At 46.0% G+C, this 129755-nt stretch overlaps 1 protein-coding gene across 10 annotated transcripts; it reads right to left on the reverse strand.

The window, feature by feature from the left end:
• Positions 1-2194: 2194 nt before the first annotated feature.
• Positions 2195-94601, reverse strand: ACTN1 (actinin alpha 1). 10 transcript variants are annotated; one of them, XM_049825312.1, is made up of 22 exons: positions 94364-94601; positions 50576-50690; positions 44866-44985; positions 37495-37581; positions 36829-36916; positions 35796-35874; positions 29439-29520; positions 27729-27814; positions 20228-20320; positions 18856-19086; positions 18179-18326; positions 17447-17597; positions 14878-14986; positions 14254-14394; positions 12133-12315; positions 11256-11390; positions 10237-10416; positions 9196-9342; positions 7127-7207; positions 6517-6582; positions 4948-5106; positions 2195-3088 (listed from the first exon to the last, which is right to left on the reverse strand). In XM_049825312.1, exons 1-22 carry the CDS (start codon positions 94466-94468, stop codon positions 2930-2932), a joined length of 2745 nt encoding a protein of 914 aa, XP_049681269.1. In that variant the 5' UTR covers positions 94469-94601; the 3' UTR covers positions 2195-2929. The 10 variants fall into 10 exon arrangements, with proteins under 10 accessions (XP_049681269.1, XP_049681264.1, XP_049681262.1 ...); XM_049825307.1 differs by lacking the exons at positions 7127-7207; positions 27729-27814 and adding an exon at positions 26298-26383; XM_049825305.1 differs by lacking the exons at positions 6517-6582; positions 27729-27814 and adding an exon at positions 26298-26383.
• Positions 94602-129755: the final 35154 nt, after the last annotated feature.

Below are 129755 nucleotides of genomic sequence, written 5' to 3' on the forward strand. Positions count from 1 at the left end.
TATTCTGAACTCGTGTTCAACTACTCAGAAGCACAGGCGAGGCCTTTCTGGTGCTGTTAACGCCTCAACTTCTCCAAAGGATGCAGTGCTGTGGTGCCAACGGAACAGCATTAGCAAGGCTGGAGCCCACACAGTGCCACCAATTTGTGGTGTAAGCAGGGATCAGCCACCTGTTTTCTGTCTCATAAAACCAGGAATACTTACACCCAGCTGGGGTTTTGTGTGAAACCTGGTCACAGAGTGCAACACTGCTACAGGTCAGTAAAAAGTTTTTGTAAAGACTTCTGGAATCTCCAAGCATGGACTTGCAGTGTGCTGTCATCAGGATCATTCAAAATAACTTGGCTCCATTCTCAGTGGTAGCAGACCTGGGTCCAATGATGGCCCAAGGTGCACCTATTCTCTTTTTCCAGCCCTATTTCAAAATAACATGGGTCTTTTATCCGGACAGTGGTCATTTAATACCCCAACAGATATTCTCCCCACCCCCTGGTATTACTCCTTAAATTTAAAAAAAGAAGAAAAAAAGCATGCATAAAAAAAAAAAAAAAGAAAAAATGTATCATTACATCTTCTGGGAGTAGGTACGACCCACAGAGAACCTCAATTTGTTTGACAGCGCAAATGCCCTTCTCCAGGTGCAGCAAACCAAGGACGGGGCAGCTACTGTGCAAGAGGAAAGAGGAGGGTTATCAAAGGAAGGGCAATGAGTACTCTGAGGCAAACTTCAATATAGATTATCTGTTCATGCCTGTAGTCGTCATCATCTCTGCTGTTTTAGTTTTCAAACAGGTAACATGTACATTAAAATGTGGCAATGGAATTGGCACTCCCTATCTTTGAAGAGGACAGTCCCACCTGTAGCAACGTAGTAGTGATGTAGCTGAAAATGGGCCTATAGAGGAGCTTGCAAGTGGATTAAATACTGATGTGGCTGCAAGTCCTACATTACTGACGATTCACATCAACCCCTCCAGGCTTCTCCATATCACGGGTTACAACACAGGGAACAGCTTCAGCTCAACTCCATCACTCAATAACAATGCAATTATAGGTAAGGTACGTGAACTGTCTCTGCTTCAACCTTTGAAGACAAACTGTGGCGAGTACAGGCTGGCCTTGTCTACGTATGAAGCTAAATGGTGCTCACTTGCAAGCCCTCACATTATCCAGCCTACAGGAGAATGTAGATCTTGGTGTCTCCTGGAAGAAACGTGGTAGGAGACATTAGCATCCCCTCTCCCAAATACAGTATCCAGATACTGTCAAGTTGGGATACATCACAACACACTGCTGTGATTTTTATTGTGTCCTACTCAAGGTCAGGAATAAACCAGAAAGGTGTGCTGAGCCCAAACCCAGCAGGTACAATGCTTTCCTCAGGACTTAGCTCTGCTCTGGGGAACAGAGGGCAATGCTACCCAGAGCTGCAGGAGCTCCTTGTGAATCTGTGCATGAATTCTCCACTCCTGCAGTCATTACTTCAAAATAAAAACTGCCTTCAGGACTAGAGACAGCAGTATGTGGTTATACCTAAAAAACGCTCACTTGAAACATGTCATGAAGCAGTAGTAATGCAGTTTTTTGCTCCTAACTCCACGTTTCCTAAAAAAGTTGTGGGAAGGCAGGAAATGCACCTGTCATATGAGATGGCCGGGAAGGGATTAGCTGCTTCCCTTTCCTGATTTTCAGGCACGTGCGTGTGTGTGTACACCTTATGACTTACTAAAGGTCCCGAAGGCGTTGTTCCGAAGGCTGGTTTCTTTCGAATGACCAGTACAAAGATCATCTTGAGGGCTCTGGAAGAATTTATAATGTCAGGAGATGTGATATCAAGAGCAATGAGATATTCAATGTTGAGGACGAAACAGTGGAGGAATTTTTCATAGATGGTTCAAGATATGGTGATTGTTTGTTCGCACAGGTCTAGTAACAAGAATATTGTTCCTAGATATGTGGGTGTGTCAGGGATGGTTAAAAATTGTATAAGACATAAATTTAAAAAGTAGTAAGAAAGCTGTGAAAATTCCGACATCATTCAACAAGAATGAAAAGCTTAAGGGGGAAAGGAAGTTTACCTTTGAAGTATTGTAATTTCAATTTAAAAAACATTAATTTTGGATGCTCTTTGTCGTTTGTGGTTTCAACTAAATAGGGTTAAACAATTTTACTATACAAATGAATGAAGTCTAGATTTGTTATCACAAGAAATTTTTAATATGGTTTGTGACAAGCAATATCAAAGTTATCAACTCTCAAGCTTCATGTTCTGAAACCAGACAACTCTCAGCAACAAAAAAAGTTGTGCACTGATAAACATAGGAGGCATATTGTATTTTTTAATTAAATATGAAAACATGAGCTGTGTACATTATTTTTTCCCTAGAAAACACAGCAATTTCAAAAGTTTATCATAAAATATTTTCATGAAATGAGTGAACCAGCAAACACATGCACTTGTGTGCCTTCCCCCCTCCCAAGATAAACGTGATAAAAGAGACATACGCAAATGTAAAAGTTAACAGAACAAGTGGTGTTTTGTTGTTGTTTGGTTCTTTTTGGAAAGGATGGAATGTAACATTGTGCTCGACTTTCTATGTCACAACAAAAAATATTTGGTGCAATATTTTAACATTTTCTTTTTAAGTTTCAATCTGGTGGAGAAAAATACCTTTTTCTATAATAAAATATGTCTGTTCTTTTTAAAACTTAACTTTTTTGCACAAAATAATTTTGTAAACTGTCATTTCAAGGGCAAGGTAGGTGGTGCCATGTCAATGTCCTCCCCCCCACTTAAAAATGTGATCTGTTATCTGAAGCAAAACAGGGAAACACAAAAAAGAGCGGAGCAGAGGCTGCTTTGCAAAGAGAAAGAAGGGCGTGTCGGACGGGGGAGAGGGGAGGGAGCGTGTGGTGGGACAGAAAAAAGTTAAAGGTCACTTTCGCCGTAGAGTGCCGTGGAGAAGGACATGTAGTCCAGGGCACCGGGTACAGCATCACGGCCATTGTAGGGTGCCATTCTAGCAATGCAATATTCAGCCTGATCAGGAGGCAGTTCCCGCCGTAATTCATCCACAGTGATGTAGTTCTGCAATGAGGACAAACAATAAGGTGATTGTTACTTTCAGAAAACTGACCTTCCTCAGAGGGACAACCACCCCCTGTCCCCCCAGGGCAGCAGACAACAGTCAGGGACAGGACCCCAACAACTCGACTAGTACTGTACACCCACACAGGGAGCTCTCTGCGCATACACCTTGGGAGGAAATGCAGTCACTCCCTACCATTTGGACAAGAAAATGGTTTTAACAACAGAGAGGAAGACTGTTTTTGTGGGAGAGATGCTGGCATACCTAAAGAAAAGACCTGGAGGTAAGTAAGGTAAGTTATTAGTGTAAGACTGTGCCTTCCCATTGACAGTGGAGGTCCTGCTGAAAGCAAATGGAAGGAAGCAGAAATTTCATTTGGATCCTGTCCCTCACTGGCAGGAGGTAACAGCTGCTTGTGCTGCTTGAGAGTTGCCGTTCCCTCTCTTCAGAGCAAGGAAAGGAGCCATCCCCACTAGCTGTGGCTGGTGGCACCAATGCAGGCAGCAGACAAGCAAACACTTTGTATTGCTTCCACAGTTCACCCAACAATCCTTGCCTTTCACAGCAGACATTTTTAATAAGCAAGCAAAACTTCTGATGTAAATTCAGCTTCTGGAGACTCACTGAGCTGAGCTGAGGTAGCCTGGCTTCTCTCCATGCAGTAGGTAACAGTAGCTGCCTGTTTGCTAACCAGTATGTTGTCTTTAGCTGACTGACTCACGGGCATTTGCAGTCTGTCTGAACAATGGTTCAGGTTTCACACCATCTCTCCCTCTCTCTCCTGTGACTTTCAATTCTTGCCCCCCCCCCGCCTTTCAGTGTAATGATTGGAGTGAGTAAAGAGGTATTTTTCTTCATAATAGAATGCTGTCTGATTCATGTTATAGTCACTAGAGCATATTAAACACTGACAAGTATATTTAACGTACTGCACAGAGTGAACGAGTTAATAAGTAATACTGTATCCCAAAGTACCTATTCATTCAGTGATTAGCTTATCTGAATAATGTGGAATTTTCAGGCCTTGAAAGACAATAGGACTGGCTTTAGTCAGGTAGATGCCTAAAGGACAGGTATCATGGGTTTCTACATTACAGATTATGAAAAGATTATTAGTGAAACATGGAAACCAGTACTGGATTTAAGAGAAACTCATTACAATCAGAGAAATGGTATCCCACATTTCAAGTGAGATGAATAAAATCATTAGCAAATATAGATACATTAATATTACACGTACATATTATTTGTTCAATTACATAAAAGATCAGTGGGGATTGTTATATGAGAAAAATAAGATTACTTTTTTTTTTATCAGCTGGTTCCACTGATGATGCAAATTTAGAAAACGAATGCTTTTAGTATCATCCTGGGAGTTTTCCTACTTTAGACCAATTTCTGTGATTAAAAGATGCTCCTCTTGCAGCTACAGCATATCCTCAACGAAAATCTATTGATTGTATAACAACTGATAGTGACACACGTATGTCTGAGAAAGGTCATCTCAAGTTTACAGCTGTCAGTAATTAATAGTTTTTCAAGACTAATCAAGAACCATCTGTTGAATTGTCTCATACATTTTAAAATAACAAATTGCAACCAAGCTCTTAATTAAATTTTTAAAGCAAGAGTGGGCAGCAAAGTTCTGACTGACAGCTGAACAGGACTTTCAAATGCGTTGGCAGGCTGCTCATTAATCCACACTTTAGCCTTGCACTCCTCCAGCACTGCACAATGTTCATGTAAAAATACCCTCCACGCTGGAGAGTGCTTCTCTTGACACCTTCTCTCGGAGACAAAAGAGAAAAAGGAAAGCAGGAGCAATGCAGATGCAGGAAAGGAAGATGTGGAGCCTGACCTTATCTCCAGCCAGGATCTTGAAGGAAGCCATAACCTGGTCAGCAGTATCTGTATCTGCTGTTTCCCGGGACATGAAGTCGATGAAGGCCTGGAATGTCACTACACCCAAACGGTTAGGGTCGACGATGCTCATGATGCGGGCAAACTCTGCCTCTCCCTGGAGAACAAGAAAGTCATGTAAGCCTGGACATTTGAGCAGCAGTACTGTGATAGTGGGGAGAAACTGTTCAGCAGCAGATCTCACAGCTAGAAAAACAAAGCCAAATAGAAATCACTTCTGATTTTTTTATCAGGATATTCTTTTTTAGCTTGCTATTTTGTACAAATGCTTCCCACTCATTTGTCCTTCAGAATAAAAATATTCTCAGCTGTGCCCCTAGGATACCATCCAGCTCCATCTACCTCTAGGACAATGCTCCTATCAAGGAACATATCACCCAGACTTCAAGGGAAGATGCAAATTTCTCTTTCATACATGTCGCGCTAGATGTCTCTAGCAATATTTGAAGATCTGCATTCCTCAATTCCTTTTATTTTCTTCTCTTCAGCTGCCAGAACAGAAGCCACCAGAAGAAACACCTCTGGGGTCTTTAATAGTATCTGGTTCATCTTAACTAGACAGGCTTAGGAAAGAAGGACTTGCATATCTGGGGTGGCCCAGGGAAGTGGCCTTTACAGGAAGGATCCTACAGAAGCCAAAACCTTGCAGTGTAGTTTTCTGCCTTTTTTTTTTTTTTTTTTTTTTTTTTTTGCATATAAACAGAAGATAATCTATTCTCTTCTCTGGGACCCTTTCCTCCTCAGGTAAGAAGGAGGGGAGAGCAGAGGTGCATCTTTTCCTGGGAACAGGCTCTTCTAACACATCTAGAACAGTATACATTCAAGAGTAATTAAGGTATCTAATCAAATGTTACTGTAGCTTGGCACACTTCATTAAAGAGTCTGTATTTATACTGGGCTGATGAGTAAAATGATTAAACACTGCTTTGCCTGACATCAGGAGCCACAGTCTTTGGTGAAGCTCTTCCTATTAGTTATCGCACCTCTTAAGGTGCCACACGTTACTGTTCTGAATATGCCGGTACTCTGGTGAGGGAAAAGCTACAGGGAGGATGACTGGAACTTGAACTTACATGTACAGGAAGAGAGATGTGAAATAAATGGTAAGAATGAGAGGAGCAGTGTTTGAGTGTATTCAGAAATCAGGTTATGTATACTTCCAGATGAGTTCAAATGATACTTAGGGCTGGGGAGGTTGTCTGTGCTGTGCAGAGTGTAGGTACCAATACAAGGAAGTTTATTGTTTCTTCCACTTGTAGCTACACAGTTTGATAAATATAATTCTTATTTGAAATATACAGGAATTAGACAATGATTTCCATTTTTTTACCTTCAGCTACTGCTGCGAGACAAAAATTATACAACTAATACTAGATTTAACATCAGTTGCTGATAGTTCTGGAAAATAAGGCTGTATTTACCTTGATTCACTACACATTCTTCCTTTATTTTTGAAGGTACCTACAAGAATCACTTTGAACAGGAGTGACAGAGGGCTCTACATTACCATATTGTAACCCATGGAGATAAGGCAGGCTCGGAAATCTTCACAATCCATCATACCAGTCTTCTTCTACAGGGAATGACGCAAAGATGGAAAAAGCCAAGAGAGAAAAGGGAGACCAATCCAGGGAGAAATGAACCCACAGGAGACATTACAAAGAATGAGTTTCACAGGGGAGAAGACAGAAGGAGAGATTTACAATGAAAAACAATAGAGGAAAGGTAGTTTGTGAAACCAGAAAGAAGCAAAGGTGGTTTTGGACATGGAATAGTTTACACGCAAGGAAGATATCGATGATGAAAAAAAGGAATGAAGATATCAAGCAAGACAGATTGAGGGATGGAGAAGAAAAGGAGTGTTAAGTGACACAGAAGTAAATGGAATTGTTTGAAGACATAAAAGGAATTCTCCCAAGACAAACAATTAGGGAATTAAGAAGGAATAGATACCAAAGTACATTTAGAGAGGAAGTAGTACAGAAAAGTGTTGTATATATAGTCAAACACAAGAACAGCAATGACAGATGGATTAAGACAAACAAGAAAAGAAAGGAAAAACCTGTTATTTTTTCACAGTTTAACATCTGTCTGTGTTCACCACTAGCATTCAGTACCTGTGCATCGTTTCCAATATCGTAACCCAAGCTGATGAGACAGGCTTTGAATTCCTCAGGGCCAAGTGTGCCGGAGTGGTCCTGGTTATGCGGTGTGCCAGGCAGCAGGACATGCAGTGCCAGTGGGGTGACGGTGTGGGGCAGAAGGAAGGGAGACACAGAGGAGTTCAAAGGGAGGTGGAAGGACAACAAACAGGTGCACCATGCAGTGGGTGAGGAGAGAGGGAAAGGAAGAATGACATGCAGATAGAAAGACAGGGAAGAAAAATAAAAAGTGCACAACATTAGATATCACAATGACATTTCAGGATGTGCTAAAAATGCTCTTGGAACAGTTCCTTCTCAGAGAGCTCGTCACATCTTGAGAGCACTTGAATGACAAAAACAGTTAATGCTCAGAAGCCTCAAGATTTCCATCTCCCAAGTGAATTACTTGCGTCACTGCTTGTTATTCATAATGTCAGAAGCCCTGTGTTTCACTAGTAACCCGGAGCGCAGGTAAGCAGGCAGAGGCAGTGGGAAGCATCGCCTTATCTTCTAGTCAAAAGTCCCACTAAAGGAGTAGGTGAGGGCAGGTATGTTTGGCAACACACCCAAGGAAGCTTAGCTGTCAGGGCATCCCAGGAACAGACAAGGAAAAACAGCTGAAGCTCAGGGGAGCAGTGTTATGGCTGTATTTATGAGACCTGCACGTGAGGTGGTGCTTTGACTGGCAAAGCTATTTCAAGTGCTCAGCTCTGCAAACAGCACTGCTGTACAGCGCAGCACAACATGGCTTGGCAGCTGCTCTTCCCTTTGCTCATTCCCCGCTCCCCCAGTGTTTGGATGTACCCATCAAACTATACACAAGCTAGCACAGGAACTGAGCATCCCAATCCACCCTGCAGAATTTTAGCTCAGGACAGCTCCCAAGCACTGAAGAGCCCCTGCCTGCTGACACCATCTCTGGCCAGATCAAGGAAGCTACGGACAGGATGATGGGACCAATTCCAAGCGACTTTCTTCAGAAAATCAGCTTTTAGAGTCAGCGTTAAGCCTTCATAAATCAAATATACAGATGAAGATGGGAAACCCACATTCTCTCTGCATTATCATTCAGATTGTTGTGAAGGGAGGGGCAAACGATATGAAGGTCAAAATATAACATCTACAGGGCTTTATGGCTCCCTCTGCTAAGAAAAGAAGCCATGTTTTTTGTTTTTCTTAGGCAGCTAGAGAAGGGCTGAAATAGCCAAGCGTTCAAGCAATCTGAAAGTGTTGCCAATCTCTGAGGGTGGGCTGCAGCCCTGTTCTCTGGAGACCTTTCAAACAGTCTGGCTGGTGCAGCAAGTGGTGGAGAGCAACCTGTATTTGCATCACTGACTTAGTATCTCTGCAGGCTGCTCATGGATTTCCGGACAACGTTGATGGGGTTGATAATGGAGCAATTTTCAGGCTTGGGCTGCTGTCTCTGCTTCCCTGCATGACACCTTTGTGATTCGGATTGAGAAGGAAGAGCTGCAGACAGGCTGGCAAATTGAGGGAGGAGAATTTCCTTTAAGGAATTCCTTTCTTATTGCTCCCGTTAGTGCCTTGGCATGTATTTCCACAGTAAGGCAAGGCAGGCTTTACATCAGGGTTTATCTACACCATGCAATGCCGTGGTGTGTATAGATCCTCCTGTTCGCTCCGTACAAGAGCAATACCGGTCTCCTCAATACAGGTTTATGAGATGGTATGTCAGAGTGGAGGACAGCTATTCCAAAGAATTTTATAAATCAACATAATAATCTGCTCTCTGGAGAAGACAGGGTAAAAGTCTAATTTCCTAAATAAGCCTTCAAACTTTTCCATACTTAAGCTTTATCAGGAAACTTAGCAGTTTCCTGTGAAGATACACTTCTCCTCCCAGACCAATGATCGCTTAGCAGTCTTCACAGGAATGACTGCTCCACAGGAGTGGTGTTTTTAAGAATGAAACATCTTCTATTGATCTAGTTTTATCACAGTGACTGTTTGTTTTTTTTATTGCACTGTGCAGTCTACACGGAAACTTGTAGCTTACCAAGCTGCAGTCGGCACTGACTTACCCTGTCAAAATGGTTGAAAGAAGCCCGGAACTCATTCATCTGTTCCTGGCTGATTCCTTTGGCATCACGGGTCAGAATCTGGTTTTCCACTTCGTTGATGGTTCTAGCAATTGTTGTTAGTAACTGCTCCCAGCCCACTCGGATATGCTGGAGAAAGAGGACAGGACAATTTTTAAATTAAAAAGTAGCTCTTCTGCCTCCCAGGCCAGTGGACAGAATGTGCTACTTGTTGCAAATGAAATGATCCTGGTGGCCAAGGCAGGATAAGTCCATTTGCTCAGAAAAACTTCCTTCTCATCTGCAGTGAGCCAACCAGAAGTTTAAAATCTGAATTTTGACCAAAAAAAACCATTGAAGAGGCCAATTCCTGATCTTAAGAAAGTCTTGGTCCTATTGCAAAGTTCCGTTGCCTTGTCAGGCAACATATTGGGGGCCTTTAACACAAATGAGAATCAAACTCAGTGCTTCTAGGACTTAGTTGGGCAGAAAACTCTCCTTACCAAGAAAATAAATAAACCACAGTCCTTGGAAGACACTGCTGCTCCACTGTCTCTGCTGCTGCTTAATGGGGAGCTGGCCAGAAACCAAAAGACAAGTTACAAAGCCTGTCTGTGTTCTGCTGGACTCATGTTGAACTCAGATTGCTTCCAAGAAACCTCACGTTGTCAACAGAAAGCCAGACTTCGATTTTAAAAAAGCTTTTGTTGGACTTTTTTCTTCTGCCCGGCTGTGGCAGCTAAAAATCACCAATAGGCTGCCACAGTCAGGTGGCAGGAGAAATGAGACCAGCCACTCTTTCAAGCAATACTGTTGATCTCATGCAGGTTATTTCTATTGTCTCTATTTGGAAGTACATTGGAATGGGTTGGCATGAAGTACAGCAAGGCAAAACCAAATTCAGCAACATGTTGTTGCATGCTTGGCCACATTGTCAAGCTTTCCATTTTCCTGAGAACCACAACATGTTGCCAGAGCTAGATGTGGCTGATGCTAACTGGCCACAGCAGATGAGGCTGTCTGATCTGCTGCCAAAACATTTACCTCCATGGTGTAGTTGGTGTGCTTGTTGTCAAAGATAAGCGCTTCCTGGATCTGTTGGTGGTCTCCTTCCAACTGGTCAATCTTTGGTTTGTAATTCACAATGCTTTTCTCATACTGCCGCAAGTGGTTGAGCTGGTCCTCCAAGGTCCCATGCATCTCTATTGAAATGCGGCCAATCTCCTGCATTAGCAAAGCCAAAGGAGTTAGACCCCATTGGAAGCACAAGCCTCAACATGCTTGACATTTATTGCAGCTATTTCACGCTCACACAGGATGATGATTCAAAAAAAATCTCACGGAGCAGTTACTTTAAATGAGCCAAGACAGTGTCAGCAAAAATTTTAGCAGAGCCCTGAACATTTTCCAAGTGAGGTGAGTCATGAGATGTGTCTCATACAAGGATACAAAAGAAATGGAAACTGCAGTCCATAAGATAGTACTGTACCAAGCCAGATCTTTTTCTGATGTACTGTCTGCCACTAAGTTAGTCCCTTCATACAGACATATTTCTGTAATTGCTCTCTTCTTTACAGCTCCTGCCATCAGTAATAGCTTTGTATTTTTCCATTTCATCAACTCCAATTACTTTAACTCAAATCTCACCTAAAGAAAGAAGAACTCCCTTAAAAATATGTCTCCTCTACTGTTGTGTGATATGCTAATTGTATTCATTTTGTCATGTGTATCAAGACTATTGCTGTGAAAGCCGTTACAGAAAATATGCCTCTGATCTGGGGTTTTTAACTTGCTGCATATAAACACAACTCTATTAAAATACCAGTGTTCCCCATTTTAAGTCATGTTTTTTATCTCTGTACTAAAGAGTTAGGGGAAGAAAAGTACAAGAACTTCAGTAACTGGTATCAATCTTGGGATTCTCCATATTTTCTGTGAAACATTCTCTTGCTGTAACCTGAAGGAAGAAATGACCATGACAATGGTCAAGAAAGACCAAGGACAAGAATATCAGTGAGGATCACAGAGGAAAACATACTCTTTCAAAATGAGCAAAGCACTACCTCCATCTTGGTCTGGATCCAGGGTCCAATGACATTGGCTTGTGCACCAAACTGTTTACGAAGTCTTTCATTTTGCTGCTGGCGAGCATGTTCTTCCATCAGGGCTTGATCCCTTCTGGGAACCAGTTGCCGCACCTACAGCAAAGAGTAACAAAGTGTGCAGTTTATACATACAGAGGCACATATATAGTAAATGTAGAAATTGCCACAAGGAAGGGAGGAGTGGGTGTTTGCACTGAAAACAAGCAGTCATATAGTTTAGGACACGGTGAGAAGGCTTATGGAATGTGAATCCTATCTGCTGTAGGGTGCATGCTGCAAACTCATCTCGGGCAATGGAAGACCAGAAGAAGCTTCCGTTCACCACTTGGGTTTTTGGTGGCTCATGTTAACTGAATTGCAGGACCCTGTTCAGATCTCACTTTGGTGATCTTGTTTGGTAGCAAGAACCATCAGCACAGCTGGTATGAAGAGTAGCTGCTCTTTTAGGATTACAACAAGGGAAAGCTACTGGGCTGTGGACGTAAAACATCTGAAGGGTCTAATGGTGAAAAAGGATACTGAGTCACATGCCATACTTACTTGCTTGTCAGGTCAACTGAGGACTGAAAACCTCAAAGCTTTTAATTTAGCATCTTTCATTATAAAAATAGCAAGTACAAGGGATCAAACATCCCTTAGGCATTTATATGAAAGATGTCTCCTACTTTCCAAGCACATGGCAACTGAGCCGAAAACAAATGACAAAAAAAACCCCCAAAAACTCAGCAGTAAGCATGAAAGGGTAACTGAAGAGTAAATAATCCCCTTCCTGGGGCCTCAGTGATTGAGCAGTGGCATCCTCCCACACTAACTTGCAAGGCTGGAAAGAACTCACATGTTCCCATTTGCCATTGATCTCATGTGGGGTGATCGTAGTGTAAGGATTCGTTCCTGCCATGTTAACATGGTATGTCTGGACAATCTTTGAGACTTCATTGTGGATTCCCAGGATGGCCTGTCGCTCCTTGTCGGCATCTGGCAAAGTGGCTTTGAACTGTTCGTGCGCTGTGGTCAATCCCTGCAGAAGGAAGGCAGCAGCAAAGGGAGGGTAAGAGCATTAGTTACTGAATAGCCTCTTCAGCAAATGTATCACTGCAGAAGTAACTGCAAAAGCTTACATATTCCCAGGATACAAAGCAGGCTACTCTAACACACTTTTCAGGTTCTCTCAGCATCAGTGAACAGGCTGTTTTAAGTAGTTAAATGATGTGAAGTCTCATTTTCCCTCTGTTTCTGTCCCATGTTGACCAGTGACAGAGATCACATCCCAAAAAATGGTGGAATAATTCTGGCTCATAATTTAGGGGGAACTATTTCTCCAACACTGCTCCAGGGACTGCCTGTCAGCCCCTTTGGGAAGAAGATCTGACTACTAGCATTACCTTAAAGCAGTCATGTCTCACTAGTGTAAATGTGCCATGTTTTTCTTTTCCCATTAGGTATGCACTAGTTCTACACCTAAGATAACTCCAGATTAATAGTAAAAGTCAGATTCAGTCTGATCAGAGTCAGTTAGAACTAGGTGAAGGTCTTCAGCCAACTGCAAACTTGCACAGGAAACATATGCTCCTCCTGCTGAAAAACAGCTCCTTCTCCCTGAACACAACAGGCCCTTTCTGTTTCCCATCTTGCTGCAGTGCCCAGACTCTGCTCCAAGGACCGATGGTAGGGGCACGCTTGCTGGTAGTTTGTGGACAGCTGACAAGCCAGTTGGTCCTGGCTCATCTCCCACTGCTTCTACAGGCCTTTAAGGTACTTCATCCCAGATGCCTGGAAGATCAAGACTAGGGAAGCAAATGCAGGGAAAAAGGCAACAAAACGAGTGGGGGACAGAGAGGCATGTGCAGGGATAATCGAGGGAACAGTGTGGACAGAAGAAGGAATGAAAGTAAACTGTATAATTGACCACTCTTTTACAACACACACTGTAACTACTTTTTGTAAAATTCCTTCCTTACATGGTGACTCATTACATTGCAGCTGCTGCAGTGGCCATAGAGATGTAATGCAAGTCTAGGGGGCTGGGAAAGATATGGCAAACAGTCACAAAGAGATGATGGAAGTGTTTAAATGCTGTTCAGATTTGTTCTGCGTTAATGAAAGCCTTAATGAACCCCTTTGTTCAGTAGAGAAGGCTAGAAGAAACAAGTAGCAGCTCAGTAACAGAGCTGATATGAGGCTAGGGCTATTTCACTACCCCTTCACTGCCCTGGCTGCGTAGTGTCCCCTGTTGGACTCCCATTCACTGCCTCACTGATGGCCACATTGTTGTCAGCCATTCCTGCAAAGAGCTGACTTGGATTCTTTTCATAAGCCCATCAAGCAGGAGAAATAGAAGTCCCCACTGCAACCCAGGAAGAGTAATTCCTGCTCTCAAAGGTCTGAAAATTACCTGTAGATACCTCAAGTTGCTTTCGTAACACCCTTTCAGAAGGGGGAAAACTGAGATATTGTCTCTGTTGCCTTGCAGGAGGCAAGAAGACTTTTGCTTCAAATCCTAATCCACTACCAAAGCAGACAATTACTGCCCTCGTGGCACATCCTATCACATAGGACCAGATGACCTGGTCATGACATTGTATAGGGCAACTGACCTGCAGAACCTGCAAGCAGCATTAAGCTTTGCTCATGTGGGTTAAAAAAACCCCACAAGACCCTAAAAGAGAGTCACTCAATTTTCAGGCTTTCATTAATAAGGTTCTGGAGTTACACTGAATAATCCACTGTCACTTCTTTGTGTCCAGCTAGGATGGTGTGAGCACATTTCATACCTATTCAGATCCAGGTTTTTGGAGGAAATCAAGGAAAAACATACTCCTTTTTGTTTCTTTTGCTAAGGCTCACTCACTAGAGCAGAAGCACCAAAACATGACCTACAAATTCGGCACCACTAGGAATCCAGGAGACCCGACTTCCCTCTATCCCAACCTGATTGGTGCAGATGACTACTCTGTACCTGGATCTCCTCAATGGTGTGAACAATGAATGTGTCCTGCAGGTCCTCCATGGCCCCTTCCATCCAGTTATTAAAAGGGGCAGCTCGTTTGGCATATTCCAGGTACAACTGGTCAATTGTTTCCAGTAGCTTCTCTGTCCTCTGCACATGCACAAAAAAAGAAAGAAAATCAGAAAAAATGGTTAGAGAAGAATAATCATTATAGATAGGTGGGTTGGCTGAGCTGCTCCTTCCTTTCAGACCTCCTAGGTGCTCCCAGGACAGCACTACAGTAGAAGTCTCTCTGCTGTTAAGAGATTACACACAGGACGGATTTTTTACTCTGATGGAAAAATCTGAGGTCTTTTGAAATAAAACAAGGACAGTCTTTTCAAGCAGAACAAAATTACAAAACACAGAAAAGTAGAAATAAATCAATAGCCTGAGCAAACGAATGGCACTATAATTGGGCTGGAAGAGGAAAAGCAGGCTAAATATACTGAAATGTAGCCCTTATTTACCATCCGGGATGTTCTAGGAGTGCACAAAAGAGCTGAAATTGGTTGCTCGTGCCTGCTGCAGCTTGCTTTTCCACAAATGACCTACCCACGTAATCCCAAAGGTCCAAGTTGTAACAGGTCTCACCTCCAAGGCTTCTCTACGTTTCTGGGTTAGGGCACCCAGATTATCCCACTGATCACAGATCTTCTGGCACCTGGCATTGACACTGGGAGAGTCGTAGTAGTCCAGCTCACTATAAGGGGTGGGGGAAAAAAGGACAAGAAGTCAAATAAAGACCTTTTAGAGAAGAAAGAGAAACCCATTAGAAGTCTTCATCAGCTTTCAGGACTGATTCAAAGAGCTCATGGTCTCTGCAAGTAAAGCCAGCCAGGAAGACAGCAGTATCTCGTTTTAGAGACACTGTATGTTATAGTACATCAAACAGCACAGAACAGGAAGAAAAACAACCACCACCCAAGCCCTCAACAAACACTGGTGCTGGCTGCCTGATGGGAATAACTTGGCACTGGTGGAAGGGAGTATACACTTTTGCTCAAACTGAGAATAAACAGATTATGAGCAGAGCAATATGCCCCTGTATTCTGCTTAAGAACATTGTGCAGGCTAACCACCTGTATCTCGCACATCAGAATGGGCAGCAAAGATTTTACTATGAATGCAAAGAAACTGCTTAAGATTGTTCTAAGAGTTGGATAGTACAGGTGCCAAGTAATAGCTAAATTACACAATCCATTCATTTATTTAGGACAATCCCAGAATTACAGTGTAGGTTTCTCTCCTATATGCCTGACAGGGAGTGCTTTGCTGAGATGTCTATAGGTGGGCACAGGCTGGAAGACAGGCTGGTAAGAGTATCGCTGGGGAAAGGAGAGCACGGGGGTAAGCTGAAGCTTCTGGTCTTGTATTGATTGCTTTGTGCTCTTGGTTCTGCACATGGTCAAAGAGGGAGAAACCGGCAGGCAGAGGGAGACCAGCCAAGCTGGGAAGTGTCAGCCTTGAAAGAGAAAGCAGAATAACTCACTGGGCTACTGAGTGACCCTGGGCCATGTGATGAGCATTTCTATAAGCAGGTTTAAACAGTTTCCTCTTGCCTCCCCCAGCCTTGTTTCTTCCAACCATGGTATTGCCCTTCTGCGGTGTGTGGGCACAACTGTTGATGGAGTCTTGCGGTAAACTAGTCAGGAAACCGATTTGGGCTAAAAATAACTTTTTCTTTGCTGGGTTTTTAATCCAGATCAGTTCCTTGATCTCCTTTGCTGCAGAGCCAGCACTGCAGATGAAAGAACTGCTTCTGAAAGCCTGGCTTGTAACACACCCATGCTGGACCACTACTGCTGGGGAGTGGAATGTGCCATGCCCGCAAACACGCCTGGCATGGGCAGCTGCAGTAGCTTCCTCCAGACCCTCTCCATCTCCCTGGCAGTGTATTTCTGGGGGAGAAAAGAGCTCAACCATGGTTTTTCAGGGCATGGCCTCTTTGCTGAGATGGAAAATGGATTTTGGAAGGATGACAGAGCCGCTCTTCTCACACTTTGGAAGAAATCACCTCTCCCCCATATTAAGGCCCAGCCTTCCCTGTTGCTCTTAGAGCTGCAGCTGCTTTGGCTGGCATGTAGCATGTGCTTTGGAAGTGACAGGTCAGCTAATGCTTGCTGACTAGCCAGCCTCGGTTTTAATCGTACTGACATGGAGGATTGCCTTGAACGCTCCTCCTGTTCCAAGGTCAATCCTCCAGTGGACAAGGGAGCAATTCCGTAAATCTGTGTTGTTAAAGGAGATAATGATCTTGATCCAATTATCCTGATTTTTTAGAGAAAAAACAGTCTTTCAGCCCCAAAGTACTGATCTTAGCCCAGACACTAACTTGACATAGGCCAGTGTGATATATAAATATTTTTAAAATAGGAAACAAAGTCAACGCCAAGTTGTTCAGAGTGTTTTTGCCAAGAAACATGCACAGTTTCAAAATTTCTCTCCCTGTGCTGCAGAGACCAGCTCTTTACCTGCCTGCTATCCCTAGTAATCAACTTCCTGCCCTGAGGAGACCCCATTTGTCCTGGTAACCTGTGTCACTCGTCACTCCAGGAAAGGGAGTGGAAGTGAAGTTTTCCAAGCCGGGGGAAGCAGGAAGGGAGCTGAGCTGCTGTGGGGATGCCCTGGAGCAAGTGCCGACCAGAGTCCATAGGTGTGGAGCTCCTGGGACAAAGAGCTGGGGGTGGCAGCAGAGGCCACGATGGGCTCAAGCATCAGCAGATTTTTTTTCCTGCCAGAAAAAGGAGGATTTTTTTGATAAAAGAGAACAAACTGAAGGCCTGCTATCCTCTGCTGTTTTCTACTGTTCCTGGAAAAGTATGACGGCGTTACAACTCTGAAACCTAGCAGGCACCAGCGGCAGGTCAGACTCTTTAGGAAAGGGTTCACAGCAGCATAACGAGCTGGAAGAGGATGGAAACTTGGCTTGGGGATATAATTCTGCCACCCCCTCATCAGCACCCACGACTCATCCGTTTTCTGGCCTGCTCTTGTGCTGCATCCGGATACTGGAGAGCAGTATCCTAGATACCGTTTGGAAACACTGGGACTTCCCAACATTTTTGTATGGAGATTGATTTATGGCTCGCCAGAGGGCAGGGGGCAACGCTGATTAAGTCTCTCTGGCCACAAGGATGGGATGTGTGCCGGGGTGCCGTACTTCAGCTCTTGTGCAATAGCAGCAATCTGTTCCACGCGGTCCTGGTGTGCAGCCAGGTCGCTCTCAAAGGCCTCATGTTTCTTCAGCAGGGCCTTTATCTCCGAGAGGGTAGCAGTTTCGTAATCCTTCTGCTGCAGCATTGCTTCCTTACCTGGGGAGGGAGCCAAAGGACAGGAGAATGAAGGGCAGGACCCAATGCCCCCAGAGCCATCTCCCCACCCCAGACACCCTCAAAAGGGCATCTGCCCCACTCCAGACACCCTGCTCGAGGCTTGCCCTCATGTGTGCTGGCCTAGAGATGCACAATCCTCACTTTCAAACCACAGACCGTGAGTCTGCCATTAGCAACAGTGAAGGGCACATAGTAGAGCTCAAGCTAGTGCTGTCACAGTTTATACTGGACTAGTCTCAGTGTATGCAAACTGGGCTATGCTGGTCCTGTAAATGCCAGCTGTTGCATTTACTGTACGGTAACTTTTCCTCTGCTCTGTAGCTCTTTTCTATCCAAAGTTCTCACTTTGCAACAGTTAGGGAATGCCAATGTGGCCGCGTTATGTAGCAGAACAGAGATCAAGCTGATTTTCATACATTCTTTTCTAATAAAGTAAGAAATGAATGTAGCATTCTTGAGAGGAAAATCTCATGGAAGCACCTATGCATGATCCATCTCTTCCTCCCTACATAATGGACAGCACCATGTCAGGCAATAGGAAGCAGGTAGGTTGGCATTACCATCTGTCCAAGACTCATGAATGGACGCCTTCTGCCGGAACTTCTCTGCCAGGTGATCCAGCCTCTCTAGCCTCCGGATCTCATTCAACAACCACTCCTCATAGCCCTTCTCAGCCTGCTCTAGGCCACCCCAGGCATTGTTTATATCCTAGAGACAGAAGCACAAGAAGAAAAGGCATTTTAGAAAATAGGGGGAAAGTTGTACATCAGCATTAGTCTCCAGAGCTATACGGCGTCCAACTGGTTGGAGGGAGCGGATGTAGGCTTTTAATCTCATAGTGTTGTGCAAACAGGTCAGGAAGACGAAGTGCCAGACTTAAGATAAGCAGGACTAGCAGTATCAGGATATGCTTGTCTGCACGAGAGTCCCTGTTGAAACACTTCCCCACATGAAACTTGAACAAAACCATTCTTCAATTAGAAAAAATAAGAGGCACTTAGACATCTCCTCATAAAGACATGCAACTTGTGAAGAGCCTTAGTCTGGTTTAGATACAGGGAAGCAATGATCGCTTGACCCTCTCTTATTATAGCCTCACCGAACTATATTCTGTAGGGTTCCTACCACAGAATAGCTCACTCTGAAGGTGGGCTGTGCTCTGCCCACCCATGGGCACAAAAGGAGTCCCATTTTTTAGGCATGGTTGAGGTATATACGAGCAGTTAGCCCCACTCACCGAGACCATTTTCCCTTCTGAAGGCATGAAGGCTGGCCTGTTGCTGAGCCGCAGCTTGGTCTGCAAGGTGTTGAAATTGATCTCAAGTTGGCACTTCTCTTGGACCTTGGGGGGCTTGTGGAGGCGGCGGTAGTCCCGGAAGTCCTCCAGTTTCTGCTGCATGGCTTGCATGGTGTTCTCTGGGGCCCGGTTCTCCAGCCAGGGGATGGTGCGACGGATCCACTCCAGCAGCTGGAAAGAGCAATGACAAGCCTCGAACTGAAAATTGTGTCAAAACTACAGGTGTTGCTCTGAATTCATTAGGGACAGTTTACTTTTATGTTTGCTGCCAGAAAGATTCTGCCACCAGCAGGGCTTGTAAAGAAAAGTTTGCCAGCTTTTTTGGATGTATTTTTTTTTTAATGAGCAGCCCATTCCCCACCACACTAAGTAGTTCCGCTTGTTGCAGTACTGCCAATCCAACATGCTTAAGCCATAGCTTTCGCACAATTGGGACCAAACTATGTCCTCAGATTACACTAAAGCCTTAGAGTTTTGCTGGAGTGTTGCATAACTAAAGGATGCTGTAAGTCATATTATCTCCAGAAGGGTCTGACAGGAGAAATCAAGTTCTTGCCTCCAGTTACACTTTTCCCACTCTAGCTCCCTTGAAGTCAGTGTTGCTCTTTGAAAAGCCCTCTTTAGCCAACCTACCTGGGGACCCAGCAAAATGTTAATGCAATAGGCAGTCTATACTGTGAATGGAGTAGTGTCCCATGCTTTTCAGACCAGGCTGAAACCAGGCTCATGGGCTATGTTTGCTCTTCTGTTCTCCATCTTCCCCTCCCTACTTATCTTCCACAAACACAGTCCAGTCCACATTTGGTCACTTCTGTAGTTTCACAGCTGTCAGTCTGCCAGCCTTCTCAGTTAACCAAAGCAGCCTCCAGCTTGTATCTTACACAGATTCTTTCCAACTGTCAGCAAACACATATTTCTTTCCTCAATTATCTCTAACTTCCATTCTCTCCGATCCAATTCATGACTTCTGCAGTACATCAGCATACAATTTGTATGAAAGATGTTACAAAATTGTATAGTCCTGAGGAATGCAACTTAGAGCAGCTTGATTCTTCCTTTAATTTTAGCATTTATGCAGCTGCTCTTATTAAACTGATAAACTCAAAGCTGCTTTATGGAAGCTTTCTATTTTAAAGCAGATTGCTCTTCCCTTTAAGGTAAGTTCAATCTTTAATTTTTCTCAAGCTAGAAGGGGGGAAAAAAAGGATTTTCCAGGAAAACATGGGCCAATAGCATTCCCCAAAATTAGTTATCAGCGTTAAACGCAATTCCTTTCCACCACCCAGAAACCAACAGCACCATGGACACCTACATCACTGGCCAGTTTTTCATAGTCTTCCATGAGCTGTTCGTTTTCTTGGTTGACTGCCAGCACCTTGCAGATACGATTTGCTGCTGTCTCCGCCTGACAAAGAGAAGAAAAACAGAAGACGGGAAAAGTGTGAATAAAAAATATAAACCAAAGCTTGCAGCTTAGCTTCCTGCTACATACCTGCAGGTAAAGTCTCCTACTCTTGGCTCTAGCAACCTGTCTGCACTTCAAAACATCTATCCTGACCTCTTTGCTTTCCATCTGACCTTCTATAATAATTTATTTTTCCCTTCTCAGGTGAATAAGTTACTTCAGAGATTCTCAGCTCTACTGATCCCACCCTATGTGTGGTGAGATAACCATGTTTCTATGCCTTTTCTGAAGCTGATTCTATGTGGGCCCTGTTGTTTACTTCCTACCAGAGGGCCCCTGGCTGCCTCTTTACAAAGACAGGGGGTTTCTGCCACCACCTCCACTGCCCTCACCAGCATTCAGAGCTGCAACACCAGTAACTGAGTGCTGTCAAGCTGATGAGACTCTCTACATGCTTTTACGCCAGGAAACAACTACCTAAACAGAGTTAATCCATAGACTGGACTTCAGAAAATTCCTAATTTTGTTTGGAAGATAAAGTGGTACATACTCTTCTTAACCTTAAATTCTGCCCAGCAGAGCTGTCTTCAAGCTTTCCCTGTATTTCTGGCACTCATTACAGGGCCACCTCCTCCAGCATCTTGCCACATGACACCTACCATATATTCAGGGTCTCATGATCCAGCTGAGGATTTTTTTTTTCTCCTTTCCGGGTAATCTTTCTGCTTACTCTCCCAAAACAAGTCTCACCAAAAAAGAGCCTGTTATTACTATTTAGGTTGTTTTTTTCCATTGTGGGACCAAAACCTTGTTCTCTGCAGGGAGCTGAACATGTTAAAACATGAATTTGGAACAAAGTAAGGATCAGAAAAATCCCAGCTATGAACTCAGCAGCAGCCAGTCTGCCCTGGAGTGCCATGCATGTGTTTGGCATTGGGAACATACAACAGGCTGATCCTTGCGCAGCATGTACCTGTGGATATCACCTCCCTTTATCATTATCATGGTGGGTGCCATGCCACAAAGACCCAGAGGATATGCCCCTGTGAGGGGTCTCAGGGGATTGCTCAGCACCCTCTTACCACAGTACAGCTATTGTCCTAATGATCTGTTTTAAATTAAAGTTTGTACTTTAATGGGGTGGGTTTTGATATCCAGAGAAAACTTTATAGATACTGGGGAAGGTCCTAGAGCTACCCACAGGGCCTCTATGGAGTAGTCCTTACAGAGGCTAAGTGGAGATGAAGAGGAGAGTGTACGCGCCAACACCACAACAGACCAATTGCGAATGCTGTGTCCTGCCTTAAAACTTCATGTGGGACTGATGCCAAAAGAAGTTTTGCTGAGCTTATAGCTGGCAAGCTCCACCCTTTTTCTATTTTTAAAAGGCCTTTTATTATATATTTATTCAATGTCCAAGGCCATTTGAGAAAAATCCTCTATTTTTTGCAGCTGATGCAAGGCAGCAAGAATAGCAATAAAGTCATAGGCTATACAGAGATGTATAGATTGCTAAGGTCCCAGGGGGTCTGGCAATCTTATTCATTTGTAAGAAGCTGTGAAAACATATATTCAGTCATCTGCCCCTTCACTAAAGTGGGCCAGCTAGCAGAAACACAGATATTAACCAATTTAAAACATATCAGAGGGACCTGTACAGGAGAAAGAGCAATTTCACTTAAAAAAAAAAAATAATCTGCAAAAAGCGCAAATGATGGTTACATTTAAGAAAGTTTGTATTTTGATCTGGTTTTAACTTTAGTTTGTACTTTAATGGAGTGGGCTTTGGTATCCAGAGAAAACTTTATAGACATATGTCCTGGCTTTGGCTGGGGTAGAGTTAATAATCTTTCTAGTAGCTAGAATAGTGTTATGTTTTGGATTTAGTATGAGAATAATGTTGATAACACACTGATGTTTTTCAGTTGTTGCCAAGTAGTGTTTATACCAAGTTAAGGATTTTTCAGCTTCTCATGCCCAGCCAGCAAGAAGGCTGGAGGGGTACGAGAAGTTGGGAGGGGACACAGCCAGGGCAGCTGACCCAGACTGGCTAAAGGAATATTCCACACCATGTTTCGTCATGCCCAGTATATAAATTGGGGGGAGTTGGGCTCCGGGAGCGGGGCAGATCGCTGCTTGGGAAGTAACTGGGCATTGGTCGACGAGTGGTGAGCAATTGCATTGTGCATCACTTGTTTTGTTTATTCCAATTCTTTTACTATTATTGTCATTTTATTATTATTTTCATTATTCTTTTCTTCCTTTCTGTCCTATTAAACTGTTCTTATCTCAACCCATCCCACTGGGTAGGGGGTAAGTAAGCGAGCGGCTCCGTCGTGCTTAGTTGCTGGCTGGGGTTAAACCATGACAACATGGAACCAAATAGCGTGTCAAAAAGACATTGCCAGAGCCCTACCATGATGTGCCTAGTGACTGCAGGGAATTGCTGGTGCCAAATGTTTCTCTCAATCACCCCAGGAGAGGAGCTCCCTGCACACTCTTAACTTTCCTCTTTTTACACCCCAGGAGCTCACTGCAGCAGCAGCCAGCTGTGCAGGGGGGACCCCATTTCACAGAGGCATATTTACATGTACCCAACGATAGAATTCCTCCAGCTGCCCAAGTTTTTAAATATGTGCGCATGTGTGTATATATATATACGTGTTGAACATCTGCCCAAACACAAAAACCCTCTGAATGTCAGCAATTACGACATTATTTGTATTATGCTAATGGCTGGAGTGTAGAGGCTTTCTCTCCCCTACCAGTAGTTGCTTCTCAATGGTTCTTGCCTACTCCAGATTGCTGTATGCAACAGTGTGCTGCTGCTGCAGCAGCAGGAAAGGCTCTGTGGCCACTATCACCATTAATGCCATGAGCAACGCGTTACACTGACTTGCTCTGAGCAAGGCAGGACAAAGGATCCCAGTGCTTTCAGGTAACCTCCACAAATACCTCCCACGCTGCTGCTAATGAGCTGATCTGTGGTGATGGCAACCTCAGTGAAACAATTCCAGGTAAAGGAAGAGTGGCATGCTAAGATATTTATATGACGCCAAGGCAGCTCCCCCTACACCTTCATTAGTGGAGTGAAAAAAGTAATTTTGACTTCCCCACACTGCTAAAAGCAATGATGCATTTAGGATGCTCACACTAGCTCCAAACAAGCTAGGATGCTCACAAGGCATGGAGCACCACTGAGAAAATGCACCATCCTGGGGTTTGGAAGCTGCATACCTGTATTCTCAGAGAACCTGTGTAAGCTGATCAGCTTCACTGAAGCATCGTGCTGACACGTTAATACTGCTTGCACTCAGAGACTGTGGGGAGGGCAAGCCCAGGGCATTCTGCTTGATACCACACTGCTGTGTGATATGCATGTGATGTTTGGTAGACTCAAAATGGAAATGTGAATAGCCAAAGTAGCAGTAATTTCTCTGCCTTTTATCTCTTCTGTACTTTTCAACCCTAACCTGGACTGCCTAGGATGGAAGTGGAGTTAGCTGTCTCTCTAGCTCATGGATCCAGGTCTCTTTGCTGAGAAGGATCATAAAGGAAGGCACTCCCACAGTGTGCTACGCAGGGAAGATGCCTTCCTGTTGCCATTCTCTGGCCTCAGAGGACCACTCCAGAATACTGTATGCTAAACACAATCTCTTAATAAAATGGTAAAACATTAGTTAGAAATTTTCACCCCAGAAATTAAGTTTACAAAATATCAAGCCAACCAGTAGTTGCATGCATTTAGTGTGAAAGTCAGAAGCAGTTAGGAAACAAGCAAACCAACCAAAGCAAGTATACCTACAAATATATATATATAAAATGGCATAAAGAAAAAGCAGCCATCTACACACACGTCAGGCTGGGGACCCTGTACCTTCAAAGGCTCAGTATAAGAGAGTGAAAGAAGCAGAAAGCAGCTCATGGGACTTCCCTTCAGGACTGGCGGCAGTAATGAAAAATCTGAATGAAAAATGGAGCGATATCACAGTAAGTCACCTAACCATGCACGAGGTGGTAACACATTACAGTCTGGGCTGGGGCTTGTACTCAGTAATCACTTTGCATTTGCCCAGGGGTTTGAATCTGTGTCACTCAGCAGCTGGCTAATGCACAGCTAGGGCAGCTCCAAAAAGGAGCTATGCCCCTTCCACCAGGGCACAGTTGAGTTGCTGGCCCATCAGGACTGCTAAAAAATTAAATCTTCAATCTTCCCTGTAAGCCAGTTAGACTACACAGGATTGAAGCTTTAATAACTAAGAAGCTCCATCTCTAGTTCTTGCCCCAGCTACTTGGTTCAGGTCCCGAGGCAGTAAAAGGTTGTTTTCAGTTATCCCAGGAGACCTAGCATCCACCTAAATTGCTGATGAGAGCATGGGACCTGCTGAGCAGGTTTCCACATCGTGGAATGGGTACGGAGGGAAGAGGAAGGCATTGGTGAGGGGCACAGCTGCTCCTGCAGCAGGCCACAACCCTCCTCATATTGTGGTTTGCAGTTTCCTCATCAGGAGTTCTTCAAGTTCAGCAGAAAGCTTGGAGCTGTCCCTCAGGGGCACTTGGCAAACAGCAGGCCTTATCACAGGGCTGGCATAAGTTCTGAGACTACAGTCTTCCTGGGCAAGTATCAGCTGGCTGGAGTTTGCAGCCTGGTCTTAAGGGTTTCAAACCATTCACAAAGCAGGATCCTAGTGGAAAAGTCATGACTACACAAATTACGCCAAACGGGCAAGTCTACTGCACTGCTGTGGGACATATTCCCAGTTCCTTGGAAACAAGACAGTATCACATAATTTATACGAAACAGGGCAGAGAACACAAAGCTTGAACTAAAGAGCTGCTCCCTGGAACCTGCTGCCTGCGTTTGCCCTCTGAAAGCCAGCATCAGCATGGTATCTGCATCAATGCTGAGACCATCAGCACTGCTTCGTACAAAAGAGATGGACTCTTCCTGGAGTCAAGTTAGCCCTCAAGCTGGGCGACACATGGAGTGTGTCTCAAAGAGAAAAGGCCTAGTGAGAGAAAGAAGTTGTGGCTGGGGGAAACAGAGATTTTACATCTGTTCATAACATGAAGAATGCAGTTTCAACTTCAGATTTTACTGTTCCAAAGCCTACAATCTGAAATTAGCAGTGATCTTGTGGAAAGGCTGCAGCTCAGCCAGGCTATGACATGGGAGGAAAGCATGGATGTTTTTATTCTATTCAAAGGATTGCAGGGAAATTGCTGTTTTAGAGGAAGTTTGCCCAAAGGCAAACTGTGACTATATGGTTCCTCTGGGGACAAATGTCCCGATACCAGACCAAAAGACTCTGGAGTAAAGAGGAAGCAGAGGAAGAAGGACTGAAGTTATGGAAATGGGCAAAGCAAAGAGAAATAAAACATATAGGTGGTTTGGGAAACAGAGGACAATAACCAGGAAGAAGCAAGGAATGGAGAAGTGTGTGAGTTTGGGAAAGCTCAAGTCCTGGTAGGAATGGACTTTGTGGCTGGAGCACAAAAGTGCTATGTAACCAGCACAAGATGATTGAGCCTAGGAAAAGACCACTGACCTAACAGGGGCTGAGTGTGGAAGGCAGGATGGCAGCTCAGGGAGGAGGCTGTGATTTCCTGGAGTAGGCTGATTGTGGTGTTTCTGGAGGCGCACCACCTGGCCAGGATGATGGCCACTAGTCACTGAAAGGGTACTGACTCTGTCAGAGCGGACATTCATTCATCTTTCAATGCCAGCTTTACCAAATGCTGTCTCCACCGCTGGGGTATGAAACTGGAGGGAAGGAGCAGCTCAAGTCTGTCTGAAAGGACATTTACATCACTTCTCCAGTAAGACTACAGATGGCACATCCAAATGCATGGCTGGATGCATCGGGCTTCCCTGGAAATGCCCTGGGGCGGACGGGGGTCTGGCGCATTCCTCGGTGGAGAGGAGCGGTGGGCAGGGCGGGGAGAGGGGAGGGGGTTGTTAGCCGTAAAGTCTCACCTTCTGCGCCCCTGAGAAGGCGTGGTAGTAACATGAGACATAGGTCATTATGGCCTTCTCATCCGGCCTTAGCGTGCCTATAATATCTGTGCAGAGAAGGAAAAGAGGTTGAAAGGATAAAGTAAGAAGCAGCACATAGAATAAAACAAAACAGTCATGGGTGGCGTGAGAGAGGGGGAGAAAACTTCCCATCATGCATTGCAGGACAGGCCAAACAGATTTCCATGCGGAGAGCTGGGAATTCGGATCAGAAGGTGGCTAGCAGCGTTGGCTTGTGGCTCAAAGCGGCACCCCTCCCTCTCACCCCCCCAATCCAGGGTGATCCCGAGCTGAGGATCTGGGCTCTGCACCTTCACAGCTGTGGTCTGGGGGCCTTGCCCAAGTATGCAAAGAGGCTGTTTGGAGGTTTGAACGCCCTGTGCTCAAGGCCCTTCTGTACGCTGAGGAGCTAGAGATCAGAGCCTTCCTACGCAGTGCGCTTCCTACACAGTATCTGCTCTGCTGCAACATGCACTGCCTGTTCTTATGGCACTGAAGTACAGGCGCCTGCTTGGTTTTGGCAAGAGATATTTACAAGGTTTCACCTACAAAATGTTTTCCTTGAGTGACTCCATTACCAACAGGAAAATGGCTAAGCCAGACACAGCAAGGACTCAACTGCTTGATTTCCAGCATGGTGGGTGAGAAAAGAGGAAAAAAAGAAACAAATGAACAAAACCAGGCATCTCGGTCACGATAAGCAATGCTCTGTTTGCAAAATTACCACAGACGTACTTGTTGGACATGCTTTCTAAGCCCCAGGTGAACTGGGACTGGGTTTGTGGCACAACTTGAGAAAGCAGCAGGTTCAGACCTTGAAGCAAGTGTGCGGGAACCTGCAGCATACGTAACGTAAAAGATAAAACTTTGGGTATTCATTGAACCCTTCATAAAACCACTAAGTCAGCTCTGTTTCTGCACCTTTGAAAAAGAAAAAAAAAAGAAAAAGTGAATAGGTATCAGCATTGTTTCCAGTGGGGGCAGGCTGCAGTGTCCTGCTGAGCAGAGCATCTATGTGTTGGTCTCCACCTTTGTGACACCAAGCATCCTAGCTCAGATTTCTGAGGAACAGGGGGCGTAGGTCCTCAGCTGTCAGTCCGGCAGTTCAGAAGGCAAATGGAGAAGGCAAAGCTCCCCACTCCCTTGGATTTGTGTGTGTGCCACGGTGCTGGTATATGTAAGTGTCACTGACTATAGGGAAATGGGACTCCTGGCTCCCTGGCCCCATGTATTATGTCTGGGGCACCACTTTGAACCAACAGCCAACTCTACCAAGAGCATAATAATAAAGATGCCCGTAGCTAGAGAGGAGAGAGAGAAAGAAAAAAAGGTTTGGACATTAGCAACGGCACCAGGTGTGCTCTGTGGAGGGAGCTTGGGATCCTGTGATACCTTCTGGGCTCCTGAGAAGGCGTGGTAGAAGCTAGAAACATAGGTCATGATGGCTTTCTCGTCAGGACGGGCAGTTCCAACAATGTCTGTCAAAAAAAACCTCACGTTAAGAGCATAATCAACTAATGTAAGGAAAGCAAAGGAGAGGGAGAACCACAACTGTCCAGGAGGCCTGCTGGGGTATATGCTTGTCATAGCAACTTCACAGGGCTTCCCAGCATTCCCCAGAAGATGTGTCTCTCTCAGAAGCCAGGATCACCCTCCTGGTTCCCCTCCCTCATGATAAAATTGCTTCCAGGGTCTGGCCAGGCTAATGCAGCCCTATGTCAGCATGTCTCGTGTCACAGCAGTTCCCCATCCTGAGAACATTACTGTGAATGGTGGGTTGAATCAATCCAAACTGGCAGCAGGTTGACATGGCTTTTATAGACATATTATACTGCAATTCCTCCATGCGGTTCTTCAGGAAAGATCCTTTCTCCCTTCCTTTCCATGCCCCTGTCCTCCATTTCAACACAATCACGGCTTGAATTTCAAAAGGCCCTTTCATTAGTTTCAGGGGAAACTCAACACCTCCAGAGATCAGAATTAATGGCGTGGAGGAATGCACATTAGCTCCACTCCATGAGGGAGGAGAGTGATCAGGAAAGAGCAATGGGAGGTCCTGCAAGGGGCTCTCTATCATTGCTAGCTTTGCTGAGATCAGAAGCTAGATCCGCTTATTTTGGAGGTGGCTTTGTTTCCTACAGAATGGCAAGAAGCACTTGAATCTAATCCAGAAACCTCATGATTTTTTGTGACCTCAGCATGATGAATGCAGGGAAAGCAAGACTCATCCCTGGGGATGGGAAATACTACTTAAGAATATGAACATCCTAGTTACCCAAATACAGGTTCACTGGGTTCAGCTGCCCTATCCCCACCTTTCCTCCTTGTTCCTCTCACTCCCTTATTTAACAAAAGCCTTTAACTGCTTCTCCTGTCCAAACCAAGCCTGAAATACAGCTTCTACCATTGAAACCAGCTGGCTTCAGGCAAACAGCCAACAACCAGTGAACTATTTCAGGCTGTTATTTGTACTCCAGAGTTACAGTCTTCTAAGTCTATTGCCAAGCTGGTCGTGACAAGGCTCTGAAAAGTAATCCTTGCTGGCCCAATGGCCTCAGGGAAGCAGTCACGGTCAGTAGCAAAAGCACCTCTGAACAACATGGGTCTCTGCCTTGGTCTCCAGACCCAGTCGGTGAGGGATCTTCATGCCCAACACTTCTGAGTAGTCAAGAAGCAGCAGTTTATAATACTGATATCATGCCCCCAAAAGAAAGATTGCCAGAAAGAGCCCAGAAAAAAACTTCTGGAGCAAAAGAAACACAGTCCTACACCATGCATTAACTCAGTATTAAGCCTGATTCTTGAAAGGGAACACTTCAGTCAGCAGTGGACATAGCCAGGTGTTACTCGTCTCTGCCTAGTGTATCAACCCCAGGTTAAGATCTCCACACCAGACTCAGAAGACTGAGGGGCACAGAAGGAACAGGGAAGCAGAACATGTGATCCATAATTCCACTGTAACTTTTTCCCTATACATTTAGTATGTGGTGACGGAGGGAGCATTCAGAGGTTACTGAATTCTTGTACAATACAAGTCCACCTAGAAGAAGTGGGAAATTTCTTGAGAAAAAGCAAGTTAAAAGCCACTGTGTTCTACTTTACCTTCTGCATCCAGCATCTTGGGAATATCCAGATATTTCTCAGCCACATCAAAAGCTGTGTTTAGATTAGTGAGAGGATCATCCTGGGAAAGAAACAGAGCCAGAGCATCAGCATCAACTTGTAGTACGGTATACAGCATTTCTCTCAAAACAGGGCTATTGTGCTTGGTTTGGTTCAGGTAACTGTGCTGTCCAGACAAAATTATGTGTGAATCTTCATGTAGCAGGATGAAATAATTAGCTTCCTTTTGAAAGCAGAGCCTGGAGACTCATGATATGATAATTAACGTACAATCTATGCACTTGCAACAAGAAGGAATAATACATTTTGTCTTGAACCTAGTTTAAAGTAAAATTAGCTTCACATCATACTGATAGTAAACGGCCATATCTCTCATTTACAGCTCATGCTTGTATTAGGTTTGCAATTTCCATTTTAAAGAACTGCTGAGCAGTGTATCTGTTAGAACATCTAAGCAATACTAAAATAGTAACAACATCTGCAACGGGTGCTGTCCTTAGCTAGTGTACAGTTTGTTGAACACCAGTTGAGTAGGAGGAAGAGAAATGTTTTAACAAATCTCTACAAAATAAATATATATAAAAGTACCCATTTTGTCTGAGTATTGCTTTTCCTCCTAGGTGCTGCACAGGACTTGTCATTTCCTTAGTACATTTCTATTCCTCTATATATAAAACTTCTGATGTGGCAGGATGCACTTCAGATACAGACATCAATACACAGTAATCAAATCCTAAACAAAGTTAAATGTGATTTATCATCATGAGTCATATCACAAAGGTACTAGATTTTAAAGAGCCACACAAGAGAATATGAAACACAGATGTCACTGGAAATGAAAGACCTCTGCAAATTGTTTCCATCATTCAAACATAATGATCAACAACAAGACACCAACAAATGTGTATGACACCCTCATACAAGTCTGATTCCTATATTCCTGTGCATCCATGACACTTAGTTATTCTGAAGGATTGATCTACTTCATGGGTGACAAATGACATTTGTACTATCAGTTTCTACTGTTGAGACAGGTGGCTTCTGCTGGAGGAAAGATTGTGCATAAACTGCTAGTGTTTAGTCACGTTGTTTGCAAAGTGTCTTTTGGGAGACAGAAAGGATGGGGTGGTACTCTTCGTATTGTCATTTGTGCCACTCACACTGAGACCCACCTTCAAAATTAGCAAACAAGGAGTATAATTCACCTTCTTTCTAGAGTGACATCCATGTTCTGTTTCTTTTCTATTTGAGATCACATGCTTTTGCTTATTGCATTGACTTGGAAGATTAAGCTGTGCCTGAACTCTAATCAACAGGCAGTTTCCTTTGAACACACCCAGCATGCAAGATGAAGCTAGGCAGACTTGGGCAGACAGGGTAGGGGCATGCAGAAAAGTTCCTTTATGGCACTGGTCATTATTTAGCCCTCGGATTACAGTCTTCATGAAACTAGGAAACTGAGCTATTCTGAAAAGCAGTTTTCTGCAGCATTTCCCTAGGAATTAATGCATGTATTAGGTTGGCATCCCATATCATATTCCTCTGGGTGAATGTCTCCAGTAGACAGCAGTGTTTCCCCTACCAAAGTAAATCACACACAGAGGCCATCAAAACAGACACAACCAGTGATCCTTATTTAGTCCACTGGGACAAGTCAATATTAAGCAAGGAAATGTCGCATGGGCACACTGTGACAAAACCAGCAGCTGTCAAACACGGTAACAGGCCCCCATCTCAGTGTCAAATGGTACTTTATCCCCATATAATACACTTTCAATGGAGACTACGTAACTTATAACTATATCTACTTCTTCAGAGTTTAGCAGCAGTGCAGGCAGGGGATGTTTACTGTCCTCCAGGCACATGGAACCACCCTATGCCATGGAATTAGAGACTGGTACCATTTCAACTTCAGCCTAATTGTCTCCTGTGCCTGCTTGTGGAGAAACTTCTATGAACCCAAGTGTAACCAAAAGCCTTATTTGAGGAGGTAAGACTAGCTGGTATATAACATACTTTGTTCCCTATGTGTAGACAGGGCCCTAGCTCCATTTAGGAAGGAAAAGTAACAGCCTTTCTTTCACTCAAGTGCAGGAGCATCCAGAAATACCAAGTGGCAGCTCCCATGCCAGTTTTCCGCTAGCCCATGTGCCATTTTCTGCTTCTGTAGAAATGCCACCACTGTGTACCAAATTTCAGCCTATGCTGACCATGACCACTATGGCATTGCTAACACCCTGATAGAGTGTTTAGTTAACACAGACTCTTCCTTAGCACAGACCGATCTGAAGGAGCTGCCTGAAGATCTGTCAGCCTCTCCTGGAGGAAAGGGAGGAGCAAAGTCACTGCAGATAGCTTTCCTATCAGTTTCCAAGTAACAACACCAGTAGCAATGCTGCCAAAGGTTAAAAAGAAATTTTAAGCTGGAAGTTGGGAGAGGTTTCCTGATGGGAAAACTTACTAGGCTTGGGCACTCCCAAAGGAAGGACTGTAAGTCTTAACATGCGGGAAACTGGAGACTCACCTAGATGAAGCCAGCAGACTTCTCCTTTGTATGTAAGACAGACGCGTGATCACATAGTCTCCTGGGGAATGAAGCTAAAGATAGGGCTACTGAAAGCAAAGATACCTCAGTCCAAGACTAGCTCCAAGATGAGCAGATAGCTAAACCCAAGTAAGACCCTGTTCCCTGTGGGAAAATCTTCACCCCTCATGGACAATGGAGCTGCTCATCACAAAGGTGATGCTTCTTTGTGCAAGAGACAGGGTTTCCCTGGGGGCTTGTCCAAGACTACAACAGGGTCTTGAGCCCTATGAAATTCCTCCAAAATCCACTGCTTTCAGTTTCATCCCATCGCTCACCAGTTAATCGTTATTTCAAATCACCTGTTTCAGTTGACTCCCATGAAAATGGATAAACTAGTAAAGACTGGCCTGGCTCCAAACCTCACAGTACAACGCGGCAGCACCACAGCTGCAGCCATGCTTTAGGGACCCAAAGGCAGCAGAGCAAACAAAAGCCAAGTCACCTGTCCCCTGATTCCTTCCACAGCTGAAACACATACCCCAGAAGAGCACTGACCCAGACGAGGCTCTGCAGAGGTGCCTCAGTTCCCACTCTGCTTACGTGAACACAGAAATAGCAGAGACATGAAAAGGAGCAATGGCTTGCCAGGCTCTAGCTGGGCCAACCGCAAGGAAAGCTATAGTTTTACTATGGAGGAATTACCTTGTTTTAACAGTGGCAGACAGCAAACCTGCCCTAAACAGATGCCCACCTGGCACGTTCTCTGCTTTTGCTGATTAAAGACTACCACAGCTCCTCCTCTTTCACCACAACCTTAACTCACACAGGGAGTCTTCTTCTCTCCTCCTCCAGCTATTTCCAAGTCCTTGCAGCACACAAGGTTGCCATGGCAATTATTGCAGTGTGACATAAAAAAAAAAATCTTCTATTAACTAGCAATCAGGAAAGGAGATAGAGGGGGAGGAAAATCAAGAGAGCAAGCACTTACTATATCTGCCAGAGTTGAAGACACTAGGAAAGAAATCCAAAACTCATGTTTTTAGTGATATCTGTAATAAATGCATCCAACATGGCAGTAGACATACCACATTTCTATATGCATTGCAGTATATGAGGGGGTGTCTGGAGCCATCAGTCCACCATTGTACTTGATAAAAAGATCTTAGAAGTGGCTAACAGCTGAGCTACAGTCAGGGGTAAAAGGAGGAAGGGAAACCTCATCTTCGGCATATCCCTCACATGCAGACCATGAGCTGAATCTTGAGATCTTATCTACAGTGAGCTGAACAATAGCAGACAGACCTGCACTGAATAGAAACCATCTAACCGAATAACTAGCTGTGGTGTCAGGGAATCAGACACCAAGCTGGGTGGACTTGCACATTTTATTTTGGGGCCTGGACTATACAACCACTTCAGCTAGGCAGTGCATGTAGGCAGAAAAGAATTGTGCTTGCTTCACTGATATAGCTAGACTAGGAAAAATAGCTAGGAACATAAACTCGGTACAAAACGGTGCTGACAACAGAAGTTGCTAGCTCTTGGGAAGAAGACATGCAGCTACACTGGTTACCTTTTGCTAGCATACACTGCCAATACAGGGTCTGTAGCATAGACATAGCCTCTGTGAAAGAGCGGAAAACACTAAAACTGCACAAGAATGCTGCCCAAACAGGAGGTACAATGCAGACATCCTGGCAACTTGGACTGATGTTCACCCCTCCATCTTATACCTATGTGTGTGCGTGTGTGTGTACACAGAAACAAACACACCATCACCAAAGGCACACCCAACTGAGATGCCATTAATCACTCCCTAGAGTTGGAAGAGACCTGGAAGTGGAGGTCTAATCTACTATCCACTGTGATGGCTGCTTCACAGCAGCCTTTTCTCATGTCTTTCTCTGCAAGGTAAGTCCCCCGCAGGTCCAGGGATGATTTAAAATGCTGGGGTTGGTTGGCTGGTTTGTTTCTGAGGGAAAGGGGAGAGGGGATGTAGGCTCCAAGGAGAAGGGCAAGAATCAGTTGAATTGAGCCAAAGGGAGGAGAAAGAAGCGATAAAGGAGGAAACAAGTGACAGAAATAGTCCAGGCAAATACTGTGTTTAGGAAGGTGCCATGTTTATACATTCTACAAATGGGTTTCAAGATCTAGCATAAAAAAGGCAACTTTCCTTCAGCACACTTCAACTGCCAGAACTAAAGGCTAGGCTCTGAGCTAAGTTCTTCCCAGCTATTTGCCTAAGACTTCAGCTCTGGTAGACTTCTCAAACATGCATTTAATCTCATGCCTTTAGAGTAATTGAGGCAGAACAACAATAAAAAGGATACAGAAAGAGTCAGAAGACTGCAGGAGGGCAGAGGGAACCTGATGAAGGATGGGATCAAAGGCAAGTGGAGAACAAGTGATGCTGGCTCCCTTTAACCTCACTCCAAGGAGGACAAATCCCTTCCCATCTACATTGATTTTGGCTAGAACAATCACCCTCTCTTTCACCTTAAAAAGCCTGCAGGCAATATCACCAAATAACTTTCTTTCCCTCACTCTCATTTGGGTTTGGCTTAGGGCTTTGTTGATAACAGAGAGCACTGTAGCATTTACCCAGCTGGGTTTGTCAGACGCACATTGCTTAGCTGTTTTCATTTTCCCAAGTTCAGGCACTGAAAATGTAGCTCTAATAATTCCTTTTTTTATTGCTGCTGTTTATGTAAACAGGTACAGTCTCTCCCCACTGTTTATTCATCATGTGCTGACTCCAGACACTAAAAGTGATCAGATAATTTAATTGACTGCTCTGCAAGACAGTAAAGATCTAAAAGGTTACTGAAAAGCAGATCAGGCATCGTACAATTCATTGCTTCAAGGATGCAGCTAATTGTCTATTTGCACAGTGATCCAAGAGCCCAGGTCTATTAGTGATGGTCTTCTATGTTTATTTCCCTAGCTAACATTGAGCACAAATGCACTTTATAACACCCAGCCCGTGAGATCAGATGGTCAAACTTTTTGTGTATTAGCCCCAGTAATGACACATGAGTTATGCTCTTGGTGACATTTCACTCCACATGAGCACAGATATAGTGAAACTGGATCTCTGCAGACTGCGGGAATGCCAGTAGGATGAGAACCCAGTTTGGTCATCCATTGCCCTGCTGGGTGAAGACACCTGCTGGCAGCACAAACCACTTAATGCCTATTCTCATCATCCACTTAGCAATCTTGTCTCCAAGACACACAGGAAGCAAATTTTGGAGTAGCTAGATATCACATTACCAGTGGCAATTTTTAAAGTAAAATTGGGTGTTATGGCAATTGCTTTTCTGGCACCCGATACCTACATGCCAGGAGAAGCCCACTACTGCAGATGGTTCAGTGCTAAGCTGCATGCATGTGACGTGTCCAGTGAGGGCACACAGACCCCTCAATGAGCTTTTGCATTTGAACACCAGGTAACCGGTTTCTATCCAACTCTCTGCAGAAGTGTTAAGTCTGATTTGACTTGCTAGTCTGTGACATTAGCACAGAACTAGTCTCACATTTGTTGTTACTGAATTTGCCAGCTTTTGCTCATCAGCTGGGATTGGGGCACGTGTGTGTCTCATAAGGCAGTCTGAAAGCAGGGAAAGCTCATTAAGTTCACGCTTCACTAAGAAGCCTGAATGTACCGATTCATCCCTCCTTCCTTCTCCCCAGTCCTGCAACTGCCAGCTTGTGCTGAAGTTCTCCAATTATGTTTATCAGGCTAATTCTTCTCTCTCTTTACTTCCAAGAAGCCAAGCATCTGGTCTGACAAACAAATTGAGTTGTACCTTTCGTAGCTTCCCGTAGTCGATGAGCTCTGGACGGTGTCTATGAATTAAAGCACAGAAACCGAGGCCATCCTTCCAACTACAAGAGAGACAGAAGAGAGCACAATGAACAGCGCTCAGCCGGGGAGAGACACAGTGACGGGCATGAGCATGAGGGAAGGCACCAAGACAGCGGGACGACTAATTCTGGTTTAGTTTCTAGCTAACAGTGCTTCTGTAAGTGCTGGGAAGGAGACATGTCTTGTACCTGCATGAGACTGCAATAAAGATTTCTTTCAATCTCTACAAAACTCCACTGTGATTAGGACTTGCCCTTTGCATCAGCACCTCCTTTTTGCCAGTTCTCTGTGCTGAACTCTGCGCGTGTCCTGTGGAGCATGCAAGGACAGGTGTAGAGCTCAAGGTTAAAAAAAGATGTAGATACAAGCCCTAAAGGAGAAACAAGTGCATTCCACAGGGAAAAGGTAGATGCCCATAGCTAACTCCACTATAGTACTGACTAGCGTGGATGGCACTTAAGGTCTCAGAAAAGTGCTTTACATTTATATGGTTCATACAGCTCTTTAAGATGTGCTGGAAAAAGCACTATTATGCAGAATCTTCACTGGAACATCTGACAATTCAGAAACATTAAGAGCAGAGCAAGAAAACCTCTCACCCCTTCCCAACTTTGCCATACTACAAAGCTTCTGGTGCAGCCTAATTTTATGGCTCCTACAGTGTTCTGAGTTTTCACAGAGCAAAAACTGTCTTGCTTAGCCCATGGCACATATGCTGCTCTCAGAAGACTTAATGTTCTGAAGAACTTTACAAAAGCAGCAGTTGTAAGCAGAATGAGGATTTGGGATGTAGGTACTTGGATCCTATTATAACCTCTGCCTTTAATTTCATAGGTGTCTCTCTAGACTACACTGTTACTGTCTAACATGCACCTGCATTGCCTTGGTAGGACTGTCAGGAACATTTCTGAATATGCCAAGAGACATATGAAAGTAACACAGATTGTAAAACTAAGTTCTTGCCTTTAACTCACCTGATATGGAAGTTCTGGATGTTTACATTTTTGTAGGGGGCTGTCTTCCTCTGACACCATAACAAAAGTCCTTCTTTAGCAGATGTCTCTAGAGAAAGAAAGAAAATACCCCAATTAACTTATTTTCTTAGAAAGCAGGAGTTTCTGAAGCATATGCTAGCAAAACATCACCAACTCCTCTTTGGTACAGACTGCCCTGAATTATGCTTTATTTAATTTCACTTGCCAGAAAATTCCTTGTTTGGAAGAGTCTACTAGGATAGTTTTGTTACTAATATTTTCTTAATGGGGTTCTGTAATAAAGGGATAGCTTTTTGGGATTAGAGAGGAGAATTTTGTAGGACTTGTAAAAGATACGTCTATTTTCAGTGCTAGCCTGCAAGAAATGCAATAGATTCCAACATCAAAGTTGGCTTTCAGGCTTAGCCATCGTTTTGAGCTGCTCTTAACATCTCTTAGAAGAGGAGGATGTGAAAAACTCTTCTCAGTATACCTGAACCTGGCCAGAAATGTCAGTGAGATGACAGGGCAGCTTGGGAAGGGTAGCTCCCTAGGATCTTCCAGTGACTCACCTAAGAGCACATTCTGGGCCTTTTAAGTGGCAAAGCCATTTAGTTACCCCGGTTGTTCATTGTTGAGCAGTGGCTGGAAAGAACTAAGATTTACCTTCAACTGAGATATCTTGAATGGCAAAACGAAGGATGATGGTCCAGATCATTCCAAGAGTCATTTTAACATTGCCATCCACGATTTCTATGGAAAAAAGGTAGAAAGAGAAGACATAGAAGGCATCAAATTGAGCATTGGGGAGCACTCTCTTTTGCAGATAGGAGAACTGAAATTCCAGCTGAAATCTGTTCTTCCCTGCCTCCCCAGATGCTCTGCTGATACAGCACAGTCTTGCCCAGTAGTACCCTGTAATCAGACTGGTTCTTTTCCAGTATAATACTGAGCATAAAACAGACACCGATGATCCAAAAGACCAGGAGTAAGTACCAACTTAGATCAGTGTAATTCCCCACAGGGGTCTAGAAGCACCTTCTTAGGTTTAATTCCAATCACTTAGAAGTCATATAAGCCAAACTGGGAAAAAGAAAAGCCTTCCTCTCTTACTCTGATATGTCTTATATAACTGCCCCAGTGTAATTATATCAGAAAAACCAGTGATACTTCCCATGCAGATAAGCTCTGACAGCTGGTTTAGTCATGTCACCAAGAAAACCAAGAAACATCAACATTTTAATTTAAAACAAGCCTAAATATGCCAGACTGCCTGTACAGGACTTCTTTCAGTCATATAATTGCCAAAAGACACAACAGAGCATTCCTCAAAGTAAATGCATCCCACCTGAAAAGGAAGCAAAGACTCATGCTGACCAGCCCATAACATAAACTAAGATGTTAAGCAGATTGTGCTTTATTGCTCATTGGACTCCGCAATATATATCAGCAAGGGTCAACAACTTGAAGTTTTTAGAAAGCAACTGCTTGTTTGTGTGAGGTATAATCTGTTTAGGATGGGGGATCAAGATTCTGGGGGGAAGTGCTGGGGGGGATGCTGGCCCAGAAAGAGGTTTCCACCACGTATAGATTAGTGCCAAACAGTCCAAATGGTGAGCAGCTGGGTCTCAAGTGCTGATCCTCAGCACCTACAAAAATTCTGCACAGACTATATATATATACACTTTATAAAATTTACAGCCTTCACTTTTTTGGATAGTGAAACTAGCTCAGCTGCCTTCTCCTACTCATTCTCTGGCAGGTTCCTGCATGGCAGAAAGATCCTTCACAAACAACTGACAAGTTATGAGAGTATTTCCAGGAAGAAAAGGGTTAGAATTAACCTACTGTGAGCATGTAGAATAATTCAAGTCCTAACAAGGCTGCCAGAAACCATCTTTGTACTGCTGTAGACACCTCTGTGCCACTGCTTCCACAAAGCTGCCCAGGAGGAACACATCATGCTCTGGGGCAAGTGGAAATTTGCAGTATAGGCAACTGCCACCTATCTGGATCCTGTGACAAAAGTAACAATATTTGAAATTTTCCTTTTAAGCCATTAAAGAAAAGTTTTTCCTCTTAAGAAAAATTTTCAAAATGTGAACCTCAATATAGTAAAAAACAACAGACAAGTAGCACACACCCGAAACACATTGTTTCAGAAACTGTGATTTAGCAATACATGTAGTGCAACTTCCAGTGTAAATCAGAAGGATAATCTCCACTGTGCTTTGACATATGTCTGCCTTAGGGATTTACAGGTTTAAAAGATAGAAAACAAGACACGTCACCTTGTTTTACTGTAGTAAACCCCTGTGTCCATTCCTTTCTGCACTTAAGAATACACACAGGTACCTTGGTGGGGTATCAGTTTGCCCAGAATTAAATAGCCAACAACTTTTCACTGTAGTACAAAAGAACTACAGTTACTGTTGCTGGCATGAAAAAAACTATGTTTGTCTGTTGACAGTTTTCTCACAAATGAATTTTTTTATAGGTATTTTCAGGTCAGGGATTGTCCGCTAGGCTGATGTATAAAAATGTCATGTGATGGCAAGTATATTCAGTTCTGCACTTTTTGCATTTTTACCCCTCCAATAAAGCACCACAATCAACCTAAAAGAAAATGCTTACTATTGTTACAAATACCTGAGATGCTACAGCTAAAATATAAAAGAAAGCATCTGTGTTTTCAGTTTGTTTGTTTTATTCATGGGATAGATCTTTGTGGGGATTTTCAAAAAGCAAAAAACCCCAATGCTTGTAAAAACCACAGCAGTTGGCAGGAGGACTCTAGGATATATTTAAGATCTGAAACTAAATTGAGCTCTTTATTTTAATGGACTAGATTAAAATCTGATGGCAATACTTCAATGTTGAAAATGCTTTATGAACACTAATAAATCAATCAGTGAGCTTAAACAGGTAATTAATATTACTGTTCCATGGATTTTAATTGGAAATAAAGGTCAAGATACTTACATAAAACCAGATGGCGTTAAGTTGCTAATGGCATTAGAACTCAGCACTATGCTCTGGTCATGTTCTCAAATTCCAGTTTTATAAAGTTAGCTGGTGGAGTTAAGGTGGAAAGCATCTCTTCTCCCCAGCCCTGTTCATTGCATTACTCGTTTAAAAGGGAAGATGCGTGCTCCCTGCTTCCATGTCTGATTCTTCCTTAGCAGTGCACCAAAGCAAAGCTGCTCTGGAAGAAGCCCAGAATATTTCCACCACTTCATCTCTACATATCATTTTACTTTTTCTTGAGACAGAGAAAACCCACCACCTACCAAGCAGATACTGATGTCAGTGAGATTAGTGAGTGACCCATCCCAGGATGCAGATTTAACCAATAACACCATCCGCAGTACTTTTTTTATTATTATTTTAAATAGAGTTGACAAAAGCATTATTATTGTTAGAAGCGGGCAAGCATTTTTCATTTCTAGAGCTAAAAAAATTCTCCTGGCGACCTGGTTACAAAGTCAGCCAGCCTGATCAGAAAGGCCATATGCTCTTTGGCCCTCACTTGGTTTTCCACCCCTGCATTCCCCAATGCCAACCTCCTTTTCCTTTAGGATCCCTTCAGCTGCTGCCAGTCTCTAATATAGTGGAACATAGCCAAGAAACAAAAGTAAAAAACATGGTTGCAAAGCAGGTTTGCATGAAGCCTTCTGCTTCCTGGTGATGAAGAGAAAGAAGCTCCACAGGTACTGTTAAAAAGTTGAACTTTAACACTACAAAGCTAGAACAATCTGAACTTTAATTAAAGATACTGTAGGTTTGCTCCCCACTGACGTAATTAAGGCTCAGTAATGTGAAAGCAGTTCACATATTAAAAGGCTAAGAATCAGACATATCTTCTGCCTGACTGTGCTTTCCAAGTGCTCTTCCCAGGCAGGACCTCTGCAACTGTTGTCTGCACTTCTTCCACTACCAGCAGCTGTTATATGAACAGCAGCAGCAAGTGCATGTTATTAATGTGATTTACATTCAACTTGGGGGTGGATCAGTTGCTGGCTAAAGCTGGTGAGGCATTTGCATCCCCTGGAAAGAAATGTTTTGCACCGGTAAATACGCTTCCACCCAGCTCCCATTATCGTAACAACTACCATGAACAAAATATGCAAAATCTACAGTACTCTCATCCATTTGTTTGGCAGCCAATTAAGGGCCTGACAAATATTCAGTCCTTAGGAGCAAGACGGGCTGGCTACATAGATGTGGCTTTTAAAATGCCACCACCTTTTTTAAATGCATGAACTCATTTTGAAAAATGCAAAAATGATTAAGCTTACTTTTCTACCCTGGCCTGGGTAGTTAGAAGCAGAATCAATACTACAGAAACTGTTATCCCTGCTAGCTACTTCCGAGTTGCCCATGAGAACACAGCCTCTGGTTACCCCAGGGAGAGGAGGAGTTGCAGGGGATGAACAACTGGCAGGATAGCGTTATGATCTGGGAACTGGAGACATAGAGCAACAGTGGTGACATAAAATAAAGGCTGCTCTGCATTTTTTCTATCCTAACAAAAGCCAAATAAAGCAGGACAGGCACCCATGCCCCTGTCTTCAGAAAGCTTGGTGCTAATGATAGTCCAGCCATATTTAGGACAGATGGCTGGCATTGTTGATGGGGGTGTACATCTCAACTCCCTAATTGTGCGTGGGCAGGAGATAGGGACAAATATAATGCTAAGTTTCACTCACTGACGTGCAGAGACCTTATTTTCACCCTCTTTCCACTGTCAAATGTATGCTTGCTCTGCCTGATGTTTCAGTAGATGTTTTGCTCAGATGGGACTTCTGCAATTGTTGAAATCTCTAAGCTTTATTTCTCCTTTCACTTGCACAGGTGAGAATAGGGAACAGCTCATCCAAAGTTTTCTTTATGCTGAACTGAGCCACATCTGTCTAAGCAGCAACTTTCTACGCAGATTAGAGGTGCAAATAAAACAGTCTTAGGGTCACATACTTGACCTATTCAATCTGTTACATCCCAGGAGCATTTGACACCAGTATGGAATCTATTACAGCAAAAGAAGGCTTCTGAGGTGTCAGATGACAATGAGATTTAAAAGCAGATGAAAAACTATTTAGAAGCTGCACCAGGCTAGAGCCTTCCTTGATCCAGATTTACACAGATCTGCTCTATGCCACAGCTGCTTTGATCTTGTGGACGCTGGCTAACATGGAATATATCCTGCACTCATGTTGTGTGTAGGAAGTCATCTTCAACTCTGGTTCTTGTTCACTGGGACACCGCTGCAGAGCTTGGCTTGTAAACAGCAGAGAGGGATCTTTATTTGATGAAATGTGAGATAAATGCCATGAAAACATTTTTGCTGGCTCTAACTCTGATTAAACACAAGGTTTCACAAGGCTTAAGCCGACCTGAGAATCTCCTTGGGATTCTTTCTGAAGTTTATCTTTTAACCACAAAAAATAATAAAATAAAGTCAGGACATTGATGTCCAATGCCATTTGTCTAGCGTATACAGAGAACCACAGCTGGGCTGCAGACGCTTCACACGTAACCCTGCTGCCCAGCAAATACCCAGAGATGGAGCAAGCCACCTCAAGGTGAGGAGTGCTGCCCTAGCCAGTACCACCATGCTGCTGCTGGATGGTGGTTTTCTCCTCTGGGATAAAAGCCACCTCCTAGATCAGTCCAACCTGACTGAGGCATTTACAACTCATTTTCTTGGTGCGGTGTTATGACTGCCTCATCAGCTTTTATCTTCTGCTTTGCTGCTCCATGATGTCTTCTTAAAGTCTGAAAGTAAGCCCTTAAAATTCATGCTCTAGAAAGGTTTATAATCCCTTCCATGGACAAAGTTACTGCTGTGCTGTTCAAAGTAAATGTCCATTTTCATAGCTGATGTATAATTTACTGTACACCAAGCACCTGGAGGGACCAGGCAGAAGCCCCTGCAGCAGGTTATGTTTCAGGGTGACAACCAGAGTGGCTTGGGCTCGGTCTGGGTGCACGGGCAGGTGTGGGGCTAGGGGAGCCCAAGCTGTGATCACAATTATATGGCCTGAGCTGGCATCACAGCATGGGCCCAAGCACCCTGTATAAAAATCAAAGCTAACCTTGGTCCAAACTTCTGTGCCATGCTACCTTTGGTAGTATAAAGAAACTCATAGGGGTTCACCATGTAGCTGCATGGGCCCCAGGACAAAGGACAGCCAGGAACATTTGGCAGGGAAGGTCAGGATCACCATTCAGACTGATATAAATCATGGCTTCTGTCACAAAATGGCCCCCTCACAGCCTGTTTCTGAACAGGGTAACTGCTATGAATCCATACTGAATAACTGGGCCCTGGAGATCTTTGGTCACAGATCATTTTACTTGCAAATGATTTCTGCGTGCTGTGAGGGTACAGTCACAGCTGATTCAGGAGCAGAAATCAAAAAAGAAAAATCCAGTGGAAGGAGAGGAGAAGGCAAACTAGTGCCAGGGAGAGCAGAACCAGGGAAAAAAAAGTGAATAGAACAAGGAAGATAGGGTCCCATATAGATATGGACTACTGTATCAGACACTGCATGCACCAGTCTTTTTAGTAAGGGCACAAAATGACCTTAGATATGCATTTGTGCTACATAAACAGTACTCAGGGCCAGCAACTGCCTCAGGTTGCTCATGTGGGAAAAGCTGAGAAAATTGAAAAGTTTTGCAGGCAAAATATCAATATCATTGAGCCATTCACCCTTGCATTTTGCTCTTAAATACCAAACCCAGTGAATAAGTGTCTGCAAAGTCCCTGGACACTAGTTTCAAATTGTTCCAAAGTCTCCATAAAGTTAAAGCAGCATGTTGAGGTAAAGATCTTGGTAAGGCAAACAAAAGCACCTGCAGCGGCTGAGGTATTCTGCCTGATCTGTCACAGAACAAGTGGACCACAGGATGGGCACGTCTTGAAGATGTCCCCAAGAGCATGCCTGAAAGGCCAAAACTGGGGACAGCATGCCAACACTGCTCTGACTTCCTGGGCTAAGAACAGGCAGGGCTCAGTCCAGCAGCCCCATGACTCTCCCGTAGGAGGAATGCTCATCCAGGACTGTATCATGGGCTCATTTCCTGGCTCTGTCATGAGTTTCCTTGAAGAAACCACATATTTCCATTTGTAAGATGGAGATAACAACCTCCCTCATATTCTGTGGTCACTGTAAAGACAAACCTAGAAATACCACAGAAGCAGAGTGTCTCCACAGCAGTGACAACATGAGTCCCTAGGCAGGACACACACAGGTCCACAGCAGAGGAACACAAGTGTCATGGCAACACAGTCTGGCTAAGATGACAAGTCGTTAAGGTTTATAAAAGAGCAAATTATCTTACTAACTTGCAAGCCCTTCTGGGTCTCTGGTGACATATCTGCAAAACACCCACCATCTTTGCTAAAAAGACAAAAATCCTACACAACTCCCTGCTGTCTGCATGGTCTGCCAGTTCATCTTGAGGGCATCCCTGGTGCTGTCTACAATGGTCTCTACACAACAATACACAGGCTTCCAGCCCGAGCATCCAGCTTTCTGGGTTGCACAACAAGAAGCCCAGAAGCTCTGAAAATTGGAGCCTTTGGCATCCTTGACCTGTGCCGGGGCCTGCACTTGGCTTTGACCCATGGCATGTCCTACAGCAATAGGGGATTTTTCGCAGCAGCTCTGCAACAAGCTAAATACAAGCAGCTGCTATGCTTCAGTTGAGACTTTTCTTCATTCAAGAAAGAAACATCTCAATTAATTTGTTTCTACTGCTGCTCAGTGTTTTCCTTAACTCATGAGAACCAGGAGAAAAATAGGTGGACCTGACCAATAAGCCCAAGTGGGAATCAGGTTTGGCAGCTTGGTGTGAAAGTAGGATTTAATTCCAGAGTAAAGGCCTAATATATCCCCTTTTTCCTCCACAGCTTATTCTACAAGGGCATCGTAGGGCTAGGAACGTGCAAAGAGAAATGACATGCAGCTGTGAGAGAAAAGCAAAGGCTAAGCACAGCTTGGGCCCAGACAAATCAGCTGGTTTCTTTACCTTCTGCTCCAATAGATACTAGTTTGACTCCTTTGCTGGCAATGAAATCCAAGGCCTTGTTCACATTGGAGATCTTGTGCACTCGCATTTTGCCTCTTTCAGGCTTAGCTAAACGTTCACCTAATAAGAAAAGGAAAAAAAAATAGTATTAGATAACAATTCTGAACCCTTTCTTCCCTGGTGGGTGTTTCCCCACACTGGTGGCTCCTGCTGCTCAGCCAGGCAGAGGGTAGACCTCCCTGCATCCTTTCTCGACAGCGAAGGCAGGACAGCCACACTCACTGTTAAGTACGCCGAGAAAGAATCAGGCAGAAAAGTATCTTTTGTTGCAGATAATTTAATAACAGAGGAACTATCAGCACTGAGTCCTTTCCACAGCAGGTTTGTATCAGAGGTGAAAAAATCCTTCAAAACCACACTGTCCCAGGCAGTGGAACTAACCTCCACACCATTAACCTCAGATAACGATGCCTGGAAATGGCACAAACTTCTCTCCTTCACAAAGACAGGTGAGGAGCTCCCCTCCAGCATTTACAATACCCAATTTACAAAGCAAAAGTCTCCTTCTTGGAACTCCCTACAGTCAAATATGAGGCTGATCCTGTATCCTGCCTTTTCTTTTCCCTAGCCAGGATACAGACCTCCTACCTCTCTAGTCTCTTCACTGAATGGACACAACTGCCTGCATCAAGAAATAAAACCACTTATTTGCCAAGTGGCTTTATAACTGTAAGGACTGTCATCTCAACTCCTTTCCATTACATGTTTGATGTATTTCTAACTCCATGCAATGGTGTGCACAGTGATATGCATTTTAAATGTTTATAACGAGTCAGAGAGAGGTAAGCAGTCTAGCTCTGAGGTAAAAGCAGGTAAATCTCTGACAGAAATGAGTCTTAGGGCAAACACCAGCTCCTGACTGGAACAAAGCTGGAAGATTTGGAAAAGCACTTTCTTGACCTTATTTATTTGAAAGGGTTGCATTAAATGCAGTCATGCCTTTCTTGTCAGGCTGCCTGCAACTATGCTCACAGCCTACTTTTACTAACACTAACCCAACACACAGAGTAAAGAAATTAAAGCTTGGGCAGGCAAGTGGACTTTCAAAGGGAACCTCTGCTAGAAATAGAATTAGACAGGAACCTGTTGTCCTGGTTTTGGCTGGGATAGAGTTAATCTTCTATTAGTTGGTATAATGTTGTGTTTTGAATTTAGCATGAGAATAATCTTGATAACACACTGATGTTTTCAGTTGTTGCTAAGTAGTGTTTATACTAAGTCAAGGATTTTTCAGCTTCTCATGCCCAGCCAGCAAGAAGGCTGGAGGGGCACAATAAGTTGAGAGGGGACACAGCCAGGGCAGCTGACCCAAACTGGCCAAAGGGGTATTCCATACCATGGGATGTCATACCCAGTATATAAACTGGGGGGATTTGGCTGGGGTGGGGCAGATCGCTGCTTGGGAAGTAACTGGGCATCAGTCAGCGAGTGGTGAGCAATTGCATTGTGCATCACTTGTTTTGTATATTCCAATCCTTTTATTACTATTATTGTCATTTTATTAAAATTATTGTTTTCTTCCTTTCTGTCCTATTAAACTGTTCTTATCCCAGCCCACGAGTTTTACTTACCCCCCCTTCTCTCCCCATCCCACTGAGTGGGGGGGAAGCAAGTGAGCAGCTGCGTGGTGCTTAGCTGCTGGCTGGGGTTAAACCACAACACCTGTGAACCACACAACACCAAAAAGCAAACAGAACAGCACTTTCAGATCACAAGTTCCAGAATACAAAAAAGATCTAAACAAAATGCAAGCAGGTTTTGCACTTTGAGAAAAAAGGTATGAGACAATTAAAAAGAGATCAAACGGGCAAGTCTAGGCAAGTAATTACTCACCTGACCTATTCAGTTCCAAAAGTTTCCTGCTTTATCTTGAACCTGAATATTTAAGTTCATGCGAGCTGACTCAAAACCTTTATTTCAGGCTTAAGGGTGAGAAAGAAAAGTACTTTTTAAAGAACTCTTTTCCATACTAAAACTGGATGGCTTGTTTCCTAACAAAGGAGGGAGGAAAAGCTAAAGGGGAAAAAAATAGATTATCTCCATAGCCATGCCCTACAAAGAAAAAAAGTCTGAAAATGAAAATCCTTTAAAAGTGTTTCAGTGATGACTGTAGGCTAGTGTCATTAGCTCTCAAGCTTAAGGATAAAACCAGATTCACTTTCAAAATAAAACACTGATGTCTGACAATTTAAGTAAAAAGATGTATTTATGGTACTACCTCCATCCTAGGATTAAAAAGAAAAAATCTCTTTTGCTTTAATGGAGCCTCAAGTACACATCATGGTATATAGCTTTCCTTTTCTATTTGGATAATGCTAATCATTCTAAATAAAAGTGGAAGCATTTTTTGTAACAGTTTCACAATTACATTTTTATATATAGTTTCACAACAGACTTAAGCAGACTTATGTTGCCAAATGTCAACAAATGGGTTGAGCCAGCTAAAAAATAACCATTTTCTTTAGTTCATGTGACTGTAAACTAGCCTTGCAAAAAGAAAAATAAAGACAAGCGATTAGGTTTCAGCTGGAACAGCAAGCTGATCCAATTCACCTTGTGGCTGCATGTGTATTGCTAACAGAAGGGAGAGCATCTGAACTGCTCTCCCTGGGGCTGGGGAGAGCAGGATTGTTCCCTCTAACAGCAATGTGGTTCCCTCCTCAAGCAATTGATGGTGATTGCAAAACTGCAGTCTCCCTCTCTCAAATACCACAATAGGATATTTGTTTCAGAATAATTTTTCCGAGAACTTAAGTCCCAAAACCTGATGGCTATTTCCTTCAGACTTGGACTTTATTACAAATTTAGATTTCCAGAGAAAAGCTTCATCTGGTTCCATGCTATACGTTATTAACGACGTGGACTGTTAAAAGGGAAGCCTGCTAGAAATATGTTCTACTTTCAGCTATTTGCATCATTGCTTTATTTCTCAGTACTTCTCCCAGCTGGGACAATGCAAATGGTCTACTCACTTCCATTCTCTGATTCTCATGTACTAGCCCAAGGCTGTACTTCAAAAGCCAAACAATGCAAGGAAGTGTTGGCACAGAAGTTGTTTACAGCAAATTTGTTTAGGAAAAATTTCAATTAGTCATTCCTTCTGTTGGGGGGGGGGGGGGGGGGGAGGATAAAAGCCTTATAACTTCATTTTCAAAGTACTCAATGTAAGCTTAGCCTTTTTCAGTCTTGTAGTATTTTTAACATGGCTTTGTCAGGGGAAGGAAATGCATGCGGTGAAAAATGAAAGTGTATCTTTTGGGGCAATTTTGGGGCGGGGGGGGGGGCAACTGTTACTTCTCACCACAGAGGCCAGCGGGAGAGGACTCACAACGAGGAAGTCCCAGGGCTGTCCCCTGCACAGTGGCTGGGGGAAACGGGTCTCCCACAGCCCCAGTGGCACAGTCCCTCTCCAGCCCTAGGGTCTCCAGCAGCTTCCCTGAGGCAGGCTCCATCCTTCCCCCCACAGCAGCCACCCCTGCGGCGGGGGCAGAAGGAGACAGCACCCTCTCACTCCCACATGCCGCAGCCCGGCAGAGGAGGCACTCGGCTCCGCAGGGCTCTTTGCCAGCCTGGCGCAGCGCTCTCATGGCTGAAGGCTCTTATGGTCATCACCCTCTGGGTTAGAGGAAAAGACCAGCCTGCCACAGAGCACCCCTGCCCACACCAAATTCCCCGTCAGCAGCTCTGCAGTCCCCCAAAATACAGGAAGAGGAAGGTATGAAGTGAGCCAAGAGCTGAAAGGAAAGGCCAGAAGCTGGAACTGGAGGCCCAGAGCCATCCAGAGACTCACCCTTTTGGCAGGTGATCAGTGGGAACCGTGGCAGGAACATACAGGCGAGCCCTTGCCAGCCACCAGGAGACTCCTTACCCCCACGCTGCTCCTGGGCTGGGCTGCTGCTTCCCCAGCTACTGGCCAAAGGGGCTACTAGTGAGGCCAGCAGCTGGAAGAAAGCTCCACAAGAGCAGTGAGGCTCACAACTGGAAACCGAACCACCAATGATGGAAATGAAATGGGGGGAAAAAGAACTGTGCTAAATTTCTCCTCTTTTACCCCTGTACCTAGAACTGTGGTTCTAGCTTCTGCTGGCTCTAAGGAAAGGATGCTCAGTCCCTAGTGTGTGAAGGACCGTGGCCTCTGGTGGGATGCAACCCACAGCTGCTCCCCATGCCTTTGCCCACTGGTCATCTAGTGGCAGGCTGCGGGCACAGAGCTGCTCTGCAGCAGATGGGTAAATGCCGTGCCCACACCACCAGTGCACTCAGAAGCCTTTAGCTTCTTCCCAAACTGAGTGGGGTTCAACAGGCCCTGCCAGTGGGCTCCCAAGGGGACAACAGGAGAGGAAGAGTGGGAGATGAGGCAAGGAAATCAAGCAGTATGAGATATAAGACCCCCTGCTTTACCACCAAGCCTCATCCGCCCTCCCCTATTCACGCTTCTCTCCCCTATCTTCCAGTTAGGCAATGAGAAACTAAGCCATCAAGGCCCATCTGCCCCAGCTTCCAGGCTGCAGCCCCTCTTCTGTAAGGGAACATAAATACAGAAAATAAACTAATAGGATTCTGCTACCTCATTTCTTACAGGCACTGAAGAAGCAATGTGCATGCTGCAAAGCTCTGATAATATTTTGAACTCTGATCCCTCCAAACCACCAGCATGAGCAAAAACCCTGAGGTTTTATCCTATATTCATAAATTCTGAAAAACACATATACTGACAGCATTGGGGAAGGGGAAGGCAGTTTGAGTGCTTCTATCATGGCAATTTTATTGGAAAACGTACCAAGAAGGTCAGGAATACAAGTCACTGTGTTGGTATTACTGGCTCAAAAGCCATCAAAAGAAAGTCTGTGAGCATACAACCCCAGTTTCATACTTACAGTCTTATCCCCCGCTCAGTGCCTCCCACAATACTTTATTAAGGTATTTATTTCATCAGCACATCAGTAGGGATTACTGCTTATATGAAATAATCCCTGGGAGATATCTGTCAAGTAGTGGGACATTTGTGATAAGGAGTGAAAACAAATCTGACCTAACTTGTTCATGCCACTGGTTTTATTTCAGACTGGGTTTTCTGGGATTTTGCTTTTCTTTGGGATTTTTTTTTTCCCTGAAGGCTTGAGAACTGAGCTCAGATTGAAACTAGAATGGAAAAACTTTAGTCACAGCTGAAACTGAACAACACAGAAGATTTACTGGTTTGACTCCCCTCTTCCAATAACTTTTTTCCTATTCCCACTGTCATGTGGCTTTGGTATGATTTGCCAGTGCAGCATTCCCACACTCTTCCCAGAGCTGCTTCGTCAGCCCTGCCAAGCAGTAAGAGCCATTGCCTGAGCCTTCACAGGAGGCTGTGCATTCCTGACGGGCAAAGGAAAGCCGAGAGGCAGGAACAGGAATGCAATGGGCAGCCTGCACAGGCCATGAGGCTTGGAGTACATTCCAAAAGCACATTAATGGTCACTGCTGGAGACAAGATATTTGGTTAGGGAGAAATTTGTTCTGAATCAGAAAGCAGCTGTTCTTATATTCCAGCAAAATCTGCAGCTTTACAGCCCTTGCTGTCCCTCTTCTGTGAGAAAGGGGGAGGACAGATTTCAGAACGGAGATGCTCAGGACACTTGAGAGCACCACACAGAACCTCTCTCACCTGAAATGACTTCCAGAAGTAACATGAGTTTAAGACCATCCCTGAAATCTTCCTCTATGTTCTCAATCTGTGTCCCAGCCTTGCGGAGGTGAGAATTACACCATGCTGTAAATGTCTAAAACACAGGAAAGAAAGAAAGAAAGAAAGAAAAAAAAAAAAGCAGTCAGTAATCTTCCCAGAAGCCAAACAACAGTTCAGAACCAAAGCAGTGCTGCTAGGCACCATGACACAGATTCAAATGCTGGTTAGGTTATCATCTTTCCACCCACTGTCCTTGTGGAGCACAAGCGTTAGTACCTAAATATCCAAAGAAGTTGCAGGGTGTTCCTATGACAGAGGGAGTTTGAGGGAGACAGACAGTTCATGGCTCCATCACATCTGATTTTCTGGAGAGGTTCCTACATTTTGTGTTTGGTTTAAAATACCTTGAAACTGATTTTAAGGCATGCTAAAGTGCTCAGATTGCTAAGGACTCCAGTGGTGTTAGATGACACATCTTAACATAATATGAAGAACAGAAAACAGCAGTCCAGATCTTCTAGTCTCTAGACATGTGCTTGAGAAAAAAAGGATCATTCTTCTATGGCCCACTGCCTTTGGTCTACTCCATCCCCAGCAAACACTGCAGCCCTTAGACTGAGGGACAGCATGCTGAGCTCCTCAGCCACATAAAACACATCCCAGTAGTGTCTGTCCTGCTGCCTCCGTTCTCACCAACTTGCTGCTAAGCAGACCTCCCTCCCTTTCGTGACTGTCCCACCTTCCCTGCCGATCACGTGGAAGAGTAAATGCTTTCTGAATAACAGTGCTACCACCTGTCTCAGCAAAAGTGCAGGTCCTAGAAAGGATAAAAGTATGCATTACTTAGTGACACTACTGTCTAGCACAGTCCCAGACTCCTACTGTTTGAGAGCCTCTGGCAGAAGGATCATTGCAGCTACCTCAATGATAGAAATCACAGCCACTCTGTAATTAGCGATATCGTGCACCACCACTGGAATAATAATATGAGTCTGAAGTGCAGGAGGGACTGAGGTCCAAACTACAACACGGCCAGCAGCATTCAGGCTAAGCAAAACTCTTTTTAGAAATGCCTTCTGACCTCAAGTGGTCAGGATAAGAGGATGTCTCATATGAGAGAAATGAATTTCACCTCAACTGATGACAAGACACATTTTCTGTGGTTGCAATCTGTCAGCCCATGTTTGGAACAATGGGCATGTGGGGCACTGACAGGGAAGAGACCATCTCATCCAAGAGATGTGATAGTAGGGATTATCTCAAAAGAGCACCATGGGAACGTGTCTGAAAGAGAAAAGTGCTACCATTCAATGGTCAAAACACAAGAAGCAAATACAAAACACCTCAGACACTTCAGTGTGGCATGATCTTAAATAGGTGAATCAAAGAGCCCAACCTGGAGATGCAGAAGCTGTTTGACACAGAAGTACTGTTTGAAGAGTAAATGGTTGCAACTAGTTCTTTTAAGGCAGACAAGTTTGTCCAAGTGCTAATGAATGCATTTCACAGTGTTTGAACAGGACACCAAGTAAATCCTTCCTTTGTACAAACTGATAACCCCTCAATCACTCGTTAAATAGCTCAAAAAATGAGCAGCTCCAAAAGCTCAGTGCTATACAAGGAAAGGAGGTCTTTCTTCCCTCCCTCTCCCAGATGTGCTCCCGGAGCCAATTCAACTCACTGACCCAGCAAAAAACTCTTTACTTTCTTTGGTAAAGCTAGTGTTCTGCTCAGTAGTGCATGGAGGCAGTTTAGCAAAGTCTAACAAGCCTCTGCAAGAGAAAATTGGGCATACATGGCCCAGGCAGGAGGGTGGAGTGGACCACAACAGTCATGCCATCTTAGGCTGTTGGGGAACCACAGCAGAATGGACTCAGCTGATACTGAAGCATGGCATGCCAAAAATTTAGAAATGCTTCACCACTGTTTACACCATGCACAGGATTTTAAAAGAAAGATTACCCCAAATGGCAAAAAGCATCAGGGCTTGTTCTTATCTGTCTGGAAGCTGGGCTTCCTTTAATAACCTGCTCGCATTCATGCTTACACAACTACAAATAGCATAGCAGAATCTTTCCTTGGAAAAAGCATTGTTCAGCAGCTGCCAAGCTTCCCACTGCTGTGCTCTGGCCTTGCTCTCCACTGGGGCTGTGGGATGGAGCAGGATAACAGTGCAGCTGTAAATACTTTCATGGCAATGGCCCTTTGGACAGATGCATGTATTGCGAAAGTCTGGGATCTCTTTTTTCAAGATGGCCTGGTTTCCTTCCAGATTTAGAAGCTTTAAAAAAAGAATAAGTCATTAAGCACCTTTTATTGCTTTTTATTGTTATTCTCCTGAGAAATAAAAGTCGGTGTTTTTTTCAAATAAGATCGGTTTTATTTGAAAATGGGCCCTGTATCCTGAAGTACATCCTTTTGCGCTACTTTTTTTCATTCTACTGCCTGCGCTGTATTATGTGAGAACAGGTTCATTTATTTGGCTGCCTTTTGCAGCAAGGCTCCTTCACTCCTCTAGAGGGGCAAATGAGAGCAGAGATGCTACATCATCATCACATATCAAAGTATAAAAGCAAGTTATGTCAGGAAGGTTGTGGGTGCCCATGAACCTCCTTCTCATATTTGGAAAGCAGACCAAAGCAAGATACCTACTGGCCCTGGGTCACATTACAAAATCCATGTTGAATTGAGGAGGAAGCTTGAGGTCTAACTCACAGGCCACCAGGCTCCACTTTTCTTTCTTGTATGACTTCTCTGAAGCCATTTTGGGTTTGTTTTCCATCAGCCTAAAACAGATCATAAAGTTCTCCTTTAAATCATGGATAATCCTGGTATAGCTCAACTGGGCATCTCTTTGCACATTTTGAGGATGGAAGAGGGTGACCAGGTCTACATTTCTAGGAAACACAGATGAAATTAAAAGCAAACCACAAATCTTCTAAACTTTGTGTTATTATAAAGCCTGGCAGAATAACCAGATCAGTGAGATTATTTTTATTGCTGCAAGAATCACCTAGGGCTTAGTGGAAAAGTAAGTCCCAGAGCCACCACTCCAACTTCTCTGCTGGAGCCATCTCCACCACATCACAGCCTCAGACGTGCTGAAGTGAGATGACTCTGCAAAACATTGTCATTAGCCATCAGTGGCAGAGCTGACACCTCACCTCCTCAAGGACACGGACCATGAAGGGTTAATAGACAGAGCACATGAAGTTCCCACTACACAACTCCCAGATGTGTAGACATTTTCTCAAGGCACCCTTCAGGTCCTACACAAACTCCAGGAAGCATAATACCATAAGCAGCACAACAGCGTATGGGAACGACAACAACCAGCAGCCCAGTGTGGATGCATTAGGCCATTTTACAAGAAAGCAAGATTATGAATGCTTTTAATAATTGCAATGAGATTCACAAACTATATTCTTCACAGACCAACCCAAAGCAACATCCATCAAAACATAATAATCAGAAAACAGCTTTATATTGTATTTGCTGCATATACTGCACAGGAGTAAAATCTCTTCTTACTTCAAAGTAGTAAATTGGAAGATTGGACAGACAGATAGGAGGAGGCTGGAGAACTGTGGCAGGAAAGTCAGGGGGAGCAAGGGAAGAAGGGAGAGCTGAAATTTTTGCTGTCCGCTGTGTATTGCAATCCTGGCAGTCTTGTTTGGAGCAATTTTTACTGACTTGGCTTCATGCATCTACACAGGATCCTTCTTGTTATTCTAGGAAACCTACTGAAACCACCCACTCACCCCATCCACCTTCTGGGCAACACAGCCACTCCTCCCCACACCCTGAGTCACAGCTAGGGATGGCAATCAGCTCAGGGTGGCCGCTAAGCCCTGCTGTGCTGCCTGTCACCAGCAAACAAGCTTTTGAAAGTGGAAAGGGCTTCGGAGAGCAGCCAGCCATGTTTCTGGCACAGGCCCAGCCCTGGGAGCAGCTAGACAAAAAAAAACCAAACCCACCTGTGTTTGCTGGGGTGAGGTGAGGCACACCACAGTTCAGAGGGCAGAAATGCACTGCCAGGCGGGAAGCACCGTCTCCTCAGTCCACTGCTCTGAGGCAGCAGATGTGCTTCCTTGCTGCCTGCAGACGCAGAAGCCTGGAGATTATCATCCTGCTTACCTCTAACTCCCTGTCCCAAAGACGAGGAAACAAATACTCTGTTAATCTTGAGGCTTACAGAAATTTCACAGAGCTGGAAAACTACTTACTGTTAAATAATAGCACAAAAACATACCATCAACTGGATTTTCTTCATACAAATCTCACACCATGAATTTTCTATGGTAACTGCACAAGAGGTGCAAACAGAGTTGTGTTTCTTGGCCCTTGGATCTTTCCGTATATTATACTCTTAGTTTATTTTTGGATGCAACAGATCACCAGGACTCCCCTGCAAGTCTGCCTCTTGTTCAGCGTTCACAATGGAGGATGCCTGATCAATGAGCGTGTGTGCGTTTGCATGTACATGCATGCATTTCTCATAATTGCTTTCTGTGGCCCCTGCTCCCATCTAACTATGATTTGTAGCTTCCTTTTTTCACACCCCAGCTTCATCAGCAAGATCCCTGACACCGAGATCAACTCTTGCTATTTGTGTGCTGGGTGCTGTATGAACAATAGGGCCTTCACATTCTACCACAATATAACCTGTCAGATAATAAAAAGAATAACATGTTACTAAAAGCAAGCAAATATGATTAACTATTCTGCTGCCTCAGCATACAAGGCAGGTTTACTGCTGGGATAACCTCTACAAGCCTAACTGCACACCTATTTTAACAGGTATGCACACCCTTTTTCTGACATGACATGAAAAGTCCCTGCTTCTTCCGAGTTCACTGTATTAACCCTTGCCCAGACACAAGTTACCTAAACACAACAGCCAGGTGATGGCTGGAGGTCCTGCAGCCAAAGCTCTAATGAGATACCATCTTCAGCTATCTCTTTCCAGTTATGTCCCAGTCCTGTCAACTGCAAACCTACCTTTGGTTCTCCTTGTATTACATGTGCAAGCACACACGCACTCTCTGGCACTCTTTGCACCTCCCAAACTTCTGCTTTTGTTCCTGACAGCCAATACCCTTTCCTCTTCACACTGTCCTTTCCAAATTCAATACCTTTCTGGTACCAAAGCAGCTCAGGCAACATTCTTGAAACCTGGGGAAGCAGGACAGTAAGTCACAATTTTTAAGTTTAAAGAATGCTTCTGCCTGGAAAGCAGCAGTGCTGTGACATGTCTGGGAGAGCATCTAAAGAGCTCTGCTGCAAGAAAAGTCATAAGGCACTTTTAGCTGCAGAGCAATTTTAGCAATGTAAATGTTGAAGCTACCACAACCACATAAGTGACAGATACTAAAAAAAAATAAATGGGCAGTTTTATCTCTTTGTGGCTGTGACAGTGACATTCCAGCTTTGTCTGACCTTTCCAGATGCTCTTCTCTCCTTGCTAAATCACTCTTCCATGCAGACCTGCTTTCCGTGGGTGAGCATAAACTTTCTGACACAGCCAGGACACTGCCATATTTGTGTAACAGCCCCGGAGAAGCTGTAACTGAGCCAGAGCAGTGCTGCTTGCCTCCTTTCTGACAGGAGAAAGGTCTGGCTTAAGCAACCAAAGAAAGAATTCACTGGAGCACTGCCTATCCAGAACACCACCACCGTGCTCAAAGGGAGGCAGTGTTCACAGCCACCAAGGCACACTCCTTCCTTGTTTTTATGCTGGAGGATGAATATTAAGCAAGTATTTCAACGCAGCTTTGCTGTCAAGATGTGTCCACAAAGGTTTGGCTCCTTTTAAGAAGGGGATGGAGCTGCTAGCACACAAATTTCAGGCTAGTAGCACAGTTTTATGCTGTCTCCACATGTGATCTGCAAAGTGAGGTCTTTAAAAGGCTGAAAGCTATGGGTGCTAGCCCAGCCTTTCTTCTAGTGTTGTAGGGGAAATGACAAGACAACTCCCTTTCCAATCACCAGAAAAGAAAGCAGCATATTCAAACACTACATCATGCACAGCTGGAAAACAAAATAATTTACCCAGCTGCAAGTACTGCTCTTCTGCTAGTCCTGTGTTCAGAGGAGTGCACCTGGGCTTCAGAATGCACAGCCAGGCTGCATTCCCTGTCTGGCCTGAACGCAAACTCTCCAGGGCGCCTGCTTACTACAACGCCATACATCACAGGACTGCTGGGACAGATCTGCTAAGTCTTGCAACAAATTCTACAGCTGATTCCACACTGTAAGGAATTTTATTTAAATGAAATTATCTGGAACAACAACTGAGGCACTCAGCTAATAACAACTAATAGTTTATTAAGAGCAGGCAGAAAACTGCTGCACACATGGCTTTTTTTAAGCAATAGAATTACTACTAAAGAAGTTCCAGCTGCCCCCAAATGGGATCCTTTCCACCTTGGTCATCTGGAAGCTGAATATACTGTATCAACTAAGGAGGATGCTAACCCACAGTCACCACAATCTCTCTCTCTCTTGCTCCTTGAACAGACAGACAAGGCCATCATTAGCTTTTTAATTGGAAGGTTTTGGACTGATAGGCTGGGCAGGCCATGAAAAAAGTCTCAACCATCCAGTCCAAGTTTCCCTGCACTCAGCACTGATTTATTACCAGCATTAACCCCCAGGGTCTCATGTGATTTTTTGCCCTTCTTGGTGCTATTGCTCTCTGACAGTTTCTGTGGCACCTCCTTCTCTAAATCTTTGTTTCACACCTTAAAGCACTTGGAAGCATTGCCGGGGTCTTGCGGGTAGCTGCTTGTCACCCTCCCCACACTCAACACAGTCTCAAAAGACAGGCTTGGTTGCAGCTTCTTTTCCTGCCCAAGGCTGTGGTATAAGCTGACAAGGAGGTGCTTAGTTAATTAGGGAGTAATTACAAAGTAATCCTGGATCCTGTCAACACCTTGGCACAAGAAAGGCCATGGCTGGACAAGAGGGATCACACAAACAACCCTAGCGAAGAAAGCTGGGCATTGAAAGGGCCTGTCATGAAGTACAAGTGTGATCAGATAAGCCAAAACACAGTCTCCTGGCCCACTGAATAGTTTCTGTGCCCACAGGCCGCAAGTGACAGAAGCTTTATACACATATATATTAGTGGTTTTCAGCTGTGATGGAGGAAGTGCAGCTCTACAGCCCTCACCTCTGTATACTACACCTCTTAGTTTATTCCTTGGTATACTTGGATGTCTGCTAGGATACCCAAAAATACTCACAAATGGCTGCCCTCTCTTCGCAGAGGAGCTCTAGGGATTGGAGATCCTCTACACAAACCTCATCGCAAGTCCAGGGAGGCACCCAAAGTGCCTTTTGTTTGAACTTGAATTAAGAGATCAGCCACCATTTGCCATACCCTCCAATTTAATCTTCTAACCTTAAGTACCTCCACTGTACGTTGCTTTGCATTTGAAGCCACCTAACAATTTTTAAAAGAAGAAAAGCATTTGATAAACTCTTTTAGCATTTACTCTCCTAGCCTATTCTCCAGAACACAGGAGTGGTTCAAAGAGCTTGGTTTGTGTTGAAGAGTTACACTATCAGCAGCTGACCTCCAAACAATTACAGGTATGATAGTCAGTGAGACCAACGCTGCACAATGAAGAGCTTTGCCTTCCAACAGAGTTGGCCAGTTCTCAAGGAATTAAATGCATATTCAGAAGAAATCATTACAGACACTCGCAGCACTATTTCGCCACCTCCACAAAAGGAGTTTAGTATCACTGGCATCAGCGGTAATGTCGTGTTCTGGTTTAACTGTGGCTGCTGAGTTCCAAGCATAGCTGAAAGACAAAATATAGACACTGCTTCTGAAGTACTATGTCCTGAAAACGGGAGGCATCATTACATTATACTGTATGTTAGCAGCATCCACCTAAAGAATCATTTGGAGGCTGCATAAGGAATTACTGAGGGTGAAAAGGAAAATTGTAAGTTTACCTGCATTTCCCAGCTCCAGGGCACAGTCCCTGCAGCTTGGAAACACAGAGATCAGCCACTGCTTCTCAGCCACTTCTCAAAACCTGCCTCTGCAGCTCAGGATGAGAACACTACTACAGCAGTAAGAGCCCTGACCGTAACTGCATAAGCCAGGCTGGATCCCAGTGGGAACATGAAGTTCACCACCAAAGCCTCTCCTTGTCCAGAGGACCTAGGAAACATTGCACAGAGAAAATAAACCCTCCTGACAATCAATTCATCCTTTTGGATAATGGCAACAAATCAGCACATCACTTGCAAGAAGCACAAGTAAATTCAATGTAGTTTTCATTTTAGTTCAGTGGAATACAGTTCTCAGTGTCTGCTACAAATTTTAATTCTCCTCTCCTGGAAGTCAGTACAAACCCCACCCCCCCAAACCAGCCAGAGTCCCTTCCACACTGGTTTTCCACTGGCGCAGTATTAACTGCTTTGGAGTCAGAACAATCCCTTTTATTAGCTAACAACGGCCTAAAGTGGCGAGGGCAGAAATCTCAATCCAGCGCACTTCCCGTCCAACTCAGGGTAAATATTTAGTCTTCTCTACATTTGTGCCTCTGGAGCCTTTAACTCCATTTCTGCTACAGAGCTGCACCATATCAGGAAGAATCTGCTTCTGGCATTTGAAAGCTACTGACCATTAAATCAATGAGTTGGCTGGCATTTCAGATCACTAAAGTACAAGCTCTCTTTATCTCAGAGTTACCAGGGAGCACTAATAGCTAGGAACTTAAAAAGTCTTTAGACACGCAAAAAACATAGAAAAAAAACTGTACAAGGAGATCAACTGGCTAGAAGTATGGTCTTTCAGAGTTTATTTTGAAACTCAGACTAGCAAGACTCTTCCTTATGCTCTTCTCTCTCCTATGAAATCAGCTCATAAATGTCAACTCGCTTCAAGCTCTCTCATAACAAAAATTAAACAGAGCTTGCCTCTGCACTTTATACGCTGAGCTTCCCAAATGCTTTATAGCATTTGAAGATATACTGGAAGAAATCATTTTACTGAGCTCTAGGATGCAACTATTCATGGACTGAAAAGTGGCAACAAACCACTGAAAGCAAGACTGTTTGATTCACGGAGGCTGAACTCCAACTGTCCAGTGCAGGACTGGGCCAGGACACCAAGAAGAAAACCTTCATGAGCAGCTTTATGTTCCTCATGGCAGGCCTGCGCTTTACAGCTCACTGCCCAGTCAAACTGTCTCAGAGGGTTTATCCAGACCCAGTACTGATTTCATGGTGAGGCGTCACCCACTCAGTCCCAGAAAAAGGCTGGGGGTGAAGACAGTGAATGCCTGGCACTGTAACATGAATCAGAACATGCAGATCTGCTCCAGCCATGGCTTGTCTGAGGGAAGAGGAGATGGCTATGGGACTTTTTTCAACTGGAAGCAGGACAGGGAAGTGCCCTCCCTCCAGTGGATTCACATTGCTTCATAGGCAGATGTAAATGCAACTGCTGTGCGAAAGATTTGTCTTGTACTTCTGCTCTCATGGGGCCGGGAGGCTATCAGTTTATGCTAAGTCCACAAAGCCAGCAGTGCAGGAGCTGATCTGGCTGAAAGCCCTTCTGCAGTGTAGGTTCAAGAGACATTTGGGATGACCCAGAGCCCTCATGTCCATCTCTCATGCTGCTGTCCTAAGGTGCTGCTTCCTCCAGCTTCCTAGAGGATTCACAGGTGTTGCTTTTTCTGTGGCTCTTTTTTCAGCTGTTTGCTTTGCTGATGAAGGGTAAGGGAGGAAGTTACAGCTTCATTTATCCAGGCTTTCTAAATACAGAGCTAAGTAAACAGGTTGAATAATTGAAACAACTTAATGTATTTGCCCACTGCTCTGTATGGATGCTGCAAAATTAGCACAAAGCGTTGCTCCAGGCTTTTCAGGCTGCAGAACTTCAGTGACTCTGCAACTCTGGAAGGCAGAAAAAAATTGAAATAATTTGGTTTTCTAAGGGATGATGACAAGTGTCCTGGCTGAAAGAACCTATAGCTGCATTTCTAGTGAGAAAGGGACTACAAAGCAGTGTTTGGCACGAAGCCTGAGAGCTCCCTGACAAAGAGCAAGCAATCAGAAAAGATACCTGTATCTGAAGGCTACGTGGCATGGATATAGTATGTATTTGGGCTTCACTCCCATCACCGGTGACACAAACTCTTAGCTAAAATGTACAGGAAGAAAATAGACTTTTGGATATGCTTGTCCCCTTGGCCATCATCACTGTCCCTGACTTAATGTGCTGTCAATGCTCAGAGTTCTCATGCTCATTTGCAGCTGTGAAATGCATCACTCCCAGCTCCAGAGGATTCTCCTTTTGAACAAGGTCTGCAATTGTTAAGATCATTCACTTGATACGGGATTTTCCAAAATTAAGAAAATAGCTCCTAGGACAAGATGACCGTGATGCAAGTGTACTACCAAAGAAGGGCCATGAAGATCAGTAGGGACCTTACTGTGCTAGGGACTACACAGACACAGGGTAAAAAGCTGCTCTGTGCTGCAAAGCACGTTCAATATGAGACTCGGAGATCAGGGTGGAAACAGTGCATCTCAGAACAACGAGGCAGCATTAGTCAGGGTGCTTGGCAAGTGGTCTCAGCACACCCACAACCTACCCCTTGTCACGTTCTTTACTGAGATCATAGTAAACTAAAGAAAGATTTAATCCAGAAAAAGACTGGCCTATCTGAAAAAAGCTACAAACAGTTCACAGTCCCTACAAGCTACATAACTGTTTCTGAACAGCAGCCTCCTATGCAAGACTGCAGGACTGATTCCCTCACGCTCTCCCATGTTTCATGTCATCATGCTATGTTTTGGTGCCATCACCTCATTCTCAAAAGCTACATCCTGCTGTCACAATGCAATTTGCTCTAGCTTGGTCAATGCAGTTGGTGCTGGCAGCCTAACTGGAGGAGAAACAGCAAAACTGTGGCTGTCTATAGCAAATGACTCCTAATCGAGAGAGGCAGCACAAACAAGAGCAAGAAAGCATTTGTTTGAAAATGTAATGAGCAGACAGTTGGCATAAGGGGCTGATGGAGGTGAGAGCTGACATCTCACAGCAGAGATAAGAAGAATGGGAGAGGTGACATGGGGCTTTGAAAACAAAGACAGGTACCTCATACTTAACAAGGTGAAGAAAGCGGTGCTACTGGAGAGACATGAACTGAAAGGCATGTTTATAAAGTCGTGGGTGACAAAAATTATCGCTGCAGCTGTTTGGGTGAGTGTGATTGGATTGCTTCATGGAGGTCAGAAAAAAAGGACGTTGCAGTTACTCAGACATAAGATAACTGAGAGCCCATGTGGGAGGTGTATGGGAGATCCATCAGCCATTCTGGAGGGAAATGAAATGTCAGGTCAGAATAGGGAATGTCACATCTATTGTTGGATGAAAGGATTTAACTGATCTGGGTGGAGGCAAGATATTGAATGTTTACATAAAGGCACTGCAACAAAAGTCCCACCGCTAATCCATGTGAGCGGTAAGTGTCTTCTAAAAGGCAAAACACAGAACTGAGCCTCAGGAACTCTGAACAGGGACCACCCTTGGCACTCCCTCTGCCTCCCACCTCCACCCCTGTGACACAGACCAACAGGCAGACCACGAAAAGGTGGAGCTACTCCTCTATCTACCCCTAAGTAGATGTGCCTCTTTCATTCACACACAGAGCAGCAGGAGTTGTCACTTTTTACTGCTGTTACCTCTGTGAAGCCAACACAGATAATCAGGATGGTGCTGAGATCTATACCTTCTCATGTATGAGGAGAAGTAGGTCCTTACTCTGGTACAAGCTTGCCAGTGTGTCCACTACATGTCTCACTGAACCCACAGGCCTTCAACAGTGCACAGACAAGTGCAAGGATGATCAGATCCAAGTGCAAGGATGATCAGATCCTCAGTGAATCATTGGGAGTTGACACAGGCATCTTTCCTCCCAGGCTGTAACTCTTCAAGTTACATTTGCACAGCTGTAGGTTCAACAATGTTTTCACTTATAGTTTAAATACCCAGCCCATGAAACAGCTAAGAACAACACAGATTCATATGTATCGGTGTCTGTGTGTCCTGTGGTTGTGGGGAAGGGTATTTATTAAGGTAACAGTCATATTTAAAATTGAATTACATCACGACATTTTGAATTGGATACTGGAATTGCTAAAGCTACTGTGGGTGGTGAGATTATGAAGATGGTCTTTTCTGGGATCTTAAGACACATTCCTTGCTGAGGCATGACTCTTGTCATCTAAGAGCTAGGATAAAACAGGATTTAAACCGTTTACACTAGCACTGAGTAGTAAGCTATTTCTCAGTGCGCATCACAGCCCAAGGAGTGGTCTAATTAGTGAGCATCCTCATGGGCCCTAAGGCATCTGCATGCCGCTGCAAGTTTCTAACACCACCTTACCACCACATGCACTGCAAGTGATGAGATCTCATATCTTCACCCAGCGTACACAGCCCTGACCAGTACTGAGGTGTGCTTTGAGGGATCTGTGCCAAGCCTGTGGGTACACCCGGACAGCACAGTGAAAACTGGTGTAGAGGTGTCTGAGTATCTGAGCCAAGGTACCAGAAACAGTGGTGGTAGGAAAAAACAGCTTGGCAAGGGCTATCCGATGTAAGAGCCATACCAGGGGTCCAGGGCACAGCTCTATGTAGCAAGAGTAGAAACTGAGGCTCAGTACTGCAGTGGAGCAAAGAAGCAAGGGAGGTCAGGTCAGGTCTTCCCAGCATGTGTGTTCAGACCAGGATGGAGATCTTAAAGCAAAGTAAGAAAAAAAGGCAGTTGAAGATTAAAAATTATGATAGGGGATAATTACAGCAGGAACTTTGTTCCAGACTGCTGTGGTTCAGTGTTTCAGACACACCAAGAGAACAGCAACTGCATTAAGAGAGATGGAGGCAATGCTGGCTCACCCAGCATAACACCTGGCTGAGGACAGCACTGCACTTCTCTGCTTCCCCCACTTCTCTGTCTTTGCTCCAAACCCATGCTCCTTTGCCCTGCCCGTAGCCACCAAGACTCCAGACTGGGAATCTAAGCAGAATATGACCTATTTTTAAGGGGATGTAGTCTTTAAAGACTTCCTTGATCTCATGACCAAACCCTCATATTTTTATCTATTTTGACCTTAATTATTTTGTCTTGAAACTGTTTAAGCAGTTTATCAAAGCAAGAAACTTTCTCTAAACGAAGTCAGATGTGGGCCTGATATCAAGGATTAAAAGGGAAAGAGAAACATTCAAGTTTGTTGGTGGAGGTTTTTTTGCTTTGATCTTTTATTCAACTTGAACCATTAGCAAAGGCAATTTCAGTTCTAGGTAGCACAGTAGCTCTGAGCTAGTATCTATTGGTATCGTTTATTCTTTAAAAAGCTTGTGCTATGGTTTTACAGCCTAATTTTCTAAAACTGTTACGAAAAGGAAAAAACTAAGTGAGGCTTAAAGACACATGCACCAGGGATCTGCAATACTTTGGGAGGGTATTGAGCCTGTTAGAATAGCTGCCCCAGGTAAAGCCTGGGAAACGCAGTCAGCAAACTTTCTGGACTTGACCCAAAGGTTACCAAGGAGAATGTTTCCACTGACTACAGGGGGTTGGGATCAGGCCCTGCACTGCTGGGGACAATGGCAGAATGACAGAAGAAGACTAGTGACTCCAACTAAATCCAAAGGAGCCATAAGGTGCTGCTGTGTTATTTAAAAGCAGACGCACAGAACACTTTGCCAGACACTAATGGGAAAAAATTTGATCTCTTCTTAAACCTAGCAGCAAGATTTTCACCATCCTGATGACAGGAAAACCTATGGGAACATAGCGGGAAACACACTGCAGAAAGAACTGGGAGGAAAACACTGCTACCAGCCAGTTCAGCCCATCAGGAAACGTTCTGTTTCTACTTTTCCACCTCAAAGAGATGGAGGCTTCAAACAACATTCTCTGAGAGACAGAGCACGAGGGGACGACGGGGAGGCAAGTCCCAGCATCGATGCCCTGGGCAAACGGACATCCCCACTGACTGGTAAGGACTTGGGGACCAGCCCAGGACCACCTTCTGTAAAAGTCACACTCTGCTCCTCAGTCACCCTCTGGAAAGATGCAACAAGCCCAAAGGTAACCTAGATTAGTAACACCACACTACTGTACCTGGCTGGTGAAATTAACTTGGTATGCGGGGCAGTCAGGAAACCATATAAATAATCTGAAGGCAGGAGCCAGAGCTGTAGCAACTCCAATGGCTGAGGACAGAGTATGATTTAAGCCCTAGCCACAGACACGTTCACATTCTTGCATTTGCTCATTTCTAGGAGATGAGGTCAAAGAGCTCACCACAAGAGAGGACAGATGATGTAAACTGGATGCTGAGTGCCAGTACTAGGGGGTTTTTTCACTGTGCTCTGCACATACCCAGAGCCTTTCCATTTATAGGAAAGGCCACTAGTATAAAAGGTGCATTCTTCAGTGGGCCAGAGGAGGAAGCATCATACTGGGTATAAAAATGTTAGCGCTGTTTCCAAAGCTCAGCACTCCCAGTTAACGGATGAGAGGAAAAAAACCCCAATGTTTACCCTCTCTCAGGAGGAGCTTTCAGGTGGGCAGAGGACTGGAGGAGAAATTTGAGGAGGAAAATCAGGTATTTTCAGCAAGGAAAATGAATACACCTCTGAGTTAATGGTGTTTTAGCTGTTTTCAATAAAAAGAGCTAGATATCCTTTTTTTCGATGAGCTTTAGGCTGGAAGAAAGAGGATTAGGACAACTCTTATTTGCCATTTGTCCCAGGATGCCGTGCATTAATGTAAATATTATCTTGGGAAAGAGAAGATGGAAGAGGAGTAAAATCCCACTGGAAACAAAGTTAAAATTAATTTTTTAAAAACATTTCTACATTACTTAACAATTTAAGTTGTTAGGATTTTCCCTTCCTCTCTGTAGCAGCATTTCCACCCTAACCATACCCGCAGCTATATTCTTACTAGACTAGTGAGTATTCCCAATTGATAGCTGCAATTTTGCCCTTTTTAGAAAAGTGAGTGAGTTTCAGGATAGCTCTGACAATTTGAGACATTGGCTAGAGTGAATCAGAGACATCTTTTCCCTGTTCTACAGAAAAGGGCCTGTTTTCTGCACGGGCACATATAAGAGAAGCACTTTGTCACAAGTGGCAGAATTTTGCTTCAGCAGTGGAGTTGTGATATCTTTCAGGAGCTGTATGTAGTTCAAATACCTCATGCTCCCATTTTCTTCTACTGTGCAGGAACTTGTTTAAAGGCATCTTCCACAATAAGCTACCAAGTAGGATGGTACTTTACAGGAGTCTGACAAGTACAAATCATGGGAGATGCAATTCCCTTTGGAAACCACTCCACAGATACAACTGAACCATTAGCTGCATACACAAATGTATTTTGCAGAAGGGAAAGGAAACTGGTCAAAATATTGAGATTCTGGGATTTCTAGTACCTGTCTCTTTTTGTCGTTGTTGAAAAAAACAAAACAAAATCACCCTAATATTGCTTTTCCCCCATAGAAAACACACATTTTTCATTAAAAAAGAAGAAAAAAAAAGCTGTAATACTACAGTTAAGAGTATACACATTTTTGGTCAAAGAACATTTCTAACAGTTTGAGAAGGACTGGCCCTTTGCTGTAATTGGTGAACATCCCCCTAGGTACCACTGTTTCCTAAAGCATCATCAAGAAGACAGGGCACACACACACAGTGCTGCCAGTTTTGCCATCAACTGTACAGTTCCTAAGAATAGAAAAGGTATTTTCTCCCCCCTGCTAGCAGGCTGCCCCTAGGAGGACAGTCACTGGGAAATGAACACGGCAGTTAGAAAGATAGTGGTTGGTTGGACGAGGATGGCAGAGAGGCAAAGGTAGGGTTTAACTTTTGATTCATCTGTAGGGAGATGCATTCAGTTATAAAGGATGACTGGTAGTTGAGGGGAACTGATTTGAATGGGGTCAGACAAAGATTAATTATTATTTGCCTTTGCTGCTGTTTAAAGAGAAGGGATGATGAAAATTGCAACATGAGAACTGCTTCTGACTCATCCTGGGACAGGAGGAAGAAAAAGGGGAGGTGGGGACTAATTTTGTGTTTTGTTGGATGAGGGAAATTGCAAAAATAGCTGGGGGAAGAGTTTATTTGTGTTATGAGCTTTAATCTCAGTCTGGCAGTGGTGGCAACAGGCTTTGGTCCAGCAGCAGCCGGAGAGAATGACCATATGAAAAATCTGTATTATACATGAACATAAATCCAGAATTTTCCATTCCTCTTCCTTCTGCCTGGAAGCATACAGCATCTATTCCCAAAAGTTTCAAATAGCAGACACTGAAACAATCACTAGCCCTATGGGCTAGGAATTATTTTTTCACAGCTCTAGGTCTAAAAAAGTTTGTATTTTATCTTTGAATGGGATGAAATCTTGCAATACAATTATATTATTACTGAACTCAGGATAATTTTTTAACTTCCCTGCCTGCCAAACAGAGCACAGGAGGTTGCTGCAGAGTCCAACAACTGTACTTCTACAGCATATGTGACCAGAGGTGCAGCTGGTCCTCAAGGAGATACACTACAGGATGCACAAGCTACCGATGGAAGGGAGCATTTGCATGGGTTACCACAGACCTGTGCAAAGCTCTACTACTTTCTGACGAGTAGCTCGCTCTGCTAATACTACTATGTTCAGGTTTCCTTTTGGCACGCAGCTCTGCTGAAACTGCTCAGAGACCACAAACCATGCCTTAATAAAGAAAACACACACACACACACACAGAGAAGAGAAATTCCACCACAACTAAAACCCAGCCATCCTCCTGCTCTTTCCACCTCCCACGCTGAGCTTCAACCTTGCATTTAGAACAAGTCAGAAGTGACTGGCTCTGTTCAAAGCATTAAAAGAGCCAGGACACAGATGCATCAGCAGTTTTATAGTCTTTGTAGGTAGCCACCAGTCACATGTCCGCATAAACTCATAATCAGGGGACTATTTGTCTCTATTTCTAGGCTGAGCAAAATAGGAAGCTGCCAGGACAGCAAGCGCTGTTGGAGAGCCCTGGAAGATGGAGTGCTGTGCTCAGACACCTCGGATATAACAGGGCACACATCCGCTCAACAGCTGAGATGGGATTAGTTAAGGAGGCCAAAGGGAGGATGTGAGGGTAGCTGCAAGGCATACCCTGAGCTCAGAGTCCCCCAGAAATAAACAGCTTGAGCACCCCTCCTTGCTACGCACCAGAGACCTTCACTGTAAACACACCCTCTACTGAAGCAGAAAGCAGTAATATAAACCAGATGCTGTAGGGAATTTTTTCCCTCTTCGTCTGCACTAAATTTAAATACTGAGCTCTTCTTTTGCCAATTCATTCTTAAAGGGCCTGTGTGCCGCTCTTCATCTCTTCATCTTCACTTGTCTGAATTTAACGGAGAACTCGGCAGCCCTCCATGCGCTGTGACCACCCCGGGAAGCACATGTTCTTCATGAAGTCTTGAAGGCTGAGACCTGGCTTTAACTACCGCACCAGGAGCCCTCACGGCTCCTCTGCCCGTTCACCTGGGCACGACGGGAATCTTGCAGGTGAAATCATGGCATGAAAGTACTACTTGTTGATCTGGCCACATAAATGCTAATGGATTAATGTAGTGCCATCCATTCACTCGAGTTCTTCCAAGCTGATAGAGGAAGGAAGGGAGAGGTGCCATGCAAGACACACTTCGGAAGTTGGGTGTTGCTTTGTAGCACACACTGCCTACTTAATCAACAGGACACATCATCACATTTCAGCATTGTGCCATGGCTACATCTAAATTTAGGCAAGGATTCCTGGGCTGAAGACTAGCAAAGCTGTAAGAGCAAAAGAGTTAAAGGCAGCCTGACACGTGATGGGCTGTTGAACAGCACGGTACACAGGGCTAATTGCACACCGTTCAGTGCAGCAGAAGCACACAAGCAGCAGCGTAATTGCACGCTGGGTAACAAGGTTTCCCAAAAGCTGTTTTTCCAGCTTTGACAAGGGGGTAGGCTCAAAAAAACCTCAGCCATAGTTTTTAAGACAACTCTACCCTGCCCCACTGCTGAACATTGCTACTCCACTATGAGGTGCAGCAAGGACAAGTGTGTGCCTGAACTGCAGCTGCTCCACCTCCAGGTCCAAAGTCTTCTTTCAAACCAGGTGTGAGCCCTAGAAAAGTTTCCCCTTCCTTGAGATATATCCTACGCCAGGTCTTTATCTTCTCAAGAGAGATGTGGTAGAGTCAACACAGGAACTTAATTCCCACCTCATGTATGACAAAGAATTGCACTTAGCTTTCAAAAATTGTACCAGACCTGATCAACACAAAGAAAGTGCCACCAAGAAGCTAGTTTAATTGTGGTGCCAAGAGCAATCCACTAGCCTTCTATGCCAGGTGACTAAAATGAGTATCCCATCACAGGCCTTGCCTCCCAGGCAGAGTAATGGAAATCCATTATCCAAGGACATACAGGTCTCATCACAAAGGGCAGCAGAGGAGAACGTGCTAGGAGTACTGCCCCTCCAGACAACGGGCTGCACCTACATTACCACCGTCACACTTAAATTGGTCAGCTACCATTGTACAGCTGAGCTGACGGCACCCGCCACAGGCATTAAGTCAACACCATCTTCCTAGTGCAGGCTTTAAGTCATCATGGCTAACTACTAAAATGGCATCAAATTTAAACATCACTGAGGCTATGTTCCCATCCCCCCTCACCTTTGTTGGGCTATCAAAGCCCACAGCTGCTTTGGTTATCAGCAGGGATTTTTTCCCAGGAAGGTGCCTTAGCCTCCTAGCACTACTAAGCATTGGCTACCCTTGGCAACTCAACCAAATCACTAATAATGCAACAAGCAACATGCCATTCTTGAAGGATGCAAAATAATGCTAGTGCAACCTTTCCTACATACTGTTGTATTAAATTTCTACTTGGTTTCAGCTCTTCTTGAAAATTAATGCCTCACCCCCAAAATCAAATATTAACCCATTTATTCTTTGATAACAAGCCATTCAGTAAGCAGCAGAACTAACGAAGTCTGGCTTCCTACATTGCTCTGGTGCACGTTTGCTGGTGTCTAATAAGGAACAAACCTATTTGACTTGTCCCATCCTGCCACACATCCAGAAACAAGCATGCAGTCTGCACCTTTCTTCGTCATCTGAATTCTGACTTATTTTCCCTGACTTTGCTGTTAATCGTAATGCCATTGACCCTTTGAAGGCAAATAGTCATAGGGCAAGAGGGATGTTCTCTCCTGGAATATAAACTAGCTAGAAGATAGAAAATGAAAGCATAAAGTAGTCAGTCTCCATCATGGAGAGAACTAAGCAGAGGGGTGACACAACATTTCATACAAGCGCAAATATCACCTGATATAATTATTAGTGATAGAAGAAAAATAAGATGATCAGTAAGGTGAAAACATATTTCGCTTTATAAATCCTAACTGTGAAGAAGTAGATTTAATCAAAGGCAAGTGAGTAACAAAATGACAAATAAAAAGTCACTGGTGATAAATCCTCAAGGGTTCAGTTATATTGGAACTACTCAAATATCTTACTGGATCCTAAATTAATTCAAAATAAACTAGGACAAAACAGGGAAGAGCCCTGAACAGCTCACCAACTCATCTGCTTAATGCACAGCAATACCCTAAAAGTGAGACTGCAAGTACAGGTGAAGAAGGAACGGGATGAACAAAATTATGGACATTACAGTAAGAGCACACTGCTCTGTGCTGCACCTGCATGCAGAGCATAGTGGGGTCCTGAACCGGCACAACACCAGAGCAGGAAAAAACATTTTTGTAAGCAAACTCCTTAAATCATCAGAGATGTTCAATTTACTTCTGCTTTACAGTTCAGTAGGAAAGAGGAGAATGTAATTACACAGCAATTGTTCCATACATCTATGGCAGATTTTATGCAGAGTTTGACTTAGGTGAAGGTCAGATCAATACTACGTGGCTTACAGTTGGTTTGTTTAGCTTTTTTAAGGCAATACAAAGTAAATCTCCCCTTTCCTGCCCCTCCCTTGCCACTCTTGAAAAAGACATTGTCAAAGTACAGAAATAATTGTTGAAATCTAGACTTTCTGTGGACATTGTAGTTGCATATTAACTACCAGTGTGAAATGCCACCGACAATAGCAGCTCTGAGGGTAGCACAGGGAGGTGCCCTTCTCTTACATGCAGAATTGAAACCATTCAAAGGATAGGGTGCTTTTTACCTTGTGTACTGCAAGTTTTGAAACAGCCTTACAAGGATAGTAATTTTAGGTGGATAACAGAACTGGGCTGCTTCAAAAAGCAGTACTTCAGCACCCCCTATAAAACAGGGCATGATAACCACTATGAACCATCACAACACATTATTTGCCTAAACCGAGTATGCATGCAGTCATACCTCTAACCCATATCTTTCCTTAGCTTTTTTAAATTTCTAGTAAGCTCTGATCTCATTTGAAATGTATGTTATTTTAGCTACAAGGTCCCCAACTTGCATACGTTGCTCTTGAAACTCTCAGCTGTGGCTCCTGACCACAGGAAAAGATCCATAGTCTAGCTTGTCAGGAAGAACAAATTACAAGGATGCCCACTGCTTTATACTTGCACACAGGTAGCTGGAACCACTAATTTTACCCAGAAACTGTCGAGGACATGGGCTCATCTTGTTTTCTGTGATGCATGAAACACTCTGCTGCACAAATCAACAGTCAGTAAACCTATGCACTTAATGGTTTTCATAATAGCGGGCACCCATTAAAAAATGCAGAGGTGCTCTACAGCAGTGGTTTCAAGCCACCACATAAGTCTGTAACCCTGTGGCCCTGCCACAGCAGAATGGGTCTTTTTTCCCCAGGAACAGGAGAAACTTCTAATCCCACAAATTCCTGAATGGCAATTCCTAAAAATAAAAATATCTCAGTTTCTTTGGTAAGTGGCATGGGATTTATTCAACCCAGGAGCATGATAAAATTCCAGAAGGTTTGAGCTTTCTATGGCAATTTTGGAAAAGCCTATCAACCTAAACAGCATGCTAGCAGTAAGACTGAAGCTGAACTCATTGAGACGCTCCCATGGCCAGCAATAGGAAAGGAGTTCCCACAGGACCAGAGCACCATCCTGGGTTCCTATCATCCACAACCTTTTACATCCTTTACCAGTACCTCAATTTAGGCTACATGGGATTTTTTTCAATCCTGGAAAAATCACTCAGAGGACCCTCAGAGTGTAATTTGCTGGTGTGGTATGATGCACAAGCACCACAGTGTTGTGCTTTCCATATCCGTACTCTCAGCCATTGTCTCCGTTTCTGAACAGGCTCTTTTGGCTGTGCCCACCCAGTACGCCCCTTAATCACGTAAAGATGGATGCCTGTTCAGCAGCTTTAGTTACCAGAGCTGGTCTCTCAACTCTTACCCCTGCCTCCTGACACAAGTCAGCTGCTTTCTTGTATTAGCAGATACACCTGCCAAGTTCCTGGCTTGGTGAAGGGAGACAAAGCTATACTGAGGAAGCCCATAAATTCACAGGGTACAGGCATGGCTGACTTGCTTGCAGGGCAGAGTGTGCTCTCGCTGATGGGGAGGGCAGCAGGGTGGCAGTCCCCTTGTCTTCCAGACCGACCAGCACCCAGTGGTGCCCCACCAGACCAGCAGGACCAAGATGGACACACAGCACACTCCTCCATCCTGAGGAGGCTGGCAGAGATGAGGCACCACTGCAGATGGACATGGAAGGCAGCAGAGCCAGCAGCACGGGACGGAGGGGCACCTTCATTTAGGGACAGAGCACCAAGCCGTGCAGGGGAAGAGGGGGACCCTGTGCTGGGCTGCTCTGCCAAGCGCACAGGCCAGAGCTGGAAGAAAGAGAGGAGACTGCCGCCGAAGAGGCACAAGCCAGAGGGAGAAGCCAGCGCAGCACCGCTGATATCCAGGGGATGGAGGCAGCCCAGGTCTCACAGGCACTGCGAAGGCCCTGGCAGGCACACAGCACCAGGGACAGGCCTGGCCGCAGGCCTGCATACGACCTCCCATCCACTTCTTGTGAGACACCATTTGCTTTCCACCAACTACACAGTCTTTGGAAAAGCAGGTATATCCAAGGAGCACTTTTTTAAAAAAAAAAAGTTTATTTTTATTAATTGCAAGGAAGGGCAAGTCAGTAACAACAGCACAGGCTTCCCTGGTATCTGCCAGCAGCATCTGCCTCCTCCAGCAGCTGTGGAAGATCCCCGGGGCCTGTTTCACACTGTGCTCATCAGCATGGCAATGAAGATGACACAGGAAGAAGGATGGAGCACAACAGCTACAGTGCTGTCTGTAACAGAGCAACACACACCCCTTGCTACACACCCCTGTGTCTGAAACCCCACAGGTTGTGGGGCAATGAGGTTGAAGAAGCTCCCGCTCCTGATGTGAAAGATAAAATAAAGTCTCTGCCCAGGGAAAGGCAAATGATTTACACAAGACATTTCACTTGAGCATAGGATGAGGTAGCAGGGACTCTACCTTTATTTGGGAGCTACTGTGGCTTGCAGCAAAGAGGATTCCTGCTAAAGAAGGACACAAAACCCATACAGGCAGCCAGAATGACAGAACTGCAAATCCAAGGCACAGCAAGCGGCACCAATGCTCATACCAGAGCTGCTGCAACCCATCACAATGAGGGACATCCTCTCCAGTTTCCTTCCACTGCAAGGGACAGGACTTGGCAGAAGTATCTTGGACTCAGATGGGAAGAAAGTTTCAAGAAAAGATAATGTCTTGCTGAAAACATTTTCCTGCCAGGATCTTCTGGTTCAAATGTAGAAGCTCTCATCTTGGAGAACTTCTACTTAAGCTATGTTGTCACCCTAGTAAAACACTGATTCCTCCCGGCCACATGCTATACATTTAGGACAGGCACTTAGGAGACAGTAACCTGGTTCCACCTGAGACCTGGCCTGGAAGGGCAACAAAAGCACTATAAAACCTCACTGCAACACTGGGATACTGGGAAAAACAAAACCTTCACTCCAAGACTGGGCAAGTAGCCTGGGCAGACTGCTACTAAGCTGTATCCTGACTCTTCCTTACATAACTTTTTAATCTATTTTTGCATAGAATTTAACAGTCTCCTAAAAAGGAGTCCTTAAGACATGTGTCAAGCACCCTCTCACAGATAACCCTGTGGAAAGGCTCCTGCACACTCCAAGGCACATCTCACATGCCAGTTCAAGGTAGGTTTCTTTTGCCTTTAATCATTTCTCCCATGAATAAGTAACACCTAATGAAAGTGCTCTTACCCTGACAGTATTTGTATTCTGATACCCAACTGCTACTCATATGCCTCTCCTAAGATAGTCCCTTGTTAAGATTACAGTAGCAAGGGCAGGAGACATGGAAGTAGACATTGTTTAACACAAGTGCTTAAAGCAGTTGTTTAGCTTAGTACCAATTTCTTATTTCAGACATTAGGCCTAAAGATCATTGGATTAACACCCTTCATGGAGTCTTTTAAACACAGTGTTCTCTATAACATGTGCATACCTATACATGGCAAAAGTTAAATCCTTCTTTACTGTAGACTCATCCTCTGTTCAGGCAGCTCCACAGCAGAAACTCCTTGAGCAAGCACTTCTGCAGACAGCATATAAGTCACTCGCCATTTTGCCCTGTCCTGCTATGTACTTAACAGCAGTACCTCATTCACACTCGTGCTTACACCACCCAACCTTGGTGCAGTTCCACAGGAGGGAAATCTCAAACATGGTAGCAGTCACAGTCCTCTCAAGTACATTATTTTAGGGGAAAGGGAATGGTTTCACAATGGAGAATGACTAAGCCAACCACCACTCTTCAGTTACCATGGCTGGGTGTCCACTCAAATTCATCACTGTTGCCCAAAGATTGGCTGTAGAAGTTACTACCACATCAAGCTCTTCGACCCTGCTGCCTTGTGCTGGGAAGCTGCCTAGAGATATCTACTACACACAGAAAGCCAGCAAGAGTATTTATGAAGCTAGGGGATTAGACTGAACTTGCTTTGATGCATGTTCATAAGTGCTCATATTCTTACATGTTTGTGTAAGAAAATGCCAAATCATTTAGTCACAGATAATACGTCAGAGTACAGTTCATCTCTTTAAAAGAGTGCCTTCCGTGCTCACCATTCCTAATTTTGCAGTTGCCTGACAATTTTCCTTTGCAACAGTTGCTAAGCAAAACATTTGCAATTCAGCTTACTATCGCAACTGATACATGGTGATTGTTCCTAATGGTTACACAGTAAAATGCATGGCTGTTGAATCTTGTTCGGTTTTGACCTACCTTGTTTTTTTCAGATCTGTGACACTCAGGATATTTTATTTTTTACCTAGGGAATGCCTAAATCATTTCTACTGCAATATATGGGAATAATAAAATTAGCAGATCCTGCATCATGTTACTTGGGGGGGATGGGGGGGGGGAACAAAAATACAAAACAAAAAACACCACACCACTGACAAGAAACAGATAATCCAAAGAGACAGCAGGACATGCAGTTTGTGTGCAATCTACAAGTCATCATTGCCATGATGTTTGTCATCTGTTTTATCAACTAATGAATCAACTGAGTGAGGGAAGGTACATGCAAATGACAGCAGCGTTAGTTACCACCTGGAAGTCAAATTACCCCTGGTACAAACAGCCAAGGAACATTTATTGCCGCTTGTTTCAGACCACCTGAAAACCTTATTCTAGCAATAACCATACAAGATCTGTCAATATCTACTGAAAACAGATATCTTGCTAGCACCCTAAGACATCTAGCACAAGCCTTTTAATTGAGGAATTTGGGATTATTTCTGGAATTTCAAGTAGCTTTGTTTCATCTACAATAATCCAGTTCAGTGTAAGATCAATATAGAAAAGTTAATTCAAGACAGACTCAAACTGCTATATCTTTAATATTTGTGGCTAAGAAACTGTACCACATGTTAGCAGTCACAGTTAGCACTCAACAGAATAGGAAGCAGGAACTCATCTTCCTTCCTGCTGAAGTACAAAATGGTAAACAAAAGTCAACTTTGTTGAGAAAAAAAGGAGGGTCCTTCTAACATTACTAATAGACACATGGACAGGTTTATTTGAAGCTTGTGCTTAGAGTAGGAAATTTCTCCTATTCCACTTCAGCCCAAGAGCTTCCTAAAGGAGGTAGACCCCAATAACAAACAGGATGGTCAAAAGAAGTTCTTTTTCCATTAGCTTTGACTTCATCACGGGGGGGGGGGGGGGGGGGGAAGCACACCTCTCCATCCTTCCTCTTCCATGCCTAATTCATATAAACTTCATCCATGGATCATGATCAGACTTTTCAGATAAGACAGAATGAATGTGATGGAAAGACCTTTGGAAGCATGGGGGAAAACAGACTTCTGCGATTCCTAAGAGATGACAGAAGTCTTCAGAAATGGCTTTGGAAATCAGCAGCAAGGTAAGCTGCTGCCACGTATTGAAGCTCTACGGAGGACAAGGCAGGTCTTCACATGTGAACTGGTACTAGACTGAAGAAGGGAAAAGCCCCATGCTGTGTATGTGTATGGGCAGAGATGAGTTTGTTAGGAGACAGAAAGAAACAGACAGATCTGCCTTGTGCAGGAGTAGTAGGAAGGTAAGTCACAGCCTGCCTTGGGCCCCACGGAAGTTTGCTACAGTTATGCCCACACTGATAGCAAGGGTAAGCTATAGACTGTGCTGAAAATTACTCCTGCCCTCTTGTCCAAAACCATGCCTCAAAAACTAATTTGAATTTTATACTTGGTTCTCCACCACCACAACTGCTTGTATTCAGTACTGGCCAAATTGTCAAGCAACACCCATCCAAACCCTTACGCCAAGGGGCACAGTCCCATTTCCCAGACCAGTCACTGTCAATCCTGGGTAGCTTCACGCACTAATCTCAGACCAGAGTCCAGCCAGAACCTCCTTTGGTAGAGATCAAGTTACTATGGCGTAAGTTAATTCCTGGCAAAACTCCCCTGGCTTCAAGCTTACACCAAGTGATAAATGCAGTTCAGTCCAATCCAGTCTTTGTTCCTAAAACTGTCTATTTTCTGCTCTCTCCATAGCTTGCTCCAAAGGCTGCAGTGTCGAGCAGGTCTCTGCAAGGGAGCTGATGGCAGACTGCATAGCTTCACAGGAATACCAACATGAAACACATTGTTTCAGAATCTCTGGTCAAGTGCTAATCTTCCGGATTTGGATGCCAGCCCCTATTATGAGAAGTATGCAGTAAACAGAACTGTGCCATGTGATATGTGCACTTAACCCTCTTCCTGCTGGCAGCCGCACGTCAGCACAAAGTTGCAGCGGGAACAGCAAAACAGTGTCTCCACTGACTGATTAGCCTTTTGTCCTCAGCTTGGTGCTTACTGCTGTCTCCTCTGGAAAACCACATCCACACAACAAAAGGTTGTAGAAGGACGAATGAGATTTCCACCATAACCAGTCCCCTAGAATTCTGCTTTATTTGGTAATCTACCCCACTCTGACCCAAGCATATGGCTGGGCACCAGCCACGGCCATGTCCAACAACAACACTGGTCTACGTGCAGCTTCACAGGGAAAAGGGTATGGGTAATTAAGATCCCACAGTGGGAGGCTCAAGCTGATCTTGTGCGTGGGCCAGGAAGAAATAATCCCACTCCCAACACGCTGAATAACCAGCGGGTGGGCTTGAAGAGCAAGGATACAGTTGTCCCAACCCTTTCCTCAGCAAGCAATCACGCCATTGTTACAGACTACAGTAGGTATTGGCCATCGCCCAGGGGCACCGCGGCTGCTGCACAAGCATCTGGTGCAGTGCATCGCACGCCGCGCTCCCGCTCCAACTGCTGCCACACGTATTGTGCAGTTATGACCACGCAACCCTACACCAGCACCCACCACAGCTTGGTAAGAGAAAATGACCTGAACCAGCAGGCTGGAAGCCAGGTAAGTAATTAATTTCAGCCCCTCTCTCTCATGGGATCCTCTTCCCTCCCATGGGATCACATATCCTATCATCAAGGCACACAGGATCTAACCTTTGCAGGACTCTTCCTTCCTCTTACGCAGTCAGATGGCCACAGAGCATTGTGCTTCTAAGGGAAACATTTTCTTCCTGCACAAATCAGGCAATCCAACTCAGTAAGTGGAGTTTTCACAGCATTAAGTTCAACTTGGTACTTAACAAGCCTAACTACACTTATTAGTGGCCCAGGACCTCCTCACATCCTACCTCCTACATCCTATGCACTGCACTGGCAACTGCCAGAGGAAGTTAGTCATTTCCACATTAGACTGTCTCCCATGCCATGAGCCAGCCAGCCCATTTCTGCACACAGGTAAGGTATTGTTAAGTGAATTAGAATTTATTTCTTCCCTTCTCAGCTGCCAAAACAGCTAAGCCTCTTGCATTGCTTAGCAAGCTACTCTCTAGCACTTTTTTTTCTGACTTCCTGATGCTTAAGAACCCAACCCTGATAATTTAGAGCCTGTCTCCTGCTGTCTGTGTGGTTTCTCTGTATTTAGGACTGCTGTAGGCTGAGCTCTACCCAGGAAGATGCAGCACAGAGCCCTGACATGTTTACGCTGCAGACTTTGAACTACATTTGAAGCAACAGTTGGCAGAGCAATTCAGGTCCATATGAAAAGCAACCAGGCAGCAAAAGCAAATCAGATCTGAGCTAGGGAATAAAGAGCCAGGCACCCATCAGTGGAGCTGCTGCTGCAGACCATCTCTCCACTGACAGGGGATTCCCACTCAGCTCACTGTAGCACCAGCTGGCCCTGTTGCATTATCCCAACAGGGAAGCACCAGCTCCCAAGCATGAGGAGCCAACCCACAGCACAGCCCTTTGCTCCCCAAACTGCCTACAGCAGCCTTGCCGCTCTTTAAAGATGGGGATCAGACTACTAGTACCTGTTCATGGAGGAAGTCTGGTATTCTGCAAAGTAGCATGGCAAAGTCTTCAGGTTTTGAGCTTTCAGACTTGGAGGGCTAAAGGACTGCACTTGCTGAGCAGCTTTGCTTCCTCAAAGCTTCAGCAACTGGGTTCGTGTGAACTGCTCTGAGTTCTGGCAACCTCTGCAGGGCCTAAGAGGAGGCAGCTAATGTTCCTGCATAGGCAACAGAAACAGCTTCTTTCCCAGTTCAGCAGCTGCTGCACAGCAGTTCTTTGAGCAGCTATTAAGCATCGGCTTCCAGAAGGCGGGAGACTGCATTGGACTTGAAAATGAGACAGGTGCCAAATCCCAGTCCAGGGCCAGTGCTTGGGGAACCAGGCAATGTGATGTTCAGAACACAGAACCACCAATATTTATTTCCACAGCAAAAACTTTTTTTTTTCTTCTTAGACTCTCTCCAGCTCTTTCCCATTCTCCTGCTTTTCCCTCACTAGTGGGAGAACTATATAGCTTTAACTCTTCTCCTTCTTGTTTTAGTAAATAAATTTTAACACTGATTAAGTTCTTTCATCTGGCTCACAGCTCACGTCCACAAGCAGTTATGTTGGAGCAATGCAGAGGCTGTGCCTTGCAACAGAGTGAAGGAGAAGCTGGGGCCATGTTATTTCTTGGGCAGCTATTGCTAGTGCAGCCCCCTTACTCTATCAAGCCATAAGCATATTCTCACTGCTTCCAACATTACTTACTTGTGTCAAGCAGATTTCCATTCCCCCACTCCAAAACCCTTCCCCCATAATTTCAGACCTCTTGCATGGCTAGAGGTGGTTTTAGGCTGCATTCCTACCTAAGGAGAGTTGGCGGACAGTTTATTCTTTTCACATGCAGACTAGAACCATCACCTGGTCCAAGCTGCAAAAATTCAAGGAATCTGGGCAGGGCTTAAAGAAAGTGAGAAAGCATTGCTTTGCTTTCCAACCCAGTAAAAGGTATTCAGAAGCCTGGAACAGAGCGCAAACCTCAAGCTCCTTTGCCTGCCAGAGCCAGGTCCCCTCTGCATTTGCTGCAACTCCAAATACCATATTGCTGAGCAACTAGTTTCAGGGCTGGCATTGATCACTTTGTTGACAAGCTGCCATTAAAGTGGGCAGTCCCACGCTGCACTTGCCCTTCACCTCGCCCACCCTGCCACCTCCTCCTTCTCTTAATCTTGGGCTCAGCAGGATCAACTCCCATCTGGCTGAAAACTCACTTTTCCATAGCATGTGCAGGTACTGATCATGGGTGCATCCAACTGAGAACCAGTGACAGTAAGCACAGTCAGACTGGATTGAAGATTGTGAAACTGCATCTGGAGTGAGTCTTGCCCCAAGTAAATCAATGAAGAGAGAACACTCAGCACTCACAAATGCAAAATTTAAATAAATTAGGTGCAAAACGCAAGATTTTGGCAGGCCTTTAGAATCATCAGGGACTGCCAATTTGAATATACCTTATGTCACCCTCTGGCAAACTGTCTAGAATACACTTTACAGACTGCAATTACACAATACATTTATTCACTCGTTTTGTAAGGCTGCAGAAGTACCAAAGTTCACTAGCCAAAAGGCAGAAAAGTGCTACATAAAGTACATTAAGAGCTCTGGAGTATGTTATCCCCAATACACGTATGTAAAATATTTTGTCCATTCATATCTTCTTGGGAAGGCAAAGCAAATAGTGAATGGGGGGGTAAATTAAGCCCCAGGTAGTTTGATAGAAACAGGCATGACTAGTCTATTCTCTTCTACTAAGATTGGAAGGGCGGTGGTTGTTCTGGTGCACTGTAACTTCATGACAAATAAGCACTCTTACCAAACCTTGTTAAGGGTTCACATGAGAAGTAGTAATAGGAAAATGAGACTTACCAATCCACAAGGTCAGAGGGGAACAGAAACCCAAGAGAGTTTTGCCAGTGCCTCACTCTTTGCTAGAGCATCAGGACAGCACTCACACCCAGAGGCACACTTATCCAAAGGACACCTCTTACTGCATACTGCACCCTGGCACTGATGAAGAGTTTTGCTCTTTGCCTAGAGAGCTGTTCCATTGGATGGGCTGTGCAGGCCGAATCTACACCTTCGATTCCCACAGCTTAACTGTGCCCAGTGCAAACACTCTGCTACCTCAAGCCTCTCTGCTTCTGCCCTGCTTAGAAGCAGAGCATGGCTTGCTCAGGGGCTGCTGGAGCCCACTGCCAGCGGGGGACCTCCAAGTTATCTCTGAAGGAAAGCGGACACCACCAAAATAGTCTCTACATGAAAGAGATGATGATAATTATTAAAAACCTACTAACAAAAAGCTTCAAAGTCTCTTTCCAGCACCACATCATTTTGTTATTGTATCAGACCACAAATGCCAGCAACCCACCTAAGCAGAGCAGCAATCTTCAATCCAAAACATGTGAGATCACAGAACACAATGGCAGAGCAAGATGGGAACACAGATTTCCCTTCGAGCTCCAGTTAATGAAGGTGGGGCAAAGAAAGGGAGAAGAGGAAGAGGGAGAATTTGGGTTAGGGAAACGTAGGTAGAAAAAGAGATATCAGGGAGTACTATCAGAGGCTTTAAACTCAAAGCAAAATTTAACAAAAAATAGTATGCTGGTGATTGTATTCTCTTTGGTTACGCCCACATTGGAAACTCACTACCGAATATTGCTGTACTACACTAGCAGAGTTGGAAGGGTGTGGAGAAAGGGACATCTATACTTGCAATTTTGTAGCAACATGCTGAAAGCAGATGTCTGAAGCTAAAGATGACAGAAATACAGAAGCACCACTCTAAAGGAGTCTATTACTAAACCTCAACCTGAGCAGATACTGGGAAGCACTCAAGCAGGGTGTGCTGATAGCAGCTGCACCAGTACCTAAAACCAACAGCAAGTCAAACGCAAGGTGCTAGTGCAGAAGAACATGAAATTGAAAGTAATTTCTTTGATTGTAAGCAGCTACCACAAACAGGGAAGCAACTTTCATGTGGTCTTAAGATAACACTTACAAGTTAAAAAAAAAAAAGGGTCCATTTAAAGTCAGTTATCTCTTCCGTGCTTGTGGCCTTGCAGCATCTGGGAACCACGCTCACAGATCCGAGTATTCTGGTGCAGGGTGGTCTATGAACACAGGGCAGAAACACTGTCCCTTTCCCCCATGACCCTGCAGGCTATGAGCATGGCAAGAGACTGCAGGAAGACACAGATAGTTGCAAAGGCAGAGTGCAATGCAACAGGCAGATTCTGCTCAGGCCCTCGAGCAGAGATCTTGGCACATCACAGGGCCTACCACACAGACCTATGGCCACTGGCACTCTAAGCTCTTCCTCCTCACCTTACTGACCACTCTGACTCACATGGCAACAAGTACATTTTCAATCTTTCATGCAACTCAGTGACAACAGCAGGGGCAATAAGGTAAGTATATAGACAGCAGTGGCAGAGGCTGACAGCATGCACAAGATCCAAAGGGGTAAGAACATCTCCCCCCTCCTAAGCTAAATCCAGAGCACATGGATACTCATCAGAGGTTGTTTCTCTATTCATTTCAGCTGCCAGGGGCCATGATGCAGACTGCACATCTTATAGCACCTCTATTGCCCAGCACCACACAGGAATGAAGCCTGGAAAAACTGCACAATAATTGCTCAAGAGCAAAATAAAAACCCTGTGATGGGAGTGGGTTTTGGGGTGAGGGTGAGTGGGGGGTGGGAGCTGGCTGTTTGTTTTGTTGTTTTGGTTTTTTTGTGGTTTTGTTTGTTTGTTTTAAAAAAAACCTTGTCCTCGGGCCAAAAAGACTTTTCATTTTTCTGACCCCATCACAGGCCAAATACTGCAAATGAATACCCTACTTGGCTGGTGAGTACAGCATGCCTGCCAACTGATGGCTGGCAGCTAAGTATTTTACCACTGTGGGACCTTTGCTTGCTGCAGTTGCATGTATTCACCCACCCTCACCCCTTCTCATCTGACAGGGCTCTCTACTTTAAAAGCTACCCACACTTGTTCCTCACCACAGTCTTCCTCCACCCCAAGAAGGAAGAGCCCGAGTTACGAGCAGCTTCATCTCAGGAGGTAAAAATAAGGGAGCAGAATACAGGCTGGAGATAAGCATACTGGTACTGCCCTCCTGTCAGGTTATGAAGGGGAGAGCAGGAAAAACCTTCAGGAAAGCCAGGCTCATTGGTCCCAAAAGGAGAAGTGGCTGAAGAATGCAGCAGAGGGACCCCAAGTCCCACAGAATGAATCTGCAGGGAGTGGAGCTGAAGTCTCTTGGCCTTGCCTATGAAGTTAGTAATCTGGTGGGTGGGGAGAGAGGACAGACACTGTGGACAGAGACAAGAGGGTACTCTGACAGCAAGAGGAGACATGGAGCTTGCTGCAACGTAGGGATTTTCTGCCATGTAATAAACCAAATGTTAAGTACCAATACATCACAGCTTTAATGCCACCAGCTGCCCTGCAAGTTCCACCCAACACCAGCATCCTCTGACACAGCTTGCAAAGAGAAGGTTCCTTTCTGACAAAAGGGCAGCAGGAGATCACCATGGGCTGGGCACACTAGCTCACCTCCATGGGGCTCCTGAGCTTCTCCATCCTATGGGAAGCCCACATGGCACCAGCTGGGGCTTGGCATGAGGGGCAACCTGGCCTGTGCCAGGCTTGCCCTGTGTCCCCTGCACCCACCCCAGGCCATCAGCAGTAATCACCTCTCACAGGACTGCATGCAAAAGTTGTTCCAAGCTCTACAAACACAGAGGATATAACGCTTCAAGTGTTTTAGTTACTGTAAGCAGTTCACTAATTACAGTAGTAATGATTGGATTATGGCCAGTTAACAGCTTTAAAGAAATAAGCCATTAGAGGAGGGGGAGGGAAATACTCCTTTGGGTCTAGGATGGAAACAGCTTTCAGCAGTCCACCTTGTAGGAGGCTGTCAGTAGCTGGCTGGGTCAGACCATTTGCAATGGTCTGCAACAGCAAGGAGCAGTCTAACGTGTCACTGAATGATACGCTGGCACATGAAAATTCTCAGTGTTGGAGGAGGTGTGCTTGCAGGAACAGAAGTGTCCTGTTCATACGCTGGCCCTGTCAGCTCTAACACCTCTGCATGACTGGACCCAGAAAACATGATGCAGACAGGTGTGTGCATGCTAAGTTACCAACACAGTATCGTGGTTGTGACGCTTTGTTTCAGCATGCAAAAAGTTGTGACTACTGGCTTTTTAGAAACTCTTTAACAGAGACCTGCTAGCTCCAACCAAACAGTGGAATGCAAACACTCACAGGATCAGGATCCAAAGGCACTCACCAGAAAGTGCAGCTAGAAATTTCCTTTCACTAGCAATTGTTGCCAGCACTGGAAGGACCACAGTATCAGGCATTAATCCCTTAGTCCCTCCAGTTGCTAAAAATCCATACAAGGAACATGCAGGGAGGCTTCCTGCACACCTCACTCTCACACATCTCCTTATTCTTCCACAGCATCTGGCTGCAGAGCAGTCTTTGCAGAAAAGCAGCTGGACCAATGGATGCCTGCAAGAAGTCCTATCCCAATACACAGAGACCACAACAAGAAGGACTGCCAGCTCTGGAAGTTTTTTGCAGCCATGCCTTTTCTGTGGAGGGCAAGAGGTCCCAAATGCAGAGCCTCTCCCTTGAAGGGCGCCTTCTGCCCTTCTGCACCTTCTACAGAAAATGAAAGGAATATCTTATTTTACAGAAGAAATTCCCAGTGTGTTGAAACCACAATGAAGGGAACAACACTCATTCCCAGATGACTACCCTGATGGTACTGCCAGCAGTACATCCCTGCAGGTTGGGTAGCTCTGCCTAACCAAGGAAAGCCAACTCCTTCCACCCTACCACCTACTTTTCCCTCTGCACTTGCCCTAGAAAAAGCAGGTCCCTATACCCCTCACCCACAACAGCCACCCCTCAGTGGCAACACCCCACCATTATGACCCCTGCGCAAGCTCTTCAGTGCCTCCCCTCACCCCCTCCTCAGCAGTATCTTGCTCTGCTTGGTCTCCTTGTTCCCCTCTCCCTTCAGAGGTCTTCAGCTGAGGACTGGCAGAAACTCAGTTTGGTATCGCTGGCTGGAGGGTGAGGATTTCTGGCATGAGAAAACCAGTAGAGCTGGGCATCTTGCCCAGAGTGAGTTCACACTTGGCTCACCACAGCTGGAAATAGTCTCATCCCTGGCCAGGGTTCCCCAACGGCCCAACAAAACCCTCGGGAAACAGCAAGTTTCCACGCGTTAGCCATTTTGAAACAGACTGGTTCATGTTCATGAATGTACTCCCCCGCTGCCCCCACCCAGCCCTCTCTGTGCAGCACAGCCGCCTCCAAGTGCCACTGCCAAAAGGTGCTTGATGAGCAAGCACTGATGAAGCACAAGGTCTCGCTTTGTGTGCGGAGCCAGGTGTGGCCAAGACCGACGCTTCCTCTGGAGATGCTCCTTCTGCACAGCAACACCGCGAGCAGACCCAGAGGGAAGGCGGAAGGCAGAGGCTTGAACAAACGTACCCCCACATTCCTCTTCCCACCACGCCCTTGCATCTGAGCTACTGCTCTCCCCTCCCTCATCGGCGGGAGAACTCCACATCTCCCAAACCAGATAAGACATGTAGGAAACTCACCTGGAAGCATAAATATGCTTAAAAAGCTGGAACTGTTTTCGGCTGCAATCAAAGTTTTCCTTAGGAAATTAAGTATTTTCCGTTGCGATAAACCCTGGCATAGATGTGGTCTAAACAGCTTTAAATGAAGTGTCCTTTCTTTGGCATTGTTTAGCAGTTAGGAAATGAATTAACTTGCTTTTTTTCCACCTCTGGAGCCAAATTTTAAAGTTTTCTTGGGGATAATACATTTAAGTAGCAGAACTAACTCATCATCTACTAAAGGGTAGATTTAAATAAACTGAGGGGAATCACAGGTGTACACTGGGTAGCAAGAGAAACTCAGCTGCTATAGAGCCAAGGAATCTGGCCAGGAAAAAGGGCTCTGGGATGTACACATCACTTTCCATGATGAAGAAAAGAGAACTCAGCTAGGATGCAGAGAGACCCATGTATGGTTCTCTCACTCTCCCTCATTTCTCAGAGGCCTTTACGGGCCAGCTCCTGGAGCAAAGATGTAACAGCACAACTTCCATTTACAGCAGTGGTGAAGTTTGAGTGCTTAGCATCATATGCTGCAGTGACGAGTAGCAAGTGCCCTGGCTGCCTGATCCAAAGGCTATGGAAAGCAGAAGTCCTTCCTCCACTGCCAACTGGCCTTGGTTCAGCACCTCTGTAGGACGCGTGAGTTGTTCACAGTAATGTAAAATGAAGCACGAGTATTTTGCATGAAACCTCTCTGGTCATCGAGCACTCGCTCATGGAAGGAGCGGAGCGAACAGGCTGCCCATCCACGCTGTGCTGTGTGGCACAGGGATACAAGATTTCACAGGGCTCCCTCTGAAAATGAGGGCCATGCAAAGGACACATGAGCAGAGCCCAACTGTGCTATCCTGAAGGGCAGGCCCTACACTGCAGCAATGCACAGTCACTGCAAAGTCAAGCAGACTGCCCAAGAAGCAGCCAGCTGATACATCAAGTCATCCCTGCCTTTCCATTCACCATATAAACCACCTCAGCGGATGTGGAAGAAGTTGCTGCTTAAGAAGTCTGCCCTGCAGCCTCACCTGCCTACCAACTATCCACACTGCTGTGTTTCTGTAAGATTGCCCAGAAGCCCTGGATTGCTGGCCTTCAGAGACCTGCCTGAAACCACTCCAATCTGAGCAACAGACAGGTGATATATGGAGACTCACATCAGTGGTGTCCACTGTAGTGAGCGTTAATAGACAAGACAGGGCCTTTTCACCTGCCAGCACCTCCCATCTTGGCTCTAATACAATGGAAAGGCCAGTTTTGCTGTCATTTCCCACACCACAGGGATCAACACATTTCCAGGAGGCTTTCAGTCTACATAGGTAGAATGACAAATCAAAGATTCATCTGGATGAGACACCAAAATCCCCTCTGTTTATTCCTGCATACCCCAGCCCTGTCAATGGGAGCTGCTTCAGTGCACTGAGGGTGGAGGTGGTCTCTGCAGAGCCTTGTTCATGCTGTAGTGCTTCAAAGCAGCAACAGATCTGGAAGAAGGAGAAGAGAGGACAACTGCAGGTAAAAGCCTGAGGTCAGCCAGCTGCAGTACTGGTACAAGGGTTGGCTTGCAAAGGCCTGACCCAGCCCTTACCAATAGGATACACACATTGCCAGCTGAGCAGGAAAGACACAACAATGGGAAACCAACACGGGTAAAAAACAGTTCTGCTTTACTGCCTAATAGGGAGCCAAGAGGTTAAACTGGCGCCAGGCCACACCACAAACATCCTATGACCAAGTTCTGCTCTCATGCAGTGGGAGAATGAGAGCAGGGAAGGCAATGACGGGAGGGGAACAGGAAGTGAGCTTTTTTTGCTAACCATATTAATGTTAGTGGTTTTGCTCACTTAAGCACCTTTTGGGTTGGCCCAAGAAGTCCCCAATTCTGTTTCCAGGATCTGGGTGACTCTGTTGAGAACATGTACATCAGTCTCACATGCTGGGGTCAAAATAAAGCAGTGGGTCGCTCCACAGACTTCAGTAAGACTTTTCTGGCATGGCTAGCACCAGACAAAGTCCTGCTGCTGCCAAGCCTATCTCACCCCTCTACACCAATTCATCCCAACAGATCCAAGCTCCGCGTAACATGCTTCAGCCCCAAAATCCCAGAGTTAGAGCAAATCGTATGCCTCTACAAAGAAAAGATGACTCTCGGCCTTTCTTGCTAAAGTCATGTTTTTCCCACCTAGCAGTTGCCAAGCATACTACACACGTGTTCCCCCCCCTAAATGCACAGTTCACCTATGGCTTTGAGGGGATGAGAGGGTTTTACGTTGCTATACAAGATTTGTAGGTGATGCTAAACACATTCCTTATGGTAACCATCATGTTTCCGGTAGTCACACACAGCAAGAAATCAGTTTTATGTTCTTACATAAAAGAAAAGTAAACTCTGTTGCACTCTGTCCCCCATCCTCCTCAAACACCATTGCTTAGACTGTACAAAATACCTCTCAAAATCACAGCAATACATCCAGCAAGCCCCTGGGGCAGATGCAACACATTAAAGTGAGACCAGTCCACTGTATGTGTTGTATTTTAGCAGTTTCCCAACGTTTCCCCAGACAGCTCTCCAGCCTCTTTTCTACAGTGACTGCTTTCTGCACCTCATCATCAGAAAGAGCACAGCCATCCTCTGCTAGTGTAAGTGCACCCCAGAGAATAGCCTAAGCGTCAGGCACAACAGTGATAATCCACAGGCAGCTGGAAGATGCTCTCAGTCCTTCCACAGCACACAGCCATGCAAGTTTTCACCATCTCCGTCACTGCTGCTTGTGCCAACCTTAGGAATTCTAGGCCAAAGTCTTAAGTGCATCCCAGTGAGGTGGCACAGAAAAGCACATAGGCTCACAACCTGGCTTGGGGAGGCCAAGTGAACCCTGCTCCTCCTGCAGTTAAAAATGCATGAGACATGTTAGGCTGCAGAACTGCACCTCTCACACAGCATACATGAGAAGAGCAAGGTGCCTACAGCAGGAGCAGCTGGGGACTGTATTACCACCATTCATGGTGGTCACCTCGGTGCTGGGAAGAGCAGGTACCATTCACTGGGTCTCCACTGTAACACACATGGCTTCTAAAAATGTGATCCCAGTGTTCACAAACACTTTTACTGAACAGGTTTACCAGCCCACATTCTCACAGTACCATCCAGTTACACTTGAATGTCATAGCCAGACAAACACCGCCTCATACAAAAGCACCTGCTTCCTTCTAAGGGGACAAGTTCTCACCAGACAGACAAGAAAACTGAAGTTTCCAAACAGCTTCTGCTTCAAGATGCCCTACGTGGCACGCCAGATGCCCCAAGCTATACCACTGAGCACTGCAAGCAGTCAGGGAGGAAAACTTTACCCTCTCTAGTCTTTGCACTTGTGCACAGCAAAATCGTCATTACCAAATCACGTACACAAGAATCTAAACTGGTTGCCTGAAGCAGTCAGCAAGAAATTCCCCAGACAGACAGACTTTACATCACTGGGCTGGTAGCTGGATGCCTTTGAGGTGTTTCACCCTTCCCTAGAGGATTAGGAGAAGGAACAGCTCAATACAGTTTGGCTAGTATTGTGTTCTCATGAGTTGATCCTTGGGATCTGTTACAGAGCCCTCCAAAGAATGCGCAGTCTCCTTTTTAACCTATGCCTGCTTTCTCTTTAGCGTCCCCCCCTTAAATAGGATGCTGAATAGGCGGATAAGTCACTGCAAAGTACACATGCCTCATTCATCATGCACCAAGAGGTTACAATGCATAATCATGTTCTTGTTAAAAAAACCACAAGTGCACATCCTGATGAAACCTGATCACAGAAAGTATGAGGCAGCTCCCACACTCAAGGACAAATAACTGATCTACAAAGCCAGACATTTCCAGAGTCCCCCTACAGCAACTTTTGAGTTTAATGTTTTGAAGAGTAAGTATCTGGCAACAAGCTACCTATGTTAAACAACAAATACTTGATCTGAAAGATAAGAGATATCTGGTGACCTATATTGCCTGCCTGTTTTGACTGTAAGAGAGCACCTAAGCAAGCAGCCTTACAAACTTCACTATTCTGCTTCTGTATTGATACTGGTCGGTGCAAAATAAGCACAGAGGACCCTCAGGTGCATCAGGACTACCCTCCCTACAGCACACCCAGACTACGAAGACCATGCAAGGACCATCCCTTGCTATGGCCCATCAAGTGTCACTCACAGTGGGAGCAAAGGGACCCAGTGCTATATATTCACCAACAACGCACATTTATTTACCTCAAGGCTGAATCTATGATAGTGCTGAAAGAAATTTTAGCAAACTACCGATTAGGTGTGGTATCACACCTTTGTGTGGGTCCACAGCAGCCACAACTGTAGCTTTCTGGAAATCTGGACACCCTTCTCAAAATAGACCCTGTCCGGACAAGAGGACACTCAAACCAAGGGAAAAGGAAACTGTGATTGTGACTTTTACATTTTGTCAGAGATATTAGTCACACTCATACCACCTGATCTGAGCATGCTACCAGCAGGCTTGGAGGTGGGGTGTTTCCATGAGGGACCTGAGCTCTGTTTAGCGGGTACTTTCTATCATTAACAACCCCACCTCAAACAGAAAGGTGATTAGCACAGCAAAATTCAAATATTAACAACAGCAATAAGACCTGTTGGATGCAGACACAATAGGGCTGTGAGACCTATAGTTTTTTAGGTTATGGAATCACTCTTGTATTTATGTGTATCTTTACATGCAGTGCATGGCACAGAGTAGCGTGAGGGGTTCTGGGAGTCTGCCATTTCTAACAGGGAATTTCTGTAAGTTTGTGAATAACTGTACTTAGTAAGTACTTCTTTAGGGCAGCAAAGTTGCTCCAAAAGTCTGTGCTATCACTGCTTCAGCAGCACCATAAATCTGAACAGTGCAGTTCCCTCAGCCAGAGATATCATTTACTGCCACATTGCCACAGAAATGCCAACCTGGTGAGGCAGAGCAGCACTGGATAAAGGCAATTTTTATTATTTTTTTTTTTTAAAAGAAAAGCATTACTATCATTCCTTACAGCATTTCAGTTGTATAAGGCTGTTTTCCTACATGCTGCAAATGAACACTGCCTCCTACTCATGTTGTCAAGGCAGCAGGTCAGAAAGCAATTCCGCATTTAAAGTTTCCCACCCAGCTCTACAGTTTGGACAAGTCGCTTCAGGCCAGATTTTAAAATAAACGCTGAACAAGGTGCACCTTGAGCAACCGGTTCATGAAACAAGAGTGGCCAACAGGAGAGCCTGCTGCACGCAGGGCCTGAGCGCTGACCCCTACCAGCACCCCAAAGCAGTGCCAGCTTCTCCCCAGTGTCATTCCTGAGCTCCCTGGGACAATTGGGAGGCAGTGGCAGGAGGCTGTCCTCCTCACCACTACCCTTCGCCTCACCTGTGAAGACGAGCCAGGCATGCTGAGCACCAAGTGGCTCACCCAGTCCCTCAAGGGCAAATCCAGCTCCTTCACCAAAAGCCCCCAGGGTGACTCAGGAAAAGTTTGAACACTGCAGCTGGCCATCTGTCATCAAGAGGGAGAAATGTCCTTGTGGGCACAAGTCACAATCTCTTGGCCAATAAACACCCACATATGTCCTTTCTACATGGCAAGCTTGTCTATCTCAACAGCTAGGTGAGACCGTTGCAAAGCCTTACAGCAAGTTTTGCTTTATAACACTGGGAAACAGCAGGATCAATCTTGTTATGCCTTGGCTATCGCTACTTTGAAGCCTGACTCCAGACAGGAAAGAGGAGAGGAAGGAAAGGAAAGAAAAAGCTATTAGAACAAAATACTGAGAGGAGTTCAACAGTGCAAAGGGGAAAGTATTTTAATCCCCAAAAGAGACCCCCTGCTCCTGCACAAAAGGCTGTGTAGAGGCTTATATCAAGTGAGAAGTACCTGAATTTATTTTGCGCATTGTATTTTTTGCCACTTATGCATAGCAACGCTGCGACGAGCTCTTTAAAACCTCTTAGAGTCTCTTCTGATAGACAAGAAAAATAGGCTTCACATGGAAAGCTGCCTTCCTCCCAGGAACTGTCACTTTATCCCTACATTGTAAAACAGTAAATTCCCAGGAAGGGGCAGGTGGGAAGAGGTGCGAGACCAGTGTCACTTCTCTGTATCATGTTCAAGATGCCAAGCTTCACCCTGCAAATATTAAATTGACTCTGCAGCTCACCTATTTACCCATCTCAAAGCAGCTCGTGAGAGCATATCTCAAGCACCATCCCAGACAGTGAAGGCTGTCATATGTGTCTCTCAGTGCAGGTAGGAAACCTGTAAACCAGCTCCCGAAAACTCAGCAAACCTGTCCTTACAGCGCGCCTGTTGAGGCTGCTAGTAAAAATCACATCTTCCCGCTTCCGACGCCTGCCATGAGCTCTGCTGAGCCCATGCAACCAGGAGAAGGGGGGGGCTGGATTCAATTCATCTTTGAGCAACATCTCTAAACTGTTTGCTTCCCAAGTCTCAATTAGTCCCAGCTGCACAAAGCCACACAGGACAGCACTGTGGCACAGCTACCCCCAGCCCACAGGGCCTTACTGAGCTGGGGCACAAGGGGCCGGATTGGAAATGGCCAGCAAGGCACAGCCACTTCTCGCACAGACATTTGCTCACTGGATTGCTGGCCGTGCCACCACTTTCGACATGCTGTCTCCCCTCCCAGAGAGGGCCTGAGCATGAAAGTTTCAAGTCTGCCTCACTGGCTGGCCTCAGTGCTATAAATAACAACAACAATAATAATAATTTGGTGGTACTTAAATCAGATTTTGTACTGCCTGATTCAGTACTTAAATCAGGCAGATCTCCTCTGTCAGTAATTCTCTAGCTATTCCTTAGGTGAAGGAAAACCTAAACCACATGAGTCAACCGGGAAAGACTGAGCCTGAAGAGACCCTAAAGGAATATTTGGGAGGCATGAATCTCTCCTGTTCACCTTAGTAAGCTACTAACTAATATGTACAGTAATGAACATTTAGCTTTAATTACTGCAACGATTTCATTTCATAGGTAAGAAGGGGTGACGGTTTTACTACACCATACAACGCAGGCTTATGCTTGGTGGACAGTTATCTCCCCACCTAAGAAGGAAGCAAGCCCCAAGACCCCGAAAGGGCTTTTGGTCACATTCAGACCCTGGGGAGGGGAACAAGACTGTCCCTCAATATCTGCACAGTCTGCCCAGGCTGGGGTCCGGTCATTGATCCCTCTGAGGGGGCATTAGCCTGATGGGCTGCAACTGGGAAGAGCCATCACATAAAATTCAACTGGTAGTGGTTGACCATCGCAAGAAATTAGCTTGGATTATTTTGAAGCAGACGTGTTAACTCCTTAAAACTCCCTCTTGTCTTTCCCCCTCCTCTGCACAAGTAACCCAAGTTAACAGAGTAGCTCTCTGTCCCCCTCTTGTGATAGGACCAAGAGGACTTAAAATCTCCTGGAAGGCGGTAATATTAAAAGACTTTACGGCACGTACCACAACCTGGGGTTTGGGACTTCTTTTTAATTCAAAGGTTCAGCTCCTGCTTCTGACAACCAAGCCAGTATCCCACTACATACAAGATATTCTGCCTCACCCTGCACTGTGAAAGGCAAAAAACCCCACGGCATGACAATCATTTTCCCTCACAGCCTGTGAGCAATACTGCCCATCTCGCTCTGGGCCCCGCTGGCCGTTTCTAGATGTATTGGCCAGATACAGACGTACAACTGGAGATACAGATCGCGGTCAGGCAGATCTTTCGAAAAGGAAGAGGCTTCCCTCCTCAAAGGAGCAGAGCCCTGTCTTCTGATACACCATCCAGCACTCACAACCCCCACCACCCCCAAGATTACATTCCTCTTTCTCCTTTGTTGAAATATAAGATCACTGCCATCAACTCTTTCTCCATTAAATGCCCTTGGTTGCGTGCTTTAATTCTCACGCTGTCCACTCTCACCACCCCAGTCCAGCTCTATAGCTATCACCTTCAATTAACTCATCAGACCCCAGTGGAAAGACCCCTGAGTGGCACCATTTCAGACAGCTATGAACAGGAAAACCTGAAAACCCTTCACCTGGAAGCAGAGGAGGGGGGGAAGGAGAGAGGCTAAAGAGGAAGGAAAGTCTTTTCACCGTTGTGCCCTCCTTCCTTCCCAGTTACTCCCAGCTCCTTACAGGAAGCCCCGCACCTCGGGCTACGTTATATACAGTACTATATCATCTGTGCATAGACGAGCAGTATCCTCCCCTCTAGCACGGAAGGTTTGGGGGTTCTCCCGCCTCCTCGCAGCTGAGGCAGAGCAAGGCACGATCCAAAACGAGAGTCCGGAGCGAACAAGTGTCCGGCTGGGAAGAGCGGCGGGAGCCTGCTGCACCCCGAGGTGCCCCTGCCGTGTTCAGCACGAGCGTCGTTTCGAATTCTGCTTTATTGTTGCCTGATGAAGTGACTAAAACGGAAATGTTTCGGGGATTAGGATTCCTGAGTGATCTAATACAGGATGCTTTTGGTTTAAAGGAGCAGGGGAAAAAAAAAATATATAACTAGAGAGCGGCGAGGCTGGAGCTCCTCCTGAGCTCCCCTCCCCGACGCCACCCTTTCGGTTTAAAAAAAAAAAGGGCCGAATGTTACCATTTTTGGACATAAGCTCCGCGCAAGCCCTGCCCTAAACCACACCATTCAAACGAGAAGCTAGTTACCGTCCCGCTGCCGGGCCGGCGGGGCCGAGGGGGCGGGCAGCGGGGCGGCCGGCGGGGGCTGCGGGGGGCGGCGGGGCCGCCACCGCCCCCCCACTCCCCCCCGGGGTCCCCGCTCCGCCCGGGGGCACCTGCGGGCCGGGCCCGCTGTGGCGGGCCGGGTGCCGGTGACAGGGCGGACATCTGTTGCTGGGAGGGGGGGGGACGGGACGGGGACACCCGCCGCGGCACCTCCCTCCCGGCCCCGCCATCACCTGCCCGCTCCACCCGCCCCCGCCGGCTCGCCACGCCACGCCACGCCGCGCCGCGCAGCGCCAGCCCCCGGCCCGGCGCGCACCGGCCCCGCCGCGGCCGGTGGGGATGGCGGGGCCGGGTCCCGGCGGCCCCGCGGTGCGTGTGTGAGGAGAGGGGAGGGGAGGGGGGTGAGGTGCGCCCACCTTCCTCTGCTGCTTCTCCCAGGCCGGGTCCAGGAGCAGGTCCCGGTCCCAGTCCTCCTCCGGCTGCATGTAGTCGTTGGTCTGCTGCGGGTCGTAGTGATCCATGGCTGCTGCTGCGGCTGCGGCGGCCCGTCCCCGTCCCGTCCGTCCCGTCCCGGTGGGGTGCCCGCTGTGCCCGGCCCCGCGGCCGCTCAGCCCGAGCAGGCGGCGGCGGCGCCCGCTCCCAGCTCTCCGCCTCGGCCGCGCGCACCACCGCGGGGGCGGGACGCACCGCCCCGCCCGCGGCCCGCCCCCGCTCCTCTTATTGGCCGGGACCCGGCGGCCGAGCCTGCATTTCCCAGCGACAGCGCCTCGCTCATTGCGCGCCCCGCGCGTCCGTCACGGTACCCGGCCGCCGCGATAGGCGGGCTGCGGCCGCCCCCGCCCGCCCCCAGCACCGCCCGACAGCTCCCTCGCGGCGGCGGCGGCTGAGGCAGAGGGGGGGCGAGCGGGCCCGGGCCATAGTCCGGCCGGGCCGGGGCGATGCCGGGAGGCTCAGTGCCGCTTTCGGGGCGTTTTTCTCTCAGCGGCCCCGCGGCGTGGGAGCCCGTACCGGGAGCGGGCCCCTCACAGATCCGCCCTAACGGGCGGCACGGCCGAGCGGTGCGGGGGGTGGCCGAGCAGCGCGGGTCAGGGCAGCGTTCTGTCACGGGGAGGATGTTTTCGTGTGACACAGCTGGTGCCCCGGCCTCCCGGCCCCGAAACGAGGGTGCTCGGTCACAGCCCTGCAGTCCTGCCGCCACCCCGCTCGAAATACAGCTTCCTCGTAGGGTCACGCAGGCGTGCCCGCACCTAGGGTGCCAAAAAAAATAACCGTTTTCTCCCGTTCCTGACTGGTAACTGCTGGTCGAGGCTAGGATTGCCAGCACTGGCGGCCGAGGCTTCGCACCCGGGGTCAGCAGCTGCAGTCGTGGGGTTCCGCAGCCGCCCGCCGTCACCCTCTCCGCACCAGGCCTCCCAGGTGCACCTACCGCTTTCTGCCCACAAATATCCTGTTTAACAAGAAAATGCTTAATTAAAGTGCGTTTGGCTCATCTAGCAGCTTCCTAGGGGAGATGCGCAAGCCATTAAGGGGTGTACTGATACACAAACGCTTGACGTGTGTTTCTGTCAGTTAAACAAGTAGAGGGGGAAAAATGGTAACAGCATTATTAGTTTCCCCTGGTAGTCTCACTGAGAAGCAGGATGGCAGCTCTCACAAAAGTGAGAGGAAGCCCAAAGAAACACCATTCCGCAACACCATCCAGGGCAGAGTGAGCTCCTGTCCCAATTTATCCAGATTCAGAGGAAATGGAGAGTTTGTGGCCCATGAATGTGGGAGAGAGGGAGGCTGAGAATGGACTGGAAGGATGCTGCAAAGCATCAAGATGAATTGGGCAGAAACGCTCAACATCAGGCAGGATTTAGCCCTGAATTACTCCAGTGAGCTCCTCTTCCAAAAGGAGGGAATCTGTTTTCTCCTTCTTACAAACATTGGAGGTGAAATTGCATATATTCATTCACTTCTTGGCATAAAGAACTGCACAGACCATAATGGACAGATGCTCTGTATGGTACTCTGTCTTCATGTGTCATATGATGCTCCTTGCGTACACCTTCAGACATCACGAACACGAATAGAATTATCAGAGTTGTTCTGCACCATTCAGAGACTTGTATCTACCCTGCCATGCATCACTTGGGGTAGAAAGGTTATTTATAGATCTAAGTACAGTAATATCCATGATTTTCAAAAGCAATGCAAGATGTCTCCATTTTGAGACCATTTGGAAGACCAGACCATTCAGGGCATCCAGGACTAGCAGGCACTTTGAAAATCCTCCTGGATGTGCTTCGTGATGATGTGTTGGGGAATGCAAAATAGTCCTATCACTCTGGAGAGACGGTAATGGACTTGAAAGAAACTCCCCCCACTGTTCAGCACTGCAGAGAAGTGCAGATGACGATAACTGTTTTTTGAGAAGCAGAATGGAGGAATTTACATTGGGGAAATATGTACATCATCAGGTTTTGAAGAGAAAGGGCCAATTTTTATTTATGACAACCATTTGATGAACACCCAGTAACAGAAATTACAAACCAACAGCTGCAGCCTGATCACGTGATAGTTTAGAGACAACAAACATGTCTGAAAATGTTCCTACCTTCCCGTTTTTATTTATCAAGACACTTCCAACCTGAGGAATCTGGAAGAATACAGGAATTGGTAAGATCCAGGGAAACAAAGGGAGGCAGGAAGCAAGCATTCCTTGAGAGAAGCCTGGGCTTTGTATTTTAAGGCAGGGGGTCCTACTGTATTGCCTCCCCACCGTTGTACTTTAAGAGCCCATTACTGAAAGCCACTTTTCACACCTCCCTAAATGTGATGAGACATATCAGCTGCCGTTCAGTGAGTGAGGATTTTCAGCATTTTCCAGGAGATGCTCAGCACCATGGAGATCCAAGCCCCAAGACATGTGGTGGGTTTCTGTGAAGCTTAATCTTCTGGATGCTGCCTCTTTTGTTCCTTGGAGTTGAGTTACAAAGCAACTATCCCCATAGTCATAATGTTATTATTCTTAGCTGTATAAAATACACCTAGCAATCTCTTACAGAGGTTGGTGGTACTATAAACAGAAAAATGTTATTAATTGCCAATATCCCATTCATTTACCCATTTCTTCTTGCACAGGGCAGAGGATGGATTAGATGATTTAATGTACAACAACAGGGCGATAAAATGTAATACAATCAAGAACAACTGTGAGGTTTCTAGTGTATTAGAGCCTCTCTCCTAATTGTCCCTGCCATTTCTATTTCTAACTTTGTGATCCTCACTTCACAAAATCCTTGCCTGGATTTCTGGGAAACATCTTAATTTCTCACTCCTAACCCCATCCCAACTCTTAGCTTTTCACAGACTTCTTAACAAAAGCGAGAGACTGTTCTTGGCCAGAGTTTCGTGAACTTACGGGCAATAGTAAAGGCGGGGGGGGGTGGTGGTGGTGGAGATTGTTTCTAAATTTGGGATAGTTCCCAGATCCACTTGACCCTTGACCTCGTGAAGAATTGTACCAGCACCACGAAGGGGAAGAGACGAGCTTGCAATGGGAGAGGGAGGCACAGCAGCAACAGGAGCTGCAGAAGCCGGTGCTGCTGGTGGGAGAGATGCCTGTAACCACAGCAGTGCTCTGGTTTTCCTTATTTAGTCTCCTGGAGTTCTTGTCTCCTCAGTACAAGATTGCTGCTGATTTTCTTGGGTGTTATTCAAGCCTTACCAGACCAAGCGGGTCTCCAACAAGGTCTTTCTGATCCAATGAAGGGAGAGTGGGATTTTTGTAGTGCAGCAAACAGAGCCACCATGGGAACAGTTGGATGTACATCCTACTTCTTCAGCCTGCAACAGATGAAAGGAGGAAGGAGTGCAAGGGCATTGGGGTAGTTCTGGTTACTGTTTGCTGCTCTTTCTCTTTGTGCTTAGCATATTAGCTACAGGTCACGAGCTTCCCTGGGGAGATATCTGTTTTCTTGCCAAGAACATCCATAAGCTTCTGTAATGAGGCCCGGCAGGTGAGCTCGGTCACTGTACAACAACGAACAAGACTGTGTTGAAGTGGCCCTTAACTTTTGTTTTGGGAAGTCTCACAGCCAAGTTTCAGCGCTTATATACTGCAGATACACAAAAACTTTGTAGCTCTGGGATTTAGCACTTAAATTTGAACTGCATGTTGGGCCCTTACAGTAAAGAATTCAACAAGTTCCACTCTTTTCTCATCATTTCCACCTCCCCAGTGCAGGACACATTACCAGTAAAAACTCAGCACCTCTGAAATGCAGACATTAATTTGGTGGAGTTCAGTGGGATATACCATGCTTCATGGAAGACTGGGGACAGGAGGGGTGCTCATGCCCAGAGATTGGGTAGAACTTGTGCTTTTAAGAAGTCCATGGTCATCCAGGGATAGCTGGAAGCGAGGCAAAAAAAGGAACAACGAAGGCAGGGATGCTGTGTTTGGAGGAGAGGAAAAAGGGGTCTGAATGAAGCTCCCAAGTACGAAACATCTCTCTCCTTCAGGGCCTCTTCACCTGAGCTGTATTCCTCTTCTACCCTGCCATTACTATCCTAAGTCCTCTTCCCCTTTACTTCCCTTCCCATTTACCTGAACTTCCAAAATTGGCTCCCCAACCCTGCACCCTGGAAGTAAGGCGACTTCTGGGACTGCACAAGTACCTGAAGAAGGTGTTACCTCCTCTTTCTACTGATTGGGGGTCAGCCATACTTGTTCAGAGCATGAGTTTTAAGGCCAAAGTGACTTGCAGAGCTGTCTTCACATAGTAAGCACTTGCTAATATTATTTGAAGTGTGCCATTTTGTGAAAATGTTTTTTTTTTTTTCTTCCAGTGAAAACCTTGATTTTAATTTTCTAGCAGAATATACCCTAGATTGCTCCCTTTGCTTTCACAGTGTCACTTGAGCAACAATAGAGTCAAGAATTATACCTCCAGTTCCATATTCCTGTTATCACATACCCATTGTATCTATTTTCATCCTGCAAGGCAAATTGAGTACTTAACCAACATTGCCCATACACTTCCCTTTGCTTCCTCCCTTCACCCTTGAAGGGCAAGGTGTTTGCTGCTCAGAAGTGCACAGCAGCATCATGTGCAAGTGAAGCAGACTCACCTCAGGCAGCTGCTGAGCTGGTTCTGCAGAGAGACCTAGAAAGTAAAATCATCCAATGGTACCTTGCCCAGAGGGTCACATTAGATGCCCATGAAACACACTGTACAGTGAAATGACCACCTCGGTGGGGTTAGCATCCTTTTGCTACGGTGTGGGCACAGACATCTTCAGTCACCCATGGTTAGGGCTTCTTATTTTCATGTTTTACCTGCTAGTTGCCCTGTACTGAGGGGCAGGTCTTTGTGGGCTTGTTTGCTCAGCCCTTTTGGTTTTCTGTGTCAGTCTTTAAAGGACATCCCATTTCACAACCCTGGCACAGTACACCTCTGTCTGGCCCAAACAATAAGGAGGCTCAGGGACCAGAGATGCTAAAGACAACAGCCTTTCCTGTGTTCCTACAAGAGACAGCGAATGGATTAAAGCATAGAAGAGAGCATGCTTCCAATTGGAGACCATAAGGACACAAATCCCTGACAACTGGTATATCCATGTACTAACCAAAGGTTTGATCCAGGCCATGCTCAGTACAGTCTCTTCTGGTGGAGGCAGCTGAAGGGGAAGAGGCTGCCCTGAGACACAGGGGAAGCCATGTGCAGCAGGGGCTGCAGCAGGTACCCACCTTCGTGAGCCAAGCTCTGAAAGACAGACCCAACCTGTGCTTTCCACATGGCCAAGGTAGCAAGAAAGCAGGAGAACCTGGTTACTTCTGGAGCCCGTGGATGAAATCCAGGCTGGCTCATTCCTGGTGCTGCCAAGAGGGAAACTCAGGTTTGAGTCTTTTGTTCTCACTCGCTGGCTGAGCAGAGCTTGCCAGATGATGTGTCCATGGCTTGCAGATGCAAGAGGCAGAATTTGCTGCTTTTCTCACTTCCCAGGCACCAAAACTGGCCATAGAGCAAGTGTGACAAGCTTTGGAGGCAAGTGTTGTGAAGTCTTTCTGGAAAGGGAACAGCAGCAGGATAGTAGTGGGAGGGCAAGCACAGGGATTAGTCTCTCCATCTCCACCCTTGCCCTCACAGAAAAATCTTTTCTTATGAGAGAGTCACTGAACTCTCAGACCTGTCATTATTTAGCCCTAGCTTAAAAACTTCACTTAAAATCCCTTCCTTTCACTTTGATGTTCTCCATAATTGCGAGTCTGCTATTTTCTAGCACAACGCTTGAAAAAACCCAGCCCTCCCCCATGTCCAAGTATATCAAGTGGTATCTTCAGGCTGTTCTCAAGCAGAACCCCTTTCTGGCCATGGCTTAGAATGACTTCCCAGAGAGAAAGCCAACGAATATTTCATTTCTTCTGAGCAGGGCAGTTTCCTTGTCATACTTCAGCAACAGCATGCTGCACCAGCTTCCTTCCCACACGGCTCCGCACCTAACCTGCGAGTCTAATGTTGACGAGAGCAGCAATAGTCATCGCCATGCCATCTATCACTGCTCTGGGACACACTGGGTCCGTTAGTTATGGCTAGTACAGTTAGGGCATGCAACAGTAGGTTACAGTTGTTGCAATAGTGTGTCAGCAATCCCTGCCTGACAAAACCCACTGCTATGCTCAGGTACGTTTAGAGCAAAGTGCTTTTGCTCCAGCTTTCACATGCTGTGTCAGCGGCCTGTAGCCAGCTGGAGACCCCAGGCTCCATCCACCCATCCATGGTGCACTTTTACACAAGAGAAGCACCCCTGTGGGGAGATCTGCAGGATAGGTGAAGCAGCCACAGGTCTGCTCCAGCATACACTGGGCCTGCCAAGGATAATGCCTCAGAAATGCATTATCAGAGAGCTCAGTGCTCTGGTCACACAGCCCCTCCATCCCTGACAGGCTGCTTATGCAGTGGCTGCAGAGAGCTGGTGTAAGACCCGATCATGCATGAAGTTCATTTGCTCACAATTTTTGTTCCCTGCATGATGCAGGCCCAGGATGATCCCATAGGGGGAACCACGGAGGGTGACGGATGGCAGAAATCCGATACAATGCAAACTGCGATATAAGCAGGCCAGGCGGCTACTGCAGTCTTTGATTCTAGGTAGAGGAGTTCATGGTGTGAGATGGCATAACTTCGCATTGCACTGCTTTTGAGGCTATGTTAGTTTTTTAGTTACATATGCAGAGCAAACACAGAAGAACAGATATCAACACATCTGAGGCAGGCTGCACTGTGAGCAGCCAGGGAACGCTGTGCAATCGCAGCAGCATGGCAACGTACATGTGCTATGCAGGCCAGCGTAATGCCAGAGCTGCAGCTCTCTCAGGCCTTCCCCAGGAAATCCATGCCCAGAAGTGTACAAGCACAGCGGTGTCATTTGTAGGACATGAGAACGAAACCTTCTGTTCTCCTCAGCATTTGTAAGGCGGTGGAGTACTGTGTGTGGCTCTGGGTGCCAGTTTTTAAGATACACATCAGTTGGAGAGCATCCAAAGGAGAACTAACAAGAAGGCTCCGAAGTCTAGAAAACCTGACCTTTGAGGGGGAGAGTGAAAGGAGCAGGCTTGTTTAGTCTAGGGAAGAAAAACTGAAGTGAGACACAGTAGCAGACCTCAAATATGTAGAAGTTTACTGCAAAGCAGGAGACAGTCCACCATTTGCAGCAGCCACTGGAGAATCTGCAAACTGTCAGGATAGCAAAGCACTTGAGTAGGCCACCAAAGGAAACTGCTGAATCTCCACTGCTGGAGGCTTTTAAAGAACGAGTAGGACAGCTATAAGAAAGGCTAAACTTCAGGGACAACTGATCCCACCACAGACTAGGGGATGAACCCTGTGTCATCTTTTGGGATCCCTTCCAGCTCTATTTCATAGCCTGGCAACACAGTCAGCTTCAGAGGGTAAGACAGTACCATGAAGGAACATGAAATGGTTGTAAAAAGACTGATGATGGAAAAAAAGCATTTGCAGCTGCAGGGATGTAAAACTGTAAAATCAGACATATGGAACCTGACCTAGACAGTCCCATCGGATACCCGTGTGTAAAGCACATTTCAGCGTGACTGCAGCAGGAACTTGACTCAGCTGAAAGAGGTGACTAAGGTGAAAGGGGCTGTGTGAAAAAAATACAGCCACATGTTTACATGCACTTACATGGCAAAAACTGTTTTAAATCCACTTCAAGCTCTGAAATGAAGTGGCAGTTCTCTTTTGTGTTACAGCTATCAGCAAAATTTGCCATCAGTACTCCAAATGCTGAAAGGAGATGCTTCACTCTTACTTTTGGCTTTCAAATGCACCTCTCATGGCCCCTCCATCACCTCAGGCTTTTAGCATCAACTGTTTATTTTAGTAGTGAGACAGGTCACAGGGACATCAGACTGCAACTTATATTCACAGTCCATGCTTGGGTATGAGGCCATGATGACAGATAGTTCATCAAGGACTAAGAAAATGCAGACCCATGTGACTGCAGGGAGGCCCACCCCTCATCATTAATGTACCAGCAAGGCATGACTGCTCTTAAAATTAGGGAGAAGGGGGCAGATTAATTCTTACCTGTTAGCTGTAGTCTTCAGGTTGCTAATCAAGGCCCTTGTAATATCATCTAGTGCTCAAAAGGCTGCCCTGGGAGATCGAGGAGAAACAGCTGAGCTGCATGCAGGTTTTTGATGTCTTCTGTAACACACCAAGCCACCCACCTCTACCAGCAGCAGAGGTGGCACAGCTTAGCACAGTAGTGCGGAGGAAGAGCTCACTCCTTTCAGAAAAGTAGTTGGTACAGCTGAAAAACACACCAACAGCCTTCCAGGCACGCCAGCTTCTTCTCAGCACATAGCGGCCCAGGAGCGAGTGGGGAACAGAATGCTGAGTCAGCAAGACTGGCATCCAAATTCAGACTTGTCTCAGAAGTGGAGCAGGATCCACACGCTGAGCCTAAAGCCGCCACTCCATTAACTTGCCTTCCCAAAGTACACTTGCTGGAGCCTGAAGTTGTACATCATACAAGAAGGGATGGCTTAGGGCTTTGCTTAAAGAAGACCCTTCATCCCACTTCTCTCGAGGATGTAGGGAGCACCTGGGTGGTCAGCAGCCTGCCTGCCTCCCCAGAGCAGGTTAAGCTCTTGTGCTCTGCAAGCAAAAACTGCTGCATAGCAGCAGCTATAGGTTATACATGCTTTTGCACAGAAAATCATCTTGTGTTCATTATGTTTTTCTCCTAACTGACTCATTCTCCTTGCTGTTTCTTCTCTGTACAGTGAGAGCAACTGTGCACAGCTACCTCAAATCAAACTATGCAGTGCAAAGTTACCCCCTACATCAGAATGCTTCTTATTTGGGAAGCAGCAGCAAACCTCATACCTTTATATTTGCAGTAGCTCCACTGTCAGGAAGGTGACACTTGTGGAACAATACATCCAGTGCTGTAAAATGGAGTTTGGAGAAGACACACAAGCAAGGAAGATGCTGCTGGGCAGCACACGCAGCAGGAGCAACCACTCAGCAAGCAAACTAGGTAAGGTACTCTCCCCAACTTCCTTTAATCCCTTCTCTAGTAGGATTTCCCCCTGCTCCCCATCCTCTCACATAACGTACACCTGTGATTTTGCTCCTAAGAGGAGGCTCCAAACCAACAGTGCAAGCCCTGGGCTCTCCTGTGGTGCTTTGCCTCTCTTGGTTTTTCTGAGCCATGACTACCTGCTCATGCCTTCCCTCCAAGCCTAACATAAAACTAGCTTTGAAACACAGCAGATAAAAAGGGATGTGAGAAGCATAGACAGAGGCACTTTCAGGCCAAGGGAAGGAGGCTCTCGGGGAAGCCCAGCCACTGCCACGTTCAGGCTGGGTTGCTGACTGTATGCATGCCTCACCTGTGCTCTCTGTGGCTGTAGCCCAGCAGTCGGGGCCAGAGCTCAGAAGTCATCTTCACTGCTTACAGAATTTGTCCCATAAGCAGGTCCTCCCTCATCCCTAAGAGCTCCTCCCAGGGCATCCTGCTCTCCACTTATATATTCTGCTTTTTAATAATTTTTTTTTTCCCTTAGAAAGCCTCAGCTATTTCCTTAATAGCAGAGAGGGAGATGAAGGGGCTGAGGAAAAATAAATAATATTAAGTGGTGGAGCAGACCTCACGTTAAGCGTGAAGTCCACCTGTCAAGGCTTCAGTCTCTCATGTCTTTTGTTGGACCAGCCAATTAACCCCTGTTGGGTACATGTTTCTTTCCTGACCTCTAGGAGATCAGCAAAAAAATCTAGAAAATGCTGCTCCAGCTTTTTTTTTTTTTTTTTTTTTTGGCAGGGCAGGAATTGAGCACAGGCCTTCCCTGCAGTTGTGCTCCTGTCGTGGGAAGGACAGATGCGCTCCCATGAGGGATGCCTGGGAATCAAACTATAGGCTTTTACGTGTCATCATTTGAAGCTTTAAACAGGGGTTTAGTGCAATTGCTGTCCAACCCAGCAGTCGGGTGACCTGACCAGGTCGCCCTGGGTAAGCGATGCAACACAAGCTGGATCGCTGCAGTGCTTGTGGACTGGATTCGCTGTTACCCACTCTGTCTCTCCCCAGCTCCAGTGGTGGCTGGCACTTGGTATGGGGACAAGAGCCAAGTGACGCTGGTCATCCTGATGGGCCATGCTAGCCCCCACCCCAGGTTTCCCCCACCCCAGGCTGTGCCTGGCCCAGGGCACCTGGCCAGGAGCCTGAAGGTTTTCACAGCCATCTACGGTAAGGCTGGCTCCCGTGGGCTGGCTCACTGCCCCCCCAGCATGGCCACAGGGAAGGAAAGGTGGAAACCTTCCAGCCTTGTATGGAGCGTGGCGGTGGCCGAGCGGCAGCGGGGGCGATGCCATCCCACTGGCTGGGGGGTCCCGGGCCTGCACCACCTGCTTGGTGCTGGCTTCCCGGGGTGGGTCCTCTCGCCATCCCTCCTGCAGCACCCGGCTCGTCTGCAGCCCCACGGGCTCTCTCCTGAGCCGGAGCAGGAGGCTGTTAGGACCGAAGCTGAGAAATGGAGGGCCAAACTCAAACCGGTGGGTAAGAGGAAGAAACATTGAGTGGGGAGTTTGGGGGTGGGCTGACTGCTCCAGACATCTGCACTGTTTAAATAACTGTCTAGGTAAAGATGCGCTGCTTTATATTGCCCTTCAGCATACAGGCAGAAAGTGGTGGTGTTTTCCTCTTTGGAAAGTGAAAGCTGTCCTTATAGCTCCCCTGGGTCTTCCCCTGCTGAAAAAGGAGAGCCAGTTGTTAATATAAAGGAAGATGTGGTTTCTCTTGTGTTACAGTCAACAGCAAACTCGCCATCACTATTCCTGGCCAAAAATACCCTGAACATCCCTACACCATCCTCTTCACAGGGCAGAAGTGGATGGTGTTTCAGCACTTGCGCTTCCAATGGACTGGGAGGCCCCCCGTTGGGGCAACAGGAGCCTGGCTCTGGCTCTGGGAAGCACAGAGCACATAGGCATTCGAGAGGAAGAACAACCCTGCCGTGGCCATCAGCAAACTCATAGCCGTTCAAGCTGCCATAGGTATGAAATGGAGGGTTTTAAGCATAAGAACTGCTGCACCTCGGCTTGCTATCACCTGTGTGCCAGAGGCCCAATGCACAGGTCTCTGACCCTCTATGTTTAGTGAGAGCAGTGCTGTAGGAGGGCTTGGCAGCTTTGGGGGGAGGGAATGGAAACCCCATCATAGGCAGAAGGGTTCTGGCCTTGGGGCTGATGCAGTGGGACCCACTCCCCCCTCGCCCCAGGCAAGTGAGGGCCTTGGGAAGAGGTAGTTGGAGCCTTGGCACGTGCCTAGCACACCTCCTCTATCGCTGAATTGCTGGGCCCATCTCATCTGTCCCGTACAAGCCTTGGCTCAAAACACACTGGATGGCAAACACCTGCTTTTCTCCAGACTGCAGAGAAGAGTTGGAATCCATTTCCATGAAAATTGTTGGAGAAAGGCTAAAGGTAAAGGCTAAAGGCTGAAGTGTCATCTCCCCATCCCCAAGCAGCGATGTGCTACCTCACGGGAGTCATATCTTCCAGATGAATGAACCTTACAAAGACAGAGAGGTGGTAGCTGCCTGTCATTTGGACGAAGGGCGCCAGCCTCACCTGCAGAGGTGGCCCTGTGGCCGTTGTGTATCCTGATGCCTGACCGCAGCATTTTTCCCCTCAGGCGAGGTCAGTTCTGCAGCCAAGATGCTTGTTACCATGGTGTCCTCCTCCATCTTAGCTTCTTGGTGATACACAGCCTGATATGTCTTGCTTATACCTACAGCTCTGAGAAGCTGACCTCCAGCAGGCGTCACTGCCTCAAAGTCGCTGGACGAGAACGAGCCACAAGGTCAGTGTGCTGGCCTCTTTCTCCTAATCACTCATCTCTAGCTTTTTAAAAAAAAATTACCTAATCTCATAGGGTAGTTTTACTGCAGTAATTCCTGTGATAACTGAGCTTGCAGATATTTGGAAACAGAGTTATAGTCAGGGCCAGCAGAAAGTCTCCCATGGTTGATGGCAGTGCACAGACCGTGGGGCAGAAAAAGGCATCACGTATTTTTCTCTTGCAATAATCATTGTGCAGGCTATGTACATTGTACCCAAATGGTTACAGCTGGAGAAGCTTAGCTCATGAAGCATGAGCCTCAGAAAGGTTCCTTGTACTGTTGTGGTAAAGAGCCACAGACGCTCTCTACCCTCACTTGTAAGGTTGAGCTAAAAAGAGCATATTTCAGGTACCGTATCAGCCAGACTTCTGAGAAGTAGTGATGAAAATAGAAGCCTGGGAAGAAAGTGACCTGGTCTTACTGTAAGACTCTGCAGCTCTGGGGCTGAGTCTGTGGCACTATCCTGATCTTCTGAACACCCTCTGACACCCAACGTCTCTGGAACACACTGTTCACAGCACTACAGTCTGGCATAGAGGAATTGGAAAAGCCAAGATACTGAGATTTTGTGAAATATTCTAATTATTTCTTATGAGGTCCCATTCTAGGTCTTCCACTGTCATAGATGAATTTAGATGGTTCTCAAGATACCCCACAGGCAACAGCCCTAGATTATAATCTGTCTTTCTCTATAGCAACACCCACATAAAAGAAAACCCCTTGTGGCATAGTCTGCCTGTCTGTTTATAAAGGCAGTTTGTTCCTTTTTGAATGGTAAGTAGTTTCTGAAGGGGAAAATGTGAAAAAATTAGGAGGGTTGCCAATTGTGTAAAATGAATTGGCAATATTTTTTTGCAAAATACAGTGAAATATATTCTTTTTTACTGCAAATCATTACAACAACTAATATGCACAGTTCTGTGTTTCCTAATGCTCATGGCCATCTCAGGTACAGTGCCAGAAATATGCTCCCAGAGAAACAATTCTAGTTCTCTGCTGATAGATCTCCGCCGACAGCCATTGAACCATATTTTAACCCCTCTCTCTGTTACTTTCAGATCCAAGTGTGCCTAAGTGTACTTCAAGTACCCTGAGTACCTGGGTACCCTGAAGAGTAATGGAAATTGAAAACAAAAAAGTGTGAATATTTGACTAAGAACCTAAGGGAACTTACATGCAAATTATCCATTTGCAAACCACTGCCAAGGCAGTGCCAAATTCAGCCCTAGCACTACGCAAATACAAACTTGGTTGATGAAGGGTTTTTGCTGGGAAGTTCTGGTTAAGTTCTGGCCTGACAGCACCTTGTCAGGGCGCCCTGTGATTCTTAGCAGACAAAACTGGGAAACAATTTCCATCATAGGTCTGTGCATAGACTCTGTTCCACATACTCATAATTTCTGAAACATACAGCTTTGGGATTAATCATGTTTCCAGGCTCTTTATTCAAGGATGATTTTCTGCTAAGGCAAAAAAAGTAACCAAACATCCCCCTCCATCCCCCTGGATTCCTAAGTCACCATTCTTTGAATGACAGGCAATGCAAAAAAGTACACAATTGACATGGTAGAAAATAAATATAAATACTTCTCTATCACTTGACTCAAGCAAGGCTCCATTTTGGATTTTGAAAGGTACCCAGGTCTCCCTTGTGCTGAGTTCAGTTTAGCACCGTTGCTTGACTTGAGTGAGAGGAAAGCAGAGAATATATGAGCTTAAGGTTACTGGAGTATCACTTTCTAACATGCTCAAATAGCGTCTGCTAATAGCAGAGGTGAGCACAGCTCCCAGCATGGTGGCATCTACTTGCACATCCCCTCTGGCCAGGGGCTTAGGCTGGGGCTGTAGAGCTGCTGGAACAGGCTGTGTGGGTCTCACTGAAACACATAAATAACCTCACTCCTCTCTGATTCTGTTTTCTTAAACCAGAAAGTTAGCCACAAGTTACATTGCTTTAGTTAAAAATAAAATGTTAAATGTCACAGGGTTGTCTGCAGACATCTGGTCTCTTTGTGCCTGACACCTGAGATCTCTACAAGTGAAAAACGAGGTTCCCCATTTTCTCCATGCTTTTGCAGTTTGTTGTCTCTGGACATTTGTCAGCACCATGCAGTTGCTGAGTTTCCTCTCCAGGGCCAGTTTCCTTGTTTGCCCAGACCTTTCAAATAGCTCTGGGGAGAAAAAGCCCAACCCCTCTTGTATGACGACCACAGAGGAGAGGCGAGTCCCAGCCCAACTAGACAGGTTCTTCTGGGGCATGACCAAGGCTGACAGCACTTGCACTTCTTTTGCAGTGCAGCGATGGCACGACATCTTCGCTGATGCCAGCTGGTCTGGATCAAGTCCCCGATCCTTCTTATTTTGCAGCATTACCTGTCTCAGGGCAATTGTACCCCAGCCCTTGGGCACTCTCTGGGAGTGACTCCCATTTGCATCATAGCTTTTGCACTCAAGTAATGAAAACTTTCACAAGGGAAAAAGAACTACGCACAACAATAGCGGTAATTATGGAAAGAGCAATTAAAAAAAGAGAGAGGGAGAAAGAGGGTCTGGGCCCAGTCCAAATTGTGTGTGCCCAATAGCAAAACTACCATTACCTTGAGCAGGACTGAGTGCTGGCGTCTTCCTGATTCCCAAATAAAGCTACAGAGGAGGCACACCTCGGATTTACAGTAGCATTTTCTCTTGTACCTGCTTATCTGCTTTGTTCATTTATCTGTGACTTAGCATTTATATTTACAAAATTCAGCCCATCCAACAGGTTTCTGGGAGCATAGTCACAGCGTATTGCATGCATCTAGAACACCCTGAGAGAAGAAACCAGTTCCAAGAGCTTCTTAAACATCAATAGACTTCAGCTCTGCCAAAGCGTTGGTGGGAGAAATTAGAGATGGGTGCGAACAGCTGAAAAATTCCTGCCACCATTCTCCAGCCTTGTTCAGCAGAAGTACCAACCTCCTTGCAGGAAGCTCGTCCCTCCTGACAGCAGGTCTGTTTCCCTCTGGTCTCTGCCCACACAAGCAGCCTGGAGACCCCCAGCCCTCCATGGCCACCGTTGGTGCAGATGTTTCAAAGCAAGGACTGTGGTGTCCCCTGAGCGCAGCCCTGTGCTGCGTGTGCTAGCACCCTCTCACATTTGCACCATCCCCTTTTATTGGGCACAAGATGACATTCAGACCAGCCTGGTCGCAGCGTAGGTCTCTTATTTTCAGATCATCCTGGGGTGGATGCCCTGAAAAAGGAACAGGGCCAGTATCTGCCTTCCACCTCCCCTGGAAGAGCAGGAGCAGCGTTTGCTCTGCACTCGGTCCTGCTGAGAAAAATTCGGGTCTTGCATTTTAATCTCTAGCTGCAGACATGTCTCTCGCTTCTTCCAGCTCCAAGGGGGAGGCTGGAAGGAGCTCCCACTGCAGGGTGTTGCCCGGAGGGAGGACACGCAGATGCATCAGCCGCCGGCTGGGAGGAACTGGCGGAGCCACAAGGCTGGGAGGGTTGGCTGGAGGGGAGCTCTGCACCAGGGGAGGCCCTGGGTGCTTCCACGTGGTTCGCTTAAAAACAAAACCGGAAAACCACATCAAGTCCTGGGCTTATAGCGTAACAAGGCATTAGGACCTTGAATCTCATTCTGGTTTAATGTCTGTGAAAGTTCAGAACAAATTTTTTCCGCAGACCGGTAGGAGTCTGTCATTCTTGAGTACCATCGGGTAATTCAGGTTGGAAGGGACCCCTGGAGGACATCTGGTCTAACCGCCGGCTCAGAGCAGGGCCACTTTTGATCAGGTTACTCAGGCCAAAAAGGTATGATTCCACTAACGCTTTCTTATTCATCCTATCGGCTGGCCTGCGAGACTGCATTGTGGTTTTACCACACTAGCAATACAGAAACCACTGCAGCTCTGCCCAGCTAAGGAGTCAGGTTCCTTTTTATTTTTTTTTCCCCTGTTTTATATAAAAAATGGCAATCCGTAAGAGCCCAAACTACCCTCAGCTCCACCAGAACAATGGCCATTGTTCTGGAAAAAAGCAAGTCATGCTGAGCCCCATTGTGCTACTTCTAGCGGCCACATTGTCTTTGATAAAAATAACCCAGGGCTATTCTCAAAAAACCATGCTCTGAGCTCCTCATGAAGGACAAGGTCTTTTGATACAAAACCATGTCTGAAAGACAGTATCTGCTATAGCATGGCCTCGTAGCACCACAAATAAAATACTGCTGGTGACCTCTTCTTGTGGTATCTGGGTTTTGCCTTGGAGATCTCCTGGCCAAACAGAGAGTGTGCTGGGTCTGTGCTGCCCGGGGACCAGGTGAGCCTGTGGTCCTTCCCTCACAGCCCTCTGGTTTCGCCAGGAGTCCTGTGCCTTGCAACTGCTTTTGCTGGAGTCCATGGACCGGGCAAGGCAAGACGTGCTGTTTGGCTCTCCATCACGCAGTGCTGGGTGGGGTAAGCAGCGCTTCAGCCAAGCACCGAGACAAGGCAAAAGGAAACGCACGGAGAAGGAGAGGCTGTAAAGAACCAGAGAAAGGGAAGGAGGAAGGACAAATTGGGGCCATCAGGTCATGTGCCCTCAATGGGGAACTTAGGGGTGTTTGGGTCTGTCTGGTTTTAGACATCAAGTCCTGCCTCCTCCATGGAAACTTATGACTATGTGGAAAACATCTGCTCTCTTTGAAAGGAGGTTTCTTGCCCTCGATGTCGTCAGACCTGGGTCTCTCACCTGAACACTCAAAAGGGGGACAGCATCTCCCACTGGTGCAAGACTGGTGGCCATGTGTGCTGCTGGTGGGTTGGGCAGGGAAGGGGGCTGGTGGCAGATGGGGCTGCCCACTGCCCTTGCCCCACACCGCAGTAAAGAGGTAAAATGGGAAATACACAGAAGCAGTGGCACGTGGGACGGAAGCAGGAGGGTTTTGATGGGAAGATTAACCAAGGATCATGCAGAGAGACACTGTCTAAAGTGACGCGTCAAGAGACGCTGAGGACCACACAGGCTTCTTGCAACTGTGCAAGATGTTTCTGGCCAGGCTTTGAAAAGGGCACAGAGGAAATAGCTGGAATTTAACACTTGGCGTGCCTATATTCTATACCAAGAAGTAGCATTTTCCTCTTTGCTTGTGAAGGAAACAAGCTATCCTGAAGCAAAGATTTAAATGATTGAAAAATCTCTTCCACGCAAACTTTGTGGGTGTCTGGTAAGAGGCAAATGAACTGTTTTGATAGCACAGTCTCTTCCCCCAGTGTATTGTGAGGCATAGAGGCCACTACTTTCAGGAAAAATTGCCTGAGGGAAATGACAAATAACTGATAGATTGAAAGGCTTATGTCAAAATCCTCCCTCGCTTTCTCCCAGTTCAATGTCAAGGAAAGGTCAAAAATAGGGCTGGCACACTTTGAGGGCCCTAAGGACTTTGGATTTTGTCGCTTTGTCCTACAGTCGGCAGATTCAAGCTTCCAGTCAAGTGTTTCTAAAACTGATGTTGTATTGATGTCAATACAATCCTCCAAAGCACAAAATAGGACACACTCAAGCAAGCAGGCAGATTTCCAAACCGTCTGGCCCCTTTACATCATTTCCTCCTCATAACTCATCCTGCTTGTTATACCTCTGACTTGCACATCTCCAGCTTCCTTTAGATAAGGGAGAAATTCTTCTTGTGTCACATGAACTTCTTTGGGTTTATCGCCAATCTCTCAGATAAGGGGCTCACGTGAAGCAATCCTTGCTGTGCTCACATTCCAGTCTTCTAACAGCAGAACATGGAGCTTTCTCACCTTATAAGGCGAGTTTCACTGCTCACTCAAAAGGTGCTGCAACCGCTTTAAAACCTTTCACAGCCCAAGTATTGCAGAAGGAAACGTACCTGGTACCTGCCCTTTTGGATTAGCCAGCAACCTGACATTCCTGGAATGCTGTTTTGTGCGCGTGAACAAAAAGCATTTGGAAGACTATTAAATACTTCTATTTTTTGTAGGTAGATCATTGTCCCTCTCCCAGCCTAAGCCAGCACTGGCTGCAGTTAATGCAGCAAGTCAGAAAATTTCTGCAGTGAATCAGGAATTTGTTTCGTGGATGGGTAACTCACTTTCCCCAAAGTCTGCTCTCCTCGCTGATGGTTGAACTCCAGGCTCTGAGCACATGTCTGCTACTGGTGCCTAAAAAACAGGCATGCTAATGTGCTTCTATCTAGAAGAACCCCAAAGCATTCCTTTTTACTACGTGTGTAGAAATTTGGAATGTAAATATATTAACAAAATAAGCATTGGCATTTAAAATGAAGCAGAGAAACCAGATGCTCTGTCTCCCTCTTTATGCAAAGCAAGAAGTAAGTGTCCCAAGAAACACCAAATGGTCCCTGTTATATGGAGACCAGGCTGCCTGTTCACACTTCTATGCAATAAAACGGACACTTGAAAATATACCGAATATGCGGTTCAGCCTTTTATGTTCTTTCTTTTTTGTTTTGTTTTCAGGTTAGAAGTCCTTGCTCCACTCATAGTAAAAAATACCTGTTCTGGAAACCAAGGACTGGGGAGGAGGGGAAAGGCTCCCTTTTTGGCAGCTTATTTGAACATCCAGGCTGCGATGATGAGTGATGCACTGTAGACTGTTTCATCATGGGCCATGCCGTTCTCACAGGGCTTCCTATCTCTCACAAGCCTCGCCGTTCACAGCAAGGAAAGCTCAAAGGCAGAGCCACGGAGGGCATCGGGCTCCTCTTCCACGGCTGGATGGATGTCGGGCTGCGCAGTGCTGTCCTGCGAGAGCTCAGCCAGTCCCTCCTTTCCTCCTCTCTGCGTTTTCCTTCCAGATCCGCCTGTGTGAGGTTTCTCAGTTGGGCAGGTCAGGAAGGGCCAAGGACAGACCTTGGGGGTTACACCGAGTGGTGGGGAGGCAGGAGGGTCACCTCTGCGTGGGAGCGAGGGCGGATTGGAGAGGTTGGAGGCTAGTGTCCAACTGCTTCAGCCAAGACCGGTGCCAGGAGGAGAGTAGGTTATTTTTAATTAAACCGACAACAGAGAAGGACCCATGATATTGTTCTTGAATGGGAACTATTTAAAGGAATAAATCATCGCCATGGAAACGGGGAGCTTTGCCAGAGCGAGGCAGGAAATGAAGTTCAGTGAGAGATACCCGAGGAATTTTCAGCCATGATAACAGCAGTAACTGCTCATTTTGGGGTTGCGCCTTTGGGCCAGGGGACCCCAAGTTGCCTTCCTGAGCCCACGGAGCACAGGGGGGGAGTCGATCACCCCAGGCGCTTGTGGTGGGATGCAGCACCTCTGCAAGGTTACCCACCAGCACCACGTACACCTGAGGTGGGATGCGAGGAAGAACAAAGCCTGTGACAGAGCCTGCAAAAAGGCTTTGGGAAGTAAAACTAACTACAAAGGGAGTAGACCAAAATGAATCCAGAGGGCTTGAAAGCCTTGAAACGTGTTATCAGCCTGGCTGCTTCTCTAAGTCCTGATTAGATCCAAAGGCCTGTTCTTTATCTTGAAGCCCTAAGAGGCAAGGACAAGAGCTTAGCTGAAAGGCAACGATCCCTTCACCCCATTTAGGAGTTTCTTACATACCCCACACTCATCCTACCACTATAGGGAAGATATGGACACCCCATCCTTGACTGTTGCAATTGCTCATAAAGAATAAGTTTCCTAATTGCATAGGATGGTTTACACAGCTTACAGGTGGTTTACACAGGGAGCTGTGCTGTCAGGGAGGCTGACTCCTGAGCAGATCTTTTCACTCGATATGTTTTTGGCATTTTTTGTGCCATTTCCACGCTCAGGAGTCCAACCTGGGCAGCTGTCATCTCCTCCACTGCACTTGAAGCCAAGCAGGATATATGGGCAGCTGCTCCATGTTGTTCTTTGTTGGGTGTCTCTTCAATGCAATTCCAACCATGGTTGAGTGTGCAGGCAGAACCAAAGTTGAAGGCATAGAAAACGCAGGAAAGAAAAAGCCAATTGTATAAAACAAGCTGGAGAAGTGACAGCAGTAGTACTCCAGGCAACAATACGGTGGCAAGAAGCCTTCAGGAAGCCTGAAGGAGCAGCAGCACCACCAACGTGAGAGGAACCAGCAGCCCCCATCCTCACTTGAGAGCAAGTGCATTACTTACCTGGCTTCCTTGACACTTATGCTAATGTTTCATTTTGTGACAAGGAACTCCACCACTTGTGCATGAAAGCCAGTCAGCAGCGATGGTGCTGGCAACCTCAGAAGTGACCTCGGTCTAAGTAGCAGTCATCTGCCTGTGAGTCAGCCTGGGGGCTTGCTGTCATGAACACGTGTCTGTAGGCACTTTGAAATACATCTTGAGCAGCAGCTCTTGGGTACTATGGAAAAACGTTCTCTGTGATCAACACTTTCTTGGGATCTAATGCCCGTCGCAGATCCCAGAATTAGCCCTCGGTAGATTAGTCCTCCAGGCAGATTGAAGCAGAGCTGGGGAAGCTGCTGTGTCTGGGAAGCAGCTGGTTTGTTAGGTGCCTAAATGTGGGGGGGGTGGTGGTGGTGCTGTCCTTGACTTCAGCGATCTCATTGTGCACCTCCTCTCCTTTCATGGGAGCAGCAGCCCTACAAGTATCCTGGGGACACACTGCACCCGAGCGCCTGCCTTGGTCCTCGGGGCAGCTGGGCTGCAGTCGCCAGACCCAAGCCAAGAAGGCAGCAGACCAGACGGAGGCTAATATTACCCTTCCCAGAGGTTCAGTAGGTCACTGCTTCATCCTGTGAGCAACTCCAAATTTCAGGGCAGTGAGAGAATTGTTTATATTGGCTACTTGTATGAATGCTGGAAAAAAAAGGGTATTATGGGACTTCTGTTCTTTAATTCCAAAAAGAAATCAAACATGTCTAGACTGTTGCATGCATGTGGCTTTCTTCCAGGCTTCTCCCACCTGGAGCAATAAGCAGGCTGGAAATTCTCCACAAAAGAGTTTTCAACACCCATTTAAAAACGCTCTCACCCCATGCACACTAGCCGGTATCGACCAGCCAAATCCTATTAGGAGACAACATCAGATAGGGAAAACACTTCCAGGCACAGGTCACAGAAAGCCCCTGTGGTTTCCTCACTCCCTTTCCACAGAAGGAGACTGAGGGACCGGCTGGCAGCTCGCCCACGGCCAGGGCACGGGCAGCGCAGGGGGACGTGGCTGCCTGCCCTCCCGCAGGGAAGGCTGCGGGACCAGCAGCCACAGCCACGCACCCACCCCATGGGGGCATACGCTGCCCTCCTCCAGCCACAGGTACACCCCCAGGCACTCTCCCCTGCATCGGACCATACGAAACGGGGCTGCGGTTCAGTTGTGGGGTGGTTTTTTTGTTGTTATCTGGTGAACTTGAAATCGGCGCTGACAAGAGATGTCAGAGCTGGTTGTGGAGAAAGACATTTCCCTTTAGCTAGGAAACGGCCCAAGTTCAGACTTCATTCACATCAGCTCACTGAGGGGCTGTGACGGCAGAGGTGGCGAGGACCAGCAGCTGGGGAACGGGTGCTCTGCCCTCGCAGCCTATCCAGCCTGTCCTCTTTGATAAGGCTGACAGCCAGGGAGGTAGGAGGGTTGTGGGAAACAATTAGCAGAAAGGACAAGGGAATTGCCATGCTGATTGAAGCCTGAGGTCTACCTCGTCTGGCAGCAGCCCCAGCGAGGCGGCTCAGAGGGAAGCGGAGAACCGTGTGGTCGGGCAGACATGAGACTGTCGCATACCTTTAGTCAGCCTTGGCCTTTTCTGACGTTTCCTGAGTCTCATAGACACTGAAGCTCAAGCTACTATGACCTACATTGTGTTCAATCTTCTTGCCAAGGTTACCGGTCCCAGACTTTTCATTCTTTCCCCTCATATTGATGGCAAGATCCTTCTTAACCTAGCACCGTAGACATTTATCCAGCAGAGGCTGAGGTGAGACACCAAAGTACCTGCATAACCAGCCAGAGATGGGAACAGCCACAGGAGCTGGCTCCGGAAAGCCCCAGGGCCCTTTCCCCTCCCTTTTCTTAGCACATCTATAGAGCTACCTTCAACTGCTTTCCCTTCATGTCCTTGCTCACAAAGGCTCAACGCTTTGCCATCATCACCATCATCCAGCCTTTCCAGAGCTGCCAGGGACACGGGTAGAGGGTTTAGACCCATGTGGAGAACAGGGCTAGGGAAACGGGCAGTGGCTTTCACACTTTGCTAGTCCAAAGAAGTCCAGATCATGTAATTTTCTGGACACAACGCAAAAGACAAATATTGGAGAGAGGCTTTGAGAGATCTGCTCCCACAACAGGGAAGAGCTTCTGAACTCAGACGGCAAATTTGGTCCCTGTGTGAAATATTGCTTAGTACTGGTGGAATGTTACTACGCAGCAGTGGATTTTAAGTAGGTCTAGATCATCAGATAGGAATCTTTCTAAAGCTATAAAACTTGAAACAAACAGCGAGCTGGGGTCAGACTGGGTCAGTTCCCCAAGGCTGGTGACTATGAAAGAAAAGGCCCCTGCTCGGGAAGGGGGTGCTGAGCCCGTCTGCTGGCAACGTGCTCTGCCTGACCCTGCGGGGAGCTGGGGTCAGTCTGCACGGCTGAGGGCACCAGCACCGCAGGTAGGTCGGGCAGCCCTCGTCCTGCATGTACGCTTTACGGACCTGCTAGCAGCTTTTCACAAGGAATGAAGGTAGAGGAGACCTCTATTTAGTGTTTTTTGACTGCATCCACTGCAGGCAGGTGAGGAGAGGGGCTTGGACCGTGCCCACGTTCGTTGCCCAGAGTCCACCTCCATGAGTCAAGGGCCATCCCGCCTCGCTTCACCACAAACCCACTTTTAAAGTCCCCAGGCTCAACCCTTGGCCAGTGATGTTTTATTTCCCACGCGGGTCTGTGCTCCAACCTGAGCGCAGAGCCCTCTAACCCCCCACGCTGGCTGCGGCGGACGGCACCGCGGCACGTGGGCTGCCGAGTGCCCGGGGCGAAAGGGGCTGCCTACGTACGGGTCAGCATCTGCCCAAATTCCAACGCAGGTGTTGGGGGCAGGAGCCTCCCTCCTGCCTGCCCAAGGGAAGGAGAGGACGGTCACTGCTCATCCAGCATTGTGCACAGGCTGGTGTTGGTGCACCCAGCCTGCTACTGATCCACCGTGCTGGCGGTCTGCATCTCTGCCCACTTTAACTACCAGGGCTGCGTAAAAGCGCAAGCGGCCGCCTCTCGGCATGCCCCAGCCAGGCCCCCGTGACGCGGGGAGCCAGGATCTCTCCTCCGCGGCTACCTGTGACCACAGTGGTCCAAGACCCACCGTGCTGCAGGCTGGCCAGGGCAGGAGGGAGGGACGGGAGCCCTTCGTCCCCCCGTGGGACGCTCGTACCTGGGCTTTTCCTCCTCCGAGAGCAGGGCCAGCTCCTCTTTTGGGAGGAGGCCACCCCAGTTTGGCAGCAGCCAGGATCTCTGACACAGGAGGAAGACGCAGACCGCAGATGGGCTGTGCGGGAGCAGACGTTTCCCATCTGGCGGAGCAGACAGCTCTTGGGCGGATGGATAACACTGTGCTTACACAGATAGGCGATGTCCAATCAGCTATTCATATATAATTCAAGATGTATGTGGTGACATGCTTTAAGCCCTATAGAAGAATCCAAGATACGTATGAGATTACGAAGTACTTACTTTGATGGTTATTCCAGCCCACTGCCTCGGTGGCACCCTCGTGCTCAGCACCAGCCGTATCCCCCCATCCAGCATCGCTCCTCCACTACTGTGATTTTCCATGACTAGGAACAACCTGGGCAGAACAAAGCAAGGAGTGGGTAATTATCATCATTGTCTAAAAACGATTTCTTTGGGAAGCTAATTTGATCGGATACTTCCATCTTCTTCTACCGACAGCCTAGGGCCAAGCACACTGCTTTCTTCACCAGCAGGACATTGTCCTGTTAGTATTACACGAGTTATCAAAGGATGAATGAGTGATACCTGTAATTGGATTCCATTTCCTGCACGGAAAAAAAAATAATCAGATTTATTTAAGAAAAGAAGAACAACTGAGATATTATTCATCACAGAGTGCTCCACTGGGAAATGTTACAGAGCAAGGGAGAAAAAGCCAAGTCCCAGAGCCAGCTCTTTGAGTTAAAGTAATAAAATTTCTCCAGGAACATTCATACATCTCTCACTAAAATTAATTCAGCCTTTTCCTCTGTTTATGCAACGATGAATTCTCCGACTGATTAAACCGGCTCCCCCATCATACTTTTCATGAGAAGGGAACTTAAATCAGTTCGGTTTGTTGAAGGTAGTCAAGTACCACCTTAAACAAAATCCAAGTTTTTGGAGAAAAATCCTCGAGCTGCTACTTTTCAGAGATGAACTGATAACAAAGTGTATAATAAACTTAGTGAACATCACCACAACTGTTTAGTGAATTAGTTTACGATTTCTCAAAGAGTTTGCACGCTACCGTGGAATTATAACACAGAATAGATTCTGCAGTCAAAATACCTGTATATCCTGTCCCTCCTCAGTCCATCGCCATATAGACCCAGATGCCCCCACGGGTTATTCTTCAGAGAGCTGTCTGTGTTCATAGATTTGAAAACATCAATTAAAGACTGGACTAACAAGAAATGCCATGCTCTCAGTGCAGTGCTCCGAGCGGCCCTCAGAGACAGGATTCAATGAAGTTACGATCAAATTTGCACTATTATCAGTCTCTTTCCCATCTCCTCGTCTGGTCATCATTTAGCACCGGCAAAACTCCGGTTGCCGTCTGGCAGAGTGCTGCCAGAATCACTGGCTCCAGCTGCCCGCTCAGCAGAGCATGGGCTGAGCAGCACAAGGGGTGGGGGAACAGTGGAAAGAAACTGCAAAATAAAAGAATCGCTACCTGCCTTAGTAAGAAAATGGGCTTAAAGGGGCTTTGGTCTTTGTACGCAAGGTAAATATGGCTATCACATTAATCTAAAAAGCAGGCAACTGGACCAGCCAGCTGCAGTACCTTAGGAATGGCGTGTGTGGGCTTAATGTAGCTTCTGATGGATGCCTGCAGCCTTGTTACCTGAAATGACATTTGAAATGCTTTTTCAGGAGTTCACCTCTCTGCTTGCCTCTCCAGTACATCAGGCAGGTGCAGGCTCACCTCTGCAGAGCATTATGCATTGCACCATTGACTTCCAGCAGGAAACTGGGCTGTTTAATACAAGATTTACAGGGACAAACGTCTGTACGGCTAACGTCTCCATGGTACGGCTGCAGAAGAGTCAGCATCACGCAGCCACCCAGCCGCATCGCTGCAAGCAACCTTTTCTCTTTGTGAGAAACCCCCAGGTTTGACTTGTGCTGCAGCAGCCAAGGTGATCAACAGCATGGCAATTAAACGCACAAATCATTGAAACTGCTTGGAGCCTGGTTGCATTTAATCGTCCTGAAAGACATTAGGAAAAGGTAACATTGAGTTGCCTGTTTTATACCCCTCAACCATGCAAATTCCTGCTTTTCTGGCTGTTTCCTTCCCATACCCAAGTCCCCCAGGTCTATCTTTCACCTTCCTGTGCTTATTCCAGCCATGAGATGAGATCCATGCTTTATGTCTCCTCTTTCATCAGCTTGTCCGCAGCCCCTGCCACCTGCATCTCCCTGTACCACCTCGCTAAAGGGGAGGAGATCCCTGTGGCCTGTCCGCACGGTGAGGCGGGCACATCTTTCCCCCAAAAGTCGGAAGGTGGGGTGAAGCAAGGTGCGGCGTTCCCATACCCAGCTCCCAGCGGCCAGGGCCATCTCAGGACTCACACCTTCCCCCTGGCAGAAGCCTGTTAAGCCAGCAAAAGAATTAAGTGAGCTCAAAGAGATAATACCTTGAAATTTATCTTTTATCTAACAGCTATTATTTTTTCTCAAGAGATAGGCCCAGGTTTGGCCTAAACGAGCACTTATTTGGTCCCTGGTAACAAGCAATATCCAGGTTCTTCAGCATCAAAGATGCTTTCCTTTGCCAGCATCAGCCCTGTTCTCCCTTCATCAGTCCTGCCCAACCCACCGAGAGGCTGCTCCTATTTGTGCTGCCTCGAGAGTCACCGCCATGTTGTACGAATCAGCTGTTTAATCTTTGACAGGCCAAGCCTTCCAAATCCTAGATCCTTTTATCATGAACAGGATGTAAAAGATAGGGGTTCCTGTGCCCTGCGACATAGTCCGTACGCACAGCAGCAAAGCTTTTCCATATGCTGCAGTTTAGGGCATGAGGACAGCTCTGCTCTTGCCCCTGTAAGCAGGCAGAGGCTTTGGGGTTTAACTGATGCTGCCACAGCAAGCGTGTTTAAACTGAGTGACATGTGTGCGCGTAAACATATAGCTATACGTTTTCATAGAATATAAACATGTACAGGCAAATGAAAACAACCCGAGTCAGTTGAATACGTAAAACATTTTTTCCACTTTTGCCTACTCTCTGGAGGGCTGAAGCCTGCGGAGCATTCGGTTCCCTCAAATTAAGCACAGTCCTGGGGGGCCTCAGCAAGGACGCAACCCCTGGCACAATGCCCAAGTGCGGTCAGGCCCCGCACCCTGCTTTCGGCACCCCAGCACTGACCCAAAACCCAGCCTGGCCGGGAGGGCGATGGCTGGAGGAGCCTCCCCAGCAGCCGCGGGAGGTGTCACGGGATCTGACGCGGTGGCGGCCGTCACTTGAGGGTCAGGACTCATGCGACCAAACCTTGGCAAGGCTGCGCCTGGCTGCTGATGGCACCTCTAGGCGCTCAGCCCTGGTTCGCTGCCCCAGTGCTGTTTTCTTGGGTTATGCTCTTGGGCTGTTAAACATCTACGTCTCAGTGGTACCTAGAAATGCCCAAGTCGTTTGCACAGTTCTCGTATGGACCTGCAGGTGCCGAGATGGTCTGGGGCGCCCCAGGCAGCAGACCCTGATCCGGGGCGGGCTGCTCGGCACGACAGGCTGCAAAGCCCCCTTCTCCTCACTGCGTAGCTTTCCTGCTTGTAATACAGGCTGCAAAGGACGTAGTTATGCGTGTCACCCAACTATTAATAAAGATATTAATAGATACAGCAGTACCCATTTCAGGCTCTGCTGTCCACTAAAATTGTCTCTGATTCCCTGCTTGGGGTTAATGTTGGTTAAAGCCGAATGCACTGAACATACGTTGCTCCGGTTTAATAGACAATGCTTGGACATTTTAATACCGAACACACCTCTCCAGAAGCCCAAGTGTTAGTGCAGGCTCTACATTTATCAGCTGAACTTGAAATCTCATAAAATATGCTTAGCTCAACACAGTCCATTTTCTATGCCATTCCCTATCAGTTTGCACTATTAATTAGCCACGATGATATTTTCTTGTTTCTTTTTTAGCTCTTGTCCCATATCAAGCCTTCCATCATTCTGCTGGTGCTGAAAGCAAGCCAGCGCGACTGGAATTAGGTCATCCCGTTTCCACGGCCGCTTCCCAGTCCCCCAGAGCTCCCAGGCTTATTAATAACCCCCCCACACACACTATATTAGCAGATCAGAGATTTCTCCATGTGGTTAGCTGAAAACCCGTGAGTGCAAATTATCCACTGCTGGTGGTTTGAAGATACCCAGCAAGAGCAGCAGCTGCTTACTGGCTTTCCTGCAGCGGGAGCATCTCACGCAGAGGTCTCGCACACCCGCCACGCACTGCTGCCCACCCTGTGATACTGCAGACTGCACCTTCAGCTAACCCTGGGCAAACAACAGGTTCCTTCTGATCTGGACTTAACTGAACACTCCTTCTTGCTCTTTATGCCTTTTTTTTTTTTTCCTTAGGGCCTTTATTTCCCTCATTACTTGTTCACATTTCCTCGTTTCTAACTCATATTTATTGCAGTGAACTTCCCCTTTTCACTGTTTGCTAATTATAAATATGTATTTTATTAGTGCCCTTGAACCCAAGCTCATTTGCAAACCACCAGTACCCAGCTCTCTTGGCGTGGCTTTTGGACTTTCTAGGAAAATGTCCTAAACCCATTTTTAAGTCAGGGCTGGAAGGAAAGAAGCCACAGCTACCCTGGCAGCTGCATTACATGCTGCGACCGACAGCAGTGAAATGGGGTTTTCGCATCCTGAAACCGCAAGCGAGGGTGCCACACCAAGGGCTATCAGTGAGGGAGGGAAACAGAGTCCCAGTGACTCCCCTCCCTTCCCTCCCCAGTGAATCACTCCTCCATAGGGCAGCGCTTTTGTGGAAGAGCCTCCCCCCTTCCCACAAATTAGAGGAGGCAGAGCACCCCCCTTCCAGCCTGGCTCCCACCAAACACTCCTGCTGCTCCTTCTGGCGTTTTCCTTGCGAGCGAACAAGCACGCTAACCCAGGAGAAACCTGCCAGCTTTCCACCGGCTTTGGAAGTTGAACCGGTTCCCAGAGGAAGCCCAGCAGTGCGGGACTGCCTGCCTCTGTCCCGGAGAAGAGGTTTCCCCCCTGCAGCAGCTTCATGCTAGCAGATCTCGGCTGCTCATGGAACCATCAGTCTCCTTCTTACTCAGAGTTTGCAGTTTAAAATGGCTTTTTTCCAGCTGTACACAGATGAAATCCTTCCTTTGAGGCAGTATAATTGTTGTATAGAATGATCATCTGAGGATTTCGTTTGGTTTAAACTTCACAAATGTAATCAGCTAAGCAATGCACTGACTTTAAGTTCTGTAATAATTTTCATCTGGCAAGAGTAAGACTAAAGTAGACTTGCCCTTGGGCTGGGAACAAACACTGACTTTGGAAACTACAGCATAGAATTGTAGAAACATCAAAGGTATTTCAGGCCCGGCAGCAGGAGACCTCAAGATGTGTCACTCAGACTGAAACCTTCCGAAGGTTGTGCAGATCTTCAACTTAAGAGCATAGCAAAATGATTAATGAGCCATTACTCTTGCTGTCTGCTGCAATTTGTGCGTCTCTAGCAAAGTGATCTACTGTCCCAACATGTCCATTAACTGCTGGGAAGTTGGGCCACAAAAGATCTGTATCTTTTGCATCTATATCATTAGTGGAGGGAATGAGAGGGTATGCCCTTCCTGGCCAAAAACATGGGAGATAAAAGGTGAAGAGCCCTCATGGTGGGTGACAAACTGCAGAAGTTTTGACTTCAAAAGTATTTGTAAGCAAATAAAAATCTCCATCTAAGGCTGTAAATTGCTTCCAGTGTTCCTCAGATAGATTATCCTAGTCGGTCAGCCATTTAGGAATTCCAAACATTGCTACAGACTTTCCCAGCTTAAAAATAAGTCTTCCACATCATCAGAAACACGTATGAGCTAAAAAAAAACTTCTTTATGGAAAGACCAGAGATCTGCCCTGTCAGACATACTGAATCAACTCTCAGTTCTGACCCCAAATTAAAGGAAGTACAGGACTGCTGCTGTTGCCATCCCCGCGTAAGCGCATCACACGGCAGAGTCCGCCTGTGTGAAAGGCAAACCTTGACAATCCTGAGAGTTTAAAGCGGGCTTGTAAACAGCTTGAAGCATGTACTTCCTTTCATTCCAAGACTCTTGAAGCCTAGATCGTCTTTCCTTTCTCTCCCTCCAAAGCTTAGATAGGTGGGAAGCAGACTTTTCTCATGCGTTGGAGAAAACTGTATTTGAGGCTATAATCCAAGCCAGGAAATACCAGATCTGGCTGTAATATACTGGAAGCATCACTGAAGCAACGAACACTGTGACATCCTGAGCTACGGACAGTTTCAGTTTTGCTTTCTAGCCACACACCACCTCGAGTATCTCTAGATCCTACAGAAAAGAAAAACATACAGGGCTTCTCGAGGAGACCTAGAATCCTCCGGAAGGAGAAGAGTGAATTAGAAGGGGATCCTGCCTTGGACTTCGCTGTTCCTCCTGCAAGGATGCCTGGATTTTCTTCCCTCATTTTAATAGGCTGCATAAAGATCACCCTGAAACGTAGCCCCAAAACTTCCCTCCAAGGTCCAAAGGCAAATGTGAACTAAACCCAAAGTGCTTTCCTCTAGGGATCTTTCTTCAGCACATCCCAGGCACTAAACCAGGCAGCTCTACAAAAAAAGAGATGGAATCGGATGGTCGGAGTCAGGGGCAGCCTTGCTGCAACCAGGCTGCGGACGAAGGAGCGATCCCTACCGGGTAACACACCTGGTCCGCCCATCCGCAGTGGGCTGCGAGACACGGCCGGGGCTTCTCGGCTTCTGCAGATCAGGGATCTGCAGCTGTCCAAGCTCAAGTGTGGCGAGTCACTTGTGTTAACGCACTGCTTAGGCTTTTAGGAGCCAGGTTTGGAAGCAGGTGGTGAACTTTTTTCCAGAACCTAACTGGTATTTAGGGTATGGAGGGTTTTTTTGTTTGCTTGTTTTTAAATACATTTCAACTCCTTTCCCCTTCCCTGACAGAATTCAGTTCTGAAGCTCATGCTGTTTCTCTTTCTGCTGTACATCCACATTTTTTAAAGAGTTCAAAATATCTCATGAGTATTTAACCTTCAACGTTGAGCTAAAGCCAAAGTGTTTTAAAAAGATGCATCAGGATTTCCTCGAAGCAAGTTTTGTTTCAGAAAAGCAGAACTTGACCCTTTTAGTCTTTGTTCTGGAAGCAGGACACTTAGACACAAGACTTTCCCAAAGAGCATACGGTCTGACCATTTTGAAGTGACCAGAATGCAAACCCGGTATGTAACACAGGAGCTGGTGGTTTCAGCTATTAATGCTGCTATAAGCAGCTACGATTTAGGAAGTAAAACACTGCAGACTACTGGCTCATAGTAATATGGTCCCAGGGGTCAATTCTACCTAGAAACAAGCAATTCCCGCAGCATCTGATCACGAAAGTACTAGGCATATAGCCAGAGACATCGTCTGGCTGTGAAGGACCTAGTCCCCCATCAGAAGTTCAAAATCAGGCAGTTTTTGCCTGTTTTTAGGAACATACAAGATGTTTTTACTCGTTCACACCACCTACTTCCAAACAGCCAGCGTGCAGAGGGCAGCTTCATCAAAGGGGCAACTCCGATCGGCTCTGAAAGCAGCAACACCACCAACCTACATCTGTGCAGCAGCTCCAGCGCTGCGTAGGTGTTGGCCGATACTCGAGACTAGAACTGAACAGGAAAATATTCATGAGACGGAAAAGCTGAGCCTGCCAGCCATAGCCCAGAACAAACAGCTCACCGCCTTGGGCACTCATTTAGGAGGTCGGCATTAGGTGTCCACAGGAAAATAACAATAAGGAAATAATCATACACACCGCCCAATTTGGAAAGGACAATTCTCCCATGTTCAGGACAAACAGGATGCATACAAGGCTGGGTCAGCATCTCCCCCTTGCTCTCTGGACCAAAGATCCCATGAGGCGGAGAAGGGAGAAAGAATCCTCTAGCATTTTCTCAGCAAACTGCAAACCAACAGAGCTGGGCTCAAGGCCCTGCTCCAGTATTTGTGCAACTGTTTCTATTTCCTTTCCCCTTTGCATTTCAGACAAAATGAAGAGCAAAGCCCACTCCTGAATAATGCAATAGGCTCACGCTTAGGACACTCAAGTGAAAGGCAGGAGACGCAAGTTCAAGTACTTGACTTGAATCAGGCAGAGTACAAACATCAAATTCGGATTGCCGATTTCTACAACACAACACACTGACATCTCTCGAGATTTCACTGCTTTTGACCTGCACAACCACTGAAGAAAACTTCAGCAAACCTAGTACCTGCCATAACCAGTGGGGTTTTTTTGTTGGGTTTGTTGTTGGTTTTTTTTCCCCTAAAGGATTGCCATTTTCTCAGTAGGTATTTGAAACGAAGTATCTTGTTCATACTGGTGTAGCATTAGCTGGGCTAATTGGTGCACAGGTGCAGGTGTGTGCCGATATGTTTTATAAATTATGTATGTGCTAGAACTGGCTTATTAAAGAATTCCTGAAGAACTATGCGCATAAGCACATAGTAATTCAGTTGTTGCAGGTATGTGCATTACTCTTTGGTACTCTGCAGACTCTGCAGCAGAATACTGAGCTTCCCAGGTTTGCCACAGACAATCAGAGAATCCAAGGGAGTGAAAATGAGAGAAAACACCAGGTATAAAGGGTACCTCTCTCAGTAGTACTGCCTGTAAAAAGAGACAAAAACTCGCTAACATGGAGCATTTTAACTCAATGAAGTAATAACAAAAATCCTGTCTTGCTGTTGTCCACAAACAGCAAAATAAATCACTGCACATGAAAGCATCCCAAGACCTTAGTAATACCAAGACACATCAGTTTCTGATGGCCACAGTGAGCAAGAGACCTCTACCTGCCTTGTCACATCCCAGTGAACAAAGTACAAGACCTCAGAAGTAGACTCAACTGCATTTATCATCTTTAAATATTTGAGGAGGAGTGAATTTCTAGCTACCAAGTGACAGCTTATAAACAGAGATTAAGACCAGGTTTCAATCACTTACTCTGTCATGAAACTTGGGGGGGGGGGGGGAATCCACTGCAATTTTTGCAGAAGAAAAGGTTCTGCAGTAAGTTGTCCTTCCCAATTATTACTCAAACTGAGACAGGCTGGGTTTCAGAACACACTGCAATCAACTGGTATGCCCACGGTCAAACCCCTGTGTTCTTCCCTTCTCAAGGCACCTGTATCTTTCTGCATGTGCTTTGTCTGCGAGACTGAGCTGTTCCTCAACAGCAAAGCGTCACCTCCATTAAGCCACTCACCTTGGAGAAGACTCGCCAGTTTTGGCAAGAAGATCACTTGAGAGCCGGAAAAAACCCAGTAGAACTTTGGTTGATAGATCTCATATCCTCCTGCATCTTTGAAAGCAGTTAATACCCCAGCCCAGAACAGCCTCATGCTTGCCTGCTTCAGAGGAAGAGTCAGCTTTGACTCTCTCACACTTGGGTTTGACATTAACGCTTTAAACAGAGAAAGCTGAAATAAGCAAACACATAACTTGTGAGCTTGTAGGAATATCAAGAAGAATTTCTTTAAAGATCGGTCTTTCTCTGTCCAAAGTGTTACGAAGACACGTGAGGGAGAGTTTTTCTTTCCCACTGATAAGGTTTTCTGGAGACGAACTGTACAACCTGGCCTAGCAAATTCCCTGCCATAACAACCTGCATGAGAAGTAAATAGTGGCTAACTCACGAGGCAGCTCAGGATTTACACAACCTTTTCATTTCTAAGTACATGGCACAGCAGTAGAAAAGGTGAAATCCCTTCAGATGAAACTTGTAGGATTTTCCACTCAACAGCTTGCTCTCTGTCCCCAGAAAGAGGGAGCGACAGTCACACCGAGCAACACTCAGATCTAGCAGCCCAGGAAACTGCCGGCACACAGCACACTCGGCAACCCAGTGTAGGGGGGAGCGCGCAGAGGCCTGGGATCAATGACAAAGCAAAGCGACCTGCAAAGAGCAGCTCTTTTCGTTGCTGGCTACCTGCAGCAGACAAGCTGCTGCTTGCTTGCTTTTTTTGGTCTTTTCCAGATAATGCAGCTGCCTAGTGCTGATAACATTTATTTATGTGAGAAGGTGAACCCACTGATTCGGCAGCTGCAGTTCTTGCGTGCAGTGAAATTTCCTGTGAACAAAAGGTTAAGATTGCAGCCCACCTTCCTCCTCCTGCTTGACAGAAACTAGAAATAATAAGCACACAGACAGCATGGGGGGCTGTCTTTGGGAAACCCAAACAGCAAACCTTTATGCCCAGACCCTGTAAAGGAGCATTAACACCAAACCTGGGAGCTTTTATTCTGCTTTTGAAAACAAACAAAAGAACCAAAAAGTGAGACCACAAGGCATTTGAGAAAACACTGAGAAAAGATGACCGTGTCAAAGGAGGGTGCAGATGCTCATTCACCAGCCATCTGGGCATTCTACAGAGAAAGGCAGAAGAAGAGACAGCTGAGAAAGTGTTTCTAATGTAAAGAGCTTTAAAAAAATAAAATAATAATAAAAAAGTTTTGACCCAGCAACCTCAAGATTTTGGCTAAACCCCAATGTTTACAGTCAGGTGTTTATACAACCAAGGAGAACACTCCTATAGTGATGTTCATTGCAGCGATCTAAAATATAATCGGTACAGAACAATTTTTTCAATAAGGTAACAATGTATCAGCTTGTTCTTATTGCACTTTCACTTATGTTTGAAAACATCCCTTCCCCTTTCAACCATCTTACATGCTCCTTAAATACGACATCGTATCTTATTCCAAGTTCTCACTTAGCAAAGCTGACCAAGCGTGGGCAAACAGCCTATGGCACACAGGAGTCGTAAGGAATTTTTTCAGCTCATATTCTTCACTCTCTCTCCTATACCTTTCCCTCCCAGAATCCCTTCTGAAGCACTCCTTTACTTTCATCATGTTTTAACAGGGCATCTTCCTTCTTTCCCCAGGTACCAAGTAGCCGTGCATAATTATTCTGAGACCAGTGCTCTACAGCAGTAGTACTGCTAGAGTCATACCAAAAGCAAAAATCTCCTATTCCTTAAAATAATCTAGCCCTTCCTCAGTACTGGGCTTGAAAGCCTGTGACAATTACTGTGGTCAAAAGAAGCCTCTTTTTATGTTGTCAGCACTGCAAGGCACACACACAGTTTCTATGCCCTTTACAGGTGGTTTCTTTTCCCTTCACACACTGACTCCTCTTACCTTATTGCTAGGGCAGCAAGTACAATTTCACCAATTCCAGAATGCCAGAACTAAGACGACTCACTAGATACTCTATTAAAAAGAGTCCAGGCAAGAAAGGACTTTGTCCACCTGAACAGTATGCCAGTTCATGACAGCCGGCAGCCAGACCTTACGCTCTTGCTCAAGTTCTCATTGCCAGACTTGGAGTCCCGGTGTGCTCACACATGGGGACGTTTCTCTGAAGCTCGCCCTTACACACACAACTCTGTTGAATCTACCTACCCATCTGCAGTTTTAAACATTTGCAGCACAGTGGTGGAAAACGAACCCTGACCTCCAGTGCCAACCTATTTTGAGCTTTGGGCTAAGAAAACTGCTAAAAAAACCCCAAAACAGTTTTCAGACTTTGCCAAGTGTTGCTGTTAACATGCATCAGTTACATTATCCATCCTTCCAGTATTTTGGCTTTCGTCTACTGCCTCCCAAAAGCAGGCACATGGGGAAAGAGGAGGGCACAGTCAAGATACATCCCAACACTCAGAGCCATATTCTTAATAATAATAATGAATCTCTATGTGCTAAGCTCACAGAAAGGCATGTTTCAATGCCTGATTTTTAATAGCCCTTGGTTAGAGTGAGGCCTACAGCATAATGCCTTTCTCTTGCCAAACAATCACATTTTAGTATAGTGATGAAGCTGTGTTAGTCAGTTCTTTTCTTTAAAAAAAACCCACACAAAATTGAATGTCACCATGGGAACAGTCTAAAGTTGATTTTGGAAAGAGGCTCATTTCCTATAGCTTTTCTGTTG

Source organism: Accipiter gentilis, chromosome 22, assembly GCF_929443795.1.
Source record: "Accipiter gentilis chromosome 22, bAccGen1.1, whole genome shotgun sequence".
In the NCBI taxonomy this organism is placed as follows: Eukaryota; Metazoa; Chordata; class Aves; order Accipitriformes; family Accipitridae; genus Astur; species Astur gentilis.

Excerpts from the sequence above, each read along its gene's own strand:
- ACTN1 (XM_049825312.1), bottom strand. The coding sequence starts at position 94,468 with ATGGATCACTACGACCCGCAGCAGACCAACGACTACATGCAGCCGGAG. Across the intron at positions 36,917-37,494 it reads TCAAGATATCTCAGTTGAAG|AGACATCTGCTAAAGAAGGA; the intron begins GTAAATCTTAGT and ends TTCTTTCTCTAG. Across the intron at positions 20,321-27,728 it reads CCTTCTCAGGAGCCCAGAAG|GCGGAGACAGCAGCAAATCG; the intron begins GTATCACAGGAT and ends TCTCTTTGTCAG.